Source organism: Euprymna scolopes, chromosome 17, assembly GCF_053919585.1.
Source record: "Euprymna scolopes isolate OS-2025 chromosome 17, ASM5391958v1, whole genome shotgun sequence".
Lineage (NCBI taxonomy): Eukaryota > Metazoa > Mollusca > Cephalopoda > Sepiida > Sepiolidae > Euprymna > Euprymna scolopes.
Window position 1 is genome coordinate 108,361,136 of NC_136498.1, and position 131,787 is coordinate 108,492,922.

Genomic DNA, 131,787 nt, shown 5'->3' on the forward strand with positions numbered 1-131,787 from the left:
GTTGCATCTTTTTTCCTGCTTCGAGTCACAGCATAAGGAAATTCGCCACAAAATAAAGAGTTTTGTTCGAAATTCCATGCAGATTCCAGAGCTCGAAAAAAATACATCTAAAAAAGGTTGGAGGTTATATCGACCAAAATGTTGTGAAAATCACACTCAAGATGAGAATCGTAGTCCGAAGAGTCCAAATAATATGAATAATCAATCCTCATCTCAAAAAATTCAGAAACAAAATAAATCTTGATAAATGAATTAAACGGTTCCGTTCAAAATTCTGCGCAGATTTCTAAGTTCACCAGAAAAGTTCCTGAGTTTGAAGAATGTCGGAAGTTACATCGGCTGAAATGCTGTGAAAATCAGACTCAAGATGAGAACAGTAGTCCAATGAATCTAACTAATACAAATAATCAATCCTCATCTCAAAAATTCAGAAACAGAATAAATCTTGATGGTTCTGCCATCAGGGTTATGTGTCACAAGATGCGGACGCCATCAAAGTTACTGTCGACAGTGAACGTTGTTGTCTCCCACTGTAGTCCATTGCCAGACGGCTTGTGACGTGATGGCAGCAGAATATGCCGCCAAAATGTCCGTCCTTCTGTGAGACCCAAAAACAACTGCCAGTTCCTCTTAAAGCCATAATCATATGGATTAACAAATTTCTGTCCGAGTTTTGCCAGTCGCTTCCTCTCGTTTTTGTTGATGTGAACTTCGATGCTAGTCTCGGCATGGCTGATCAATCGTGCGTGCCATAGTGACAAGAGTCCAAGTGCAAGGACGCAACCCGAGCCAAGAAAAAATACAAATATGACAGAATGGTGATATAGGTGATCCGTCCAGGTAAGATTAAGAGTGGGCGGAGGTGGAGGTGTCAGTTTGATGGACGTGCCGTTGGAGACAGCTATGAGCGTGTAACTTTTCTTTTTTGATACCCAATAATTGTAGGCCATGTTCAGTGGATAGAGGGCCCCGTGAAAGACAACCTCCTTGCCGACGTAAAAGTTTTCGTAGAATAACGGATAGAACATAAAGCAGCCGTAGAGACAACCACACATCATGTACACCATGTAGAGAAAAAAATACCTGTGGTTATAGAAGCCGACACAGTTGTTCAGCCATGGACAGTGGTGGTCCATTCGAAGCACGCACCGTTTACAAACGCTGCAATGGTGAGCGCGGGGTGGTTTCGGAGCGATGCACCGCTTACAGATTGAAACAACTTCCGGAACGATCTGCGGTGGGTGTCCTGGGTCTGTAAGATACCCCATGGTATAATTGAAGATGACATTGATAAGAAGCAGGTTGCCAAATATGAAATGTGGAAGGAACCAGTGCCAGCCATAGACTAGATATCGAGGTATCATTATGAGATAAAATATGATGACCCCTGCCGATGAGAATGTAAGGACAAGACCCATAAGGATGGGGCCCATGTACCGGGCAAAGTGGTCAACGATCCAGAACACGGGTTCCATGGCGGTCTCCAGAATAATATTTGGGGACATGAAAGCATTGTAGCATAAGGATAACATTGTCAGTTTGAACATCTGGCAGTTGAGGTTCAAGTACTGCCCTAACCTGGTCGTCCAATGACAAACATTCACACGCCATTTTAAAATTCGCATTTTGATGGTATCGTCTCCGCGGTTTACGTATGAAAAGTGTTGATATATTGTTTATTAAGAGTCGATAATACATGCATAAAAAGGAATCACTCCAACGATATAATACGTTCGTACATCAATATTATCACTCATGTTTTTTTTTCTTTCTTTTCTTGCTTGGTTAGTTGGTAATAATCCTAGCTGTAATTCTACTCATTAAGAAAAAGAAAAAAGAAAAAAACTTATTTAAGCCATTCGCGATTTTTCTATCAAATGACCGTGATTTATAAACCGAGAAGACAATCCGACTCTAAAGCTGATTTTTTTTTTTTTTTTTTTTTTTTTTTTTTTTTTTTTTTTAAATAAACCCCATTTTAAAAATATCTCTGTGGGGGCGTCGTCCATAGACTGAGAGCGCATCGTTTAGAAAAGGCCATGCGGACATTCTAAAGGATAATAATCCACTTTTTTTTTTTTTTTCTTTTTTTTTTTTTTTTTTTCAGAAAAAAAAAAAGTGGGGTGGGGGAAGATCCAGATTTAAAAGTCAGATTTCATGCGGAAGAGGAAACGGGGATTAGTCGCACACAAAAAAAAATGTAAACTAAAAAAAACACATGCAAAAGAAAATCTTAAGACTGGTCAAGTATTGAAAGACAGATAAATCAAACGAGATGAAATACAGGGCATTATCCACGGATTGTCTTCTTTCCGAAAAAAAAAAAATCCTATACGGTGAATTTGACAAGAAAGAATTATCTCTCACTAATTTTTTTGTAACAATCTGTCATACATCTCCCCGGGTGGAACTGATAACCGGTGTCGAAATCTGATTAACAACACTAAAGGGAAATAACTCTGATTTGACCGGTGAATAAACGGTGTTCATTCTTACAATTCCTACACCAATAAAATTATGTGACCACTTCTCATGTGTCTGAGTGTTGGTTTCTCGCCTCGACGTATACATTGTTATTGATTTTTTTTTTAATTTGTTTTATACTTAATATCAGTCAATTATCTCTTAGTTCTCATAGACCCTTTGTCTCCCTGCTTCTAGTCCCGTTTTTTTTTCCTCGCTCACATGTCTCTAGGTACCTCCAATGCGCGCCACAGTTTTAACCCCCCCCCCCGCCCACTATATGTAACACGATGGAATTGTAATTTAATTTGATATTATCATCCTAACTTTTTTACCATTTAAAAAAAAAAAGCTTCAAATAAACCGCTAATGTTTTTTACTTTTTTTACAGCATACAAAAATAATGAAAATCCGAGACAAAAATTGTGTTTACATTATCGGCGCTTTAAAACAACGTTCCTATGTAGTGACGTTTTTGAAGCCGTAGACATACCCATGTTTTAAAAATCTAGCAAAAATCAAATATTTGTCATATCTTTCTGAAATTTTCGATATTTATTCATTATTAAATAAACTCACACAATAAAAGTAGGTTTCGTTAAATATATTAGAGGAAAGAGTTTTTTTTTTTTTTTTTAGGTGTTATGCCTCCTACTATATTTCATGTTACGAAAACTAAACAAAATAAATGTAGGTCGATAAACATTTCACCATTTTTTAAAGCTGAAAATATCAAATAATTAAAAAAAAGTCATTTTTATATATTTATAAAATTCTGTTATTTATTTCACTTACATTTGTAAATAAAATTGGATATAGAATCGATATTATGTTGAAAAAAAAACAACAACAAAAACAACTTTTTTTGATAATTTTTTTTTGTAAATATAATTATTTGAATTACAAAAAAAAAATTTAAAAAAACAATTCTAAAAAGTAATTATTTTTAAAAAGCTTTAAATGATATTAAATTCAAATATTACGCAATATGAAGTTTAAACAGATTTTTTTTTATAGCAGGTTTCCAATAATAAAAAAATATATTCATATAAGAGTATATAAGACTATTGAGATAATAAAAATTGTAAATCCAAAATGAGCCTAAAAAAAATTGTTTTGATTTTATTATTTCAATTGATAGAGGGTGACCTTGTTTTTTTTGCACCTTTTTTCAAAAAAGTATGGAAGCATGTAAGCAACATTATCTTTAGATACTTAAGTGTCAACACAAGATGTTAAAATTAATTTCATTTTATTAACTCTCGTCTGTGTAGTTCGTTAACAAATATCTATTTGTTTTAAAAAGGTAAGTTTTATGTTTTTTTTTATTCATAGCAAAAAAAAAACCCCAAAAAACGCCTTATTACCATTAACAATTATAATGCGATTGCCCATCCATAGAAATTGACACAAACACACGAAATAATGACGTTGCTATTTATGTGTAAAATGCTGATGTTTTACACACCACCGTGTAGATACCTACATGCCTCTATTCTGAATTCGTAGCTGTAGGCTGGTATCAGTGAACTTATTTTTTGTTGTTTTCTGACCAAAATGATCATAAACGTTTTTTTTTTTAGTTTAACCTAGTTAATACTGAGGTTCAAGTGTACGAGTGATACACTCCCCTATACTTTTTTATTTTCGTCTTTTTTTTTCAATTATTTTCAGTGGGCACTTTTTTTTTTTTTTTAATTACATTTTCACCCCAAACAAGGCATATTGCCACTTTGTTGTAGGGGGCTACTATCAGGGACATGGGCATCAAGGGTACTGTGTAGAGAGTTGGGCAGCAAGATGTCGGTTCACGTTGCACTTGAACTTCTGCATGTCAGTACAGTTGGGGAAGCAGGGATCCGGCAGGAAATTCCAAAGTCTAACTGTCCTGGGGAAGAAACTACTGGAGTAGAAGGCTCTCTTACATCTAGGGATCTCTACTGTGAAGGGGTGGGATTTAGCTGCTTGTCGGGTTTGTTTACGTCGAGGGGGCACAAGTGCTTGCAGTTCGTCAGAGCATTCACCATTAAAGTACTTGTAGAAAAGGCAGAGGGATGCAACATTTCGTCGATGGGATAGGGGCTGAAGTTTAGATGACAGTTCAGGATCTATCAGATTGGCGACTCTCTTTTGAACCTTGTCTAGGAGCGAAAGACTAGTAGCAGATGCACCAGCCCAAATATGACAATACTCCATACATGGGCGAATGGTGGCCTTATAGAGGTACAGGATACTTATCTAGCAAAGCATCAAAATAAATGTAAAAAAAAGTCAATATTTAAATATTTGTTTTATAAGTATATGCAACTAATTTTATTTTATCAGAGCCATTTTCTTAATTTCAGGGAGATCAATTGTGGTTGTACATGTTTAGGAGAGGGTTTGTTCAAAATATGCATTAAAACATATTTTTTAAAAATTACTCTTCCGAGGCGCAATTGAGTTTTAATGATCTTGTAATTATAAATTGACATTTTGTGTAGTTGATTTTTTTTTATATACAGATTTTTCATATTGCCAATCGGACTTAGACTCAATGGTAATATTGAGAAACAGCAAATGTTTTTAAGATGCAAGTTTAAAGTTTATTCTTGTTCAATTAGATTTCAAAATGAGACGTTACTCGTTTTAGCCTGCAAATAACAAATAGTGCTGAACAGATGTACGACCTCCATTCCAATCAGCATCAATTAATTTTTTGCATCCGATGAAGTCAAGCTTTTTTAACAAAACTTTGCATCACATACATGAAATCTGTTGCCAAGTTTGCTGGAAAAATGGTTGGATCATCCTGCCGCTCAAGCAGATATCTCACTGCTGATGCAATCCTCTACCTGTATAAGAACCAAGTACATCCTAGGATGGAGTGCTGTTGCCACATCTGTGTAGGAACTTCTCAGAGCACCCTATCCTGCCTTGGTGGAGTTCAAAACCAACTTTGTAATCTAGTAGGTGATGCCCTTTTCTCGTCTCTGCAACCCATTTCCCACAGGAGAGATATAGCTAGCCTGTCTCTGCTCTATCATTATTTTCATGGCAAGTACCCGTTTGAGCTCCAATCTATGGTTCTCCCCGACTACCAAACTTTCACAAAAAAACACTCATCTAACTAAACCCACTATCAACAATCTCCCCCACTCTATCTGTGCCTGGATTCCATGAACAAAGCTTCTTTCCTAGAACTGTTCGTCAGTGGAACTCTGTTTCACTGGCCTGCTTTCCAGCTGACAACAATATGGTCATCTTCAAGCTTAATATAAACAAGTTCTTGTTGAACCATCCCCTTAAATAATCAAATTATATAAAATTTCCACTAGCGATTACAACGCTATTGTCCCAATGACTACCATTCACTCATGAACCCTTATCCTCGAGTGGCATACGGAACTTAATAAGTGGTGACACCTTTGTAAAAAACAAAAATTCCACCCTTTGTGATCAGGGCTGCTTACCTCCTAAAATTTCGTCTATGATTGTAAACACTTTGAAGAGCATTCCTTTTATTTGGGATGTTGCCAAATTATCAAGAACCTCGATATCAGAAAGGTAACTGGCCTTGACAATATTTCAATCCTAATGCTGAAGATGTTGTAATCAGAACTAGCTTCTTGTAGTGTCATCTATATATATATAAAAGGCAAAATGTGTGTGACCATTTCGTGTATGTCTCACAAAGGCTTCTTTCGCACACGCTCCCGGGGGGAAGGGGGGGAGGGGTTACAATCACTTACAACTGTTTATATACCCCCTATATAATAATATCTACGATTTGGAAAAGCGCGTAGCGTCTAGATTTACTTACAGCAACTTTTACAAAATTATTGCTATTTTGGCTTCTCACGTGTTGATTGGGCTTTTTCGTATAAAAAGCGAAACTAATTCAAAGCTAACATGGTGTTCTTGCCACCGCGCCGGGAACATCCACAAGCAATCAGCTTTGATCTTCTGGACAATCCCCTTTAAATGGGGAGCCGGTTTCCCCCCACCATCATCTTGGGGAAGCGAAAACTGCCCTGCATTGAAACAAAGTAAACAAACCCCAAAAAGCTTTCCAGCATTAAATAAAATACTGCTACGTCATCTCGTAACGCTCCCGCGATGACCTCATTTAGTGGCTATCTGTCAATCAAACCTCTTTCACTCGCTTTATAAGCCTTATTTTAACATTCTAATCAATTCCTCTTACTCCTGGCCTAGACAGTTAAGTGGTTTGCATTTGTTTCACCTCCGCGTCAAGGCTTCCGAGTTCAATCCCGTCTCCCGACCAATCTATTTTTTTTTCTTTTACATCTTTAAACACCCGGGTAACGTTTTTTTTTTTTTTTACTTCACTTATTCTTTAGTTTACCACCCCTATACATACAGCATTTTTTTCTTTTTTGCTGTTTATTTTTTTTTTGCTTTTGGTTTTTTCGATTTTTTTAACATCGTTTCAGGGTTATTACCCACCCACCCCATACACACACCTACAAACACCTGGGCAACGCCAGGTACCCCCGCTAGTATAATAATAAATTCGAAATCTGCATTAATCAAAACATCATATTTAAGCATATTTAACCACTGGGCAATGCCAGGCGGCCTGCTAGTATATATATATACATATATATATGTATATATATATATATATTATAATATAAAGCTGAATGTGTCTGGTCACAAATAGGCTCCTATATGGTTGACTATTTTAAAAAACTGATTACATATAATGATAGAAGATGTATCGAGACATGGGAATGGGTATGTTTGATCTGGTAGAACGGTGGTTCATTAAAATTGTGGGGTTTGCGTTTGTGCCTGGTCCACAAAGTATGGAAATAAAAAATTTAAAAAATTAAAAAAAACGTTTACAAGGGTTTTTGATATAGATGTATATAAGAATACTTTGATAAGTATGTTTTAACTTAAATAGGGATGGTATAATAAAATTGTGGGGTCTGCGTTCGCGCCTGGCCTCCATAGAATGGAAATAAGCACAAACTTTAATAAAGACATTTCATATCTATCTGCGTAAGTATACTTTTATAATTATATTTCAGTTTGAAGAAATATGGTATAATAAAATTATGGGGTGCTTGTTTGCACCTGACCTCCATAGAATGGAAATATGTCACAAAGTTTAACAAGGTTTTTCAATATAGATCCACAGAATATTGTGATGAGTGTTTCAGTGTGAACAGGTATGGTATAATAAATTATGAGGTTTATCTATTTTATTTTTACTTTCATCATATTTTGCTTTGGTTTTGATACTCCCAAATTCGAATCTATCTCATTACAACCCTTCCTTTTCATAACCTATCATACTTTCATAAATCAGAGTTCATTTTCTGTAGGTTGTTTTTGAACCCAGCCAACGACGGGTACTTTTGCTAGTTTATAATATAAATCTCACCTGTCTGTTTAAATGTATGTATGTATGCCTAAAACTTTCGACATGGGCAACAGATTTTCATGAGGTTAGTATCATTTTAAAGCTCGGTCCTTCGGACGACAAATATCAAAAAATTGGCTGAAAACATTAATTCCTTTACCCTCAACTGGGCGCCTATTTTTTTTTTTTTTTGTTGATATTTTCAAAAGTCATCTCCTCTTTTCAATTGACTAGCCTTAATTTAAACATTTGTCACTTCCGGTTTGGTGATGGCCGCAACAGCAAATACGTCACTTTTTTTTTTTTTCCACACTCCTTTCCTCCTTCGCGGTACTTTTTTTTTTGCTCAACACACACCTCCAAACACCCGGGCAACGCCGGGCACCCAGGCTAGTTAAAACAAAAAGAAGATAGACCTTATCAAAGCTTTACTCAACTGAATCGTACATAATTTAACTGAAGCAGGGGGCCAAAAAAATATACAAGAATAAAAATATATATTATTTTAATTGGAATTCATTATTGAGATGAGTGTTATTTATATTAATTTATTTATTGCGGACTATTATTCTCATCTTTATTGGTTGTTGTTTTTCATGACGTTTCGGCCAACTATTCCTCTGGCCTTCGTCAGGTGGTAACCGTGACGGATAGGAACTTTGAATCTCCTAACTGCATTCTCAGCCATCACTGCCATCTATAGTTGTTGTCGTCTCACCACATTTTAGCCAAGTAAGCCTCTGGCCGGCTTTGGGTAGGATTGAAACCACTATCTTCAGACAATGCTCATCTGGAACCGCAGAGATTTAACATCTCTATCAACTGTGCCACGGGCCCGGAAGGGCGATCAACGTTGGATTTTTTTTATCTTATAAATCCACATTTATTTATTATCTGATCTTCCATAAATTAATATAAATAATACTCGTCTCAATAATGAATTCCAATTAAAATATATATATACCATTCATTACGGACCTGACCATGGAAGATCAGATAATAAATAAACATAGATTTATAAGATCAAAAAATCCAACCTTGATCTCCCTTCGGGACCCGTGGCGCAGTTGATAGAGGCGTTGAATCTCTATGGATCCAGATGAACATTGTCTGAAGATAGCGGTTTCAATCCTACTCCAAGCCGGCCAGAGACTTACTTGGCCAAAACATGGTGAGACGACAACAACTACGAATGGCAGTGATTGCTGAGAATACAGTTAGGAGATTCAAAGTTTCTATCCGTCGCGGTTACCACCTGACGAAGGCCAGAGGAATAGTTGGCCAAAACGTCGTGAAACAACAACTAATAAAGATGAGAATAATAGTCCGCAATAAATAAATTAATAAGAATAAAAAGGTTGTATCTAAATAAAGAAGATCATATAAGCACATGAGTAAGAATTATAACAGTTTTTTATTTGTTGTTTCTTTTTTTTAATGAAACTATAACACGCCTATTCTTACAAATCTGTTCCTAAACTGTTGAATCACTGCTTGATGGAGAAATGATGCTCATCACACTGGAAGGCTTCATCAGTTTGTCCAATATTCAAAATTATTGGAGATTGGTCTTCTGCATCACAATACAGACCACTCAGCCTCCTATGTGTCAGAGTAAGTTAAACTACTCAGTGATAAGCAATATGGATTTTATCCTACAAGATCAACTGCTAACGTGCTGACTGTAATATCACACAAGATCAGTAAATCTTTTCAAGGGCAAGAGACTCTTTTCCTGATCTACATTAATGATCTTCCAAATCACATCCTTACATCAGTCGTAGACATTTTTGCTGACGACACTACCATCTATGGTAGCACATCTAAGGCAGTAAACGACCAAATTCTCTCCGATTCTCTCTTCTCTGGTCTTGATCATGTTGTACAATGGGGAAAGGAGTGGCTGGTTACTTTTAATGCATCTAAAACCAAGCTTCTATCTTTACATCATCAACGTTCTGATCCCCATCTGGCATCAATTAAAATGAATGGCTCTCGTCTTGGGGAGGCCTCAAGTTTTGACAGGCTTCTGGGCTTGACCTTTACTCCTGATCTTAAATGGAATACGTACATCAAATCTGTTGCCAAGGCCACTGGAAAAATGGTCGGATCCTTCTATCGATCCAGTAGATATCTCACTGCTTATGCAATTCTCTATCTATATAAGAGCCAGATACGTCCAAGGATGGAATACTTTTGCCACATATGGGCAGGAGCTGCTAGAAAAGACTTGTTCTGCCTTGATAGGGTTCAAAATAGACTTTGTGGCCTGGTGGGAGATGTCCTTTTCTCTTTGCTGCAACCTCTATCTCACAGAAGAGATGTTGCGAGTTTGTCTCTGCTTTATCGTTATTTTCATGGAAAGTGTTCGACTGAGCTTCAATCTATGGTCCCCCCTCGCCAAACTTTCACAAGAAACACTAGACTAGCTGAAAACATTATCAATAATTTTCCCCACTCTTTATCTGTACCTAAACCTAAACAGATTCCATGATCAAAGCTTCTTTCTTAGAACTGCACGCCTGTGGAATTGTCTTCCGTTTTCCTGCTTTCCAGCTGTCTATAATATGGTTGTCTTCAAGTCCAACGTGAACAAGTTTCTGATGAGCCGTTCCACTTAAGTTAACAAATTTACCGAACTTCCATTACTATCGATTACTATATTGTCCTTTTGAGTACTCTACACTCTTTAACCCTTATCCTTGAGTGGCCTATCGGCCTTGATAAGTGGTGACGCCTACGTAAAAAAAAAAAAAAAAAAAAAAAAAGAAAGAGACAATAATGACATAAAAAATAAATAAGTACTTTGGATTTTATCTTTTTTGTATTTTTTTAAGACTAGCAGAAACTGTTTCCCAGCATTGCCCGGGATGAATATAAAATAATAATTTAATTTTTTAAAAATAAATATTAGAGTATCTATTTGAAAGAACATCACGACAGTTAGACAATACAGAACTCCGAAAATGCTACAGTGATACATGTTCATTCACACAGTTCTGAGGCAGCATGTTCAAGACTGTAGAACACAATGCGAAAGGAGATTGCCGGTACATCTCTGACAAACAGCAGTGTGATTATGAAGAGGATCTAATGTGAATGCATATTGTCACAGGTTTGGTCTGTTTAATCGCAGCACAGGACGATATTTAAGCAATGCAGTGGGGCACGAACCACAAAATAATCTGTATACAACAGATACAACTGTCACATACCGTCAAGTAGACAGCAGATCTAATCCAAGCAGATTATATACTCCAGAAGGAACAGGGTCACGTCAAGGAATATGTAGTATATATCTGATGGCATGACACTGTAGACGCTCAAGAGAATCAGAGAACACTAGGAACCCGAATGGTATATATATATATATATAAAATATATTTTAGTCATCGACATACAGACCTGTTTCGTTGTTTCACAACTCATCAGTGCCGCTAGACTAACACCTCTCCCAAGCCGAGGATCGAACCTAGGACCGTCGTGATGACAGTCGGCAGAATTCCAATTAAAATAATATATATATATATATATATATATATATATATTATTTTAATTGGAATTCATTATTGAGATGAGTATTATTTATATTAATTTATTTATTGCGGACTATTATTCTCATCTTTATTAGTTGTTGTTTCACAACGTTTTGGCCAACTATTCCTCTGGCCTTCGTCAGGTGGTAACCGCGACGGATAGAAACTTCAAATCTCCTGACTTCGGGGCCCGTGGCGCAGTTGATAGAGACGTTGAATCTCTACGGTTCCAGATGAGCATTGTCTGAAGATAGCGGTTTCAATCCTACCCAAAGCCGGCCAGAGGCTTACTTGGCCAAAAAACGTGGTGAGACGACAACAACTATGTATGGCAGTGATTGCTGAGAATGCAGTTAGGAGATTCAAAGTTTCTATCCATCGCGGTTACCACTTGACGGAGACCAGAGGAATAGTTCGCCAAAACATCGTGAAACAACAACTAATAAAGATGAGAATAATAGTCCGCAATAAATAAATTAATACTAGGAACCTGTATTGCAAGTAGAGACAAATCATTGCCTTGTAGAGCCTAGTCAGCAAATTCCATTCATGAAGAATTTGGTAGTTCAGGATGCGCAACATGTAAAGCTCCTTATTAACCCTATTGGATATTTAAGACAAGTGGTCTTCTAATCTGAGATTGCAAGATAGTATTACTCCCAGATAGTTATGACATTTCACTTAGTAATAAAATTTGAATTTACTTGAATAATAAAAACAAACCTAATTGATAAAAACTAATTGATCAAATTATGTTATTATTATTTAAAATATTTAATCTCCATTCTGTGACTGGTACATACACCATACAGACTTTTCTCTATCTCTTTACTTTTAATTGCTGATATAAGTGCCAATCCGAATAAGCACCTGTTATTTATTAATTTTTATTTATTGCAGACTATTATTCTCATCTTTTCTTAGTTGTTTCACGACGTTTCGACCAACCATTCCTCTGGCCTTTGTCAGGTGATAACCGCGACGGATAGGAACTCTGAATTTCCTGACTGCATTCTCAGCAGTTACTGTCTTCAGAAGTTGTTGTCGTCTCACCACGTTTTTGGCCAAGTAAGCCTCCGGCTGGCTTTGGGTAGGATTGAAACCGCGATCTTCAAACAATTCAATCCTACCCAAAGCTGGCCAGAGGCTTACTTGGCCAAAAACGGGGTGAGATGACAACAACTACGGATGGCAGTGATTGCAGTGAATTCACTCAGGAAATTCAGAGTTCCTATCCGTCGCGGTTATCACCTGACGAAGGCCAGAGGAATAGTTGGTCGAAACGTCATGAAACAACAAAGATGAGAATAATAGTCTGCAATCAATAAAAATCAATAAATAATGAATTCCAATTAATATACACCTGTTATTTATTAAAAAGATAGAAACTGCCAAAGACGATAACTTGACTAAAACATTTGACACAAAATTATTAAAACTTAAAAAGCGCACACAATATTTACAGTTTTAAAAATGATCATTACAAATTTTGGTCGAATTACAATTATCATTATTTTTTTTTTAATTATTTGGTCGAATTACAATTATTTTTTTTGGTCGAATTACAATTATCATTATTTATTTTTTTTTTTGGTCGAATTACAATTATTTATTTTTTTTTTTTTGGTCGAATTACAATTATCATTTTTTTTTATTTTTTGGTCGAATTACAGTTTTTATTTTTTGGTCGAATTACGATTATATTTTTTTAATTTTTTTGGCTGAATTACAATTATCATTATTTTTTTTTATTTTTTGGTCGTATTACAATTTTTTTAAAAAATTTTTGGTCGAATTACAATTATCATTATTTTTTTTATTTTTTGGTCATATTACATTTTTTTTAAAATTTTTTGGTCGAATTACAATTATTATTGTTTTTTTGGTCGAATTACAATTATCATTATTTTTTTTATTTTTTGGTCGAATTACAATTATCATTATTATGTTTTTTTTGTCAAATTACAATTATCATTATTTTTTTATTTTTTTGTAAAATTACAATTATCATTATTTTTTTATTTTTTGGTCGAATTACAATTAGCCTTTCTTTTTTTTTAAATTTTTTGGTCGAATTACAGTTATCATTATTTTTTTTAATTTTTGGTCGAATTACAATTATCAGTATTTTTTTATTTTTTGGTCGAATTACAATTATTTTTTTTAATTTTTTGGTCGAATTACAATTATCATTATTTTTTTTTATTTTTTGGTCGAATTACAATTATCATTATTTTTTTAAAAAATTTTGTCGAATTACAATTATCATTATTATTTTTTTTGGTCGAATTACAATTATCATTATTATTATTTTTTTTTTTTGGTTGAATTACAATTATCATTATCTTTTATTTTTTGGTCGAATTACAATTATTTTTTAAATTTTTTGGTCGAATTACAATTATCATATTTTTTTTTTTTTTGTTCAGTCTTGCTGCTTGTAATTAAAATTGGCATTGCGGAAGTGCCTTAAAATTTATTTGCACAAATTAATTCGAAACATTCATTGTATAAAAAATGTATCAAAATATAATTTTAATGTATTAATATCATTTCGGCACTTCTGTATGAGAGGGCAAATGTGTGTATCTTAGTTTCGAGAATGGCCAATAGACGTTGTTGTCAACCAAAGAACGGGATCAATAACTCATATTTTTCTTGTAACTGTAATAAACACTATATTTCAAAAAGGTTTCAATAAAAATCATTCGTTGAAAAAAAAAGATTAAAAAATTTAAAGTAAATGTCAATACATTTTTATAGTTTAAAATTATATTTTGCTACATTGTCAAATTAAAATTTCTGATATATTTTTATACAATCCTACTGTGAAAAAAATAAATAATTTTTAAAAAATTACAAAAGTTTCATGTTTTTTAAATTATATTTTGCTACATTGACAAACTAAAATTATATTCTGATATATTTTTATACAATCCTGTGAAAAAAAAATACAAATAATTTTTTTTTTTAATCTATAAATGTTTCATGGTTTGGACATATTTATCATTTTACTAGCAGTTCAGCCCGGCTTTGCCCGGGCTCTATGTTCTGTTCATAACTTGCCCTACGTGTGAATACACTTTATGTAAGATTTCAAATGTTTACACCAAAATTTGTCTGAGTAATTTCATAGAGACTGCAGAGGTCAATTTTTTTTAACTTTGACCCCAATTTTGACCCCTTAACATTTATTATTTTGGTCTCAAATCAAAATACAAAGTTTTACCCATGTCCAACTTTCCTACATCTAAAATTTCAAGTGTTTAAACTCGAAATTGACAGAGGAGTTTGGTAGAATCTGCAAAGGTCAACTCTTTCAACTTTCACCTTTTGACAGCCAAATTTTCGCCCAAAAACTGATTAAAATGCTTGCCGCATGTCTGAATACCCGTTATGTATAAATTTAAAATGTTTAGACCTAAAATTGGGTAAGTAGTTTGCTAGAGACCGCAAAGATCAAATCTTTTGAACTTTGACCCCTTGGTAGCTCAAATTTTCGACCCAAACTGATTAAAAAGCTTGCCCTGTCTCTGAATACCCTTTATGTAAAATTTCAAATGTTCAGACCAGAAATTGGCTGAGTAATTTGGTAGAGACCGCAGAGGTCAATTTTTTTTTTTACTTTGACCCCCTGAACATTTATTTTTGGGGCTCAAATCATTAAAAAGTTTGATCCATGTCCAAGTAACCTACATCTAAAATTTCAAGTGTTTAGACCCAAAATTGGCAGAGGAGTTTGGTAAAGTTTTCAAACGTCAAATCGTTGAACTTTGACCCCTTGACAGCCAAATTTTTGGCCGAAAACCAATTAAAAACATTTTCCCAAATCTTAATACTTCTTATGTCAAAACTCGAGTCTTTAGACCGAAAATCAACAGAGTTATTTGGTAGGTAAATGTACACAGACACACACACACACACACACACACATAGACTTTCAATTATAAATCACTTATTGAAAAGAAATAATATTATAACATTAAAATTATATTGTGATATATTTTTTGGCTAATGTATACAAGTGAGGCCCCTATAGCAAAATATGCATTGGCTCCGAGGTTGCACGCAGCATGTTCGAGGAAGCTATTATTATCTCAGATTAATAATCTGAAAAGAAAGGAAAGAATATTGGCGTGTTTTTTTTTTTGTTTGTTTTTTTTTTTTAATTTGAACTTTGCACTTTTCGGATTATTTTTTTATATGTTTTTTTTGTTTTTTTAACGATATCTTTTTTGACCGGAAATTATAATTATAGGCAATTATTAACTGTGAGAAATTCCATCTTTTTTGTTTAGGCTGCCCACGCAGTTTGGTGGTCGGCCATGATTGGTTAATTTTGAATGAGTCAAGTGAATTACTTGGCGCCCTTTTTTGTATCATGCTTTTATTTTTCAGTCCAAGCAGGAACTCGGCAAGGGATGGACTCCTTTTCAGCAGCTCCCACGCAAGAAGAGACCTACATCAATTTCTTCATGTTATATCACCAAACTCTGTTAGTGAACAAAGGCTCACATCTCTACAAGCAGAGATATTTTTATATTGCCGAAAGTATCCTAATTACAGAATGACATTCATGTTTTATTTACCAAATATTAGATCTTATCTTAATTCAACTAGAGTCCGAAGTGACTCGCATTATGCCTAATTATAGGCGCCAACATTCCTGCCGAGTCTACCATGAATATACATGAATCCTTTCGAGGAACAAAGAACTTACACTCTGACAATAGGAGTTCATACTACCGGCTCCATGCTGATGGAGGCAAAATGGGCCATACCAGAACCAATAAGCTTTCATTGCTGTTACTTTTTAATAAATTTGGAGTTTGAAAGGTATGGCTTTTGTATTTGTGGATTCTTTTGCCTCTGCAGAGAGTAAATCGGGATGTGAGAATTAAATTTCTTACCTAACAGAAAAAAAATAAAGAAAAACCTGTCACGGAATGTCGTCAGTGTTTTTTTTGCTTTTTTATCTCATATCGAAAAACAGTGAAATTTTATTTCGTGCTAGTGCACTTACTGAGCTGCGCTATTTTTTTTTAAATAGTATTTTCATGTTTAATTAAAGTTTTACGGTATCTGTTTTTATTAAATTGGTAGGTGAAAATGCAGAATAGGTACACAACATCCTTCCGTTCTCATGTTAAGAATGGCTTTCTAAATAACGTTTTTATTTCAACACGGATCAATAAGTGCATGAGTACCTTTTATTTTCTTAAATAAAAAAAAACTACTCAACGAGAACTGTTTTTGTTTTAATGATTGGGTTTGTATTACTATACACAGATTCGAAAAAGTTGTCAAAAAACAAATATATAACAAATAAATGTTATCAAAAGGAAGATAAGTTACTTTTCTACCTAACTAGATATTTTTTTAGTATTTTTATTTAATGTAACATGTTTATTCGGCTCGAAAAACATACAATGTTTACCGATGTATTGGAAAGTTAAAAATGGTGCCCGACTCTCTCTTTCTCTCTCTTTGACACGGTAAGTTTGGGAAAAGGAGTTAAAAATAAAAAAAAAAAACCTAGGCAAAACACTGTTAAAAACCTACCGAACATGTCATCTTATGTCACGATAACATATATTGAGCGAGTTTCTAACAGTATTTTGTCTAGTTTTTTTGTTTTTTGGGGGGGGGGAGTTAACTCCTTTTCCCAAACTTACCGTATCAAAGAGGGAGTCAGGCGCCATTTTTAATTTACAATACATCGGTAAACATTGTATGTTTTTCGAGCTTAATAAACATGTTACATTAAATTAAAAAAAAAACTAAAAACATATCCAGTTAGGTAGAAAAGTAACTTATCTTGCCTTTGATAACATTTATTTGTTATAAATTTGTTTTTTGACAACTTTTTCGAATCTGTACAGTAATACAAACCCGCCATATTTTTTTTTTTTTTTTACAACCTGCCCTAGCGTAGTATAAACATCATCAACCACCCCTTATTAAGAACGGCTTTCGAGGTTGAGGGTTTTTTTATTCCGAAAGCCGTTCTTAACATGGGGAGGTTGGAATGTTTATAATACGTTGGGGCACGTCGTAAAAGTTACCATAACTTTCTACTCAATGAATTTTCGTAGTTTTTTTAATATATTATTTTCGACATGACAAGTAATGTTTTTGCTTAAAACAACGTTTTAAAAAAAAAAAAACACCTGTCGACTCTATCTTAACAAGCACCTCTTTTTTTTTTTAAATTTAATTATTAGGCGAAAGTACAGAATTACGGCGCTTATGGTAACAAAAACTCTGGTCTAAGGGAGATAAGCGCATAAACTGTGGGAAAAACAACTATTTAGAGGGTAAAGTAGATTACCCGGTGATATCGTAAGCTCCGAGGGGTTGCAAAGGATGCCCTATGCGACCCCCCCTACTGGGTCGAGTAACAAGTATTGTAGTACGGCGAGCAGCGAGTAACTAAGTTGTGCCAACCGTTCACCAGTAAGTCATTAACAGAACTGGTACTAGTCAGAGACACAATTCTTTTATAACAGAAGAATTGTGCCTCCCCCTACTCCTCCAAGTCTATAAAAGACTCGTCCTCTCAACCACTCAGATTAGAATTCCGCCCTCGAGGCCGGCGCCACCAAGTAAGCAATCTTCTTTTTTTATTTTTATTTTCTCACACACTCTCGACAAAAACGAGAAAAAAAACAAAAGGTAGAAGAGAGAAAAGAAAAAGAAAAAAGTTACATCAAAATGACAGACCACCAAAATACTTAATCAAAAAACAACTGTTAGTACAATATAGCAATAGTCGATCAGTCCAGATATCAATCAAGCAGGCAGCAGGCTAGGTCTACCCCGTCGTTTTTTCAGGGGCGCGCATTCTGGGCAATACCACTTTTGCCTGTTGAGAGGTTCTGAGTCGATACCGACACATCGGAAATGGTACCAATCGTCGCACGAGTCACACCCGATCATATTCTGATTCTGCTGCGGAGAGCTGCACAGGGGACACAACCAGACCTGCTCCTCAACACTAGGGGGTGAACCCAACGTCTCCCCTCCCTCCGCAACAGGAGGTCCTTCAGGAGTCCTAGAAAGCTCTAAGGGGTACAGATGTTTCAGGGAATGTACTTCCTCCAAGCCCTCCCCTTTTTGAACACGTGCTGCTCTAACGACACCATCATGGCCTGGAATCAGTTCAGTAATAGTTCCTAAGACCCAAAACGGTCTGGGTTTCAAAGGACTCTTAATCAGCACAACATCATCCTTCTGGAGGCGGGTTCTTGTACTGAGTCGGGATCGACCAGGAATCTTCCTTCCCAGCTCTAGCAGGTACTCCTCATACCATAGTTTGTGGAAATCTGTCAGACATTGGTCCCTAAGTTCCAAGGTTTGAATTAGCCTCTCCCTGCTGGGAGGCAACAAGGTTGTTCTATCCTCTCTATCCAGTCGTATCAATAGCCCGGGGCTCTGATTGGGCTTAAGGAACATATTAGGGGTAATTGGAGTAGCATTTCTGTCGGCTGACACCTGGTAAGTAAGAGGCCGGTTATTAACAGACCTCTTAATATCCGATAACACTGTCAGAAGGGTAAAGTAATCCAATCTACCCCTGCCAAGAATCTTAAATAGGCAGTTCTTCATGGTCTTGATACATCGCTCCCATGTTCCTCCATACCAAGGAGAGAACAAGGGAATGGTTTTAAGTTTTAACTTACAAGGACCGTATTTTCTTTGATAGTCCGTAAAAAGAGAGAGACGGTCGAAAATCTTTCCACTTCCGATAAACGTTTTCGCGTTGTCACTATACAGGGTTTCGGGAACGCCATATCGGTTAGTAAATCAAACCAGTGCCTGGAAGAAAGAGGGTACGCTCATGTCGGGAACTACTTCAATGTGTATTGCTCTGATATTCAAGCAAGTGAACAGGAGCAAGTACATTTTCGTATCTCGTTTCCCGTCACTCACCCAAAGATGGCCAGTAAAATCAATCCCAGTGTGTTGATAGAGGACTCTGAAATCGGTACAGTGCGACGGCAGGGCAGCAGCAGCATTCGGCATCACTGGCGTTGAATTATAACGTTTACATCTGGCACAAACAGCCAGTACCTTATTCACAGCTTGTCAACCCTGCGGGACCCAATAACCGCTTCGCCTCAACTCCGCTAGAGTTGACCCAGTTCCAAGGTGGCAACACCTTTCGTTACAATCTAAAATGATGAGTCTGGTAACAGGATGATGTTTCCCTATCAGAATGGGGTTTTTAACTTCATAACCAAAGTGGGAAGATTGGTTGATTCTTCCCCCGAGATCGAATCAAACCGTCAGGGTCCAGAAAAAGATCCAGAGCATGAACCCTAACTGGCATGGGTTTACCACTCGGCTCCTTTAGGTACTCCACTTCCATGGGAAATTCTTGCCGTTGCACTGTCTTCATAAGGTAGATCGCTGCCTTAGAGTTGTAGTCCCATTGTCGATTAAATCGGATGGCTAGGAACTTAAACACCAAGGCAGTAACAGTCAGTAAACGAGAGAATGAGGAAAACCTCTGAAAAGGTATGGCGGAAGTGTACTCTTGATCATGGATCAAAGAACAATTCGCTGAACTGCGGGTCATTCGCTGGCATATCTCACTCAAACAGGGTCAAATCGGAAATCACTCAACCCTGAAAGGTCCCTGGCTAGTTCTCTCCAATCGCTCAAGATTGCTGGCTGGAGTGGATCATCCCAACCTGCACCATTCTTCCACATGGACCTGATTAGCACTCTACTGCGGATAGTAACCGGGAGACATAGGGACAACGGATCGAAGACCTTAGCTGACTCTGAAAGAACACCTCTCTTAATTGTCACGTCAGGATTGCACTTTACCGGAGCGACATACAACTCCTCCGAATGTGGGGAGTATCGGTAGCCCAGTACTCTCTCCCACTCCTCTTCATGGATACTTAGAGTACCATCCTCCTTCATCCTAATGCGGAGCGCCTGACTATTTGAGTTGCATGACTAGATAATAAAGCCCCCTTCCAGCAAACGCTCTCTAGCAAGGGAATACAATGTAGTAAGCTCACTCGCGTCTGCCACGGATGCCACAAGGTTATCCACATAAAACCGGTCCTCCATCATTCTGCGGCAAGCATCCTGAGGGTATTTTGCCGCATGCAATTTTAAGATGCACCCCAACACAAATGGGCTTGAGGTAAATCCGAATATCAAGGTGGTATAGCGGAAGCAGCGCAAACAATCTCCTTGTTTAAGAAAAAAGCAAAACCGGTTCCTATCCGCCTCCAGCTTAAGCCTAATCATTAGGAAGGCTCGGCGAATGTCTGCTAGTAGCACATAATTGTTGGCTCTAAAGGCCAGCAACAACTTTAAGATGTCCCCTGTTAAGTTAATGCCAGAATATGCTGCTTCGTTCAGTGATAATCCATCTCCTGTCTTCAAACTACAGTTGAACACTGGTCTGATCCTGGTAGTTGCCGTAGGGTCCGACTTGAAAACTGGTCTATGTGGTATCCACACATATTTGTCGAACTCCTGAGGGGAGACAAAAATCTCTTCAATTATACCGTCCTCCTGTTGCTGACGAAACACCTCCAAATATTCATCATATATTTTTCTTTTAGTCAAGTTTGCTGCCACCCGGTCTAAAACATGCAAGGAAGTTGCATGATTAGAGGGGACTCTGGCTAATCTATCGTGATGCCAGGAGAGCTCCACATAATAGCTTCCATCCCGAAGCTCTACCGTTTCCTCAAATCGCTTTATCTGCACTTTATCGTAATCAGAAAAGTCCTCCTGACTGGGATTCCAACGTAAACATTTGTTCTAGTCCTCTTTGTACCATACTGTCAGGAAAGCACTCCGCCATGGGATCCAGGTATGTTGATTGTGTTTCAAGGACAAAACATAAATGTGATGCATCGACCTGGGGGGTATGTTCCATCACCGAATTAAACGAGAGGTGAGTAACCTCGGAGAGGAGCTTATCTTCCACGAAAAAAGAGTCCACTGCTCCGAACGGGACCAATCCAGGCGGGGTTGCAAAGGCCCATCCACTCAAACACGGGATCAGCTTCAATGAGTCCAGGTGTTCAATCAGGTCTAACCCAATTATTCCCTTGATCGGTATTAAATCCCTTCCGATCTCAAACTGGCCGGCCAAAGCATATTTCGCATCCTGAAAGACACGCAATAGAGATTCCAGGTTGGCCACTCAAACCGACAAGCCCATACCATCGGCTACCAAGACAGGAGATGTTACAGTCCTTCCAGAACCCAAGTCAACTCCCAGGACTACCTCTGTGAACCCACGCTGACACTCACTTAGAAAGGTAGACAATCTTAGCTGACAATTGACACCAAGGGTTTTGATTGGGCACAAAGTTCTCAGTACATCTGCCGCCACATATGTCCGCCCGCTACCTGTGTCCAGTAGGCAATTCACTGACACTGTCTTTGGTCCACAAGAGAATGTAACTGAGAGAATGGGTGGCAACGTGCGGGAATACCCGGTTGAAGTTGCATTGTTCACATCCACATGAAAAGAAGGAGTAATAGTGTTCCCCCTACCAAACTTTTGAGACGTATTCTGTCTTACTGTTGATGTAACTGCAGTGGAGACACCGCCCTTAATCTGCAATCTCTTTATTGCTTCTCCAGTTAGTCTCAATATGGAGGACAAAGGCGGCACCCGTCTATTTGTTAGCGCTATTATCTCCCCTTTCAGTTCGAGAGGAAATTTCCTAAATAGAATCTTAGCCATCAGTCTGGCTCCGCCAGAATCGTCCACAGAAAAGTCACACGAAAAGGAATTCCCCAGCTCTTCCAACAGCGATGCCGTCCTGGAAACGAAGTCCCCCAACTCAAAAAGGGCTCCACCTTTCTTTGGTACATAGTCCAGAATATCCTGGAATATTTGGTCAATGATTTCATCCAGGTCCAGATACTCCCTCTTCAGTATAGCCATGGCTTACTGGTAATTGGTGTCAGTGCAACTCAGGTGATTTACCAGCCTCAAGGCTCTGTCTGAGAGTGAACATTTCAAGAAGTTCAACCTCTCGGCATCATTGGCCATGCCGATCACGCAGTTCTCAAACCTAGTCAAGAAGTTTCTGAAACTCATGCGGTCGGACTCCATTTCCTGTCCGCTAAATGTAGGCCCTGTGATCTGTATACGTGGGGGTTTAACAATGAAGGAAGAACCTCTCCCGGTAGTTGCAGAAGCCCTTGAGAACTCAAAGGCAGATTCCGAGTAAGGGCTGGGCTCTGGCTGTCGGTATTCTTGATCCAAATCGCCCAAGTCTTTATAATAATCCTTCAGTTGAGGCAGCCAAGCACCCTCAATCTCGGCAGGTGTACTCTCATCAAAGGAGGCTAACTCCAGCTGTGTGATACAAGTCTAACTCGACAATGAATTGTCGAATCTCCGTCCTTAAGAATGAGTACGCCGATGGCCTAACTCCATCACGACACATCTTCAGTCATCCCTGAATCTTCAATGACTCCCTTCTGCGTAGGAGCTGCTCTTTCGTGACGTTCATGACAGTAGTTAACCGACGAAAGAGTAAGCAGCAAATCCTTTGCAAGATGTGGATAAAAAACTATTTAGAGGGTAAAGTAGATTACCCGGTGATAGCGTAAGCTCCGAGGGGTTGCAAAGGATGCCCTATGCGACCCCCCCCCTACTGGGTCGAGTAACAAGTATTGTAGTACGGCGAGCAGCGAGTAACTAAGTTGTGCCAACCGTTCACCAGTAAGTCATTAACAGAACTTTTACTAGTCAGAGACACAATTCTTTTATACAGAAGAATTGTGCCTCCCCCTACTCCTCCAAGTTTATAAAAGACTCGTCCTCTCAACCACTCAGATTAGAATTCCGCCCTCGAGGCCGGCGCCACCAAGTAAGCAATCTTCTTTTTTTATTTTTATTTTTATTTTTATTTTCTCACAAAACATAGCAAAAATAAGCACATTTCGCAAGGTATAATTTGAGACGCTAAATAATCAGTAGAACAATGATTACTGAAGAAAATGATTGCACAAATACTTTAGCAGAGTCCCGGAAATTACTGAAGCAGTTTACGAAAAGAATACTATCCTTATTTAAGAGAGAGAAAAAAAAAGAACACTTTATCTTGTGCAGAATCTTTCAACGTTGTTTTTTTTTTTATATATATTTGTATACTTTAAGATTTATGTATAATTTTATAGTTTAGTCAAGACATTAAAAAAATGAAAATATCAAAAAAAGGTTATATTGCACGTATCCTTTACGGAACGAAGTTCTATGAAAAAAAATTTCACTTGATTTCATCAAGTAGTTTATTTTGTTTTGTTTTTTTACAACGAAAAAACAATTTATGATACCAAACAAAAGGTTCGATTTTTAGGAAGAAAAGCTAGAATTAAAGATGGGGAGGGAATATCGGCGCTTTACATGAAGTTATCTCCCCGTTGTGTTTATAAAAGTCAAACAAAATTTAAAAAAAAAAAACAAAAAAAACAAGATGGCTGACTTCAACACGCTCTCATAAAAACGTGCTTTTCTGCTGTGAAATAAAAACTACTCGACCAAATTAAATGACTTTTTTTTCGGAGATCTTCAGTCCAAAACAGATACGTACAATATAACCTTTTTTTTCGATATTGTCATTTTTTAATGTCTTGATTAAACTGCACAAGTACTGTATACTCCCCAAAGAAAAAAAAAAAAAACTCTATCAAATTAAATGAAATTTTTTTTCCGAGATCTTCAGTCCAAAACAGATACGTACAATATAACCTTTTTTTTTTTTCGATATTGTCATTTTTTTAATGTCTTAATTAAACTGTATAAGTGCTTTTTTATTATTTATTCATTTTTGGATAAGAGTTTTAACTACAAAACTCCCTGCCCCTGTTAAGAATGGCTTTCTAAATAATAACGTTATTAATTTAGCATGGTGATATAAGAGCATAAGTACCAAAATATTCTCAAATAAACGGAGAATAATTACTGGAATTTAATCTTTAAAACAAAAATGATTGTAAAATTAAGGTCATCGTTAGTACCGTAATAATTTTGTTTACTACTTGTAAACTTAAAAAACAAATTTTTGGTATTTTTTTACCTCCACAATTTTCTTTTAAATGACGACTTTTAAAAGTTTTCGGCCATGCTGAATACGGAAATCGCATTGAAATTTTGCAGAAATAAGTAGTTATCGAGATATAAAAAGTTGTATTATGTATTGTAATCTTTGCTGGCCATCGTGATTTCAAATGAAAGCAACATTTTTGCACCAATTAAATAATTATAACGAAGTTCTATGATAATAATACGAATAATGTTTATTTTCTAAAAAGATGCATCAGCCAGAATTTTGTACGTAAATAAAATTCCTACCTTTTTGTTTATTAATTGTTGATTTTTTTTTAAAGATCCGAAGTAAAGACCATGCTGCAAGCGGTGTCAGGTGAGGAATGTCCCTTCTCAAACAATGGAAGCAGTTATCCCGTTTTTTTTGTTTGTTTGTTTTTTTTTTAGGTTTGCTTTTCTGTGTTTATTTTATTTTTATTTCTGTTTTTATTTGAATTTTGGCGCTAGTGCAGAGAGTGATCCGCGCTATTTTTTAAATCGTATCTCCAAGTTTAATTAAAGTTTTATGATATGTTTTTTTTTATTCAATTGTAAGGTTGAAGTACAGAATAGATACAAAACACCCTCCCCTCTCTTCCCCATGTTAAGAACGGCTTTTTAAAAAGTGACGTTATTACTTACGTCTGGATCACTCTCTGCACTAGTACCTTTATATATACACCTCCCGTGGAAAAATAGCAAAAGAAATATCCACGGATGACAATTACGATTATCAAATAATATGAATTTATACGCTTGTTAGGATAGAGTCGACAGATTAACTTAAAAAAAGAAATATGTGGCTTTAAGCAAGAACAAGTCATTACATAATTGTGATATCGAAAATATTAATATATCTAAAAATAAAAAATAAAATTCATCGAGTAGAAAATACTTTATAGTTAAAAGTAATTTTTAGAGAAAATTGGGGGGAAATTGCATTTTCTCCAGATGTGAACACCTTGAAGATTGCGAATACAGGGAACATACTTATCTCCCTTTTCGTCACTTTAGCGGCTTATGACATTTGTAGCCCATCGCGATAGACTTTTTTCTTTTTACTGTGATGTTAGGCTCTATGTAAGGTGTTAACTTTGGTCAAAATCGCCTGTTCTTTTTTTCATTGGATTTTTTTCAATTATCGATTATCGATACTTATGAAAGACATTTTGATATTTCATTTATTTCTATTTTATTATACATGCACATTTGTTTATATATTCCTTTATTTTCTACCTTCGTTGTAATCTCTGTACACAATTCATATTATATATTGATGTGACTATCCCCAAACACACTATCGTCATCACATCACGTGGTCTTTACTTCGGATCTTTTTAAAAAAATCAACAATTAATAAACAAAAAGGTAGGAATTTTATTTACGTACAAAATTCTGGCTGATGCATCTTTTTAGAAAATAAATATCCTTCTCCTTATTATTATTATAGACTAAGGCCAGAGACACAACGCCAGTCTAGTAAACCAGAGGTTGAGAGTTTTAATCTCTCTAAGGCCTTTATTAATTTATTTTTATTTCGGACTACTAGTCTCATCTTTATTAGTTGTTGTTTTTCATCTTTTATTGGATTGTTTATTCACAACGTTTCGGCCAACTAATTCCTCTGGCCTTCGTCAGGTGGTAACCGCGACGAATAGGAACTTCGAATCTCCTAACTGCATTCTCAGCCATCACTGCCATCCGTAGTTGTTGTCGTCTCACCACATTTTTGGCCAATTACCCTCTGGCACGCTTTGGGTGGGATTGAAACCGCTATCTTCAGAAAAACAACTAATAAAGATGAGACTAGTAGTCCGAAATAAAAATAAATTAATATATATAATGCTCATCTCAAAAATGAATTCCAATTAAGGAATAATATATATATATATATATATATCTAAGGCCTTTCTACTATAATTTTTGCGCCTTAATGGTAGAATATGTAGTGTCGGAAATGTATCCTCTTTCAAATAAATTTGATGCGAAACTACTAGTCTGCAGAAAAAATAAAAGGATGAAATAAAAAAGGGGGGGTAAAGAATAAAATAGAAAGGTCTTGTTTTAAAAACGAAGAAGAGATTTTATTTACAAAAAGTTGCAAATTTTTCCCTCTGCAGGCATTAAAATTCAGAAACAAAAAACGCCAGGTAACAAGATATTGGGTTATAATCAGGATTCGGTTCTGGGGTTCGGGAAGGAGTGAGTCACTCTCTCGACAACAGCACATTTCTGCCCTCTTCTTTTCCAATCGACCACACCTGGCCTCTTGCCACCAATGTCACACCGCACAATCCGAACGTCAGCAATACAAAATTCTTTTCAAGAGAAGATGTTCACGACTCTTTTCTCTCTCCTGCCCCAGGGAATTTTTCCCTGCTTTTATATCCTCCTATCTAGAAAAAAAAGGAAGAGACAGGAAAAAAAATAGCTTCTTCCATCATGCTCTGCCTTCCCAAGATGCCCTTCGCATATACAAATGCGCTGGCGACCCTTTCCTTCTTTTTTCCCAAAGAGCGATGGAGATACGCCCGGTACGTTTCTTTTTTTTTTTTTTTTTTTCTTTTCTAGCCATATACTCCACAGTACCGTGGGAAATTACTGAAAGAGACTTGCCTGCAGTCCTTGAGAGAGAAGAGAAGTAATTTATTTTTGAAATTTTACAACAGTAGAAAATAGAAAAATTATGCACGAGGCCGAACATGGGGGGGAGGAGAAAGGACAATCTTTGCTGTCTAATGCTAATTAATCTAACCTAACTAGTTCCTACTTTCACTCTACTTCCACCACAATACCACATTCATACTATACATCCATCAGCGTATAAATCCTTCGTCATTCACCATAAGAACATCATACCATGATAAATTAATTAAAACCCATAAGAAAAGGGGGGGGGGGGATTTGGGAAAGTAAAAATTTTATGTACAAAATAAAGATGAAATATTTACAATGTTAGTGACAAAAGAGCCACCCGTTGCTAAACTGTGGCAGATGCGCCAGTCGAAAGGGTGATGCGGGTCCGAACACTTTATTTTAAACACCTCTTACGAAAACTTCAAAAAGGAACCCACATATCTGGCGAATCAAGCGATGTGTCACCTAATTAGGGAGGGGAATGGGGCTTAAAAAAGAACAAAAAAAAAAAAAACGAGGACAAACTTAAAACGAGGCCTAATGATCTCTATCACACACTAGCTAGGTTATGAACATAGAAGCCAGGTTTGTATTACTGTACACATAGATACAAAAAAGTTGTCAAAAAACAAATATATTACAAATAAATGTTATCAAAGGCAAGATAAGTTACTTTTCTACCAAACTGGATATATTTTTTGTGTTTTTATTCAATGTAACATGTTTATTCAGCTCGAAAAACATGCAGTGTTTACCGATGTATTGGAAAATTCAAAATGGCGCCCGACTCTCTCTTTAACAGGTTAAGTTTGGGAAAAGGTGTTATAAATAATAAATTAGACAAAATACTATTAAAAAACCACCGAATATATGTCAACTTATGTCATGGTAACATATATTGAGCGAATTTCTAACAGTATTTTGTTTAGTTTATTATTTATAACACCTTTTCTCAAACTTACCGTGTTCGGGCGCCATTTTGAATTTTCCTATACATTGGTAAACACTGTATGCTTTTCGAGCTGAATAAACATATTACATTGAATAAAGATACGAAAAATATATCCAGTTTGGTAGAAAAGTAACTTATCTTGCCTTTGATAACATTTATTTGTTATATATTTGTTTTTTGACAATTTTTTTAATCTATGTGTACAGTAAAACAAACCCTAGAAGCCTAAACAATGGTCCTACTCTTGCCTAAATCATGACCTACTCTGGACTAAAAACAAGTCAGAGCTGACGTTCGTTTCTGAGGGAAGAGAAGTCTACCCAATGATTGCCTTACTGTAGAAAATTGTTGTTATAGAGCTAACATTCTCGTTGGTCGGATGAGTGTACTTAAGGTGTCACCTGAGTAACAACAAGTGTTTTTTTGGCGCCAATTTTTGCTGTTGTTGTTGTTGTTTTTGATTGTTTGCGTCTGAAGATCTTACCTAGTGAAACGGATCACCTTTCTTTAAGTAATAAGAAACCTTGAAGGTTATCAATTTCCTTCAGCAAAGGGTCGCAACATAACCATTGTTGTAACACCATATTTCGGATTGCACCTAAAGGAACTTTAGTTTGAGTCGGAAACTTTTCCACAGTACAAAAACACGCGCTGGTTCTCATATTGAAAAAGCCATATCAATAAACGAATAGTGATTCAAGAATTGAAATAAGAGTACTTCCTAATCACGCTCTCAATAGATTCAATAAATTTTAAGGAACGTACTCACAAAGTTCATGATAGACAGCACATGCGCCTTTTTGGTCAATTTAAAGACTTTGAAATTATTCCAAAATTACTTTCCTTCAATATACACGCATACGGTGGCCATGTATACAAAGTTCAAAGAAGTTCACCTCATCACAACCGGATATTCTTTTTGCCGGGTTGTACTTCTTAGAAAGAAAGGCTCGGGGAATTCCTCATTCACAACAAACATTGAATCAGCTTCCGTACATTCATATCTGATTTACCTCTGCACTCCATATTTAAAAAGGAAGTGTCCTCTATAGTATCAGATCTGACCGAATGGTTAATTGTAGGTATAGACCGTTTCATACCATCTATAAAATTCCAACAAAAACCTAACAGCCAGCCATGGTTCTCCCCAGAATGTCCTGCTGCTATCGCGCACAGAAATCACTTTTTCCATAGCTACCAACGTAATAGATGCACTGAGACTAAAGCTGCTTTCAGGACTGCCAGCAACCACTGTAAAAGAGTAATAAAAAATGCAAGAGAGCTATATGCCCAGTCTGTTAAATCCAAGGTAGCTGATCAGCGGCTTGGTTCCCACCAGTTTTGGCAAATAACAAATAGGATCCCGAACAGAAGTGTGCGTTCTATCCCAACCATTATCAATGGACCAGAGATCATCTCGTCAGCGTCAGACAAGGCCAAACTATTTGCAAAGAACTTTGCAGCTAATTCTACCCTATGTGACGAAGGCCATCAACTCCCCATATTTCCTCCTATAACACAGAACAAGCTAGGTAACATACAAATATCCATGCATGAGGTCGCCAAGCTAATTAAGAACCTAGATTCTAGTAAAGCAACTGGCCCTGATGGCATCCCAATTATAGTGTTAAAAAAGCTCCAACCAGAACTTGCTCCCATACTTACGAAACCATTTAAGCGCTGCCTTAAGGAGAAGTGCTTTCCAACTCCCTGGAAGACCTCATCAGTTTGCCCTGTATTTAAGAATTCAGGTGATAAGTCATCTCCCTCTCAGTACAGACCAATAAGTCTCCTGTGTGTTATGAGTAAGTTGCTGGAATCCATATTAAATAGAGAAATAGTCAACCACCTCAGCAGAAATAACCTTCTTAGTGACACACAATATGGTTTCCGCTCTGCAAGATCTACCGCAGATGTGCTGACGGTTATATCCCACAGGATTAGTGAATCTCTTGACAAAGGCTTCCTTTCTAGGGCAATTGCTCTTGACATATCAAAGGCCTTCGACAAGGTATGGCATAAGTGTCTACTTCACAAGATTTCCAGCTACGGTATAACTGGAAATGTTTTCTCAATCATTAAATCATTTCTCTCTAATAGGCTCATAAGAGTAGTGGTAGATGGACAAAAATCGGAGGCCTGCGATATAAATGCTGGAGTCCCTCAGGGGTCAATCCTGGGCCCAACTCTCTTCCTGATCTACATCAATGACCTCCCTAAACACATACTTAAATCATTCGTTGACATCTATGCTGATGACACGACCATCTACGGCAACACATCAAAGGCTGTAAATGACAAAATTCTCTCTGATTCTCTCTCCTCTGATCTCGAGCGCGTGGTTCAGTGGGGGAAGACATGGCTGGTTACCTTTAATGCATCCAAAACCAAACTCCTATCCTTACATCATCAACGCTCTGATCCCCATCTGGCATCAATTGCGATGGATGGCTCTCGTCTGGGTGAGGCCCCGTGTTTTGACAAGCTTCTGGGTTTGTCCTTTACTCCTGATCTGAAATAGAACACGTACATCAAGTCTGTTGCCAAGGTTGCTGGAAAGATAGTGGGATCCTTCTACCGCTCCAGAAGATATCTCACTACTGATGCAATTCTCTATCTATATAAAAGCCAAGTACGTCCAGGGATGGAATACTGCTGCCATATCTGAGCAGGAGCTGCTAAAAACAGCCTATCCTGCCTTGACAGTACAAAATAGACTTTGTGGCGTAGTGGGGAATGTCCTTTTCTCTACCCTGCAACCTCTCTCCCACAGAAGAGACGTTGCGAGCCTATCCTTGTTTTATCGTTATTTCCATGGCAGATGCTCGTCTGAACGCCAATCTTTGGTCCCTCCTCGCCAATCTTTCACGAAAAACACCCGTCTAGCCAAATCCATTGTGAAAAATTTCCCCCACTCTTTATCTGTGCCTAAATCAAAACGTGGATTCCATGAACAAAGCTTTTTTTCTTAGAACTGCACGCCTGTGGAACTCTGTTCCGTCTGCCTGCTTCCCACCTGACTACAACTTGGATGTGTTCAAGTCCAACATAAACAAATTCCTTACAAACCGCCCCCTTAAGTAAGACACTCTATCAAATCTCCACACTAACGTAATGTACTTGCAATAACCTTTATCCCTGAGTGGCTTCCAGGCCTTGATAAGTGGTGATCACTGTGTAAAAAAAAAAAAAAAAAAATCAACATCCAATCTCCTTGCCGCAGGAGGCCGATTTTCGCGCTGGAACCAGTGACATCATTTTCAGAGAGCTAGCATTGCCCTTTTATTCAAAGTAAAGGGTATTTCGTATAAATCCAAAATATACAAAACTAAGTTCAATAAAGGGCACAAAATACAGAAAATCAAATCTAAGAACCAGAATAAAAATATAATAAATGTATACAAGAGGGATGCACAATCGTTCGTACAAAAGAATTCAAACAGTATTACTTAATGGGACTCCTTAGCATTGCATGAAAATGAGTGAAATCCATTTTTGACCCCTTCTTTTTTGTCTGCCTGTTTATTGTAAAACAAATTCAAGAAGAACCCGAGAACATCTACTCAGTACCTCTCTTCCCTGCTTTCAAACCGGTCACCACTTGCACAACATTCATTCAGTGTGTTTCTACCAGTATTTTGTTTTGCTTTTATTTTTAAGCCATTATCGAGACTTCAGAGATGCAAGAATCACATTCCAACCATTTTTTTCCTTGTTCTCATGTAACACTCGACACTGTTTATTTTTCGAACTGAATACATGTTAAAGAAAGTAAAAACACTAAAAACTTATTCAGCTAGGTAGAAGAGTAACGTATCTTACCTTTAATGACATGTATTTATTTTTGGACCACTTTTTCTTACATCTGTCTCTTGTAAAACAAACCCTGGAAGAACAAAAGAACATCTACTCAATACTCCTCTCCCTGCCGTGCCTCTGGCCAGGGAAGGCGAAAGGAACTCAAATACCCATGTATCAGTTTTTCTTAATCTCGTGCACACATTCCTATATGCTAGCAGCAGTCAGGCAAACAGAGACGAATTACTACACACTGTTATACATCTTACCATACATTACGACCATGTAATCCCTTCAGTTACCTACCTTGAAAATGCTGCTGTCAAACCTGACATTGTTATATGGAATAAGTCAGAAAGAGTGGCCTCGGTTGAAGTGAGTGTTCCTAATGATGGAGGTCTGAACAGAGCTGAAAGAGAGAAACAGACCAAGTATCAAGGTCTCGTGTATGATATGAAAAGAAACTGGAATCTTAGGGAGATATCAATCATAGCAGTTATTATAGGTGCTCAAGGACTTTTGAAGAAGAACCTGAAGTCCTACCTAACTAATATTCCTGGTGAACCAAGTGCAAAAGAGATCCAGACAATTGCACTTAAGGGAACAACGAGGATACTAAAAAGAGCTCTCGGTTGGTTTCAATAAAAAGCAGGGCAATGTTGGCAGCTGGTTTGGCTGCCCCCTATCCAGCATTATAATCTTCAAAGAAAGAAAATGAAAAAAAAAAACAAAAAAAAAGCAAGACAAACCAATACTCACATAGATACAAATATTGACTTATACATTTCTAAGCTTTGTGACTACTATCTCAACTTTTTTCACCAAACATGAATTTTCATAAACGAACACTTACTAATTGAAAATAATTTTTATCGTCTTATAAAATTTTAGATATAGATAAAATTTATATATAGATATGCCAAATACTTACATACACATTATATTCACACTATGAACATAATGACCTATACATTTCTAAGCCTTGTGAATACTATCTCAAATTTCTTCACAAAACACAAATTTTGTCACTTGTGCACTACTGTGAAGGTACCACTTTTTTGGTTTTCATTTGGAGAGTGCACAGCAGGGGTAGACAACTTTCATTCATTCATTACATTTATTGCTATCCTTTTACCACCTCTGGTAATGGGTATATTTCTATGCGTGGTGTAGTAATCGGTCTCCAAAGATTAACAGGGGCACCACGTGAAGGTTTGCTACTTGCAGATTTTAAACCTGACCCAATTCATTGAGGATGGATTTGAGACCAAAGAAAAAAAAAGGCACTGTGTTTGTAGACCTTACGGCAGTCTATGACACTGTCAACCATAGGGAACTCATACTAAAAGTAGCCCAAATGATACAAAACTCAGCATTGGTGAGCATAATTGAATGTCTACTTAGTAATCGGCGTTTCCATGTTGAGATGGATGGAAAAAAGAGTACATGGTTTATCCAAAACAATGGCCTCCCACAAGGTTCAGTTTTGGCTCCAACCCTATTCAATATCTACACTAACGACCAACCACAATACCCAAATATACAAAGATATATATATATACCGATGACCTATGCATCATCACCCAGACAAATAGTTTTGACATCATAGAAGAAAGACTCTCTGATGCCCTAGCCACTCTCTCTAGGTACTACAAAAAGTGGTACTTAAATGTAAACCCAAACAAGACCCAGGTTTGCGCCTTTCATCTTAATAATCACCAAGCAAATCGGAGACTAAGAGTCATGTGGAATGACAACATGCTTACACATGAACCTTTCCCAGTCTACTTGGGATTAACTCTGGACAGAACACTCTCTTTTAGAAAACACATTACCAAATTGAAAGGCAAGCTGTCATCACGAAATCTTCTCAGTAAGCTTGCCACCAGCAATTGGGGTGCCAACCTCAAAACACTGAGGCAAACAGCTCTCGCACTGTGCCATTTCACTGCGGAGTATTGTGCCCCAGTATGGGCAAGATCATGCCATGCCCATAAAATTGATGTAGAGCTGAACAAGGCATACCGGGCCATAACTGGTGCCCTAAGAACAACTCCCTTGCCAGCTCTATACTGCCTAACTGGTATTCCACCACCACATATCAGGCGAGAAGTCATCACCAGAATAGAACGGTACAAACAGCTTAACGAACACAGGCACTCTCTGTTTGGCCACCAATCAGTGAGACAAAGACTAAAATCTCGCAGTAGCTTCATCAATATAGAGGAAATTGATCCCAGGCAAGCTGCCTCCTATAGGATGGAACGATGGTGAGACTATAACAGCAGGAATAAAAATGAAGCCCTACCAGACCCAAAAGAAACACTCCCCCAGGGTTCAAACCTTGATAGAAAAAACTGGGTGACTCTAAATTGAGCCAGAGCCAAAGTAGGCAAAACAAAAGACAATCTCCACAAGTGGGGCCTAGGCACCTCACCTTTATGTCCATGTGGAGAGGTACAAACGATGCACCACCTTAGAGAAAACTGCCAATTGGGTCCTCATTGCTCAAACCAAGACCTTAAGGAGGCAAACAGCACCACCATGTGATGGGTTAATTTCTATTGCGATAAGATATGATGATGATGATTTATTGTTATAGAGTTTTGCCTTTGTTCCTATTTACAATGCCTCCCCACAGGACAGAGTTAGACACCAGGGTCGTTTTTTAACGTGGAGAAAAGGAACAAAAATAAAAATTGTCTCAGTCGTGAAGGATTTCTCCTCCACTGACAGAGAACAAGAAATTGAATTGTTACAAAAATTTTAAATTTTGAAAAAAAAACAGTTTTTTCAAAGCAAGATAAACCAATACTCACATACACATGCATATTATTCAAACTATTAACATATTAACCTACACTTTTCTAAGCTTTGTGACTACTATCTCAGCTTTCTTCACCAAACACAAACACTTACTAATTGAAAATAACTTTTATAGTCTTATCAAATTTTAGATATAAAGATGTTTTGCGATAAAATTATGTTTTTCTTAACTTTTACATTTACAAAATTGTTCATATTTTAAGCAAGCATTACTAATTGGTGACCCTTTTATTCTTTCAATGTTACATTTATTTCTGTTTTATTGTGCATGCACGTTTGTATATATATATATATATATATATATATATATATATATATATATATATATATATATATATATATTGCTATAGCCTAATTTTTATACACAATTCATGTTAAATATTAGTGTGGATCGTGGCAATAAGCTTAGAGGATATCATGCCAAAAATGGTCTTACCAAGGTTAAGGACCATGCCACAGAATTACTCCATCAATTGATTTTGGTTTTACTAAACACAACAGCAAGAATTTCTCAGCTTTCTTCCATTGATTGTACACATACACATATTATTCAAAATATGAATATATTGACCTAAACATTTCTAAGCATTGTGACTATTCACTGAACTTTCTTTTTTAATTCAAATTTCACCCCAAACAAGGCACAATGCCACTTTGAAGTAGGAGGCTACTATCGGGGACATAAGTTGCAGGAGTATTATGAAGTGTAAGCCGTGTTTAGTTTCAGAACAGATTCCGATGGTTCGTTGTTCCACACAAGTCCTGGGAGGTGACTGGTTTGCAGTAGACAGTTATCAAGTTGGAATCCACAGAGCAAAAGATTCTTCCCGTGTTGACACGAAGAAGAAAACATATGCGAAATTGCTACAGAAAGGTTTAATATTTATGGAGCAATTCTGGTTTCTGATTGGTTGGTAGCAGAACATGAATTAATTCGATTCGTCATTTCCTAGCAGCATCGTTTATAAATAGAATCGCCTGACTGTACGTGATCATATCCATTATCCTCCGGTATGATGGGATGTGTCTCCTAGTGGCTTCGGCTGCAGGGAGACAGGGTAGAAGTACTCGTCAAGGATCTATTCTTGGCACTCAGTCCTACAGGTGAGGGACCGGGAACCGGCCCAGCGTCTGTCAGACTGAGGTACGCTGCTTGGGTACTACCTAGGAGGTCCACCCTCCCAGGCCTTGCCACCAGGCTTTCTGGTGGGGCAAGTTAATTGCTTGTCGCCTGAGGCGCCCCTACCAGGGAATGCCGACGGGGGGGGCGCAGGCAATTTTTGTTGAGGCGAAAGTGCCCCTTCTTTAGGGGAGCTCACCTGTTCTCCACCTTCCGGCCTTGTGCCACATTTTGCTGTGGTGGGCAGCAAATAAATATCTACCACATTATAATCAAAAATATTGTAACAGGAGACGAGCTACAAGATTTCTGTTAACATAACACTTGAACTTCTGCATGTCAGTACAGTTGGGAAAGCAGAATCCCAGAAGGGAGTTCCAAAGTTTAGCAGTTCTGGGGAAGAAACTATTGGAGTGGAAGGCTTTCTTACACCTGGGGATCTCTATTGTATTGACCTACACACTTCTAAGCCTTGTGACTACTATCTGAACTTTCTCCACCAAATACGAATTCTGTCCCTATATCTGATATAGATAAAATTTATATGTAGATATGCCAAATACTTACATACACATTATATTCACACTATGAACATAATGACCTATACATTTCTAAGCCTTATGAATACTATCTCAAATTTCTTCACCAAACACAAATTTTGTCACTTGTGCACTACTGTGAGAGAACCACTTTTTTGGTTTTCATTTAGAGAGTGCACAGCAGGGGTAGACAACTTTCATTCATGCCACTCTATAAATTGATTTTGGTTTTACTAATCACAATTTACTAAACACAATGGCGAGAATCAGCTTCCTTCCATTGATTGTACATGACGAAGACAAGTATTTTTTTTTTTTTACTTGGGAGTCATCACTTATCAAGGCCCGAAGGCCACTCGAGGATAAGGGTCAATGAATGTAAGTTGGTAGTGTAGTAATTGTTAATGGTATAAATTGGGTAGAATTTGATTATTTATGTGGACGGCTCAACAAAAATTTGTTTACATTGGATTTGAAAGCTACCATGTTGTATTCAACTGGGAAGCAAGCCAGCGGAACAGTGTTCCACAGGCAAGCAGTTTTGAAAGAGGAGCTTTGTTCATGGAATCTGCATTTAGATTTAGGCACAGATGGAGAGTGGAGGAAATCATATATAGTGGGTGTAACTAATCGAGTAGTTTTTTTTTAAAGTTTGGCAAGGGGGGACCATAGATTGGAGTTCAGTTGAACACTTGCCATGAAAATAATGATAGAGCAGAGACAGTCTTGCAACGTCTCTTCTATGAGAAAGAGGTTACAGAAAGAAGAAAAGGGCATCACCTACTAGGTTTTGAAGCCGGTTTTAAACTTTATCAAAGCTGAATAGGGCGCACCTAGCAGCTCCTGCCCAGATGTGGAAACAGTACTCCATTTTAGGGTGTATTTGATTCTTATACGGATAGAGGAATGCATCAGCAGTGAGATACTGGAACGGTAGAATGATCCAACCATTTTTCCAGCAATGTTGGCAACAGATTTGATGTATGTATTCCATTTCAGATCAGGAGTGAAGGTCAGTCCCAGAAGTTTGTTAAGACATGGTGCTTCCCCAAGACGAGAACGATTCATTTCAATTGCATGAAAAATATTTCTCTCTGCACACATTACATGCATTTAATTTGCATTGATATTCTCTTGCAAGATTTATGGCATTCAAACAAGTAGATGTAGTATAGTTGAATTAGCAAGGTCAGCCCACACAGGGAATGTTATGTTGTATAGGGGTTATATTAGAAGGGATGATGTATATTATATATTTGTTGTTGCATGTTCATCTTAGACTGTTCATATTAGTGAGATAGAAACAGGGTACATTGTAAAGGAGAGACGGGAACATGTAGTACACAGTGAGAGGAGGATAGATATATAGATAGAAGAGAGATTGGCATTTATACAGTTCTGATAGTGTTTCTATAAACATTATCTTTCTTTAACACATATATTTTTGAGATGGTGATTCTCAGTTCTTTTATCATAAAGAAAGAAAACAGTCATTACTTATAATAGCTGAGGGGAAAACATTCTTAAGATGATAGACACATTACTTATATGAATTTTATACACAAAGTTCTTTTAATACAACTTCACAATACCTATGTTTTGTCGAATGACATAACACAAGACAGTTGCTACAAAATAATGATGACGCCCTTTTATTTCTTGACTGGTCAATGGTTTCGCATCAAGGAATTCAAAGTCTTACATTATTTTAAGTTGCGACCTTTCGCCTCCAAAGGTGGGTTCCTTCTGACTCATGTCAGCTCTGTCCGACCCTCTTTCGACCTTGCCTCGGCACTGACTGCCACTCTGACTCTCTGACTGACTGACTGACTGTTTGTCTCCTAAAGTTCTAACTATATTGACAATTCATCTCTTCCATGACGTCATTGCATGACCAAACAACATGCATATCGGTCCCGTGGCCTGACATGCCTCACTTGTCTAAACATGCACTGTTCCTCACATGTTTACAACGAGTTCTCTAACCTATTTTTCAACTAACCTACTTTACAAAAATGTTTAACATTTTCTATTGTTCGGATCTAGATAACCTCAATTTAATTCCTTTTTCACATAAACAGAATTGAATCATCAAATTCCTCTTTGAGCCACATATCTAAACTATTTTATGTGAAACTAAACAATGGGTAATTCTACATCCCATTTTCAATAACATATCTGTATTATTTATTTTAAACTCTCCTGAATCTTAATTCCAAACCTAGCTTCCCAGGTTCGAATTCTCGGACTATCCTATCTCATTTTTACTTACTTACAAGAACAGGCGATTGTTCTCGTACCAAACTTTTATCTTTTCACCATAAACACTCTGATCCACACTTGGCCCCAATTGATATGAATAGCTCTCGTCTAAAAGAGGCTCCCTGTTTTGACAAACTTCTGGGTCTGATCTTTACTCCTGACTTGAAATGGAAGACTTACATCAAATCTGTTGCCAATGTTGCTGGGAAAATGGTTGCATCATTTTACCGCTCTAGAAGGTATCTAAGTCCCGACGCATTCCTCTACCTGTAAAAGAGCCAGATAAATCCTAAAATGGAGTACTGTTGCCATATCTGGGCGGGAGCTGTTCAGAGCATCTTATCCTACCTTGACAAAGTTCAAAACCAACTTCGAAACCTAGTAGGTGATGCCCTTTTTTCTTCCTTACCATCTCTTTCCCGCAGAAGAGATGTTGCGAGCCTGTCTCTGCTTTATCGTTATTTTCATGGCAAGTGTTCATCAAATTCCATGAACAAAGGTTCCTTCCTAGAACTGCCTGGCTGTGGAACTCTGTTCTGCTAGCCTGCTTTCCAGTTAACTACAATATGGTCGTCTTCAAGTCCAATGTAAACAAGTTCTTGTTGAGCCGCCTCCCTAAATAATCTATTTCCACCCCATTTCCACCAATAACTATAAACACGCTTTTTTCCTGGTGACCACTGTACACGAGTGGTATCCAGGCCTTGATAAAGGGTTACTCCCATGTAAAATAAATAAATATATAAAAAACCTGGTCAGAGATAGGTTCGTTTGGAAGTCAATTTCTGAAAGCTGTCCAGCATATGCCAGCATGTAAAAGGATCTTAAACTGCTGCTGCTGCTGCTGATGATGATGATTAAAATAAAGAGTTAGTAGTGAATTAGAGTTGAGTGTATTTTAGAATGTTCCAAATGAGAAGCGAATTATTATTGTACAGACATGTTTGTTCTTCTGCCGTTGTTGTGTGAATATATATCGGGAAGTTTGTGATATGGTTTCTTGTTGCATGTGATGCATGTCTTCAGACAATGGGTGAAGTTAGTTTAAGCAATGGGCTCTTGTGTGTCGGGTCTGAAAGAAACTAGAACAATAAGAGAGAGAAAGCTAATGTATTTGGGTTTTATCTTAAACATTAAATATTAAATATTCTGTTTGACTGAAAGAAGATGTTGATCAAAATCTTATTCAATCGAGAGTCGATATTTTTAAAACAACATTCATTGGCTGCTGCTGCTGCTTCTATACATTCCTGACAATAAATTAAATTCAAGGAGAAGTGATTTCTTAAGACTACTAAAGAATCTTCTTAAATTCGATTTTTGGTCCCCGAACAAAAGGAGAGTGGACCTGTAAATTCACCCTTGCCCATTCGTCCATTCATCCATTTGTCTATCTGCACTTTTCTCAATAATTACGCCTTGGAACCTTTTGAAATTTTACACAAACATTAAACATGATATGAGTAAAAATGTAACAGAACGGATTTTCCGAGAAAACTCCGGTTGCTCCTTTAGAGTGTCTTTCAGGCAGGTTAAAATGGTTTCCCCCACTCTTTATCTGTGCCTAAATCAAAACGCGGATTCCATGAACAAAGCTTGTTTCTTAGAACTGCACGCCTGTGGAACTCTGTTCCGTCTGCCTGCTTCCCACCGGACTACAACCTGGATGTCTTCAAGTCCAATGTTAACAAATTCCTAATGAACCGCCCCCTTAAGTAAACTTTTGGGGCTAAATGGGGGGGGGGGGCAAATGTTGATGTTAAGAATTTTTTATGCCTCGCTCACTGTGCACTCACGGGGACCATGCATGCTTCACTTGTTTTCTTTTTTTTACTAGGGTGTTGCAACTTATCAAGGCTCATAGGTTACTCGAGGATAAGGGTTAAAAATAAAAAATGCCACAAAGCCAAAAACCATCCAACAGCAAGCGAGACAGACGGATTCCATTCTCAAAAAGAGCAACTTTTCCTCCTTTTTTAGAAATGTCGCTCGTGAAATGTGAGGACTAAAAGACAAAATAAGGGAAGTGAGAGGCATGAGGCTGCTCTATAGTCAATCATATAAAGTGCAGTCGTCTGTGTGTTTGTATGCCCAGCTAAAAGTCCAAAACTATAAACCAAAGACCAACAAAGCTTATATTTTCTTGATCGACATTGCCCCAGATATATTATATCAAAAAATAAAACAAAATTATTCATTTTTTGAGTGTCAATTGGATTAGCTTTCTTCAGAGAGGTGGATCAGTTTTTAAACCATTTCCAAACGGACAGGATTAGTGGAAGAATCAAGAGAGGTGATGGGGAGGAAGTACCACCCAGACATAGAGTTGGTAGTAGGATTATGGGAAGATATCTTTTTTTTCTTTTTTAGAGGAGAGCTGTTTCTATACAGATTTGAAATTAATGATAGGGTTGTTACTTTTTTTGTCCTTCCCTCTCAAAGCACACACAATTTATCTCCCTTAACAGCAACAGAAAATAATTGTGGTTACATGGCTTAAAACGCTGTTTAGTTTTACACTGGTCCAGAAATAAGTGATCAGTTTGTCTTAAATGTATATGGCAAACTATAGTCTAAAGTAATTTTTCTCCAAAGTTTTCAAAATGTTCATGCGTACTCATCTAAAAAACGTAGAATCTCAAATTTGAGAAACTTCTTAATGTTTTTCCTTTGTATATTGTATCCAAGATATTTATAAACTCATTGTAAGATTTGTAGCAGACGAAATTGCAACAAGCACAGTAGCAGGAGTTAATTCTCACGACTCGAGATTTGAAATCCATTTTCTTCCTGGCTTATCCAATCACAAGCCAGTTCTCAATCATGTGACCGAGTATATAAAAGGCAAAATCGGCAACTCTTTCTTCTCTTGCTTCCAGACTTTCGCTGGCAGCAGACATTCGCCTGGGACTTTGGCTCAGGCTAACATGAGCACTGCCAGCCAACATGGCTATCGTCAAAACTTGCTTCCACGTGTGCTTAACACATATACTCTTACCTACCACGAAACATTAACCCTATTCCATCCCATAAAGACCACATGCGCCATTGTCTAGAGTGTTTTAAGTCTTACGATGGAAAGTCGTAAACACTTCTCCAAAATTAAAACTCTTTAGGCAGTTTGTCGCTGAATCAACAGGTCTATTAAAAATGAAGAAGGTAAAAACTGAAAACAGAAAGAAAGAATAAAACAGAATTAGTGTGAAGTTTGGTGTGGAAGGGGAAAGCAGTAAATGCTTAAAAATACGCCGAAATTGAATAAGTCCAAAATACTAACGAAATAGAAAGTAAGAAATTAATGAAAGTCCCAATGTGGAAACGAAATAAAAGGAAAAGAAAACTTACAGCAAAGGTCTGATGTTGAGGAGAGAAAGGTGGAGGGGGTAGCAGTTAAACCCTCGTGGCCGTCAACCCATGGAAAGGGAAAAAGGTAAACCTCGGTGTTAGTGGTGAAGGGTCACAAGTTGTCCCCTCCAAAGAAAGGTAAAGATGAGGGGCAATAAAACAAAGACTGAGTCACGACAAACCCTTTGCCCCCTTTCTACTATTGGACACACACTTCTACAACACGTAAACACATTAAACACTTTTCTCTCTCTTTCAACAATTCTACCTGGTATACACTACTAACAAAGATGACAAATAAAGCTGTTTTTTACATGTTAAAATGAGACGTCCTTTCGTTGTCTTCATTATTAAGTAAAGATTTATACTTATATTTTTTTAATGTATACTATATTTTCCTCGTTATATACTTGCACCATTTTTACCTGTTCCATTTTTTCCTGATGTAATTTTTCATTCTTCTCCAGAATTTAACCTGATTAAAAAAAAAAAAAAAATATAGGAAAATCTTTATGGTGCTAGTGCACTTATTAACCCACGCTTTTTTAAAAAATAGTATTTTCAAGTTTAATTAAAGTTTTATGATATATGTTTTTATTAAATTGTAAGGTTAAAGTACAGAATAGGTACAAAACACCTTCCCCTCCCCATGTTAGGAATGGCTTTCTAAACACTTATTATTTTAGCACAGATCAATGAGAGCACTAGTGCGTGAGCCTTTTCTAGTCTCACACAAAAACGCGTTCACATCTCAAGCTATATTACTTGTCATATACATACGCACACACAAACATACGCGCGCACGTCCACACACGTATATATATTCACTTCGTGTATGTACACTCACATTCACGTGTATACACACATACGCTAATGTACACACATGTACTCACATACACGCACACATGGACATCGTCACTTCCTCTTTCAAAGGAAATCCACACATCCGTAAAAGACCACCGGAAATACCTATAAAAGAAAGAGCAATAAGCGGCTTCCCCCTTTTCGGACCAGCTCTCGAGCTGAGAGGTTTGACGAACCAGCCGCCTCCCTTTTGGGAGGCGCGCACCTGTGCACGTCACGCCACTTGCTACTATATGTGGGACAAAAAGCTAACAGACCGTATGTACACTTTATACGCTTTCTCTCTCCATGAACTGGATTGACATTCTCACTCTTTCTCTCTCTATATATACAACTTGTCCCTGAGAATACCTCCGCGTAGCTGACTGCTAACTGATGTCAACCCTTTATCCTTTGTCTACACGCTGGAATATCATTCTCATTTCCACTACATTACTCACTTCTCTTCCCACACGCGAACAAACGGTAGTGACCCGAACGTGAGATGAACACACATTTCCTTTTTCCTTCTACACTCCCAGTGCCGCAACAAACGATGGTTACACCCGCGCGGACATGAACACGTGTTATATCTAAAACATTCATTCTTTCAACAGTAAATAAATGACATGTTTATCTTATCCAGCAATTGAGTCTTTGTTTCCTTCATTCCATTCGTTTCATTATTTTTCTTTTGTAACGGGATTAGGATTTATATATCCTAGTCCTCCACACTAGTACCATCTTTATGATGCCTGCCATGGAACGAAAATTTCCAATCATGTATATTGATCAAGTTTATATATATATATATATATATATATATATATATATATAATGAGCAAACAGCTCATATTATAAGCTCTATTTCCTTTTTGGTATTATCGATCTTTTATATCTGGCTGAGATAATTTTATAAATATTAATTCTTTAATATTTATAATTTACTTTAATTTTACCATCTTGGATCATTTTGGTAAATTCAATTGTAATTTTCATTTTATATATATATATATATATATATATATATATATATATATGGAAAATAATTTTTTAAATGATTTCTTATGATTAATAGTGTATCATAGTCATTATAAGGCGGATTTTAAAATTTCAGTAGTTCGAATTAAATTGTATCCCTTTATTAAATATGGCGGATCAAAACACACTGTTCTCGTTTCACCATAAAATTTCATTTGGTATTTTTTTTTTTTACATTAGGTCCACCTCCATAATTTTCTTTAAAACTTTTTATAAGATTTTGACTAAGCAATATAAAAAATCTCATTTAAATTTTACAGAGACAAGGAGTTATTGCGATAAATAGACCTGTATTATGCACTGTAATTCTCTGGCGGCCATGTGCAGGCACGTAAAAATATGGCCGCCAGAGAATTACAGTGCATAATACAGGTCTTTTTATCGCGATTACTCCTTGTCTCTGCAAAATTTAAATGAGATTTTCGTATTCAACATAGTCGAAACTTATTAAAAAAAGTCATCATTTTAAAGAAAATTGTGGAGGTGGATCTAATGTAAAAATTTACCTTTAATTTTCGCAGTTAAAAAAAAAAAAAAATCCACTTGATCAATTTAAGTGAATTTTGGAATATGCTATTTTTGTTTCGTGACGAGTACATCCATCATAAAGATTTTTCTGCATTTTTGTTTTTTGAGATGATTAGTTTGAATTCTGAACTTGTGTCCCATTTTTACCTAAAGTCCTATGTTGTCAGTTGACGTCGTCAGCTACATCACTATCCCCCACGTTACACCACGGTGTATGGATATGGTACCTATTTACTATGCCTCCCCACGGGACAGAGTTAGACACCAGGGTCGTTTTTTAACGTGGAGAAAAGGTACAAAAATAAAAATTGTCTCAGTCGTGAAGGATTTCTCCTCCACCGAAAGAGAACAAGAAATAGTGTAGAATCTGAAGAACAGATACTACACTTTGATCTTGTCCCGAAGGCCAAGGTATGGATATGGTAGCCACTAGCTAATGTTTGCCAATATTTTAGGCAGGTCATTTTTTAAGAGATTACTAAGGACCGCAGACACCGTTTGGTTCAGTCAACACAACAGCGGTGAATCCGTGTTTTTCCCCCAATTTAATACTTTCCAAAATGTTGAGTAAAGGTGGACACATAAAGGCGAAGTCAGCCTGGAAACCAGTGGAGATAGATCCAAATTTTTATGCTGATGCCAAATTTCAGGGACTTGTATGTGTCGAGGAATTGCAGGATTATGAGATTGTCGGAGGAAAACTTACAATCGGTTCGGTATGTTGATTTCAGGGTTTTTTTTTTTCTTTCAAAATGGACACGTGGTTTTCGACAAAACAGCGAAAAATCGCGATAGATTGTTTGATAATATCACGATTAACTTAAATAAAATTTGGGATTTATGGTAAATGTTGACTATTATAGTTTCTGAGAATTAATATGTATTCTTCAATAATCTTGAAAATTTATAAATGTAATTTCTCATCAGGGCGAGGGATATTCTTCGGTACTTATGCAAAATACATATCGTACTGAAATAATAATGTTAGGGTTTGTATTACTGTACACATAGATTCGAAAAAGTTGTCAAAAAACAAATATATAACAAATAAATATTATCAAAGGCAAGATAAGTTACTTTTCTACCAAACTGGATACATTTTTTTTTTTTTTTTCAATGTAACATGTTTATTCAGCTCGAAAAACATGCAGTGTTTACCGATGTATTGGAAAATTCAAAATGGCGCCCGACACTCTCTTTAACATGGTAAGTTTGGGAAAAGGTGTTATAAATAAAAAACTATACAAAATACTATTTAAAAAACACCGAATATATGTCAACTTATGTCACGGTAACATATAATGAGCGAATTTCTAACAGTATTTTGTCTAGTTTATTATTTATAACACCTTTTCCTGAACTTACCCTGTTAAAGAGAGTGTCGGGCGCCATTTTGAATTTTCCAATACATCGGTAAACACTGTATGCTTTTCGAGCTGAATAAACATGTTACATTGAATAAAAACACGAAAAATATATCCAGTTAGGTAGAAAAGTAATTTATCTTGCCGTTGATAACATTTATTTGTTATATATTTGTTTTTTGACAACTTTTTCGAATCTGTGTACAGTAATACAAACCATAATGTTATTATATTGAAACTCATTCTTAATATAGGAAGGGGAGGGCACTTTGTAACTATTCTGTACTTTCACGCAACAATTTATTGAAGAAACGAAACATGAATTTTAAAAATGGCACGGTCCGTATTCTACACAAGTACTTATTTTTTCGTAGCCTCATTCCTTTAGTTGTTTTTGTAGGCGAAATCGATGATACTTGTTTAATGTTTGCATTGATGATCTTTTAAACCAACGCATTTCAGGTGAAAACATCATAACGTACTTACATGTCATGGCGAAATTCCGAAAACTACGAAAAATGATCCATATTCTAGATATATTTTAAATAAAGATTTGCCACAATTACGTTCCCCAGACAACATGTTTGAAAATGACAGACAGGCACCTAATTTAAGTCGAGGGTTATCTCCCTTTGTCATACCGAATTGGTCGCACAACTCTTCCACATTAAAACATGCTATAAAACTCGATGAATTCTATTTTTACTTGTGATTATTTTTCTACTGGAATCATTTTTTCGTAATTTATACTAATTTCATCATCACGCGTAAGTATGTGATGTTTTCACCCGAAATGCGTTGGTTTATAAAAATCACGGCATTTTTTTACGACCTGCCCTAACGTGCACTCAACCACCCCATGTTAAGAACAGCTTTCAAGGTTGAGGGATGTTTATTCCGAAAGCCGTTCTTAACATGGGGAGGTTGGGGTGTTTACAATACGCTGTGGCACGTCGTAAAAATTTACCAAAATCACTTATTTAAACAAGCACCAAATTGATTTTAACACATCTGAGGAAATTGGTCATAGTTGTTTACCTCGGTATTTCTCAACTTTTGATGACTCGTGGCCCCCTTACCGAGTATCTCTGCACTCGTACCCGCCCCCCCCCCACTGCACTTCAACAAAAACTTTTTAAAAATGCAGATTTTCTTTTACGTTGTTTATTTAATTACTCTAAAATTATAAATTAAAATGAACATTTTGCTGAAAATGACACATTTGCTGTTGAGATCGTCTGACGAGGCTTCTTATGTCCGACTCTGTCTTGGACACAGCAAGGCGAATATAGTACTGTTGCAGCGTGTCGGGAGGCAGTATGGAAGTGCGCCAACTGTACAACTATAAGATTTGCGCAGCGGCCAAAAAGATAACGGCAATAGCAGAAGAAGAATGTCAAAAGCTGAAATTCGTTTAAAGACGACTGATCGTCTTTTATTTATCAAAAAGAAATAAATGAAAATGGTAAATTCGAAAGGCTTGGAGATTGTGTGGTTAGTCCGAGTAAAACAGGATCAACCTCTGGAATGGGGCAACTTGACATCAGTGGGCACTGGATGAGGTAACCAGACAACTGGAGACTGGAACATGGCTACTGGACGTCAGTAGGCACTGGTCTGGGTAGCCTGACGTTGACAGGCTCTGGAGTGAGTAGCCTGATGTCGATCGGCATTGAAAAGGGTAGCTTGATGGCTACAGACACTGGAACGAAGAGCCTGATGTTGAGAGGCACTGGAACAGAGAGCCTAAAGGGTGCTGGCATTGGAACGGGTAGCCTGAAATTCACAGGGGCTGGAACAGGCACTGGAACACTGCAGGCTGCAAGAGACACTGTAGAGGGTAGTGTAATGATTCGGAACACTGAAGACAAATGATAACCAGTTAATGAGGCTTCATTCATCTAAAATCACAGGTATGCATGTTGAAATAGAAGAATGAAAAATTGCTAAGATTTTACAGAAAGTAACAATGTCAATATGACATTCACCCCGAGTGGAAAGAGTTCAGGGAGGGGGTTATGAAATGATAGACAAAGGTTCAAGCATCTCTGTTTCTTAGATGATAGGGATGGACATGTTGTTGTTGTTGTCTAAGGATGAGTTTTGATAGGTTTTTATTGAGCGTTGTATCAACCTGTGGTAAGTGTCTTCTAGATTTTGTAGCAACAGGCTTGCAACCAGGTGATGAATGTTCAAATAGTTATAGAGAAACAAGACGAGATGCCATTACGGTGCATACAGAGAAGTGATCTTTGTGACCCCCCAAAGTTTATTTCTACCTTTGAGTGTAGTTTGAGAAAGTCATGGCCAAGTAAGACATCTGAGCAAAGAGAAGAAAGAACTGAAAGTTTGAAACATGTGTAAGTAAACCGTTTATATGCTAATGTCGCATAGCAGTGACCTAGTGTACTGCTTGACAAGTCTGTGGACGCCACTGATATCTTCCTGCGAGAAGTTTGTGTTGGCCAGTTGTATTTATGGATGAGGTTTGATGATATATAGCTTTCTGAGCTACATGTTGTTGTCTAAGGATGAGTTTTGATAGGTTTTTATTGAGCGTTGTATCAACCTGTGAGGCTTCACAAAGTTCTTGGGATACACCCAATTCAAATGAGGCATCTAGTTGTAGAGATGGAGTCCCCAGTGAGATAACAGTCATTAGTATTAGGTGCTACCTTTTGTGGTTTGGGAGAAACTTGACGCAGCGATACTGTTTCCTTCTTTCCAGTTAGAAGTCTAGCATGGACATTTTGAGGGTTGCATTCTAGCAGTTCAATTTTGTTGACAAAGGGTTCATACTTAGATGGCCGTACGTTACGTTTCGTCAGGACCGGACCTGGATTCAAAAGCCAACTGGGAAGAGAGGTACCAGATGTTGATTTTTGCTTATACTGGAATATTCGGTTGTGAGGTGTAGTGTTAGTGGCAGTACATAATAACGAACAAATAGAATGCAAGGTATCACGCAAAACTGATCCCCAGTTTTTATGAGTTCAATGCCAGAGATATCATTTTCCATAACAGGGCATTCAGTTATTCTACCTGGCCATTTCCTTGTGGGTTATAGGCAGTTGTGTGGCTCATTGCTATTTCCTTTCTATGCTAAAAATCTGTTAGTTCTGTTGAAAGGAATGATGGACCTCTGTCAGAGCGAATAAAGGAAGGCATGCCAAACCAAAAAGCAAAAATAGTTGACAGAAACAATTTATGACTGTTTGTGAGGACATATCTTGACAAGGAAAGGCAAGCATGAATATTCATCGATAATTGTTAATAGATATTTGTTTCAACTATTAGATGGAAGGGGACTTTTAAAGTCAACACTTAAGCGTTCAAATGATTGTATTGCTTTGACAAGTTTAAAATTAGTCATGAAAAAATCGCAGTTTTAATTCTGCACAGACGGAACAGTTGCCAATAGTTTGTTGAACGTCCTCAATGGAGTAAGGGAAGTTATGCAAATGTACAAAATGAGACATTCGTGTGATGCCTGGATGACACAATAAAACAAATTAGTTGAATTAGTCAAAGAGCAAACCGCTTGAGAAAGTATGTCTGCGGCTGCATTATCTTTCCCTGGATGGTATATTACATCGAATACAAGGGCTGATTATTTGATTCTCTAGCATTTTCCTCCTCATTCTTTATTTTGCTCGAGTGTTTCAGGTCATACATGAAAGCTATGGAGTGTTGGTCTGTAATGAGCTTAAAAGCGGAACCGATAAGGTAGTGACGCCATTTATGCACTGCTCCGATGATGGCGTGTGCTTCTTTCTCAAATGTTGCTTGCTGACTGAAAGAGATCGGGAAAAGAAAGCAACTGGATGGCCGTTTTCATTAAGAGTGGCAGCCAAGGCAATGTCCGAAGTATATTGGAATCAATTGTCGTAAGCGAAGCATGTTCAAGTTTCTCTTTAAAGTTGGTGAAATCCGCTAAACAAGATTCAGGTAGAGGGAAGACTTGGTTCTGTGCTAGCCATCAAATTTTATCCGAGAAACGAGGAATCCATTGAGCATAAGATGAAAACATAACAACCCGCTGTTGTGATTTAGCATCTTGTGGTGGAGGTAGATATCTCGAAGCACGAAGGCGGTCAGGATCTGGTTCTACAACTCTAAATGACACTTCATGCTTTAAGAGGATGACTCTCTCAGTTCACATGATGATCTTTTCAGTGAAATTTATGCCGTACTTCCTGGCAACATCCAAAAAATGATTAAGGTTTCCATCATGTTATGGCTGCATATAGGGATGTTATCAAGATTTGTTGGCAACTTTCTCGCATTTTATTAGATTGTCTATCGATCATTAGAAACCTGATACACCATTTGTTACACCAAATGGAATATGGCAGAATTGATATAGATTTCCACAGCATTCAAAAGCTGTGAATTTCTTTTCTTCTTGTATTGGTATTTGATGATACACATTCTGCAAGTCCAGGATAGTAAAAATGGAATAGCAAACAATTTTTTGGACTGGTTTATCAATTCTTGGTAAAGGATTAGCGTCAATGTACGTGAATTCGTTGATGGTCTGACTGTAATCGATAACAAAACGCTTCTCGTGTCGATCATTAGTGATTACTAGGGCTATGACAACAGCATATTCTTTTCATTGTTTTGACTCTCGAGTGTGTATCCGTTAATATCTTATATCCTTTTATATAGAGTGATGTTGATTAGCTGTGTCTGTGTCGGGTATATGCTCGAGAGTCAAAACAATGAAAAGAATATTCTGTTGTCATTACTAGAACGTGCTTTCCGGGGAGTGCAAGAGGGTTCGATAACACCGTCTTTTAGAAGGTTGTGAATTTCAGATTGTATAAACTGCTGATGGATCGTTAAGTGTCTTCTAGATTTTGTAGCAATAGGCTTGCAACCAGGTGACAAATGTTCAAATAGTTGTAGAGAAACAAGACGAGATGCCATTACGGTGCATACACCATTTTAATTTATCAAATTTCACGTGTTTTATTAGTACTAAATAAAGTAAATCACAATCTTTTCCCCAGGAAAATCAGATCATATAGTATCACTGGAAGAATACATAGCGTAATTAAATCCTTAAATAAGAGAAGAATCCAGGTTTTCCTCAACGAAATTCCTATCAGCAAGGCAGTAGTTACTACAATGAAGGTACATCGCTTTTTTCGGCGATTTGATGAGAGAACAACAGTCAACAATACAAGCTTTCCAAAAATGCATCACATAAGGGTGTATTAAGCATGCTTGTGTTATGGAGTCCATGACGTGAATAAAGAGATTACTGCGGGATGACGTTGAATGTGATAGGGTTCAAATGATCAAGACTCCTTGAACTTAGCGACACCGCTCTGACATGTTGAGTGACCCCCAAAGTTTATTTCTACCTTTGAGTGTAGTTTGAGAAAGTCATGGCCAAGTAAGACATCTGAGCAAAGAGAAGAAAGAATTGAAAGTTTGAATGCCGGTGTCCCTCAGGGATCCATCCTGGGCCCAACTCTTTTCCTGATCTACATTAATGATCTTCCAAATCATATCCTTACATCATTTGTAGACATTTATGCTGACGACACTACCATTTATGGTAGCACAGCTAAGACAGTAAACGATCAAGTTCTCTCCAATTCTCTCTCCTCTGATCTTGAGCACGTTGTACAATGGGGAAAGGAGTGGCTGGTTACTTTTAATGCATCTAAAACCAAGCTTCTCTCTTTACATCATCAACATTCTAATCCACATTTGTCATCAATTGAAATGAATGGCTCTCGTCTTCAGGAGGTCTCAAGTTTTGACAAGCTTCTGGGCTTGACCATTACTCCTGATCTTAAATGGAACACGTATATCAAATCTGTTGCCAAGGCCGCTGGAAAAATGGTGGGATCTTTCTATCGATCCGGTAGATATCTCACTGCTGATGCTATTCTCTATCTATATAAGAGCCAGGTACGTCCAAGGATGGATACTGTTGCCACATCTGGGCAGGAGCTGCTAGAAAGGACTTGTCCTGCCTTGATAGAGTTCAAAATAGACTTCGTAGCCTCGTAGATGTCCTTTTCTCCTCCCTGCAACCTCTATCTCACAGAAGAGATGTTGCGAGTTTGTCTCTGATGTATCGTTATTTTCATGGAAAGTGTTCAACTGAGCTTCAATCTATGGTCCCCCCTCGCCAAACTTTCACAAGAAACACTCGTCTAGCTGTAAACACTATCAATAATTTCCCCCACTCTTTATCTGTGCCTAAACCTAAACGTAGATTCCATGAACAAAGCTTCTTTCTTAGAACTGCATGCCTGTGGAATTGTCTTCTGTTTTCCTGCTTTCCGGCTGACTACAATATGGTCGTGTTCAAGTCTAACGTAAATAAGTTCTTGATGAGCCGTTCTATATAAGTTATCAAATTTACCAAATTTTCATTACTAATGATTACTATATTGACCAATTTCTACTGTACACTCTTTAACCCTTATCCTTGAGTGGCCTCTGGGCCTTGATAATGTGGTGATGCCTATTTAAAAAAAAAACATGTGTAAGTAAACCTTTTATATGCTAATGTCGCATAGCAGTGACCTAGTATACTGCTTGACAAGTCTGTGGACGCTACTGATATCTTCCTGCGAGAAGTTTGTGTTGGCCAGTTGTATTTATGGATGAAGTTTGATGATATATAGCTTTCTGAGCTACCAGTATCCATCAGAGCCTCCAGGATTATTCCATTCACTGAAAGTTTAATTATGGCTTTCGACAGACAGTCAGGTGATGCAGCGGTTACAATGGATGCGATTGATTAACACAAGCAGAAGTCACCTTCTTAGGGGAGCGATTTGATCGGCAGACTAGTTAAAAATGTCCCCTCTTGCTGCAGCTTCTACGGACCACATCACGGGTGGGGCATTTAATTCATGGATGTCACCGATTACTGCAGAAAAAACATTTTTCCACTGCTGTAGCCGAAACATTTTTGGAAGTACAAGTAAACTCACAAGTCACTGATAGTTCGGCGGTGGTGCCGCATAGTGTGAGGTTAATGTAAGATTTGGCTTGTTTTCTTGGCTGTTTCTAAAGAACGAGCTAAGTTGGAAGCGTCTTTCAAATTGAGTGTTCTTTCTAAGAGTCGTTGTTGAAGTGCATGAGATCAAATGCCTGCCATGAGGACATCACAAAATTCATTGGTCACAATGTTTTTTGGTCGTTACTGCCTCAAAGCAATAATCTTTAGTAAACAAACCCGACGCTTCTGCAAAAAAATCGTTTCAGCAGGCTCCTTCCTAGAAGTTGCCAAAAGATGTCTCGAATGAACACTGTTAGAGGGCTTTACGAAAAGAGACTGGATTTTAGCAATGGCTGATTCTTTTTTTTTTTTTTTTTTTTTACATAGGCATAACCACATTATCAAGGCCAAGAAGCCACTCAAGGATAAGGGTTAAAGAGTGTACAGTAGAAATTGGACAATATAGTAATCATTAGTAATGAAAATTTGGTAAATTTGATAACTTATATGGATCGGCTCATCAAGAACTTATTTACATTAGACTTGAACACAACCATATTGTAGTCAGCCGGAAAGCAGGAAAACGGAAGACAATTCCACAGGCGTGCAGTTCTAAGAAAGAAGCTTTGTTCATGGAATCTTTAGGTTTAGGCACAGATAAAGAGTGGGGGAAATTATTAATAGTGTTTACAGCTAGACGAGTGTTTCTTGTGAAAGTTAGGCGAGGGGGGGGGGACCATAGACTTAAGCTAAGTTCATATGAGTTCTAATTTGCTATTAATTTGTGCACTGGATAGAAGATGTAATTGGTAAGAAAGTCTAGTTGGTGAACAGTATATTGACCTCAGGAAGTTGTTGAATGTATACAATGTGTTCAATGATCTGCAGAATCAGGCGCTGAAGGTTTACCATCGAAATGCTGTGGCTTCAGAAATTGGTCCATTTTCGATTAGGTTCTAAATGAATAACTTGTAATGATTCGGAACCCGGCAGACAAATGAAAACCTGTCAATAAGGCTTTGTTTATTTAGAATCACGGGTATGCATGTTGAAATAGAAGAATGAAAAATTGCTAAGATTTTATAGAAAGTAACAATGCTAATATGGCATTCACCCCGAGTGGAAAGAGTTCAGGGAGGGGGTTATGAAATGATATAGAAAGGTTCAAGCATCTCTGTTTCTTAGATGATAGGGATGTTGTCTAAGGATGAGTTTCGATAGGTTTTTATTGAGCGTTGTATCAACCTGTGAGGCTTCACAAGGTTCTTTGGATCTAATTCAAATGAAAAATTGCTAAGGTAGTCTCAGCATGTAGGTAGTAGTAGTGGTTTGTTGATCGCATAAAAGTTGTGTGGAAAAGGTAGCCCTAAAAAGAGCTGTCTGAACTTCTGTTACTGCTGCTGAGACTTTTTGGCGGTTGCTGGGCTAAAATGACTTTACTAGCCGCGTCAACAGTCATGATTCTGGAGTCTTCCTGCTCCCTAGCCACATTAAGAGTTTTCGGCTGCAGACGCGCTGTATTCATGAAAAAACGTTGTTACAGCAGGCGTCGTCCTTAATAAAAAAAAACAAGTGAATAGAATTAATTCCTTGTCAAGCCTGGCACAGTCAAAATAGTTTCAAGTACTTTAATGGTGAATGCTCTGATGAACTACAAGCACTTGTACCCCCCTCCCCCCAACGTGACTACCCCCGGCGAACCCAACAAACAGCTAAGTCCCATCCCTTCACAGTAGAGATCCCTAGATGTAAGAAAGCATTCTACTACAATAGTATCTTCCCCAGAACTGCTAGACTTTGGAACTTGCTTCCCGGATTCTGCTTTCCCAGCTGTACTGACATGTAGAAGTTCAAGTGTAATGTGAACAGATATCTTACTGCTCATCTCCCTTCATAATGTCCCTGCAACTTATGTCCCCGATAGTAGCTCCCAATATTAAAAGTGGCACTGTGCCTTGTTTGGGGTGAAAATTTTTTAAAATAAGATGTCAAAAATATTCTTTAATTTCAATTTTTATTTATTCTCTCATTTTTCTCAAACTTATCTGCACCTCCCTCCATTTTTAGTAGGTGGTAGATCATTTTGACTTGGTCATGTTGCAAGTAGCTCGCATGCTGGAAAACTGTGTGGGCAGGTTAGGGTTAAGGGCTCCAATGTGGGTTGATGCAGTAATGCAAGGTCTACCTACATATAATGTACATATCTATAAAAGTTAGAATGTGTGTGAGGATACTTCTCAACCTATATACTCAATGAATTTTTGATCTACAGTCTTGAAATTTGGTATATAGGGTATTCAGACATGTGGAAAACTTTTTAATCAGTTTTCATCCCCCAAAAAAGGGGGCTGTTAAAGTCAAAATTGAAAAATTGGTATGTGGGGATCATCAGATTTTTATCAGTTTGTCAACTGTTCCACGAATGTGCATGCATTGAATCGATCGCATGACAGATTACTTTTGCTAAGAATAAGTAGGTTTGAAAACACTTTTTAGGGATTGTGTCAAGCCTGCCTAATGGTTATCGTACTTATGGCTGTCTTTATATTTTGGTTTTGATCTCAGCTTAAGTATTTTTTTTTTTTTACTTATAAAAAGTGAACTGTTTAGAAAAAAGCATAATACTCGCATGCACATGTCTCAGTTTCTGTATTAATTAAAATATAATATTTATGCGTATTTTACGACCAGGCAACGCCGGGCAGCCTGCTAGTATTATATATATATATATGAAACTAATTCTCGATGTATTCAAAAATGTGTTTTTGCATTTTTAGTAGGTGGTAGATCATTTTGAATTGGTCATGTCATAAGTTGCTCTCCTGCTGAAGAAGTGTGCTCATGCTTCTTTTAAAGTAATTTTCAAATTATTTCAGTCATCAAAACGAACATCCAAAAATGATGCTGAAGATTCGCTGCTTGAAATCCTACCGAAAAAAAAGAAGAAGAAAAAAACAAAACGGAAATCGCGTAAGTATTTTCTTTGTAATACTAATGTGACTCAACCATTGTGTTACCGGGGTGGGGGGGGGATTTCCCCACCCCCACCCCCCCGGGCACAGAGTCTAAGCCATTTATGGAATAGCTGTTTCCCTGTTGATTGCGGTATGTTGCTGGTTCGGGTTAGGATTACATTCTCTTTTTGTTTTATTGCTAATCGCATGAAGCACCACTACCGAGGTATGCCGACGGGGCTACCCAGGTATTTTTGCAGAGTGTTCCTCTTCTGAGGTGATGGCTCCTCAATAATGTCACATCTTTTCCGATGTAGAGAAAGAGATAAATACTCAACGATTGTATTGCCCCCAACACCACCACCTGTGATGGTGGAGTCAGAGTTTAAACAAATTCAGAAGACAGCCAAGCAATTGCTCTTTTTTTTTTTTTCATAGTTCAAATTGAATTCGTTTGATTTCAATTATTAAACACAAACAAAAATTGGAATACACAAAGCCTTTAAAACAACATTTGTCTGTTAAAATGAAAATGCGGCACTTCTGCACGTCCGTGACATATTAGCACCAGAGACAAGTTATCGACCCCTGTTCTTCGAAATAGAACTGACGTCTAGCAGCCATTATGTGAATCTCAAATATAAACGTGTTTACAATAACGCAAGAATATATAATAACAAAATAAATAACACAAAAATATGTAAATCGAAATATTTATTGTATAAAAAATGTATAAAAATATAATTTTAATGTATTAATATAATATCTTTTCAATGAGTGTTTCAGAACTGAAAATCAAATAATAAATATGAAAAAAAACACGGAACATTTGTAGATTGTTTTTAAATTTGTTTTTTTTTTATGGTAAGGTCGTAGAAAAATGTAGCAAAATATAATTTTAAAATCATGAAACATAGAGGTTTAGGAATAATTATTTTTTTTTGTAGAAAGATTATATAAAAATGTAGCAAAATATTATTTTAAAATCATGAAACATAGAGGTTTAGGAATAATTTTTTTTTTTTTTTGTAGAGAAAGATTATATAAAAATGTAGCAAAATATAATTTTAAAATCATGAAACAGGTTTAGGAATAATTTTTTTTTTTGTAGAGAAAGATTATATAAAAATGTTGCAAAATATAATTTTAAAATCATGAAACATAGAGGTTTAGGAATAATTATTTTTTTTTGTAGAAAGATTATATAAAAATGTAGCAAAATATTATTTTAAAATCATGAAACATAGAGGTTTAGGAATAATTTTTTTTTTTGTAGAAAGATTATATAAAAATGTAGCAAAATATTATTTTAAAATCATGAAACATAGAGGTTTAGGAATAATTTTTTTTTTTTTTTGTAGAGAAAGATTATATAAAAATGTAGCAAAATATAATTTTAAAATCATGAAACAGGTTTAGGAATAATTTTTTTTTTTGTAGAGAAAGATTATATAAAAATGTTGCAAAATATAATTTTAAAATCATGAAACATAGAGGTTTAGGAATAATTTTTTTTTTTTTTGTAGAGAAAGATTATATAAAAATGTAGCAAAATATTATTTTAAAATCATGAAACATAGAGGTTTAGGAATAATTATTTTTTTTTTGTAGAGAAAGATTATATAAAAATGTAGCAAAATATTATTTTAAAATCATGAAACATAGAGGTTTAGGAATAATTATTTTTTTTTTGTAGAAAGATTATATAAAAATGTAGCAAAATATAATTTTAAAATCATGAAACATAGAGGTTTAGGAATAATTTTTTTTGTTTTTGTAGAGAAAAATTATATAAAAATGTAGCAAAATATAATTTTAGTTTGCACACACTTTTTAGAAAAGGAGGAGTTATCGACCCCTGTTCTTTGGTTGACAAGTGACATCTGTCGGCGGTTCTTGAAACTAAAATACACCCATTTGCCTCATGTTACTGACATGTAGAAGTGCCGAAAATGCAATATCCAAAGGAATGCAAAAGTATGTATCTAACATAATTATTGGTTTCATCATGTAATGACCAAGCCAGGACATATATGCATATTGACGACACACGTGCTGATTTAATGTTTCGTCAACATTAAAGTATGAGCTTGACATCACAGAAATGTATATATACGTATTAAGATCGAAAGAAAGGGAAGAAAAAGGGAGAAAAAAATGAGTGCTGATTTGGAAGGTACACTTGACAAGCACGTAAGTTTCCTCCTTCTACTCCTTCGAAAGCAAGTCGGTAAACCTGTAGGTCCTAGAAAGAATTATTGCAACCCAACAGCTGATTGTACCTATTTACAATGCCTCCCCACGGGACAGAGTTAGACACCAGGGTCGTTTTTTAACATGGAGAAAAGGTACAAAAATAAAAAAATTGTCTCAGTCGTGAAGGATTGTTTCTTCACTGAAAGAGAACAGGAAATGGAAGTGCAGCATCTGGAGAACAGATACTATACTTTGATCTTGGACAAAAGGCCAATTGTAGCTAGAAACAAACGATTCCTATCTGACAGGAAAGAGAAGATTAAGAGAGAACATATTGTGTCGTGCGGTTAATATGATTTGCGTGTGAAAACAAAATAAATTTTTCTTTCACCTAAAAAAATGTTTGTGCCAACAACATGACTATGACCTTAATGGAGCTGAATGGGAATAGATAACAAAATATCAAGACCTAAAGAATGATTTAAAAACATGGTCCCTTAAAGAAATCAACGGGTTTGTATTACTGTACACATAGATTCCAAAAAGTTATCAAAAAATAAATATATAACAAATAAATGTTATCAAAGGCAAGATAAGTTACTTTTCTACCAAACTGGATATATTTTTTGTGTTTTTATTCAAGGTAACATGTTTATTCAGCTTGAAAAACGTACATTGTTTACCGATGTATTGGAAAATTCAAAATGGCGCCTGACTCTCTCTTTAACACGGTAAGTTTGGGAAAAGTATTATGAATAATAAACTAGAAGTATTATGAATAATAAACTAGACAAAATACTATTAAAAAACTAACGAATATATGTCAAGTTATGTCACGGTAACATATAATGAGCGAATTTCTAACAGTATTTTGTCTAGTTTATTGTTTATAACACCTTTTTCCCGAACTTACCGTGTTAAAGAGAGAGTCGGGCGCCATTTTGAATTTTCCAATACACTGTATGCTTTTCGAGATGAATAAACATGTTACATTGAATAAAAACACGAAAATTATATCCAGTTTGGTAGAAAAGTAACTTATCTTGCCTTTGATAACATTTATTTGTTATATATTCGTTTTTTTGACAACTTTTTCGAATCTATGTGTACAGTAATACAAACCCAAATCAACATTATACCAATTGTGATAGGAGCAACTGTGCCCCCCCCCCCAAAAAAAAATTATAAAGAAATACTTGGAAACAATCCCTGGAAGACCAAACTGGCACGAAATAGAGATAACAGCCATAAAGGGGACAATGTTTATTCTTGAAAAAGCCTGTGGATATAAATTCAAATCATTATGAAATTAAATGTTAGCTCCAGGAGGAGTTAGCTCCCTTGATCTCTTAAACCTAACCAAAGTAAAAATAATAGTACCTATTTACTGTGCCTCCCCACAGGACAGAGTTAGACACCAGGGTCGTTTTTTAATGTGGAGAAAAGGTACAAAAATAAAATAATTGTCTCGGTCGTGAAGGACTGATCCTCCACCGAAAGAAAACAAGAAATGGAAGTGCAGCATCTGAAGAACAGATACTACACTTTGATATTTATTTGCTTCCCCACTGAGCAAATTAGGCACAAGGCCGTTTTTTAATGTGGAGATGGAGGGAGGGGGGAGGGAAAGGGGGATCCAGCTCCCGAGTGGTGGGAAATGGGAGCTGGATTAGAAACTGTTGGTATGAAGGGTTGCCCCTTCAGTGACCAAGGTCAGATATGTGGGGGTAACCCCACATATGGTCTTTGCTAGTCATAGCTGGTCTTTGCTAGTCATAGCTTGCAATATCTGTCGGAACAGATACTACACTTTGATCTTGACCAAAAGGCCAAATTCTATGAACAATATCAAGACAACCACTTCTAATTTCCGCAAAATGAGGTCCCACAACATTTTGCTCTCGTTATGGACGTACTACTTTATAGTAGTACAACATAATCAGATTGATACACCGGTTCGTATTAGAAGTTAAGCCGTGTTGAGCCTGGTTCGTATGAAAATGGGAGATCATTTGGAAATATTGAGTGCTATTTGTGCTCTCTGGCTATCTTGGCATTGTTTCTAGTCACTCTGGAATTCTCTTTGCTGTTGGAATCAAGTGATGTTGACTCAGGAGAGGAGTGGGTAGGGATTGCGCAATCTTTGCTTCACAATTCAGTGCATCTCTCCATGATCAGATGGTTCTTGCCGTTCCGACGGATAAGCATCCAAACATCCATTACTTCACAGTGGCTGAAACGAGGAGCCGTTGATTGGCCGCCATTTGATCTAACCCAAACGATCTTCTATTTGGGATGCTTTGTAAGTGATACAGATTTTTAATACACTGTTATGATATTTGGTTTATTGACGCTTTTTTTTTAACTACCTTCGTATTTTATTCCCAGGATCAAAGTGTAATATCTGTTCTTCAGATGCTACACATCATGACTGAGTAAATTTTTATTTTTGTTCCTTTTTTTTTTTCTCCACATAAAAAACGACTCTGATCTCTAACTCTGTCCCATGGGGAGGCATTGTAAATAGGTACTCTCGTATTTTATCCAAATAATATCAGCTTGACAAGAAAGTTCTTGTGGTTTTTAACTTTTAAATTCAGATGAACATATCTCGGCTCGGACAAAAATTTATTGATTGGAACAACACAAAACAAGTGGATTTATGTCGATGTGCTGTGCGTTCAGTAATGGTTCCTGGGCCAAACGCTTTGTTGATATTGTGAGCAGTTTCACCAGCTTTTTGGCCTAGCTTGAACTTAAGTAAGAAAATTGTGCAAATTTTATTTTTTTCTATCTTGTATTCAACGTTCTTAAAAGAAGACATAATTTGTTTAAAATGATTGGAATCAAGAAGGGCTGACTCAGGAGAGGAGTGGTTAGAGATTGTGCAACCTTTGCTTCACAATTCAGTGCATCTCTTCATGATCAGATGGTCCTTGACGTTCCGATAAATGAACATCCACTGCTTAACAGTAGCTGAAGCGAGGAGCCATTGATTGGTCGCCACACTCATTTGATCTAACCCAAACGATCTGTTTGGGATGCTTTGTAAACGATATAGATTTTTAACACACTGTTCATGATATTTGGTTTATCAGCAGTTTTTTTTTTTTTTAAACTACCCTCATATTTTATCCCCAAGATCAAAGTGTAGTATCTGTTCTTCAGATGCTACACCTCAATTTCTTGTTCTCTCTCAGTGGAGGAAAAACCCTTCACGACTGAGACAACTTTTATTTTTGTTCCTTTTTTTTTCTCCACGTTAAAAAACGACTCTGATCTCTAACTCTGTCCCATGGGGAGGCATTGTAAATAGGTATCCTCGTATTTTATCCAAATACTATCAGGTTGACAAGAAAGTTCTTGTGGTTTTTAACTTTTTAATTCAGATGAACATATCTCGGCTCAGAAACAAATTTATTGATCAAAATAAGCACCATCAAAATCAACACACTTTTGCCAACGCAAAACAAGTGTATTTATGCCAGTAACATAAAAATTTTGTTCTATGCATTCAGTATTGGTTCCTGGACCAAACGCTTCATTGATATTGTGAACTGTTTTAGCAGCTTTTCGGCCTAGCTTGAACTTAAATAAAAAAAAATGTGCAAATTTTCTTTTTTTTCTATCTTATATTCAATGTTCTTAAAAGAAGACATATTTTTTTTTTTTAAACGATTCTAATTTAATCGATTAGATAGAACAAAAAACGCTCTTTAAAATGAGATATAAAGTAAAGGTATTATAATGAAAACTTATTTAAAAATACATCGTTTGAAATCAAAATTTAAAATTCCACAAGAACTTTCTAATCAACCTAATACAAATTATCTATTTTCATCTATAAAAAATTTTAGAAATTTAATTCTTACCGTTCTTTTTTTCTTCTTTCAGCACAAACTCCAAAGGTAGCTGAACCTGAAAAGGTCGAAGGAGTAAAGGTCAAACCGAGTGAAGAGAAAAAAACTTTACCTGGTAAATTTTTGTATACTGAGACAATCTCATTTGTGCGTGACTTACACAATGTATGATTGATAACCACGCATTGAATTATTTTTTGTTTACTCTTACTGAAATATTAGGTTGTCACAAAAGTTCATAAACATTTGTAAAAAATTGAAATTTTACTTGCCAAGTAATAACAAAAAAAATTTAATTATCAAATAAAGACCATTATTTTCAAAGACTTTCTGCCATCAATCTGCAAGCTTTCAGATCTGGTAAAAGTACCATTCGGCCGGTTTCAAATCAAAGAATTCTTGACACGTTTCCTTGACTTTATCAAGCAAGTCGAATCGGCAACCCTTGAGAAAGTGTTGCATTGAGTGGAAAAGGCCGTAATCTGATAGAACAGATGTGGCAGTACCTTAATGCTGTCTAGTTCTTCAACTTGCTTCGTATTTATAGATAAGAAACTTGTCTTTGGTCTTCTCTGGACGTGTGCACTTATGCCTGCTGCATATATATGCAACTGGTTCTTTAACAAAAGACTATTTAAAACCTCATATTAAGCTTTCTGCGGTAGAAAACCAAATTCAAGCAGAATGTATGTATTTGGTTCAACTTGCTTCGTATTTATAGATAAGAAACTTGTCTTTGGTCTTCCTGGCAGTGTGTGGCTTGCGATCATCTTGCTGCATCAAAGCGCATTTTCGGTTGATCAGAGCTGGGTATTTTTGCTTTAACTTTTCGTAGGTTTTCTTAATTGAAAGACTTTGCTTCCAGCAGTAACGAATCCAAACCCTCAGCTCAATTTTATCAACTGCCATCTGGAATAGAAAGATGAAGATCACCATTACAATATAAACGCAATAAAACAATTAACAATTGCATAAAAGTTTAATTTTTCACAAGTGTTCATGAACTTTTGGGGCAGCCTAATAGAAACAATAGAAAAAAGATCTTATTTAAAAAAAGAAAAAAATTTAATCACAAAATGAGGTACTAGTGCAGCTATCGAATCAGACGTAACTCAGCGTCCACTTATAATTCCCTGAAACATGATGTCAACAGCTCAGGTTTAGCAGCTGTCTGACATAACATGGTGATCACCTAATCATAACGCTACATGCTTAGTTTCAACTCTATGCGCGTACATGCAAGTGCTACTCCCGAGCAGCAGACAATAAATTGGATAAATATTGGAAAAGGGAAAAAGTCAACAAAAAAAACCCCCACCATTATTTACATGCAAGTCAGTCAGGAAGAGAATAGCAAAACATGAATTTGATTGTGTTGGGCCAACAACAACCACAGACACTGGACGCCATAATTGACTTTTGCCAACAGTGGAAACTATTGGCAAAAATAATACAATGTGCAACATGCAATCACAAGTGCAGCCTAGCAAAAAAAAGGTGGCATTACTGACGGCTATTGCTGAAGATGTGTGAATGTGAAGTGTTGACGAAAAACCCATTTTTATATATTTTTTAAATTGGAAATCTTTACCACCTGATGAAGGCCAGAGGAATAGTTGGCCGAAACGTTGTGAAACAAAAACTAAGAAAGATGAGGATAATAGTCCGCAACAAATAAATTAATTAATAATACTCATTTTTGTTTTAACTTTTTTACCAAAAAATACTTGAAAAAAATGCATGATGAAAAATAACTTTAGCCATAACCCGAATAAAATGCACGTGGGACTTAAAAAAAAAAAATAGTTTGTTCCAATTTTCCTTCATAAAAAAAGACAATAAATTCTTGGAAACAAAAGAAAGTTCTTTTCCAATTTTCCTTCTTAAAAACAATTAAACTGTCACATTTTTAAACAAACATGTTAAAAAAAAAAAATAAATAAAAATAGTTCCAATTTTCCTTCATAAACAAAAGACAAATTCTTGGAAACAAAAGAAAGTTCTTTTCTAATTTTCCTTCTTAAAAACAATTAAACTGTCACATTTTTAAACAAACATGTTTAAAAAAAAAAAACAGAACAAAAAAATTGTTCCTTTGAACCTTTTTTTTGTAAACATTTGCTTAAAATTATTTATTTAAAAAAAAAATAGTACTTTATAACCTTTTCTTCACACAGTTAATAAAAATAAAAATTACGCTAGGTTTTTCTTTCTTTTTAAGTTTCTATATTTAACATTTTCTTGTTATGATTTCGTCGGCGACACGCAGCATAATCTGCCTGTTGACATCATGCTCCAGGGAAAGCCGAACGAACGTTGAGTTATGTTTGGTTCAAAGGATGAACTAATACCCAAAATAATTCACCATAATAGTTGAAAAGAATGCATGCTCAAGTTTGTCTACATTTGTATATTATAGTGTCCTGGTAAACCAGCTTCAGTTTTGCTGCTTTGGGATGAATGTTACTTAGGGTTTTTTTTTTTGTTTTTTTTGCTTGGTTGTCTCCCCTGTAACATTACTAGGCCACTAATACACACACACACACACACACACACACACACACACACACACACACACACTAGTAGGGCACCCAGCATTGCTTGTAAGATACACTTAAATATGATATTTTAATTACGCAAATTTCATATTTATTATTATATTTCATATTATTATACAGCCAATTCTCTATTATGATTTAAAAAAAAAAAAAAATGACTTGGGTGGAATGAGCTAGAATCAAAACGAAAACATTTAGCGCTCCAACTTCAATCGTTACTGTTTGAGCTATCGTCAGATGGATAAGAAATAGTTAAAAATTAACCAACTTTAATGTATAAATGTAAAAATCGCAAGGGCACTTTAAGTCAATTTAGGCCTGTCAAGTTCCAATTTTTTTTTTTTTTTTTTTTTTCAGTTTTGACGGCTTAACAGTTATTTTTACCGACTTATGTACATATAACACTAGTTCACGTAAAATGCTATCATTTGACCCGCGTCGCACTGCTCTGTGACCTTGCCTGACTGTACTGACATGCAGAAATTCAAATGTAAACAATGTTTCTGTTCAAAAGCACAATTGCACCGTAATACCTGACTTTCATTTAAAACTTCAAGTCAAGCTATTATATATAAAAAATAATTTTATAAAATCAACAATAGGTTCTCTACAGTGCAATTTGGACTACAATGTATTGTGGTGTAAGTCACTGCAAGAAGGCATGTGAAGTTTCCTCCCAGTGCACCGCAATGAGTCCCTAACTAGAGAAGGCAATCAATCGATTTGATTGAAAAATAGGTGATTTCACTGATTTTGATGACAATAAATATATGAGGATGTGAAATATTTGTTGAACATCATTCAATCTCGGGCAACAGCAGGTATCCCTGCTAGTTAAAAATAAAACAAATTATTTTATACAAAAAATTAGTCAAAAATGAATATTTGAAACCCATCGATTACTTTGATATCCTGTTTACAACATAATGCCAGATTTATATGTAAACATATATTTTAACTAATATTTTTACATATATTTTAACTAATATTTTTACTTGTATTTTAACTAATATTTTTACCTATATTTTAACTAATATTTTTACATATATTTTAACTAATATTTTTACCTATATTTTAACTAATATTTTTACTTGTATTTTAACTAATATTTTTACTTGTATTTTAACTAATATTTTTACTTGTATTTTAACTAATATTTTTACCTATATTTTAACTAATATTTTTACATATATTTTAACTAATATTTTTACATATATTTTAACTAATATTTTTACATATATTAACTAATATTTTTACATGTATTTTAACTAATATTTTTACATATATTTTAACTAATATTTTTACATGTATTTTGACTAATATTTTTACATATATTTTAACTAATATTTTTACATGTATTTTAAATAATATTTTTACATATATTAACTAATATTTTTACATGTATTTTAACTAATATTTTTACATGTATTTTAACTAATATTTTTACATATATTTTAACTAATATTTTTACATATATTTTAACTAATATTTTTACATATATTTTAACTAATATTTTTACATATATTTTAACTAATATTTTTACTTGTATTTTAACTAATATTTTACCTATATTTTAACTAATATTTTTACCTATATTTTAACTAATATTTTTACCTATATTTTAACTAATATTTTTACCTATATTTTAACTAATATTTTTACCTATATTTTAACTAATATTTTTACCTATATTTTAACTAATATTTTTACCTATATTTTAACTAATATTTTTACATATATTTTAACTAATATTTTTACTTGTATTTTAACTAATATTTTTACTTGTATTTTAACTAATATTTTTACATATATTTTAACTAATATTTTTACTTGTATTTTAACTAATATTTTTACTTGTATTTTAACTAATATTTTTACATATATTTTAACTAATATTTTTACTTGTATTTTTACTTGTATTTTAACTAATATTTTTACATGTATTTTAACTAATATTTTTACTTGTATTTTAACTAATATTTTTACTAGTGCTTTAACTAATACAATTTTGAATTTTATCTCCTTATTGAAATCTCTCTCCCAGTTCCCTGGTTAAAAAGTCTATTTCGAAGACTTGCATGTTTTTATCAGAAGTTAAATGTCTTACACCTTTGAACACCACTGTTCTAACATGTCCCTTCTCTTTCAGATCTAGTTGACTGGAATGATCTCTCCGTTCCTGAGCCCGTATTACGTGCCCTCGCAGAACAAGGCTTCGTCTCGCCAACTCCCGTCCAAAAACTGTGCCTACCTCCTGCTATTTTGTACAGGCAAGATATCATTGGAGCTGCTGCAACGGTAAGTCACCCACACAGCTATTCTGTTAAAAACAAATATTCATATTGGTTACATGAACAAAATTTTATATTATAGAACCTATGTAGACCTGACAGTGATGCATAGGAATAGGTGACCTGAAGTTGGCAGCAAATAAAAATTCGCATTATACTTGATTATTTTGCATAAAATCTGTCTATATTCCTTTTTTTTTTTTTTTTTTTTTTTTTGCGTATTGATATTCATATTAAAAACCCTTTTTTCTATTTATTTAAAAAGAAAATACAACTTTGTTATATATGGGTCGTGGAATTGCATTCATCTGCCAAAAATCTTGCTAATATTCTTTTAAACATGTATTTTAATCAATTCTCTATTAGATTTTTTTCGGCTTTCTTATGGGATAATCATCTTTGGTTAACTATTACGCGTAATTATATTCATGCAGATATTCTACATGATTTATACTTGCGTAATATTTGTGTAAAAATGTTATAGTAAACACAAACCTCTTTCTAAATGTATTTATGTATGCGTATATATATTTGTTTAAAAAATTTTGCCTACCAAACTCCTGTCCGTTTTGGGTCTACGAACAAGAAACTTAATATGTAGGGTATTCAAACCCATGCAAAACTTGATATTTGGGCTTTAGCAAAAGTGTGAAAATTAAAAAAAGAAAATGGAATTTGCCAGGTGATGTAACATCAAAGGAAAAAGTAAATCGTAAGCTAAACGTTTTGGTTTCAATTCTTGGTGATGCCGCACGAGTCATTTTTTTTTTTTTTTAACTTTTTAAATCATTACTATATGTTGAGTTTATTTAGGAGTATAGATTTGCATTTTTAATAACAAAATTAAAAAAAAAAAATTTTTATTTTATTCGAAATTTTATAAGAAATATGTTTGTGAAATTATAAAATTAAAAGTAAACTTTTAAAAATAAAAGTTTTTTATCTGAATTTATGTAATAAACATATGTTTATGAAAGTATAAAAATAAAATTATTGGAATCAAAATAACAAATAATTTACACGGTGTAACGATAAAGTTTTCGCCCTAAAGAAAACAATACTACAGTTTTGTTTTAATACTTTTATTGATAAAATCAATTCAGGTAACTTGATTATGTAGTAGAGCTGACATCTATTCAATGTAACCACTTTCAGCCTCAATCACCGCCTCGATACTAATCGCAAACTAGGAGCATGCCTTTTCTACAAGCGCCGGTGGAAGCTTGGTGGATATTCGGCGGTGATCAGGCTGGCTTTGGTGTTGCGGAAGGTCATATTTGTAATGTTCTCAACGTAGGACCAAACGAAGTAGCTCAGCGGGTTCAAGTCGGGGAATGAGGGGGCCAGTGAGAGAAGGGTACAACGTCGTAGCACTCTTTCTGAAGTCAAGCTTGGGTATCTTTGGACTTGTCGATGGCGTTGAATCCTGTTGCCACACCTAGAGTCTGTCAGCGAGAGAAAAAAATGAAGGAACTGTTATGCCTTGTCACAGCACTACTCTAGAAATTAGGAATTATGTCAGCTGACTACAACCAGACTTTCTTTTATTATTGAAAATCTTACAAAATATAATTTTATTATTATTTATTCTTCTCCAGGGCAGTGGGAAAACTCTAGCCTTTGGCATACCAATCATACACCATATTCTACAAGGAAAAGAGGCCGAGAAATTAGCTGAACAAAATGGTATCACTAAAGATAATGCTGAAGAAGACCCTGATAATCTGGCATTTGACGATGCTGTTGAAGGCAGAGAAGATGTGGTCGAAAAGGAGGTTTTAGAGGATGAAATCAGCGACGGAGAGATGGAATCTATAATGCCTAAACAAGAGAAGACAAGCCCAAAGGATGGTTTAAAAGCTTTGATTCTGACCCCAACTCGAGAGTTAGCTATTCAAGTCAAGGACCATCTTTTAAAAGCTGCTCAGTTTACTGATATAAAGGTAAGGGCTACTAAATTTTATTAAAGACTAGCTAACCTAGGATTCAATGAAATCATTTTAGTTTATAATTTTTATTTAGTTGCACTTTTTCCTTTTAATTTATACAGAAAAAGAAATAAAATTCTAGTTGTAAGGGAGATAATTCTCTTCATATTATTCAAATGTAAATGAGTTATTACCCTTGCTGTTTTTAAATTTATTTTTTTGTCATAATTAAAAAGAAATGTTTTCATAATGCCAGTAAATTTTATTAAAGACTAGCCATACTTGACCGGTGTTGCCCAGGGTGCAATAAAATCATGTTAACTTATAATTTTTATTTGGGTGCACATTGTTTTAGTTTATACAGAAAAATAAATAAAATTCTAGTTGTAAGGGAGATCATTCTTTTCATTTTACTCAAATAAAATTAGTTATTACCTTTGCTGTTTTTATTTATTTTTGTCATGGTAGTTGTTGTAGAGGATGGACCATGTTAGCCATCTTCGTAGTGGGCAACAGGTGCCTGTTGTTGTAAAGTGGGGGAATAAAGAAAGATCACGTGTCCCCTGTGCCGTGAAACGAAGACACAAAATATACCGGTATTATAAACAGCACCAAATAAATTCATTTACAGCAGATACAAAAAAAATTAAAGTAACAGTTCAATGAGAGATTATAAGTAATGTTACTTGCATGTATAGTCTATGGTGAGAGGTTGACGGCGAGATCAGAGGCAGACTGGCGTTCACCAGACCGGAGAGCGTTTATCATCACATCTGCACTCTTAGATGTCCAGTGAAGAAAGAGAATGAATGATACAAACCGGAAGTGAAGGTGGCTGTATCGCCCCCTGGTGGCACAGCACAATGTTACTAGAGTTGAAGGGCTATGATTGTGTTTACTTTAAGGTCATCCGTTTATGTATGCGAGTTTGCTTGTGTGGAGAACTCGATTATAGGCATGTACAATAATAACAAATAAAATAGTCGAAGTTTGATTTGTCAACTTAAATGATATTTTAAAATCTAACAAGATAACTTTATATGTTAGGTATCTTTAGTTTCAAATTTATTAGCTAGAAGAAACCCCAGTGTTGGCTGCGATTAAGCAAAGACTCCTATGTACTTCTACTCCTAGCCCTGAACCCTATATTACCTTTTTTGTTTATGTATATAATTTTGAATTAAAAAAAATACTGTAAAACATCTTTGCTATTTATTGATGTCCATTACAAATACAGATTCCACAATATTATTGTACCTATTTACAATGCCTCCCCACGGGACAGAGTTAGACACCAGGGTTGTTTTGAATACTTCATAACAAAGAATGTTTGATCTTTGCATAGGGCTTTGCCATCACATTTATGTTTAAACTAGATATCCTTCTTGGCAGTGTCGAGGATTATTTTTACTGTACAAAGCACCGTTTATATAATTATTGTGGAACAGTGGGTGCATATAACAGACGATGACGATAATTCTTTGAGATTTCATATTCTTAGGAGACATGAATGTGGAGAGATGTGAAATAGATAATTCTTTTAAAGGGAATTCATTATTGATGATGGAGACAGACAGTTACACTTGTAGAGGTTGTTTCATATAAGTTGATTTACAAAGACAATAGAATTAATCACATTACCTTTTCGGTGGATGACAAACAAAGACAAAATTCTTATAAATTACATGATGTTATTTATTATTCCAGCTGGTTATGATGATGATCAGGGATTAGATTGCCTTGCAAAATTACATTGTCTTCACTCCCTTCCTGGTTCGCTTCCAAAAGGGGTTCGGCTAATTCACTCTTCTGATTCAAGCAACTCAACTTCTCTTGGACTTCTCTCTTGCTTAACTCTGACTGCTAACTTCTGAATATATTGCGATCTATCTTTCTTTGTGACATCAGAAACGTTCTCAACCACGGAATGTTTTTTCAACACGTTTGGCAACACAAAGACATTCCTTAACTTGATTTCCATTGTCCTAACTCTGACCTTTAGTTGTATCGTTATTTCTAACATATTGGACATCCACGTTCTTATCATCGTATCTAAATTGCAATATATATTCTTTCCAACTCTTTAATACTGGGTTCAATCCTAGCCTTTTCCTTTAATAAATATTATTTTCAAACTTATATGTTGTTTCTCTTTAATAACTGTGCTTAAATCCAAACATAGATTCCATGAGAAAAGCTTCTTTCTTAGAACTACACGCCAGTGGAACTCTCTGCCGCATGTCTGTTTCCTACCTGACTACAACTTGGACGTCTTCAAGTCCAACATAAACAAACTCCTGACAAACCGCCCCCTTAAGTAAGACACTCTATCAAAACCCCCAATACTAATGATTACTACAATACTATCTCATTGATTACTGTACACGCAATAACCCTTATCCCTGAGTGGCCTTCGGGCCTTGATAAGTGGTGACCCCCATGTAAAAAAAAAAATAAAAATAAATAAATAAAAAATAACTGAGATCTGTCTCCTTCCATACACAACATTATGTCCTAACTCTGTTTTTAACCACAATTGAAAAAGGTTTAGTTGTCTCCCATGGTCATCACTTTTCAAACTACTTGTGCTTGTAAACAAACAGGACGGCATTTGACTCTATCCTTCATGACCATATTTTACCTTGTTTAATAGAAAAGGTTGCTCCAGTCCAATCCTGTTTGATAGATCTGCAATCAAGGAATTTAAAGTGAGTAGCGGGAACAACACTCTTGTTAATGTTCACATAATTCATTGAAATAAAAGAAAAAAAAATGACATGGTTCAGAGATTTTGAAAATAAGGATTTAGAAGTTGGATTGACTATAGCACAAGTGCATTTTAACTAACCGTAAGTATTTATTTATTTTTTTTTTTCGGAAATGGAAAAAGGGGAGACAATCCAAAATTTAATGTTTTTTTTTTGTTTTTTTTTTCCCAAACCAAAATTTTATCGTAATTAAAAACATACTGAAACATAGAATTTAATTAATTTAATTTTTTTTTTTTTAAATTTAAGTTTAGAATATTATAAAATGGAAGGAATGTATTTTTTATATAACTTTAAGAAAATATAATTTAGATGTAAAATACAAATTTTTTCAATGTCTGCAGTTTTTTTTTTTTTTTTTTTTTTTAAGTGAAATTATGAATTTATTTTTTTTTGGGGGGGGGGTAGAAGAGTAGCTGTTGATGGGCAGAAATCAGAAACTCATAGTATTAACCCTGACGTCCATCAAGGTTACATCCTAGGCCTAACTCTCTTCCTGATCTTCATCAATGATTTCCCAAATCACATTCTTAGATCATTCGTAAATATTTATGCAGACAACACCACAATCTATGGCAACACTTTAAAGGACCAAGATATTTGATTCCCTCTCTTCTGATCTTGAGAATGTGATGCAATGTGGAAAAAGGTGGCTTGATACGAGGTGACTCCTTCATAAAAAAAAAAGTCACAAGTGGAGGACTAAAGTTCAATCCTTGGTCGAATTATACCAAAGATTTAAAAAATGGTAATTGATGCCTCCTTCCTAAATAGTCAACAATAGTCAGCAATATAACATGAGGAAAGGAATGGCATCTTCCTCCACATCTTGGTGTAGTATCTTCTGACGTCAAACCGGAAGACTAGTCAATCGAAAAGAGGGAATGACTTTGGAAAATATCATCGAAAAAAACGACAACTCCCTGTAGAAAAGTGCCCAGTTGTGAGTGAATGAATTAATGTTTTTAGCCAATTTTTCAATATTTGTCATACGAAGGGTCGAGCTTCAAAACGATATCACCTTGTGAAAATCTGTCACCTCTGTCGAAAGATTTTGCAAGACATACAAACATACATACATACATTTAAACAGACAGGTGAGATTTATATATTAGATTACACCTTGTTAAAAAACAAAAATACAAAAACTCTATATGATGAACATATTCGTCATGCAATGAAGATGTCATATTCCTAAAATTATGTAAATTAATCAATTATTTTTTCTATTTAAAATCAAATTTTATGAGGATACCTTTTGCCAAAATTCAAGGTCAATAATTCAATTCAACTGCAGATATTTTGTTTGTATTCTAAATAATTAAAACGTTTTACTTGCTAAAAGTCATAAAATTTAATTTTCTTAAAGACTTTTTTGTTTTTTTAAGTCTAATTCTAAATAAGCACATTTATTTTTATTTATTTATTTATTTACATATCCATAAAATAAGTTTTAATAATTTATTTAATTTTTTCTATTTTATCAGGTTGTTGCAATCGTTGGCGGAATGTCCGAGCAGAAACAAGAAAGAATCTTAAAAAGAAAACCAGAAATAATTGTGGCAACTCCAGGACGATTCTGGGAACTTTTTGAAAAGGTAAATCTTGTCTTTTGAAATTCTTAAAAAAAAAAAGATGACAGTTTTCTGAACCTTGCTACTTCTTTGTTGGCTTGTAACAAATTAGAAGCAGATGTTTTATTTCTGACACTATTGTCACGGTCCGAAGGCCGTGGGAAGAAAACGGAGACCCTAAAGGGACGCAAGTTATAGTGGACATAAGTCTATGGCGAGAGGCAGGAGAGAGAGAAAAAAAAAGACAGAGAGGGAATCAGTCAGGATTTGCATTGAGAGGCGGGAGAAAGAGGGGAAAAAAAGAAAGAAAGAAAAAAAAAGAAAGAAAAAAAAATCAGTCGGGGTTAGCATGTTTTCAGCGAGGAAAGGCAATGTTTTCGTTTTGCTTGGTTTGTGGAATGAGTGGCGGAAAACCAAAAAAAAAAAAAAAAAAAAAAAAGAATGATACTTTAAAAAGAAAAAATAAATGTTATACGGTTGACTATGAGTTAGCCATGAAGGTTTATGAATTTCCCTCCTTTTTTTCCTCCTCAAAAAGACTGTTGTGTTATTGCAATCCTGGATTACATGTTTTTGTTTGTTTGTTTTTCTTTTTTGTATAAAACAAATAAAGGACCAATAAAGCCCATATAAAAGGAAAAAAATATATATATATATGTATATATCTATAAAAGTGAAAGTGTCTGTGTTTGTGTGTGTGCGTACATTTCCCTATGCAATAACTCTCTCAATTTTAAGTCTACAGACTCGAAATTTGATATACAGGGTACTGAGATTTGGGAAAATCTGTGGTCGGTTTTCAGCCAGAAATTTGGCTGTTAAGGGGTCAAAGTTCAATGATTTGACCTTTTTAGAACTCTACATAACTCCTTTGACAATTTTGGGTCTAAACACTTGAAATTTTAGATATAGGTTCCTTGGACATGGATCTAACTTAATAACTTGATTTGAACCCTAAACAATAAATGTTAAGGGGTCATAATAGGGGTCAAATTTAAAAAAAAAAATTTTTTTTTTTTTTTTTTTTGCTCAGCATACACCTCCAAACACCCGGGCAACGCCGGGCACCCATGCTAGTATATATATAAACTATATTTCTCCTCATTATTTCATGTTGAAATTTTCTTTTCTTTTTTTTTTTTTTTTGCCGCCTTTTTTGCATGCTTGCTTTTCACTGTTTTGGTTAGACTCGGGGAGGGGGGGTTCGATAGGGGCAGTTACGTGTGTAATTGTGAGGCAAGGGTCGCGCAATGCCTAACCACATCTCTCTTGAATCGACGCTGTTTGGGTCCAGTGGAAAGGAGAAGACCATAACGACTGGGACAATGCCGAGATAAGCAGAGAGCACATACAGCACCTGGAAGTCCCAAATGGTCACCCATTTAGTACTGGCCAGGCTCAACGTTGCTTAACCGGTGATCCAACGGGAACCGGTGTGTCAATGTGATTATGCCCCAGGATATGGTGGCCTTAGGATATTTTTTTTTTTTCAGTTTATGATGTGAAATACAATGTTTTTCCAGCCCCTTTTGACCCACCTTATGGTGTTATTTATAATGTTCTTTGATTATATACTGTACTGTATTTTGTTACTAATTTTTGATGCCATATCCTGGGGTTCTACTCTCTCTCTCTCTCTCTCTCTATATTATATATATATATATATATATATATATATATATACACACATTTTATTTTCAGAAAGTTTGGATGAAATAAATCATCGGTACTATTGGTTTCATATATGATATGGGACCTAAAACGGTCCCCTATTATCAGGTTTGAAACTAACGGTACAGATAACTTATCTCATCCAAACTTTCTGAAAATAAAATGTGTATAAAAATCCAAATATTTGTCTGTTATAAAAATTAGTTCCCAATGTCTTGGGTAGCAGTATCAGAACTTCTGACTGTGAGAGTGAAAGCTCCCCTTTCTTCGATTTATAAAGGGTTAAAATTTTGTTTACTTTATGTATAAAATTATATATGTTTATCTATGTCTGCTCTTGTTCTTCAGTCAAACCCACACATTTCTACAGTCAGTCATATTAAATACCTTGTGATAGACGAAGCCGACCGCATGGTTGAAAAGGGACATTTTGAAGAACTTCACAAACTTCTTGAATATCTGGATGGGTAAGTTTTTCTTTGATTCATTATTTAATTGGATTTCTGAACATGTGCCAGTAGTCATGTCTGGCATTACTCAGGAGAATTATAACTTTAAATATAACATTTTATATATAAAGCTTATATAAGTCTGTAATATTATCTTTATAGTTTTGTTTCTTTTTTACATTAGGTCCTGTGTCTCTGATTTTTAGTGCATTTGATGCTGAGGCCCTAATTGGGGAGTGTGACGTTAGCATTCAATTACCATTACTACCAGGTCCATAATAATAGTAAACATCTCCGAGTGGTAGTACGTGTAAGGGTTTCTTCTACGGGTTAAATAAAATTACGGACACCCTTGGGCAAGGTGTTTATCTCTACCTAACCTCACCATCACAAAAGTCCATCTTTCTTGGCCCTTTCTACCATTTTTATTTTACTATCTTATTTCTGGATCACTATAAACTATAATGTACATCACTATAAGTCCCCCCCCCTCCAACTAAACTGGGGATGACATAAAACTGGGTTCTAGTCCAGAATTCACCCTATATTAAAACACAAAAATAAGGAAAATCTGTATGATGTACATACCTGTGACAAAACGAAAATATCATATTCCAAAAATCACGTAGATTGATCAAGTAGTTTTATTTTAATAAAGAAAATCATTTTTAAGCGATTAATGGGAATTTGCAGGCATTACAACATAAATTTAGTAAGTATGAATTATTGTTATTTCCCTTTGTTACTTAACATTTTTTTTTCGCAATAGCAGATGAGACAGTCACTGTTTGGATACTCATGAAATATAAAATTTGATTTTCTTATATAAAAATAAAACTTCTTGATTAATTTACACAATTTGGAATTTTGTTTCATCATCAGTACATACATCATAAAAACTTCTTTTTTGTTTGTTTTTTTAATTTTGGACAAGAATCCAAAACTGCATTTAGTCAGTGGTGAGGGTTCCATTTGGGAACTTTGGGAAGTATGAGATCACTCTTTTAACATTACTTCCAGGTCCATTCTTGGACTGGTTGCATCTTTTGAGTTCCCACTTATTAATTCATCAAAATTTGCCCTAGGCAAAAACCCAAAACTGCCTTGGACAACCAAGGTGTTTGCCTCTGTACCTTATCACGAAATTCTGTACCCTATCACGAAATTCTGTACCCTATCACGAAATTCTGTACCCTATCACGAAATTCTGTACCCTATCACGAAATTCTGTACCCAATCACGAAATTCTGTACCCTATCACGAAATTCTGTACCCAATCACGAAATTCTGTACCCTATCACGAAATTCTGTACCCTATCACGAAATTCTGTACCCAATCACGAAATTCTGTACCCTATCACGAAATTCTGTACCCTATCACGAAATTCTGTACCCTATCACGAAATTCTGTACCCTATCACGAAATTCTGTACCCTATCACGAAATTCTGTACCCTATCACGAAATTCTGTACCCTATCACGAAATTCTGTACCCAATCACGAAATTCTGTACCCAATCACGAAATTCTGTACCCTATCACGAAATTCTGTACCCAATCACGAAATTCTGTACCCTATCACGAAATTCTGTACCCTATCACGAAATTCTGTACCCTATCACGAAATTCTGTACCCAATCACGAAATTCACTTTTCCCAGCTGCTTCTCTTTTTTTGGTACTTGTACAGTTTAATCAAGATGAAAATATCGAAAAAAAAAAAGGTTATATTGTTCATATCCGTTTTGGACTGAAGATCTCTGAAAAAAAAATTTCATTTGATTGAGTAGTTTTTTTTGTTTTTTGTTTTTTTTTTACAGCAAAAAACACATTTTTATAACAACGCATTGAAGGTAGCCATCTTTTAATTTTTTGAACACTCCATGGTGAGATAACTCCATGTAAAGCGCCGACACTCCCTCCCCATCTTTAATACTAGCTTTTCTTCCTAAAAATCAAACCTTTTGCTCGGTATCATAACAAATTGTTTTTTGTTGTAAAAAAAACAAACTACTTGATGAAATTAAGTGAAATATTTTTCCGGGAAACTTCATTCCATAACAGATGCATACAATATAACCTTTTTTTGATATTTTCATTTTTTAATGTCTTGACTAAACTGTACAAGTACCCTTTTCTTTTTTATTTGATCCATAACCTATTTCCCAACCTCTCTCCCACAGAAGAGACGTTGCAAGCCTGTCTTTGTTTTATCGCTATTTCTATGGCAGGTGCTCGTCTGAGCTCCAATCCCTCGTCCCCTCTCGCCAATCTTTCATAAGAAACACCCATCTGGCTGAAACTACTATCAACAATTTTCCCCACTCTTTATCTGTGCCTAAATCCAAACATAGATTCCATGAGCAAAGCTTCTTTCTTAGAACTACACGCCAGTGGAACTCTCTGCCGCTTGTCTGTTTCCTACCTGACTACAACTTGGACGTCTTCAAGTCCAACATAAACAAACTCCTTACAAACCGCCCCCTTAAGTAAGACACTCTATCAAAACCCCCAATACTAATGATTACTACAATACTATCTCATTGATTACTGTACACGCAATAACCCTTATCCCTGAGTGGCCTTCGGGCCTTGATAAGTGGTGACTCCCATGTAAAAAAAAAATCAAAAAAATCCTAGATATGACACGAAACCGAATTGATCTACAAATCGATATTAAACTGTAACGTTCAGGCATGACATAACCCAACAATAGTTGATATGCTGTAAAAGAAGTTAATTTTTAACCTGAGTATTACAGGAGATCAGAACAACATCGGTACCGTCTGTTTCAAATCCTAACAAACAGAACCTATAATACACATGTTTTACTTTCTTGAAGAGAGTTCAGTAAAGAAGGCATAATTATAGGTTCCATTTGTTAGGATTTTAAACCGAGGGTACCGATGTTGTTCTGATCTTCTGTAATACATATTTAAATAAATATTATTTTTTAATTTTCTTAATAATTGAGTACTCTGCTTGGGTTCTTCCCCCTAATTTTATATATATATCTTCTATCTATATATATAAACTAGCGGGGGTACCTGGCGTTGCCCAGGTGTTTGTAGGTGTGTGTGGTGTTAAATAAAAAAGAAACCGGGGGGGGGGGGTAAAGTTGGTATGATCGAACCCGAAGCCCTGAGGCGAAGTTTGAAAATAAAATCGGCCAGCCAGAATGAGTTACTGAAAGATGTTTGAATTTAAGTAAGAACCAAATTGACAGGTGCGTGCACAGAATTCATTCAATGTAACATGTTTATTCAGCTCGAAAACCATACAGTGTTTACCGATGTATTGGAACATTCAAGATGGCGTCTGATTCTCTCTTTAACACGGTAAGTGTGGGAAAAGATGTTATAAATAAAAAAACGGATAAAATACTGTTAAAAACTCGCTCAATATATGTTACCGTGACATAGGTTGACATATATTCGGCGGGTTTTTAATAGTATTTTGTATAGTTTTTTTTATTTATAACACCTTTTTCCAAACTTGCGGTGTTAAAGAGAGTGTGAGACGCCATCTTGAATTTACGAATACATCGGCAAACACTGTATGTTTTTCGAGCTGAATAAACATGTTACATTGAATAAAAACACAAAAAATATATCCAGTTTGGCAGAAAAGTAACTTATCTTGCCTTTGATAACATTTATTTGTTATATATTTGTTTTTTGACAACTTTTTCGAATCTATGTGTACAGTAATACAAACCCTAATAATAGAAGTACATTGTTTTGTTTTTTTTGTTTTTAGTCAAAGTCCAGTTGTTAAAAAGAAAAGACAGACGTTTATATTTTCTGCTACGCTGACATTAACACATTCTGGCCCTCAAAGAAAAACAAAGCGCAAATTTGACAAGAGCAACTTAACAGTTGAAGGAAAATTGAGTAAGTAAATGTATATATTTTTGCTGTTTATGCTAATACAGGGTCTCGATGGTATTTATTTGCAAGACTAGCAGAGTGCCTGGTGTTGTCCAATTGTAAAATATGCTTCAATATTATGTTTCTAAAACCCTTAATTATAAATACAATAATAATCTAATACATAAATGGCTATATCTGTCTGTCTGTATCTCTCTCTGTCTCCATATTTTCAAACTCTCTCTCCTCCGAAACTAAAAGTTGCAAAGCTGCACTAGGCGCCACAAATGATTGGGTTTTTTTACAGGCCGTTCTTCTATTGGTCTTTAGCTGGTTAAAATAGTTTTTAAGGCGTCAAAAATGGGTCAAAATTGGAAAAAAAATTGTTAAACATTTTGTACATTTATCTTAGTTTATTTTTAATTTTTATATAAACTTCATATAATAGTGCTCAATAACAAATAGGGCTATATATTAAGTATGAATTTTATTCATACAAAAATTTAGGCTACACTTATGGACACATGTTTCAGCTATTGCGTTATTTTGAATTAGATTGTCATGCCATATTATTAGCATGAAAACAAAATGACTTGTTTTTACATTAACAATGTGGTCTGAAAAAGCTGAGCTAAAATAAAACTATAGCTGAAACAGATTTGCACATATTTAGCCTAAATTTTTTATAAATAAAAATTTATAATAGAGAGAGGAGATATTATTGTAAATTTTTTAAGTAGTTTTTTTTAATGAAAACCGATTTTCTAATTCCATTCGGACTTTTCTGTTTTCAATAGACGCATTGGTAGAGAAGATGGGAATCAAGAAAAATGCAAAGAAAATTGACCTCACGGTGAAGTCACGGACGGCAGAAAATTTATCCGAAGCGAAAATCTACTGTGAACATGATGAAAAGGTAAGTAAAGAATGTTTGTTCATTGATAGCATTTATTTTAATTCCAATTGCAAGAAGATGTGACACAAGGACAGGACGATGGGTGTAGGGAAACGTGCGACTTACCTAATTAGCACATGTGCATAATTCAACGGGTCGGTCGTGGAATGAAATGAATGAAGAAGAAAGAAACAAAAATGGCTGCCTTATCTCTTTATATGCCTGCAATGTGACCGCCTGATATGCAAATGAGATGCTCCTGGTTGGAGATAAAAGAGGGTTGATTTTTTAGAGGGACGTTCATTTTGAAGTTGGATTTCGAAGAAATAAGTTGAATTAGCAGAAGTACGTTGGGAGTTGAGAGAAGGTGCGTTACATGTACAGAAGTTTGGACAAAAGTGTTAACCTTACCCAGGAAATTATTGGTGTGACGGGCGGAAAAATAACACTCAAGTTATTGAATTAAAAATAAGTATAGAAAAAGCCAGCATGTCAGATGGGTGGTACTTTTATTTTATTTTACCCTGCAAAAAAGTCTGTGTAGACCTGTTATGTGTTCAGTGATAAAAAAAAATGGTAGCTAGTCATAAGCTTTTGGAGGTTTTATTTTAGGATGTTTCATAATTGTAAACGTTCAGTAGAACTGGATATTGTATCCTTCTGGCTTGTTGTGAGCTCAGTACAAAATACAAACTGCTGACGGGTAGTTATAGAAATCAAGGGAAGTTGCTCTAGGTTCTTCCTGTCCAGGGGAGATCACTCTGGTTGCCTTCTATTATCAGGAACAGATAACTCTTATACCTATACAATAAAGAGATGTATTTTGTGGATGAGCTGGATTCAGAAAAATATTTTCAGTGAAAAAGGTTTTTTAGGTTTATCATTAAATGTGGGAAATGAGACATTGTTATACGATAAACAAAACAAAATGAGTTCAGAAGGCATTTATTCATAAAGAGATATTTTATATATGTTAAAATGGAAGTTTACAGCAATAGGAAAACAGAATGGTTGTGAACATTTTTAGAGTTCTTGTAAAAACAAGGGGGTTCATTGGCTGAGACATTAGAAAAACTTAGGATCGACTAATTGAGAGCCGTGAGTTTCATGGGCCAGGGAAATTGTATTCAAAACCTTTTTGCTAAATTAAATAAATTATAATTCATTGAAAGTTGTTTTTTAAGAGTCAATGTTCTTTTTGTTTTTATCTTAGTAAGATATTTTAGTGATAAGATTTGGGAATATTTCAACGAATAAAGTTTTACAGATTGACAGACAATGATGTCGATGAGTTGTGTGTCTGTTGGTTAATGTTTTGTGTGTGTGAATCGAGGGAGATGTTGCAGAGATGGGCACCCACAGTGAGGTGCTAGCAGTATCAGAATTTTTGTAGGAATTTTTGACACCCCTAACATGAAACTGCGAATACAATATAAAAATCTCATAATTTCTCTGTTAAAAGTGGGTTATTTATTTTCTTTATGGATTATACTTCCAAAATAAACTATTACAGTTGTTTTAAAAGTAATAGAAATATTTTTTTTTTTTTTAAAAACAGTAATGAATTTTCCGAACTCAATATTTTTCAATTTTTAAACTTTAAAAATCTATCAAAATTTTTCTATTGATTCTATTTTTACGATATTTTCAGGGTCAATGTGAAATTTTATGTTCTTTCCAATAAACCGAATATAATATTTTTTTTTAAATTCACCCCCCCCCCCCCCCCCAAGTGTCACCCATTTTGAAATGTCTATTAAAAAGTAAATAATTTATGTCGGGGAGTTTTATATATCACAAATTGAAGAGAAAAGGTCAATAAATAATATATTCAAATTTAAAACAAAAAAAAAATCGCTTTTTTAGAAATTTACCTGTAAAGTCCGAAGTTTAAAACCTTATTTTATAAGAACACATTGTTTTTTTTTTGTCTTTTTTTTGCCTTTTTTTTTTTTTTAATGAAACCTTGGTCCTTGCTCCTTTAATTGAAAAAATAATTAGGGCTTGAATTACATTTTTCGAGGAGTTATAAGTTTGGAAAGACAGGGGGTCGCATAATTCACGCCTCTCATTTTGAAATGTCTATTAAAAAGTAAATAATTAATTATGTTGGGGAGTTTTATATATCACAAATTGAAGAGAAAAGGTCAATAAATAATATATTCACATTTAAAACAAAAAAAAAATCGCTTTTTTAGAAATTTACCTGTAAAGTCCGAAGTTTTAAAACCTTTTTTTTTTAAAAAAAACACATTGTTTTTTTTTTTTTTTTTTTTTTTTTTTTTTAATAAAACCTTGGTCCTTGCTCCTTTAATTGAAAAAAAAAATTAGGGCTTGAATTACATTTTTTGAGGAGTTATAAGCTTGGAAAGATGGGGTGGAATTATTCACTATTTTCACGAAATTTCTGACACTGCTAGTGAGGTGCCCCTCGACACCAATCCACAGATTCGGGTCAACTGAGTTACACTGGTTTATTGAAGAAAAATCTGGGTTTTAAAGGGGGAGCTCCCAGAAAAACCATTTTAAGTAAATTCAGAAAGTTTTCTGATTGGTCCAAAATATAATTATTTGTTTTTAGTGTATGTACAGACGATATGCGTACAAACGTGATTATGCATTTGGATTTTGTATGTTAATGAGTAAACATAGAATGCAAAGGTATGGTTTGGGTGAAGAAATTAACTGAAGTTATCTCACATGACCATTACGATTTGTCATTCTAATGCTACGGAATGGGAGGAATGAAGCTGACTTAGCTGGTGTGAAACATAATAAAATGGATTAAAACAGCAGATTCTGTATTTTACGTCATTCATTGAAATTCGTAGTCCTTACCTCTTCTCAAAAAGCAATGGTTGGAGGTGCTTGTTTACATTGGTGATCCTTTAAACCAATGCATTTCACTGAACATTATTTCATACTTATATGTCATAGCGAAATAAATATAAATTCCAAAAATTACGATAAATGAGCCATTAGAAAAAAATAATTACAAGTAGAAATAGAATTTGTCCAAGTTATCTTTCCTGACCTTCCAGATAAACTTCTAAAATTAAAATTTCACAACCTGAATTTGTATTATTTGTATTCTTCAAACTACTGTTCTCATCTTTCGTGTTAATTGCACAATGTTTTGATTGATGTTACCTCTGAACTTCTTCAAGTTTGTCTTGTTGAATTCTGGATTTTCAATGTAACTTTATTTAATCCATGGGGGTAGCATACTCTCGTTCCGTTAGCCATGACTGGGTAAAAGTCCTAAGTAATTTGCGCTTGTATTTTTGAGTGCTGCCTACGCTGAGGATTGAACCTTCAACCTCCAGAAGAGTGTAACTTACAACTGAATTTTAACAAGTATATTATCCACCACACCACAGTAATTACAATAACTTTCAAGCTGAGAATAGTAGTCCTAGTAATACAAGTTATCAGTCCTCATCTCAAAAATGCAGATTCACAGTTCAGCAAGTCTTTCTAATGAAATGAATCTTCATGACTTGAAATTTAACATCAAAATTGAAATCTGTTATGTGTTTTAAATTTAGCAGGAACACTTGATATTGCCACAACATTTAATTTTTGGAGTGGGGCCCACAAGTATATTAAACATTGATTGCATGTGAGGGGAGTGACTGCAATTGAAATAATACATTTCAGTAAATTTATAGTCTTTAACCCCTTTGAGGCACACCTGGCATTTTCCAAAAATTAATGAGAACTGTATGCATTCTTGCTCCAAACCTTGTACCACCTAACATTTTGATTTTTTTAATTTTTTTTATCTATAATTTTTAAGTTTCCATATAAGTGAGAATGTATGTGTGTGAGTACACTTCTCAACCTATATACTCAACGAATTTTTTTATCTACAGACTTGAAATTTGGTATGTAGCATATTCAAACGTAGAAAATTTTGATCGGTTTTTATCCAGAAAAAAAGGGCTGCTAAGGGGTGAAAGTTGAAAAATTGAAATTGGGTGATTTTTATCTCTTTGTTAACTGTTTCATGAATTGTGAAAACACTTTTTAAAGATCATGTCAAGCTGGCCTAATGGTTATTATACTTGACTTACTGTCTTTAGGATTTGGTTTCGATCTCCGTTCAAGTATTTTTTTTTTAACTTACAAGAAGTGAACCGTTTAAAAAAAATTACTCACATACACATCTCAGTTTCTGCGTGAATTACTTATGCATATTTTATGACCAGGCAACACCAGGCAGCCTGCTAGTATATATATATATATATATAATATATATATATATATATATATATATATATATACATACAACCTATTTTTTTGTTTAAATATTTTGTTTCTTTTTAATAATTTCTGTGTCACTAATTGCTGCCGCAAATTCTTTGTTTTAGGATTTGTACTTATACTATTTCCTCAGCCGTTACCCTGGAAGGACATTAGTGTTTTGTAACAGTAAAGACAGTGTCCGTCGATTGGTTTCCATTTTCACTTTGTTGAAATGTCAACCACTGCCACTTCACGCTGACATGCACCAGAAGCAACGGCTTAAAAATCTGGAACGATTCTCAGGTAAATTCTGTCTTTTTCTTTTTATCTATTTATTTCTTTGTGTCTGTTTATTTTTTGGCATTGCAAATACATTATTGTAATGATACTATCGAACGTCTTTTCTTTAGTTGCTGTGCCAACTACGTTGATCATTGTTAAGATTAGATAGTAGAGTCCAACAGCCCATACCCAGCAAAATCAGGTATGAGACCAACGGACGTTCTTAGTAACACATCCAGGTCTTCAATGGCAGATCATTTGCTTAAAAACCCGTCTTGTGCTACGAACTTCAGCATTGACTCATGTACCGTTTTGAGTCTTGCTCATTCGGGAGATTGAAGGTTCAGTCCTCAGCGTGGGCGACACTCAAAAATACAAGTGTGAATTACTTAGGACTTTTAATCTGAAGATCATGGAAACCATTTGCATTCATTTGAAGAACTTCTTTTTGTAAATAGAGGGAATGTCTCTTAGGTTTGAATGTGATTAGCCTCTATCATTGCTCATAAATTATACGTAGCTTTATTTTAGATATATAGTGTCTCCCCAATATTTTTTTTTCTCTCCGTTAGTACACTTTATTTTAAACATTTTTAATGTATATTTTCCATCTTGGGATCATCTAGCTTTTATAAAAAAAAAAAAAAAAAAAATCCCTCTAGTTCTAGAAGAGTGAGGACAAAACCAGTCAGCTGTTTCCCATTTTTTTTTATCATGGCTTTTCTTCATGATTGCAATATATAAATTTTGTACCCCACAAAAAATTGATATATATAGTCATTCGCATACAGTACTGTGCAGCTAGACTAGCAACTGCCTCAAGCCAGGATTGAAACTTGACCACCGGGGCACTTCTCACTGTTACGCTATTTGCCTGCTGCTGAGATGGGGTAAGCGAAATTAGGGTTTGTATTACTGTACACATAGATTCGAAAAAGTTGTCAAAAAACAAATATATAACAAATAAATGTTATCAAAGGCAAGATAAGTTACTTTTCTACCAAACTGGATATATTTTTCGTGTTTTTATTTAATGTAACATGTTTATTCAGATCGAAAAGCATACAGTGTTTACCGATATATTGGAAAATTCAAAATAGCACTCGACTCTTTCTTTAACACGGGAAGTTTGGGAAAAGGTATTATAAATAATAAACTAGAAAAAATACTGTTAGAAATTCGCTCAATATTTTTTTTTTTTTTTTTTTTTTTTTTTTTTATTACATATTCACCCCAAACAAGGCACATTGCCACTTTAATGTAGGGGGCTACTATCAAGGGAAACATCTACTGGGGTACTATGTAGGGATTAGGGCAGCGAGATGTTGGTTCACGTTGCACTTGAACTTATGCATGTCAGTACAGTTGGGGAAGCAGTGACCTGGAATGGAATTCCAAAGTCTAGCAGTTCTGGGGAAGAAACTACTGGAGTAGAAGGATCTTTTACATCTAGGGATCTCTACAGTGTGGGGGTGGGATTGTGTAGCTTGTCGGGTCTGTCGAGGGTGTTCACGTCGTGGGGGCACAAGTGCTTGCAGTTCTTCAGAGCATTCACCATTATAATACTTGTAGAACAGGCAGAGGGATGCAACGTTTCGACGATGGGACAGAGGCTGAAGTTTTGATGCCAGTTTAGGGCCTATCAGATTTGCGACTCTCTTTTGAACCCTGTCAAGGAGCGAGAGACTAGTAGCCGATGCACCGGCCCAAATGTGACAGCAATACTCCATACATGGGCGAATAGTGGCCTTATAGAGGTACATGATACTTTCGGGTGTTAGAAGTTTTCTAGCACGGTAGAGAGAGCCCACCTTCCTCGCAGCGGCCCTGGCAATGCCCTCGATGTAATTGTTCCAGCTCATGTTTCCTGTGAACGTTAGGCCAAGGAGCTTGAAAGACGTACTCTCAGCTAAAGAGTTGTTGGCCATTGCTATAGGTGGTAGAGAAGGTTTCTTGTAATTATTGAATGAAACCAGTTTTGTCTTGGTGGCATTGAACGTTACCATCCATTTTTGTCCCCATTCCACTACTGATTTGAGGTCATCCTCTAGTGTTTCTGCCATTACTTTAGATATATGTTCATTTGTTTTCCTGTCGTGCCTGCTATAGAGTGTGGTGTCATCAGCATATATACCCATCTCAGAGGCAGTTTTGTCGGGGAGGTCATTTATGAATATCAGGAACAGCAGAGGACCAAGGATAGATCCCTGGGGCACTCCCGCATTTATATTATATTGTTTAGACGTACGACCGTCGAGGACAACCTGGATTTTTCTCTTATCTAAGAAGGATTTAATTATGTTAAGTATTCTACCAGTGATACCGTAAGATCTAATCTTCCTGAGGAGACCCTCATGCCATACCCTGTCAAAAGCCTTAGATATATCTAGAGCTACCGCTCTGCCCTCTCCCGCTTTGTCCAGTGAATGGTATATGCGTTCAGAGATTACAGTGAGGATGTCTGCCGTGGAACGGGCTTGTCTAAATCCATATTGATGGTCGGTCAGAAGTTTAGCATCTGTAAGGTGCTGGACTAGAGCATGGTTAATTAAGGTCTCAAATATTTTGGCAAAAAGTGGGAGGAGGCTAATAGGGCGATAATTTAATGGGTCAGTTCTTTCGCCAGAATTCTTGAATACTGGTACAACAGAAGCAGTTTTCCAACAGCTCGGAAAGCAAGATTCATTGAGGCATTTGTTGTAGAGTTTGGAGAGAACTGGAGCTACTTCGGCTGAGCACTTTTTTAATAGCACAGCTGGGATGAGGTCGGGTCCACATGCTTTGGAAGTGTCAATATATGTTACCGTGACATAGGTTGACATATATTCAGTGGGTTTTTAATAGTATTTTGTATAGTTTATTATTTATAATACCTTTTCCCAAACTTCCCGTGTTAAAGAGAGAGTCGGCCACCATTTTGAATTTTCCAATACATCGGTAAACACAGTATGTTTTTCGAGCTGAATAAACATGTTACATTAAATAAAAACACAAAAAATATATCCAGTTTGGTAGAAAAGTAACTTATCTTGCCTTTGATAACATTTATTGGTTATATATTTGTTTTTTGACAACTTTTTCGAATCTATGTGTACAGTAATACAAACCTCAAAATTACAATGTTTAAACATTGTCCAAACGCCTAAGCTCTATTTGTTTACACAAAGAGTAGCAATTGGTTATTTCGCTTATCAATATGCTCAACTCAAGATAGAGAGCATTCATAGTCATACACATACTGTACTGTTTTGCCGTATCACAGTTCATCAGTGCGGCTAGACTAGCAACTACCTCAAGCCAGGATTGCAACTTGACTGTCGAAGCAACAGTCATTAATTCTCACACACGCACATTTTTTTTGCATTTTTTTCGTGATGTATTATTTTTGTCTGACTTGGGGGTGGGTGGGTATTATTATTATTTTTTTTATTTTATTTTTTTTTTTTTTTGTAGATGTTAGAAGATTGCGCTAGAGTTGACATTATGAATACTTAAGCAACGGGATAGGGTTGAGGTTGTATAATCAACATAACTATTGGTTTCTGGATTGTTGTAGGAGTTGCACTCTCCCATAGGGTATCTAAACCTATAGATGTTGATGATGTTGTTTTTCTTTTTTTTCTAATGTACACACACACACACACACACACACACACACACACATATATATGTACAAGGCGTCCAAAAAGTCACTGAAGGGTTTTGAACTTAAATAGATTCATTATTTTTAATGATATCTTTCTGTAATTTTAACACGATCTGACTAAGACATTGGGGAATTTTGAAAAAAAAAAAAATGCAAAATTCAAACAATTTTTATTTATGAAAAATAATGTCTTTTAAATATTGACCATTTTCAGCTTTGCATATTTGTGCTCTTTCTAAAACATTATTCATGACAGATTGCAAAATCTCTGGATTGGAATTTAACTCCGTTATTTCATTCATAATGTTTTCCTTCAATTCTTGCAGGGTTTGGGATTTGTTTCAAATTGTGTTGTGATTTTTGTTATTTCTTACATGAAAATGCTGTCGATAAGCTCTTTGAGCCAAAACAATTTACCCCTGATTTTGGTAAAACAATTTTACAACTTACGTACGTTGTACAATGCTATCCATAATTAATTCCAAAATATTATCTGTAAAATATCTGAAATAGAGAAAATAATAATCATTAATGGTAAAATTAAAAAGATTTTTAATCCTTCAGTAACTTCTTGTACACCCTGTATATATATAATTTTATGCACGTAAAAAATATTTAAATATGAAAATAATAAATTAATTACAAATAATACGTCCCAAAAATTTGGGCCGACTAGAATATAAACAAAGGGCAGATAACCTCTCCCTTGAAAGTACTCAGAGAGTGAAAAAATACCACAGTATCGCTTATAAAAAATAAATAAATCAATAATCCTATATATATATATATATATATATATATATATATATATATATATATATGATGAGAAATATGGAAATAGTATTCCGACAAAATAGAGAAATAAAGAGGAAGAAACCGTATTATGTGTTCATCAACGTTTCGTCTTTATTTCGAGACTTCCTCTGAAGTCTCGAAATAAAGACGAAACGTTGATGAACACATAATACGGTTTCTTCCTTTTTATATATATATATATATATATATATAAACCATTAGCCTACAGGCTTCTTGATACAATATAACATATGCATTTTTTTTTTTTTTTTTTACTTTCAGCAAATCCTAAAGGTTTGCTTTTAGCGACTGATGTAGCTGCTCGAGGATTGGATATTCCCTGTGTAGAACATGTCATCCATTTCCAAGTGCCTCGAACGATGGAGGTGAGTCATGAGAATATATCCTCTTTTTAAAATCAAGACAACTGATAACTAAAATCTGTTCTTTTCTTACTTTTATGGTTAATAGGTTTTTTTTTTGGGGTTTTTTTTTACTCTAAACTATATTAGAAAAATCTGTTTCATCAGTCGTGTAAAGCAAATATTGGTCTGTGTTGTTAAAAATAAAAAATTTCAATTGATTGCAATATATATATATATATATATTTTAAATTTGTCGTTACATAAGCAGTAGTTTGTTGTTACACAGTCATGAGCATGTTTCGGTCTACTAGTATTTATTAACTAGAGACTGCTTCAGGCAGTAACCCTTATTTTCGAAAGCGGAATTCTAAACCTTTAGAATTCCGCTTTCGAAAATAAGGGTCAGCATAAGAAAAGTAATACTTTGGTAAAAAAAAATAAAGTCAATTACTTCCATAAAATGCCCCCCCCCCACTGCTGATGAAATTTACGCCAGCTTAGAGTCTAAGAACGTGTAATATTTTTCTAAATATTAGTCATTATTCATCCAGGGCAATGCTGATCAAGAACAAACCAACTTTGTTACTGTTTGTTTTGTAGTTTTCTTTTTTAAATCTTTATCTGAACATAAACATGCACACAGACAACAGCTTTTTATATAATCTATATAATTATATACGACACAATCACGTTGACACACCGGTTCTTGCTAGATGGCCAAAGTTAAGCAGCAATTAGCCTGGCCTATACCGGATGGGTGACCATTTGGGAAGGCTTGGTGCTGTATGTACTGCGCCGAGTCGTAGAAATTTCCAGGTTGGTATCTGGGGGCACGTTTAACTCACTGCAGGGAGATCACGCCCGAATCAAGACAGAAAGCAACCGTCTTTACTTGTCTTCCCAAGATTACCATGGCTTTACAATTTGGAAAGCCGTAGTCACCGACACTGTTAAAACATTAGAACTGCTGTATGCATGCATATAATTATAAAACTCTGTGGACAGTCCGTCCAGGCATCCTTGCTTGCTTGAATCTTGAATTATTATAAAGTTGTATTCCTGTCTGTCTGTTTGTTTGTTTGTTCAAAATTTAATTAATCTGTACAAAAAGTACAGTTTCTCAAATTAATTTCCATACTGAAAACGGACTTGCAAATATTTTTATTCCAGTATGATTCCTATGCATACTATTTATTCAAAAGAAATCTCATAATCAAAAAAATCCGATTAAAGAAAGAACAGCTTCATTTTGACCAAAGTTAACACCCTTATACAACCTAACATCATAAATGCATTTGAGAAGTTTTAGCATCGCACAAGCAGAAGGGCGTATAAAATAAACAGTAGGTATTTTGACAGAACATGGACGTGTTCCAAATGGATGTTTCTGTTCAGAGTACAAGTGAACAATGATACTTGACCTTTGCATTTCAAACTTTAATACAAGGCATTATATGAAAATAATTTTATAAAATAAACAGTAAATTCTTTACAGTGCAATGTAAACTACAATGTATTGTGGACTAAGTCACTGCGGGAGGATGTGTGAAGCTTCCTCCTGGCCCACTGCGGTGGATCCCCGACTTACATTCAATGCGTAATCTCATTTGCATATTGCATTAAAGAAAATCTATTTTAACAATTAGCTTGATTTTATTACATGTTTATTGTAATCGAATCGTTTTAATTGTTCTATTTACAAATATTATTTAAAGTTAATTCATTTAATTTATTTTTAATTTAATTTATATTTACTTTCAATTATAAATAGCTGAGAGTAGTTGCTTTTAAAACTGGAAGTAAGCTTATTTATTTAAGCTATGAGAGTTATTTCCCCCCGTAAGCTACTTAGTGTTTGATTTTCATAGACCAAGATTGATGTGTTCTATGTTTCTCTAAATCTAACGTGGTCACTTTTCGTAACGAGTTTGGATATTTGTGGATATTAATCACTATGTGATTAAACCCTCTGCTTTGCAATACATTTTGACCGGGCAACACTGGGTATATACGGTTAGTAGATATTTAATTCTGATGCATGTTTTTTTTTACAAATTTATAAAAAATAAAAAAATTAAGATAAAGAAATTCTTGGCCTTAGTCAGGAGTCCTATCACTGGGTAATAATTTAATTTAATAATTGACTAGCGGGACCTGCGGAAATTCCACAGGAGACTCATTCATATGTAATATATTGATGTTGGCATTCTGTAGATATTCAGCATAAATGGAGACACCCTGATATTATTGTAGCTCTTTTGTTAAAACTGCAAAAATATTTATCTAAGCTAATAGGGGCATCAAACATAGCCTGGCACTTAAATATGATATTTTAATTTTTGCAGATTTTGTATATATTATTATAGAGTTAATGATCTATTGACTCTTATATATTATAAAGTTGCGATTTCAAAAATAAAAAAAATATATCCATTGGGTGCATCAGCTTAAAGCAAAACTTATGAAAAAAAGAATATATATATATATATATATATATATAACTTGAGTTCATTCAGCCATAATCAAAACCGAGACCAAAACATATGAAGAATTCTTGATAAAATTATTTATAAAAAAGAAATAGGTACTGGAGTGCCATCGGCTATGATCAAAACCGAAACCAAAACTCATTAAGAGATCTTGGTAAAATTATTTATTTAAAAAAAAGAAATGGAATGTCATAATAATTAAATGGCAGTCACTCGGATGTAAGCGTGGCACACAAAATAAACAGCACACATGCTATCGTATTAATATATAAATTGATTGTTTTATCAATGTTGGTCCTGGATATGACCTTAAGCTATATCCAGCGGTGAGGCCCCAGCTTGCGGCTTTGGGGAGTGTGGAGCCACCCTTTAATTGCCATTGCTCCCAGGTCCACTCTGACCCGAAGTGGTAGTACCTGTTAGGGTCCCAACTATGGGTTAAATAGAAACCGATTTGAAAACAACCAATATATTCTAATTAAAAGTTTTCTTCAAAATCTTTGGATTCGGCATTAAATAACCTGAAAAGGGTTGATATGCCGTAAAACAAAAACAACCAACCATTTTATCAATGTCAGGATGACGCTATCCAAAAAGTTTTCGGAGTACATAAAACTCTTCAGATCTACATGGTTGGTCTAGTATATATATAAATATATATATATATATATATATGTATGTGTGTGTGTGTAGGTAAAGAGGCCATGGGTCATGAAAGGTTGAAAAACACTGATACAATCACTGATTCGTAACACAAGTAGTCTATCTTAATGGATGACATTGTTTTGTTACTTCAGCATTTATGATGTCTTAAAGAAGCTCTAGCTGATGCTTTCAACCTGTTAAAGTGGATGACATCATCCATTGTGCACAGAGACAAACAAGATCCAAAAAAATTAGTTTTAGCAGTAAATATGAATAATTACCTAAACCCAAACAAAAATATCTTTAACAAACACCAACGTCAAATATTGATTTGTCAGATTTACTACATATCAAGGCCCGGAGACTTAATGTGTATATGGTAATTATTGGGACAATAGCGTAGTAATCGTTTGTGGTGGAAATATGGTATAATTAGAATATTTATGAGGAGGGTTCAATAAAAACTTGTTTACATTGGATTTGAAGACAACCATATAGTAGTCAGCTAGAAATGAAACCAACGGAACAGAATTTCAAAACGGGCAGTTCTAGGAAAGAAGCTTTGTTCATGAAATCCACATTTAGGTTTAGGCACATATAGAGAGTGGAAGAATTTATGCATGGTGATTTTGGCTAGATGAGTGGCCACTTCTGTAGGATACATGGGGAGACGAGTTATTGATCCCTGTTCTTCGAAATAGAAAGGCTGTCTAGCGGCCATTATGTGAACCTCAAATATAAACAAGTGTTTACGATAACGCAAAAATATATAATAAAAAAATAAGTAGCACAAAAATATGAAAATCGAAATATTTATTGTATAAAAAATGTATGAAAATATAATTTTAATATATTAATATAATTTCTTTTCAATGAGTGATTTATAACTGAAAATAAAATAATAAATATGAAACAAAAACACGGAACACTTGTTTGTTTTTTTATAGTAAGGTTGTATAAAATTGTAGCAAAATAGAATTTTAAAAACCTGAAATATTTATAGAGGTTTAAGAATATTTTTTTTATTTTATTTATTTATTTTTTTTCAACCTGTTAAATATTTTTTTTATTTTATTTATTGTTTTTTTTTCAACCTGTTAAAGTGGATGACATCATCCATTGTGCACAGAGACAAACAAGATCCAAAAAAATTAGTTTTAGCAGTAAATATGAATAATTACCTAAACTCAAACAAAAATAGCTTTAACAAACACCAACATCAAATATTGATTTGTCAGATTTTTTACGAAGGGGTTACTACATATCAAGGCCCGAAGACTTAATGTGTATATGGTAATGTTCATGAAATCCACATTTAGGTTTAGGCACAGATAGAGAGTGGAAGAATTTATTCATGGTGATTTTGGCTAGATGAGTGGGCACTTCTATAGGATACATAGGGAGACGAGTTATTGATCCCTGTTCTTCGAAATAGAAAGGCTGTCCAGCGGCCATTATGTGAACCTCAAATATAAACAAGTGTTTACGATAACGCAAAAATATATAATAAAAAAAATAAATAGCACAAAAATATGAAAATCGAAATATTTATTGTATAAAAAATGTATGAAAATATAATTTTAATATATTAATATAATTTCTTTTCAATGAGTGATTTATAACTGAAAATAAAATAATAAATATGAAAAAAACACGGAACATTTGTTTGTTTTTTTATAGTAAGGTTGTATAAAATTGTAGCAAAATAGAATTTTAAAAACCTGAAATATTTATAGAGGTTTAAGAATATTTTTTTTATTTTATTTATTTTTTTTTTTTTTACAGAAAGATTGTATAAAAAAGTAGCAACATATAATTTTAGCTTGCATGCACTTTTAGAAAAGGAAGAATTATCGACCCCTGTTCTTTGACTGACAAGCGACATCTGTCGGCGGTTCTTGAAACTAAAATACACACATTTGCCTCCTATCACTAACATGCAGAAGTGCCGACGAGTGTTTTTTGCAAAAGATTGGCAAGTGGGTGAGGGACTATCGATTAGAGCTCAGTTGAACCCTCGCCATGAAAATAACGATAGAGCAGAAACAGAGTCTCAATGTATCTTCTGTGAGAAAGAGGTTGCAAAGAAGAGAAAAGGGCAAATGTAATGTTTATAGTAATTTCAGTTCAAGTCTGGTACTATCATTTCCCGGGGAGAGTTACTTAGTTGAAGAACGTCCTGGGAACACAACCAGCTCCCTGGGGGAATAAACGATATCCAACGACCTGAAAACATCAACGCAATGGGTTGATACGCCATCGGCTATAACCAGCTGGCATGGGTCGCTTCTTGTGTCTTCAGTGCGTCATTACAGGCAGCTTTCTATCGTTGGATTAATGGGAGGAACTGCAGGGTGAAATCAAACGCTTATACAAAAATAGCGAACAAAGGCATTTTTATAAAAATTTATATAAAATTTATCAATGAGGAGCATATTTTTATAAACACCAGTTGAAATCAGACGCATGCTCTGTCGCATCCACCGACCCCAAAATCTAAGCTTCAACTGTTAAAAAAAAACAATAGAATTATATTTAATTCTCTCTTTCTTCATTAAAGGAGAGAAAAAAAGGAGTGAAAGAGAGAAATATAGAAATGGAAAGAGGGAGAGAGATTCATGCATAACGCGTGACCATTGTTTTGACGAGTTCTTTTGGTTTGACCTTTTGAATTCAGATCATTTTGACTTGGTTGAATATTAATAAACGACTGTCATTCAAACCCAGCCGGCATGCTCTACACTTCCCAAACTCATAAGCACCTGCTCAACACCTCTGCACCTCACAAGTACAGACAAGTTAGGCACAAGGTTCATTAATGTAGAAGCCCCCAACTCCCCCGAAAGGGGTGCTCTCCATTGTGCCACACAAGAATGTGATTGACATTTCTTTAATAGATATGCATGGTAACTAGAGTTGTATTCAATTTAGTGGCATTAAGACGTTGCTAAATGAAACTTGAACATAACCTATCTATATAAAAGCCAAGTACGTCCAAGGATGGAATACTGTTGCCATATCTGGGCAGGAGCTGCAAAAAACAGCCTATCCTGCCTTGACAGAGTACAAAATAGACTTTGTGGCTTAGTGGGGGATGCTCTTTTCTCTACCCTGCAACCTCTCTCCCACAGAAGAGACGTTGCGAGCATATCCTTGTTTTATCGTTATTTCCATGGCAGGTGCTCGTCTGAACTCCAATCTCTGGTCCCCCCTCGCCAATCTTTCACGAAAAACACCCGTCTAGCCGAATCCACTGTGAAAAATTTCCCCCACTCTATATCTGTGCCTAAATCAAAACGCGGATTCCATGAACAAAGCTTCTTTCTTAGAACTGCACGCCTGTGGAACTCTATTCCGTCTGCCTGCTTCCCACCAGACTACAACTTGGATGTCTTCAAGTCCAATGTTAACAAATTCCTAATGAACTGCCCCCTTAAGTAAACACTTCATCAAATCTCCACACTAACGTAATGTACTTGCAATAACCCTTATCCCTGAGTGGCTTCCGGGCCTTGATAAGTGGTGATCACTGTGTAAAAAAAAAAAAAAAAAAAAAAAATTCTTTCTTTCTTTATTTGTTGCATTACATCTAACATTTTTATCAGATTTTTAAAGTCAGGCCCAAATAGTATTTAAGCTAAAAAATATTTTTTTTTTTTCTGATTATCCAATTTTCATTTGTTATTGTTATCTCATGTTATTGGCAATATATTTCATAATGATTTATTTAAAAAATTTCGTAATGATTTATTTTTAAAAAAAATTACTTAATCTGGCCCAGATGGATGCCAAAACATTTTTATTTAATCACCTAAAAATAAAAATAAGTAAAGTTAACGTTATTTTGAATTGAAGAATATACTAGCAGTTCAAACAATTAACAACTAAAAATGACTTGATTGATTTCCCTGGGCGACGCCGGTTAGGTACAGCTAGTACGTTATATGAATGTGGGATTTTGTTTTATTTTACTTGTTTTCTTTTCTGATTTTTGATTTCAATGTTTTTCATGGTTGCATTTCTCCAATTTTTCGTTTATTTTTACTGCCTTTATCTCACAGAACTATATCCACAGAAGTGGTCGTACAGCCCGAGCATCTCAGTCGGGTCTCACCGTGTTGCTGGTGTCAGCTGAAGAACAGAAAGACTACAGAAAGATTCTATATAGTTTAGAAAGAAGTAAGTTGATTGTATTTTTCCTATTACGCTAATCTATATATTAATAGGATAGCCTGTGTGTTATTTATTTTGTGTCGTGCTTACATCTTTTTTTCTTCAGAGTGAATGTCGTTCATTATGACCTTCCATTTCTTGTAATGAATAATTTTACCAAGAATTCTTCATAAGTTTTGGTCTAGTATACATAAAATGAAAATATTGGAAAGAAGTTTATATTGTACGTATCTGTTATGGAATGAAGTTCTCCAGAAAAAAAAAATTTCACTTAATTTCATCAAGTAGTTTGTTTTTTTTTTACAGTGAAAAAACAATTTGTTATGATACCGAGCAAAAGGTTTGATTTTTAGGAAGAAAAGCTAGTATTAAAGATGGGGAGGGAGTGTCGGCGCTTTAAACAGAATTATCTCCCCGTGGCATGTTCAAAAAATTCAAAGATGTCTACCTTCAATGTGCTGTCAGAAAAACATGTTTTTTCCGCTGTAAAAAAAAAACTACTCGATCAAATTAAGTAAAAAAAATTTTTCGGAGATCTTCAGTCCAAAACGGATACGTACAATATAACCTTTTTTCGATATTTTCATTTTTTAATGTCTTGATTAAACTGTACAAGTACTCAGGTATACTTTGCCAACAGGGTATCAGAGTTGATTTACCAGGTCTTTTTTTTTAGTTTGTTCAAATTATGGATGGGACATCAAATTGCCAGACATTCACCCGCTATCTCATATATTTCAACCAAGAGATCTTTTTAAGATTCTAACCATCTCTTTAAATGCAATCGTTTGAATCTCGCTTGCACTTGGTTCACTGAGTATATTTGTCTGGTAGATTTAAAAAAAAATTTTTCTGGAGTCTGGTTGCTCCTATAATTACTGTAATGATGGAGATCTTAAGATTACAGTTACTTTTCATGTTGTACATAAGACCTTGGTATTTTGTTATCTTTTCCCTCTAGGTTTTGTTTAAGCCAACATCATTTGGGACACTAACTTCTGCTAGGGTTGCTTCTTTCTCCTTGTCCCATATCGCTATTTCAAGTTTTATGGCTCCGTTTTGTTTCTGTGTTTATATGTCTCTGCATGCATAACAACATGTAACAAAAGAAAGTTCCTTTTTTTTTTTTTTTTTTAAGACTCAGTAAATATGTCCCGTCTATATGAAAGCACTTCAAGAGAGGACTTTATCCCACCAAATTTAAGTGCCTTATGATTGGTCAAAGAAAATTGTCGTGCCCAATCAGATGGAACTATTTTCACAGACTGGAACTAATGTAGTTACAGAATTAACAAGGGGAGATAATCATTTGGAAAATAAGGGAGGTAACTTTAAAATCCCCCCCCTTTTTTTTTTTTTTTTTTTTTTTGAAAGTTGAAATGAAGGATGTTTTTATTCCCTCTTTCGTATGAATGAATTAACAAGGGGAGATAATCATTTGGAAAATAAGGGAGGTAACTTTACCTCTTTTTTTTTTTTTTTTTTTGAAAGTTGAAATGGAGGTTGTTTTTATTCACTCTTTCGTATGAATGAATGTGTTTTATTTCTCTCCTCAGCTGAAGATATGGTCTCGTTTCCAATTGATTTGAATTATTTGCCAGGTTTTAAACAACGTGTCCAGTTAGCCAAACAACTGGACACAGAAAACCACAGGTGAGTTCTTTTACTAAATTTCACTCCTTTTCTATAACATGTCTTTTAGACATCGCAGGTCGCTAGCGAGGATAGACTCGGGGAGGGAGCTCTTATCCATTTATCAGAGGTTTTCTTCATTGAAAAAAAAAAAAAAAATGTTTTGAAAATTTCAAACAATTTTTTCTAATTACTTTATTATTTTTTTAACATATTTTTTTTTTATGTTTTATTGTTTTATCTGGCTCTTCTCTCTTTTATCCCCATCATAATATCCCCCCCCCCACCTAATTTTTTTTTTCACCCCAAACTGGAAGAGTTTTTAATTTTTAATCTGAATGTTTTCAGAGTTGGTGTTGCCATTTTACCATTACTTTTGTATAATGCTGGCTTTTTCTCCTCTTCTGACGAGAAGCATTTAGCTTTGAAATGCCATGGCTTAAAAGGTTCATCCATTATTCCCCTTTCTGTAACCCTTATTGACTTGATAATGTAATAAAGTTACTATGTAACTTTACTCTTTGTTTTCTTATTCTATTGGTTGCTCCTCTTTACCAGGTAGAGCTTTTTTATATTCAGATAGGTTTGCCTTATCATTGAAAATTTATTTTTCAGTTTATTACTATGAATATATATATATATATATATATATATATATATATATATATAAATATATATATTAGCGTTGGGATATCGGAAGATTTGGGGGTATCGAAATCGAAAAAATTTATGCCTATTTTTCGATGCCAAAACGATTCTTTTAATTGTCTTTTGTTACTAATCAGGGCATTTTCAAGTCATTTTTTTTATTTTTTTATTTTATTCTTGGTGATGTGTAAGAATCTCTCTCTGGATAATAAGTTCGCTGGGATATGAAATGAACAGTCTTTAAATCTTTTCAAGTGCAACACGTGGCTCACATGACAATGTTATAAGAAATAGGGTGTAAAGATATTAGTCCTGTCAAAACCTAAAGACAGCGAGTCAAGTACGTTAACCACCAGGGCAGTTTGCCATGATCTTTAAAAAGTGTTTTCAAACTTACTTATTCTAACATAAGACAGCTGTCATGTGAATGATTCGCACATGCACAGTTGTGAAACAGTTGAAAAACAGATAAAAGCCGATGCCCCCCCCCCCCCGCCAAATACCAATTTTTCAAATTTGACTCCTTTGCAGCCCTTTTTTTTTTCTTTTTTTTTTTTTTCAGGATGAAAACTGATTAAAATGCTTTCCACATGTCTTAATACTCTGTATATCAAATATCAAGTCTGTTGATCAAAAATTCATGGAGTATATAGGTTGAGAGTTGTGATTACACACACACACACACACACACACACGCACATTCTCACATTTATATATAGACTAGCAAGGGGTACCCGGCGTTGCCCGGGTGTTTGGAGGTGTGGGGGGGGGCTGAAAAAAAAAAAAGTAAGTATGAGGATCGAACCCGAACCGTTGAGGCAAAGTTGTAAATTAAAGTGTGAAAAAAAAAAAAACGTGCGACGTTAACCTTTGCCCCACCGCGAGATGCTAATGGAAACACGTTTGAATTTATTTAATTACTTGGATTTAGCAGGTGCCCGTTTTAATGAGTTATTGAGGTCAAGTTTGACTGCGGGATAGTACCTTCATTTACTGCTGAAAGCTTTTCCCCCCCCCCCCAAGATGTTATAGGAAAAAGACTAACCCACATGCGGCGAGCAACAAATATTGAATATTTATCTTCCCGAAATCGAGCAAATTAAATAGACAGGCGAGCTTCGTTGTTAACTGTGAGATATTACGATTTATATGTGAATATAAAAAGTGAGATATTACGATTTGTATGTGAATATAAAAAGTTTTTAAAAGTTGTGAAGCGAGCGACCGCTTCTCTGAAAAAAGTCTTTTGTTGACATACAGAAAAAGCGAACACACATACATACATTTTCGCTTTTATATATATAGATTAATAAAGCAAAAAGTTTTTCTCTAGCCTAATAATAATAATGGAAATTTTGTTTTGAATTCATTCCATTTCCTTTTTATTTATAGTGTTATCCCCACTCTTTAGTGAACCCATTGAAGCCGTTTTTTTTTTTTAAATATGCTTTCTTCAGCAGTCATTTTCCTTTGCTCGGACCCTATGTACTGTTCATAACTTTATGCGCATATGTATATATTAAAAAGTGTGCATATATACGGTAATGCCTTTTTATATAATAGGCTTCCTTAACTACCATAAAGAAAAGTTGGTAGAAACACCAGGGGTAAAATTTTTTTTAAATTTTGATCCAAATTTTGGCCCCTTAACATTTATTGTTTTGGGCTCAAATCAAATTAAAATGTTTGACCGATGTCCAAGTAATCTATATCTAAAATTTCAAGTGTTTAGACCCAAAATTGGCGGAGGAGTTTGGTAGAGTTTTCAAAGGTCAAATCATTGAACTTTGACCCCTTAACAGCCAAATTTCTGTCCGAAACCCGATTAAAAAGATTTTCCCAAATCTCAATGCCCCGTATGTCAAATTTTGAGTCTGTTGACCGAAAATTGACAGTTATTTGGTAGAGAAATGTACACACACAGACAGACAGACAGACATTTTCACTTTTATAGATATATATAGACAGATATCTGCCCTTATCTTCTATGCCTCAATGTAATCAAATAAAGGAAAGGATTTTTAAATATTTCTCCGCACTTATGTAAAATAATTATCCATGAAAATAATTTAGACACTGGTTATTTAATTTTTACTAAAAAAAAAAAAAATAGCACATATGGCATATACACATGTAAATATGTATAATACTTTGTCCCCCCCCCCTGCCTCCCTCTCTATATATGCTTTTAATTAATCTTCTTGTCAGTGAGTATTTTACATTTTTACTCTTGAAAAAAAAAACCTGCACTAAACTGACGAAACGTCCTTGAGTTTTTAGTTTTTTTCCACCACAGTTTTTATTATATATATATATATATATGTATGTATAAAGCACGTAGAGGCACACATATACGTGATTACGTTTGTATGTCTGTGCGCATGCACACGTATGTTGGTGTATGCCTATGTACGCATGTGTTTATTTCCATGTGTATGCGGGGTGGAGGGGGCTCCCGTAAGCCGTGGTGAAGGCAACCCCTCTAGGAGAAGCAAATCTCTGAATTAAAAAACAAAGCGGGAGACCAGTACCCGCATTAAGCTGGTCTGCAGTTTGACTTGTTGCTAGCTATCTTGCTCTTGCTTGTTGCTGGATGTCAACATTTTGAACCGAGAGAGAGATTTAGCTGTCGTACAAAGCTAAAACTCTGTAACACCATCAGGTACAGATACTCCCTCAGGCTATAAGAAGAAAAAAAAAACAAAAAACGGTCCTATTGCGACGGAAAAGTTGTGACGCGTGTAGGTCTGAAATGCTGGAAGCATGTAGTAATTGATCTGCCATTATTATATGTACCTATGTATATATATATATATATATATATATATATATATATATATATATAGGTGTATGTATGTTTATGTGTATGTGTGTATATCTATGTTTATATGTATGTATATGTGTGTTTGTGTGCCTGTATGTATATGGGTGTGTGTATGTGTATTTATGCATTTGTGTATGTATGCATATATATGTGTGTATGTGTGGGCATATATGTATGTGTGTATGAGTGCATATTTACGTACATGTATGTATATGTAGGTAAGTGTGTGTGTATATATGTATGTGCGTATGTGTACGTATGGATGTATGTATGTGTATGTATTTATATCTGTATGTATGCATGTGTGTCTGTATACGTATGTATGTGTATTCATGGTGAATGTTTACAGATATGTGTGTATCTGTATATATGCATATTTGCATTTAAATATATATATATATATGTGTGTATGCCAATGACCGTCTTGTGTATGTCTATGTATGCATATGTATGTATGCATATATGTGGGTTATTTGTATGTGTTTATGTGCATATGTGTATGCATGTATATATATGTATATATACCAGTGACCGTCTTCAGTGTCATGTCTGCTTGTGCGTGTGTATTTTTTTTTTTTTTTTTTCCGCAGGACTAAAGTTAAGGTTATCTTCGGGCTCATGGACTTTTAGTACCTGAGGGAGTGGCACTCGTCTGACAAGACGTTGCAATCATCATATCATGTATAATGCAAAAACGAAAGAGTTGTTATAGCATGAACAGCAGAAGTGTGAAATAACTTTCAGATTTTGATATAAGAAAAATACTTCCATGTCTTTTGAGTGAGATGAGGTGGTGTCCACATTTTGATATGAAATTTTTGTTGAAACCAGTTTTTTTCTCTTTTAGTACTCCCCCCCCCCAACACATATATATGTGTGTGTGTGTGAGAGAGAAAGATTAGCAAGCCAAAAGAGGTTGAACATGTCAGTTTAAGAAAGATGTGTTTTGAAATTCATTCAACCAAAAATCCTATGCCTACGAAAATCCAAAATAATAAATGAAACTTATTCAACAAAGATTGATGATGATAGACCTTTTGATATGCAAGCTGATGTATCTCTCTCTCTCTCTCCCTCTCCATATATATCTATAATATAAAGCTGAATGTTTGTGTGTGTGTCTGGTCACGAATAGGCTCCTATATGGTTGACTATTTTAAAAAACTGATTACATATAATGATAGAATATGCATCGAGACACAGGAATGGGTATGTTTGATCTGGCAGAACAGTGGTTCATTAAAATTGTGAGGTCTGCGTTCACATCTGGTCCACAAAGTATGGAAATAAAAAATTTAAAAATTAAAAAAAAACGTTTACAAGTGTTTTTGATATGGATGTACATAAGAATACTTTGATAAGTATGTTTTAACTTAAATAGGGATGGTATAATAAAATTGTGGGGTCTGCATTCGCGCACGGCCTCCATGGAATGGAAATAGGCACAAACTTTAATAAAGACTTTTGATATCTATCTGCGTAAGTATACTTTGATAATTATGTTTCAGCTTGAAGAAATATAGTATAATAAAATTATGGGCTGTTTGTTTGCGCATGACCTCCATAGAATGGAAATATGTCACAAAGTTTAACAAGGTTTTTTAATATAGATCCACAGAATATTGTGATAAGTGTTTCAGTGTGAACAGGTATGATATAATAAATTATGGGGTTTATCTATTTTATTTTTACTTTCATCATATTTTGCTTTGGTTTTGATACTCCCAAATTCGAAGCTATCTCTTTACAACCATTCCTTTTCATAACCTATCATACTTTCAATAAATCAGAGTCCATTTTCTGTAGGCTGTTTTTGAACCCAGTCATCGACGGTACTTTTGCTAGTATATATATATAACTACTTCATTTACTCACATAAAATTAATGTACAAAATATACTAGCACATCACCTGGCATTGCCCGGTCAAAAAATATGCTTAAAATATATTTGGTATTTATTTATCTGATCTTCCATTGTCGGTTTCTTATATAATTAAGTGGAATTCATTATTGAGGTGAGTATTTTTTTTATTCGTTATATGAATATATTAATGTATTCTTATCTTTTAGTTGTTGTTTCATGACATTTCGGCCAACTATTCCTCTGGTCTTCATCAGGTGATAACTACGATGAGATAGGAACTCCGAATCTCCTAACTGCATCCTCCATAGTTGTTGTCGTCTCACCACGTTTTGGCCAACTAAGGTAGGATTGAAATCGCTATCTTCAGACAATTCTCACCTGGAACCATAGAGATTTAACGTCTCTATCCACTGCGCCACGGGCAGAGGAATAGTTGGCTGAAATGTTTTGAAACAGCAACTAAGAAAGATGAGGATAATAGTCTGCAATAAATAAAGTAATAAAAAGTTAAAATGTTAAACAAAGCTGTCTTGATAAGAAATAAATTCCTGTTATCACGTCTAAAACCTGATTAAAATAAATTTAAAAAAAGGAAAAGTTTACAGAATATGTTGAGGGTTGAATGTGTGGAAAGAGAATGTTAAGTTTAATACTAAGATTTTAAAATGAATTATTAGATCATCAACTTAACATATAGAAACTAAAATAATTATAACTTAAATAGGAGAAATAGAAGTGATTTTGGTTTTAATAAAATTACACCCAAATACTTTCTAATAAATTAGCAGATTCAGCAGCAAAAAACGCCTTAAATCTCCCAATCGATGCAAATTTTAAAACTCCATACATAGATCTAAAAAGACGTATCAACGCATATACAACAGAGAAATGGCAAACCTACTGGAATGAACACCTTAACAACAAACTTCACAAAATCATGCTAAAAATCAAAAAACAAGAACAAAATACGTAATTAAACAGAAAAGAAGTCAAACTAACAAGAATAAAAATAGGCCATACTCACTTAACCCACTCATATCTCCTAAAAAAAGAAAACCAACCCATCTGTATACCTTGTCAAACACCACTCACAGTCAAACACATTAATTGAATGTACTGATTTTGTAACAGTAAGAAATCGATTCTACAAAGAAAACAATATTAAAGAGTTATTTGATAAAAACAATCCCCACACCATACTCTCATATCTTAAAAAAATTGGCCTTTATAGAAAAATTTAAAAAGAACCCTTTATACAACGGTCCTGGATATGACTTAAAACTATATCCGATAGTGAGACCTCAGCTTGTGGGCCTTGGGGAGTGTGGAGCCACCCTTTAATTGTTATTGCTCCCAGGTCCACTCTGACCTGGAGTGGTAGTACCTGTTAGGGTCCCAACTATGGGTTAAATAGAATCCGACTTAAAAAAAAATATACTCCATTAAAAAACCGTTCCTCAAAATCACTAGATTCGGCATTAAATAACCTGAAAAAGATTAATATGCCGTAAAACAAAAACAACCAAATACTTTCAATAACACAGGAATGGAAAAAAAAAAATCTAACATTAAGTAACTGGAGACAAACAGATTTGGTTGAATTAAAATAAACTTAATCTATAAATATAAAAGCGAAAATGTACGTATGTGTGTTCGCTTTTTTCTGTATGTCTACAAAAGGCTTCTTTCAGAGAAGCGGTCGCTCGCTTCACAACTTTTTAAAACTTTTTATATCACATATAAATCGTAATATCTCACAATTAACAACGAAGCTCGCCTCGATTTCGGGAAGATAAATATTCAATATTTGTCGCTCGCCGTATGTGGGTTAGTCTTTTTCCTATAACATCTTGGGGAAAAAAAAATAAGCGTTCAGCAGTAAATGAATACTGAAATGAAAATAAGCGTTAAGCAGTAAATGAATACTATCCCGCAGTCAAACTTGACCTCATTAACTCATTAAAACGAGCACCTGCTAAATCCAACTAATTAAATAAATTCAAATGTGTTTCCATAAGCATCTCGCGGTGGGGCAATGGTTAACGTCGCACATTTTTTTTTTCATAACTTTGCCTCAACGGTTCGGGTTCGATCCTCATACTTACTTTTTTTTATTGAGGAAGCCAGTTCAACCCATGAGGATGAGTGCTAATTCTTCTAAATTATAAATTTAAAAAATAAACAAGAAACATTATAAGCCATGAGTAATATACAAATATTTTATTATTAAAATTTAAAAAAAACAATTGTTTTTTATACTTTATCTGTTTTAAACATAATCGCAATGCGAAATTAAGATATATTTTAGTATATATAAGATTCACACAGGCGTCAAAAGGCTTTGGATTTTTATCTTTGTCTTGAAACAGCCCTATTTTTATTATTACCTTGAAAAGGGAACTATATTGAAATGGGCTTGAAAACTGTATTCTTTATATTCATTAATAATTTTTATTAGAATATCTATATATATATATTTATATATATAAGCGAAAATGTGTGTATGTATGTTCGCTTTTTGTGTATGTCCAAGAAAGGCTTTTTTTAGAGAAGCGGTTGGTTGCCTAACAACTTCTTAAAACTTTTTATATCACATGTAAATCGTAATATCTCCGAGTTAACAACGGAGCTCGCCTGTCTATTTAATTTGCTCAACTTTGGGAAGATAAATATTCAACAGTTTTCGCTCGCCGCATGTGGGTTAGGCTTTTTCCTATAATGAAAGTGACACTAATTCTGGTGGTATTTTTCCGGTCTCGATCGCCGGAAATGTCCGAAAGCAATCAGCTTTGATCATTGTGGAAATATTATTTCCTTATATCAGAAGACAATTGCTATTCAATTTGGACAAGGGGAGCTGTTTCCCCCTACCCCCAACGTCTTGGGAAAAAAAAAAAAAAAAAAGGGTTCCCGCAGTAAATGAAATATTACCCCGCAGTCAAAAGTTGACCTTAAGTCATTAAAACGTGCACCTGCCAATTTAAGTAATTAAATAAATTCAAACGTGTTTCCGTTAGTATGTCGCGGTGGCCCAATGGTTAACGTCGCACTTTTTTTTACACTTTAATTTCCAACTTTGCCTCAAGGGTTCGGGTTCGATCTTTATACTTACCTACCAAAACATTTTTTTTAACCCCCCCCCCCCCGAGTTTTGATTTACCCAAAACCACACACACCTTCAAGCACCCGGGCAACGCCGGGTACCCCTGGCTAGTTAATAATAAAGTTGAAATAAATACATTCTTCTAGAAATTGCATCATATTATTTCCGGTATTGTTGATGCAAGAGTTACGCCCCTTTATCAAGAAACTACCGAATGTTACCTATATGCTTTACGGATTTAGCCGAAGCGGAAATCGAAATAAATACTATTAAAATATTTATTAAATGTTAATTAAAATATTATTAGCTTTTTGGTTTCTTATCTCATTCTTTATATATCAAACTTTGTTTTTAAACCTTGATTTTGTCTGAATTAGCCGCAGTAGGTAGGCTCGAACCTGTAACGCAAAAGAGAAAAATGAGGTGGGAAAAGCTAACGCGCTAGCCGTCACGGCCACAACGATTTACGACATCGTGAGCCTTCGAAATGACGTTTTATAAAATGTACATTCTATTCTTAGGCGTATGATTGGCAAAAATCTCGACACAAAAAGTGACCCCTCTTTGCAAGAAATGGCCCAATTCACCCAGACAGAATAAATCTTTCTGAACAACCTTTACATATTACGAGAGATTGTTCTTTCTAACGATACCGATTTTGTCACGGTCTGATGCATCTGTCAAGTTTTTCGCGGACATAGAAAAACACGCAGAAATGCACATACAAACACACATTTTTCCTTTTATATAAGAAAAATACATAGGTTAACTCTATAAATATTTGATAGTAGTCTTTAATGTAAATAAAGATAGGAAAAATACATACAAAAATAATAAAGTAAAGTAAAACCAATCAATTTATAAAAGTTGTTACTATTAAAAGTTTTGGTACTTGTACAGTTTAATCAAGACATTAAAAAAATGAAAATATTGAAAAACGGTTATATTGTACATATCCGTTTTGAACTGAAGATCTCCGGAAAAAAATTTCACTTAATTTGATCGAGTAGTTTTTTTTTTGTTTTTTTTTTACAGCGGAAAAACACGTTTTTATGAGAGTGTTGAAGTCAGCCATATTGTTTTGTTTTTTGTTTGGAGTTTATAAGCGCCACAGGGAGATAACTCCATGTAAAGCGCCGACACTTCCTCCCCATATTTAACAACTAGCTTTTCTTCCTAAAAATCGAACCGTTTGCTCGGTATCATAAAAAGTTGTTTTTTCGCTGTAAAACAAAAACTACTTGATGAAATTAAGTGAATTTTTTTTTTTTTTTTTTTCGGGAGAACTTCATTCCATAACAGATACGTACAATTTAAACATTTTTTTTTTTTTTGATATTTTCATTTTTTAATGTCTTGATTAAACTATACAAGTACCAAAGTTTTATATAAAGGATAAGACCAGAGGTTTATTGTCACCTTACGGACGTCTTTTAAAACTGAAACAGTAAATTTATTGTGGTGACTCATGGTAATTTTGTTTACCTAAATTGAATAAAATAATATCTTGCTCTTTTCATTAAGCACTATCAACAACCTCGTTGAAATTTAATGGTTTTTACTTTTGGATATTTGTAATTTGGACTAAATAAATAAATGTGTGCATGTGTGTTTTTTATAATTTCAACATATTTGAAATTCTCTTTTATCTTCAGATTCCAGAAAAAGAAACATCACAATGATTGGTACATAAAAGCTGCACAAGACATGGATATTGAACTCGATGAAGATGAACTGTATCCTTTCTGCGATCCAAACCTTTAAAAAAATTTTTATTTTATAATGTTTTGAAGTTGTTCTCTTCACAGTTGATATGCAATCAAACTTCTATATTTGTTCCTGTTTTCTTTCCCTGTCTTCTCCGGCGCTCTACCTGTCTTCTCTTCATCTCTTTTCTAGTTCCTGTCACCTTCTTCATTTTTCTGTCTCTCTGTTTCTTCTACTGTCTCTCTTTCAGCCACTCTTTCTTTCTTTTATCCTGTCTCTCTTTCACACTCTCTCTCTCTTCCATTCACTTCTCGTGTCTTTCTTTCGCTCTCTCTCTCTTCTCGTGTCTCTCTTTCACTCTCTCTCTCTTCTCGTGTCTCTCGTTCACCCTTTCTCTCTTCTCGTGTCTCTCGTTCACCCTTTCTCTCTTCTCGTGTCTCTCGTTCACCCTTTCTCTCTTCTCGTGTCTCTCGTTCACCCTTTCTCTCTTCTCGTGTCTCTCTTTCACTCTCTCTCTCTTCTCGTGTCTCTCTTTCACTCTCTCTCTCTTCTCGTGTCTCTCTTTCACTCTCTCTCTCTTCTCGTGTCTCTCGTTCACCCTTTCTCTCTTCTCGTGTCTCTCTTTCACTCTCTCTCTCTTCTCGTGTCTCTCTTTCACTCTCTCTCTCTTTTCGTGTCACTCTTTCACTCTCTCTCTCTCTTCTCGTGTCTCTCTTTCACTCTCTCTCTCTTCTCGTGTCTCTCTTTCACTCTCTCTCTCTTCTTGTGTCTCTCTTTCACTCTCTCTCTTTTCTCGTGTCTCTCTTTCACTCTCTCTCTCTTCTCGTGTCTCTCTTTCACTCTCTCTCTCTTCTCGTGTCTCTCTTTCACTCTCTCTCTCTTCTCGTGTCTCTCTTTCACTCTCTCTCTCTTCTTGTGTCTCTCTTTCACTCTCCCTCTCTTCTCGTGTCTCTCTTTCACTCTCTCTCTCTTCTCGTGTCTCTCTTTCACTCTCTCTCTCTTCTCGTGTCTCTCTTTCACTCTCTCTCTCTCTTCTCGTGTCTCTCTTTCACTCTCTTCTCGTGTCTCTCTTTCACTCTCTTCTCGTGTCTCTCTTTCACTCTCTCTCTCTCTTCTCGTGTCTCTCTTTCACTCTCTCTCTCTCTTCTCGTGTCTCTCTTTCACTCTCTCTCTCTCTCTTCTCGTGTCTCTCTTTCACTCTCTCTCTCTCTTCTCGTGTCTCTCTTTCACTCTCTCTCTCTCTTCTCGTGTCTCTCTTTCACTCTCTCTCTCTTCTCGTGTCTCTCTTTCACTCTCTCTCTCTTCTCGTGTCTCTCTTTCACTCTCTCTCTCTTCTCGTGTCTCTCTTTCACTCTCTCTCTCTTCTCGTGTCTCTCTTTCACTCTCTCTCTCTTCTCGTGTCTCTCTTTCACTCTCTCTCTCTTCTCGTGTCTCTCTTTCACTCTCTCTCTCTTCTCGTGTCTCTCTTTCACTCTCTCTCTCTTTCACTCTCTCTCTCTTCTCGTGTCTCTCTTTCACTCTCTCTCTCTTCTCGTGTCTCTCTTTCACTCTCTCTCTCTTCTCGTGTCTCTCTTTCACTCTCTCTCTCTTCTCGTGTCTCTCTTTCACTCTCTCTCTCTCTTCTCGTGTCTCTCTTTCACTCTCTTCTCGTGTCTCTCTTTCACTCTCTTCTCGTGTCTCTCTTTCACTCTCTCTCTCTCTTCTCGTGTCTCTCTTTCACTCTCTCTCTCTCTTCTCGTGTCTCTCTTTCACTCTCTCTCTCTCTTCTCGTGTCTCTCTTTCACTCTCTCTCTCTCTTCTCGTGTCTCTCTTTCACTCTCTCTCTCTCTTCTCGTGTCTCTCTTTCACTCTCTCTCTCTCTTCTCGTGTCTCTCTTTCACTCTCTCTCTCTCTTCTCGTGTCTCTCTTTCACTCTCTCTCTCTCTTCTCGTGTCTCTCTTTCACTCTCTCTCTCTCTTCTCGTGTCTCTCTTTCACTCTCTCTCTCTCTTCTCGTGTCTCTCTTTCACTCTCTCTCTCTTCTCGTGTCTCTCTTTCACTCTCTCTCTCTTCTCGTGTCTCTCTTTCACTCTCTCTCTCTTCTCGTGTCTCTCTTTCACTCTCTCTCTCTTCTCGTGTCTCTCTTTCACTCTCTCTCTCTTCTCGTGTCTCTCTTTCACTCTCTCTCTCTTCTCGTGTCTCTCTTTCACTCTCTCTCTCTTCTCGTGTCTCTCTTTCACTCTCTCTCTCTTCTCGTGTCTCTCTTTCACTCTCTCTCTCTTCTCGTGTCTCTCTTTCACTCTCTCTCTCTTCTCGTGTCTCTCTTTCACTCTCTCTCTCTTCTCGTGCCTCTCGTCCACCCTCTCTCTCTTCTCGTGCCTCTCGTTCACCCTCTCTCTCTTCTCGTGCCTCTCGTTCACCCTCTCTCTCTTCTCGTGCCTCTCGTTCACCCTCTCTCTCTTCTCGTGCCTCTCGTTCACCCTCTCTCTCTTCTCGTGCCTCTCGTTCACCCTCTCTCTCTTCTCGTGCCTCTCGTCCACCCTCTCTCTCTTTTCGTGCCTCTCGTCCACCCTCTCTCTCTTTTCGTGCCTCTCGTCCACCCTCTCTCTCTTTTCGTGCCTCTCGTCCACCCTCTCTCTCTTTTCGTGCCTCTCGTCCACCCTCTCTCTCTTCTCGTGCCTCTCGTCCACCCTCTCTCTCTTCTCGTGCCTCTCGTCCACCCTCTCTCTCTTCTCGTGCCTCTCGTCCACCCTCTCTCTCTTCTCGTGCCTCTCGTCCACCCTCTCTCTCTTCTCGTGCCTCTCGTCCACCCTCTCTCTCTTCTCGTGCCTCTCGTCCACCCTCTCTCTCTTCTTGTGCCTCTCGTCCACCCTCTCTCTCTTCTCGTGCCTCTCGTCCACCCTCTCTCTCTTCTCGTGCCTCTCGTCCACCCTCTCTCTCTTCTCGTGCCTCTCGTCCACCCTCTCTCTCTTCTCGTGCCTCTCGTCCACCCTCTCTCTCTTCTCGTGCCTCTCGTCCACCCTCTCTCTCTTCTCGTGCCTCTCGTCCACCCTCTCTCTCTTCTCGTGCCTCTCGTCCACCCTCTCTCTCTTCTCGTGCCTCTCGTCCACCCTCTCTCCCTTCTCGTTCACCCTCTCTCCCTTCTCGTTCACCCTCTCTCTCTTCTCGTCCACCCTCTCTCTCTTCTCGTCCACCCTCTCTCCCTTCTCGTCCACCCTCTCTCCCTTCTCGTCCACCCTCTCTCCCTTCTCGTCCACCCTCTCTCCCTTCTCGTCCACCCTCTCTCCCTTCTCGTCCACCCTCTCTCCCTTCTCGTCCACCCTCTCTGCCTTCTCGTTCACCCTCTCTCTCTCTTCTCGTGTCTCTCGTTGACTCCCCCTCTCTCTCTTCTCGTGCCTCTCGTGTACTCCCCCTCTCTCTCTTCTCGTGTCTCTTGTTGACTCCCCCTCTCTCTCTTCTCGTGTCTCTTGTTGACTCCCCCTCTCTCTCTTCTCGTGTCTCTTGTTGACTCCCCCTCTCTCTCTTCTCGTGTCTCTCGTTGACTCTCCCTCTCTCTCTTCTCGTGTCTCTCGTTGACTCTCCCTCTCTATCTTCTCGTGTCTCTCGTTGACTCTCCCTCTCTCTCTTCTCGTGTCTCTCGTTGACTCTCCCTCTCTCTCTTCTCGTGTCTCTCGTTGACTCTCCCTCTCTCTCTTCTCGTGTCTCTCTCTCCCTCTCTCTCTTCTCGTGTCTCTCTCTCCCTCTCTCTCTTCTCGTGTCTCTCTCTCCCTCTCTCTCTTCTCGTGTCTCTCTCTCCCTCTCTCTCTTCTCGTGTCTCTCTCTCCCTCTCTCTCTTCTCGTGTCTCTCTCTCCCTCTCTCTCTTCTCGTGTCTCTCTCTCCCTCTCTCTCTTCTCGTGTCTCTCTCTCCCTCTCTCTCTTCTCGTGTCTCTCTCTCCCTCTCTCTCTTCTCGTGTCTCTCTCTCCCTCTCTCTCTTCTCGTGTCTCTCTCTCCCTCTCTCTCTTCTCGTGTCTCTCTCTCTCTTCTCGTGTCTCTCTCTCCCTCTCTCTCTTCTCGTGTCTCTCTCTCCCCCTCTCTCTTCTCGTGTCTCTCTCTCCCCCTCTCTCTTCTCGTGTCTCTCTCTCTCTCTCTCTCTCTCTCCTTTGTCTATCTCTTTTAATCTCAGTCTCCTCTGCCTGTCTCTCCTCTCTCTTTCTCCTCTCGTTTTCTTTCTCACTCCTCTCTCTCTCTCTTCTCTCCTGTCTCCTCTCTCTTTGTTGTGTTTCCCCATCCCTTTTTTGCTGTCTCTTTCCCTCTTTATCTGCTGCTTCTCTCCCTCTCTCTTTTTTGTCTCTCTCTACCTCCCTCTTTGCTGTCTCTCTATCTCTACCTCCCTCTCTGCTGTCTCTCTATCTCTACCTCCCTCTCTGCTGTCTCTCTATCTCTACCTCCCTCTCTGCTGTCTCTCTATCTCTACCTCCCTCTCTGCTGTCTCTCTCTCTCTACCTCCCTCTCTGCTGTCTCTCTCTCTCTCTACCTCCCTCTCTGCTGTCTCTCTCTCTCTCTCTACCTCCCTCTCTGCTGTCTCTCTCTCTCTCTACCTCCCTCTCTGCTGTCTCTCTCTCTCTACCTCCCTCTCTGCTGTCTCTCTCTCTCTCTACCTCCCTCTCTGCTGTCTCTCTCTCTCTACCTCCCTCTCTGCTGTCTCTCTCTCTCTCTACCTCCCTCTCTGCTGTCTCTCTCTCTCTCTACCTCCCTCTCTGCTGTCTCTCTCTCTACCTCCCTCTCTGCTGTCTCTCTCTCTCTACCTCCCTCTTTGCTGTCTCTCTCTCTCTACCTCCCTCTTTGCTGTCTCTCTCTCTCTACCTCTCTCTTTGCTGTCTGTCTCTCTCTCTCTACCTCTCTCTTTGCTGTCTCTCTCTCTCTCTCTCTCTCTCTCTCTCTCTCTACCTCCCTATTTGCTGTCCCTTTCTCTACCTCTCTTTTTGCTTTCTCTACATATAACTTCTCTTTCTACTACCTCCCCATTCATTTATACTTTATATCCGTCCTTTCCTCCAACAACTTATTTTCATTAATTATATTTTTTCATTTCAATATCCTACAACTCTTTTCATTAATTACATTTTTTCCTTTTTACTCTTAATAAATTCTGCATTCTCCACGTTTCAACCAATTTTCAATCTACCAAACGTCCATTCATCTTTGTTGACAAACTCATGAGTAAGCTCGTTTGACAGGAGGGTTGCATCTCATTTCATGAAAACAATCTGCTTAGATTTCTTGCTACTCTGACCCGCACAAATGATAAATGATTTAGTGTCAGTCACTTATGTCGTTCACTGTAATTTTAGCTGGATGAAAACGTTTTCCCTTCATTATTTACAACCTGACGCGGCCATTTTGTTTTTTTTGTTTGTTTTTTTGTTTTTTCGGTCATATGCGAACGACGAACTTTGTATTTTGAGCAATAAATTCTCTTACAATTCTACTGTCGCGTAACTGAAAATAAGATATTTTAATATTTGTTAACCTTTTTTCTTTTTTCTCTCTTTTTTTTTTACGCCTTATTTACGCCTTATAATTCATCACTAAAGCCAGAGGAAGATGTATTTCATGTCTACATTTTTTATTTTTTATAAAAACTGAATTGTCGATTACCAAGTTCCTATCATACGGTAAAAAAAAAATTATTTTCATGAATTGAAGGGGGGGGGGGGTCACACTTTCGTGTTATATTATCATTGGATAATTCTTCAGAATAATAACGAAAATCAAAAAATTGTTTTTTTTTTGTTTTTGTTTTTTTTGTTTTTTTTTTACAAGGGAGTCACCACTTATTAAGGCCCAAAGGCTACTTGAGAATAATGGTTAATGAATGTAAGGATAGTAGTGTAGTAATCGCTAATGGTGTAGATTGGTGAGAATTTGGATTGTTTAAGGTGACGGCTCAACAAGAACTTGTTTACATTGGACTTGAAGGCTACCATATTGTCATTGTCTATGAAGAATTACAGCTAAAAGCAATTTTATCTGCGTAATTGTCATGTAAAGCGGGACCCGTGGAAATTTCACTGGGTGAAAAATATATATTTTATCAACAAATATATTTTGATGAAACTGGTATGTTTCTGGATCACACAAAAAAATGAGTTTTTTGGGCAGAAAAACCAATAAAACTCAGCGTATTTTAACATTTTTGTGTAGTTTAAATAAAGAACTCGCCCAAATGAGATGAATTAATAAATATTCAGAAAGTAATATTGTGCTACATAGTTCAATACAAATAAAAAAAATCACATTGTAAGAGACAATCCTTTTTTTATTAATTTATTTATTGCGGACTATTATCCTCATCTTTGTTAGTTGTTGTTTCACGGCGTTTCAGCCAACTATTCCTTTGGCCTTCTCAGGTGGTAACCGCGACAGGATAGGAATTCCGAATCTCCTAACTGCATTCTCGGCAATCACTGCCATCCATAGTTGTTGTCATCTCACCATGTTTTTGGCCAACTAAGCCTCTGGCCGGCTTTTGGGTAGGATTGAAACCGCTATCTTTAGATAATTCTCACCTGGAACCGTAGAGATTCAATGTCTCTATCAACTATTGTGGTGAGACGACAACAACTATGGATGGCAGTAATTGCTGAGAATGCCGTCAGGAGATTCAGAGTTCTTATTCCGTCACGGTTACCACCTGATGAAGGCCAGAGGAATAGTTGGCCGAAACGTCGTGAAACAACTAATAAAGATGAGGATAATAGTCCGCAATAAATAAATTAATAAATAATACTCATCTCCAAAATGAATTCCAATTAAAAAATATAGATCTTTAATTTACTCCTTCAGTCCAGCACCTCTTTGCAAACAATATTTTTTTTTTTTTTTTTAATGAATGTTACGAGTTTGTCAGAGCATGTCCTTGTATAAAACGGGCATAGGGATGCAACGTTGTGGCGATGAGGCATGGAGCTTGGTTGACAGCACGAGACCTATTAGACTGAAGACTCTTTTCTGGACCCTGTCTAAGAGGGAGAGACTAGAGGTAGATGCACCAGCCCAGATGTGACAACAATACTCCATGCATGGGTGAATCTTGGCTTTATAAAAACTCAGCCAATTTTTATGATTTCAGGTTCAAATGAACAGCCAAAGCAGGAATTGAAATACACCCTACTAAAGACTGATTGTCACAGCTGGTGAATTTCAAAAATGCAATCTGGACGTGAGGACACTTTATTAGAATGATATGCAATAAAATTTTGTTTTTAACTTGGAAAAATGCCATAGGAACATATGGAATGCTTCAGACTGCTTTTGGACCATCTTGCATGAATCAGGCATCAGTTTTTTGAGTGGCATAAGTGATTCAAGGAAGGGAGAGAGTTTGTGAGGGATGATGAGAGATGTGGGAGAAGTAAGGAAGTCAGAACACTAAAGTTGATTGGCCAAATAAAGAATTTAATGGTAAAGACCATCGTGTGTCTACAGAGACAAGTGCACAGTTTGATGTCAGTATGGGAACTGTACACACAATTATTCGTGAGGAACTGAAGATGCGGAAGATTTGAGCAAAATTTGATCACCAGTCCAAAACTCCATCGTTGTTACAAACTATTTCATCCAAATGGGCATCAAGACAGTTCCTCACCCTCCGTATAATCCAGACCTTGCTGCCTGTGACTTTTGACTATTCCCTAATCTCAAGAAAAACTTTAGAGGCTGTCGTTATGAGGCAATTGAGACAAAAGAGGCTGTGATGAGGGTCATTGACGCGCTCACACAAGAGGACTTCCATAGGGCCTTCCAGAAGTTGTTAGAATGGTAAAATAAGTGCATTGCAGCCGGAGGAGATTACTTTGAAGGAGACTAGAGTGTCATGTGTGTACGATCAGTAAAAGTGCTCATACAGAAAAAGTTTGGGAACTTAGGGCACTTTGTAATGTCTATAATTAAATATTGAATTATATTTTTTACAAATATATCAAAAATGCAATGGCAAAATTTCTTGTTTGAAATGACTAAGAGTAAAAAAAAATGTCTTCCTGGTAATGCATTTATACTTTGTTTTATTTCCTCCTTTTTTGGCTGTCAAATGTTTTTTTCTTTTTTTTTTTTTTTACTAGCATTTCAGCCCGGCGTTGTCCGGGTGTTTTGAGGCGTATGCTGAGCAAAACAAAAAAAAAAAAAAAAAACGGTCAATTTTTTTTAACTTTGACCCCTATTATGACCCCTTAAAATTTATTGTTTGGGGCTCAAATAAAGTTATTAAGTTAGATCCCTGTCCAAGGAATCTATATCTAAAATTTCACGTGTTTAGACCCAAAATTGTCGGAGGAGTTTGGTAGAGTTCTCAAAGGTCAAATCGTTGAACTTTGACCCCTTAATCGACAAATTTCTGTCTGAAAACCAATCACATCAATTTTCCCAAATCTCAGTACCCTGTATATCAAATTTCGAATCTGTAGGCTTAAAATTGACAGAGTTATTGCATAGGGAAATGTACACAGACACACACACACTTATATATATATATATATATATATATATATATATATAGATTCCTATCAAAGGAAAGTAACTCTGTATGGTCGAATACAAAGTTACTTTGTATTTTTTAAGATAGTGTTTGTACGAAAATTATTCTGGTCAGGTTAAAGTATTTTTCTAGAAGGAACTAAATCTAATTCAATTTTATTCTTCTAAACAACATGCTATGGAGATTAAAAAAAACTGACAGTTATTGATTTTTGTCTAAAAGCTATTGATAACAAAGAAATGACAAAGAGGCTGACTTTACTTTATATATTAGATGAGGTTGTGTTCCTTAACCAATTGTTAGTTTGGATCTTGGTGATACAAAACAACAGGCTGATCATCACCAGAGAATTGCTGCCATGAAAGAAGAGTTGGATGCAATGTTGGGTTATAAGCTGGCTTTAAAGAAATTTGTGACAAAATATCCGACCAAGATGGGTAAATTGCAAGTGCCCTTCGGAGAAGGTCAGTTATTTTCTTTACATTTTCATATCATTCTAAATTTTGATTGTTGTTTAGTAAAGCAATTCAATGCGGATTTAAAAAAAAACAAAAAAAAAAAGCATTTATTTTTTTATAAATCAAAATAGTTTTCGACGTAATGTCTTTATCAGGATAGACACAGTTGTTTTTTTTTTGTTTTGTTTTCTTTTTTCATCTTTTTTATCCTTTGGAGCATGATGCCACTAAGACAAAAAAAAAAAGACCTTTTCGGTGTTATCAAGTGATTTTTAAATGTCCAGGTTGTTGCTTATCTTAATTATTTATTTTTTTCTATAACATTTAAGCCAAGATCACATTTCTTTTTGTTGTACAATCAACAAAGAGGAGTTATGATTTTCTGCAGATGACACTGATGATTAATTATTAGACCAAAAGTCAAAACAGACTGTTGGCTTTATGTTGGAAGCTGACAATTAAAAAAAAAAATAAATGTCTTCAATAAGTATCGATAATCAAAAAAATCCCATTAAAGAAAGAACAGGCGATTTTGACCAAAGTTAACAAATTATACAGCCTAACATCACAAATACATTTGAGAAGTTTCGTTACCATACAAATGATATGACAGAGGTATGTTCAAAATGTTTCTGTTTAGAGTACAATTGAGCCTTATTTTTGCATTCTAAACTTTAATTCAAGCTGTTATATATAAAAATCATTTTATAAAATGAAAAAGTAGGTTCTCTACAGTGCAATGTAGACTACAATATATTGTGGACTAAGTCATTACAATGGGTATGTGAATCTTCCTCCCGGTGCGGTCCTGGATATGACCTAAAACTATATCCGATGGTGAGGCCCCACCTTGCAGGCCTTAAGGAGTGTGGAGCCACCCTTTAATTGCCATTGCTCCCAGGTCCACTCTGACCCGGAGTGGTAGTACCTGTTAGGGTCCCAACTATGGGTTAAATAGAATCTGACTTTTCACCAATTTTGATGACAATAAAAATATGGGAGTGTAAAACATTCACTGATCATCATTCAATCACAGGCAACGTCAGATCTCCCTGCTAGTATATATATATATATATATATATATATATATATATATATATATAGTCTTTGAAGTTTTTAACCTTTAAAACTATACAAAAAAATATTTTTTATCATTCGTTAGAAAACCAGTAAGTCATTTAACCACCTGCAGTCACTGTATCAACTCGATCTCGATATATATATAACACAATTTAAAACTAAAACTTTTTTTTTTTTTTTTGAGTATCCTGTCGAGCAATAAATTCATGTAAATTATAATTTACAGTCTTAAATTGTGTTCTGATATGGCAAGCTCTATTTCCTATTTTGGTTGTATTGAGTTTTTTTTTTATTTAGTGGGGGGGGGTTACTATATACATATTAATATTTATATTCGCTTTAAGTTTACAAAAGTTTTTGGCTTGTAACTTAATTTTTTACTTGATGTTATATGTATACTAGCAGTTCAGCCCGGCTTTGCTCAGGCCCTATGTACTGTTCATAACTTTATGTGAATATGTATATATTAAAAAAGTGTGAATATGTACGGTAATGCCTTTCTATATAATAGGCTTCCTTAACTACCATAGAGAAAAGTTAGTAGAGACTGCATAGGTCAAATTTTTTTTTTTTTAACTTTGGCCCCAATTTTGACCCCTTAACATTTATTATTTTGGGCTCAAATCAAGTTAAAATGTTTGACCTATGTCCAAGTAACCTACATCTAAAATTTCAAGTGTTTAAACCCAAAATTGGCGGAGCAGTTTGGTAGAATCTGCAATGGTCAACCATTTCAACATTGGCCTCTTGGCAGCAAAATATTCACCCAAAAACTGATTAAAAAGCTTGCTGCATGTCTGAATACCCTTTATGTAAAATTTAAAATGTTTAGACCCAAAAGTGGCTTAATAGTTTGCTAGAGACCGCAAATGTAAAATCTTTTGAACTTTGACCCCTTGGCAGCCAAATTTTTGTCCAAAAAACGATTAAAAGGCTTGCTCTATGTCTGAATACACTTTATGTAAAATTTCAAATATTTAGACCAAGAATTAGCTGAGTAATTTGGTAAAGACCGCAGAGATAAATTTTTTTTTTAACTTTGACCCCAATCTTGACCCCTTAGCAATTATTGTTTAGGGTTCAAATCAAATTATGTTTGATCCATGTCCAAAGAACATATATCTAAAATTTCAAGTGTTTAAATCCAAAATTGGCAGAGGAGTTTGGTAGAGTTCTCAAAGGTCAAATCGTTGAACTTTGACTCCTTAACAGCAAAATTTCTGGCTGAAAACCGATCAAAAAGATTTTCTCAAATCTCAATACCCCTTATGTCAAATTTCGAGTCTGTAAACCGAAAATTGACAGAGTTATTGTGTAGGGAAATGTACACACACACACCCGCACACAGACACACACACATAGACATTTTCACTTTTATAAATATATATAGACTAGCAGGCCGCCCGGCATTGCCTATAAAATATGCTTAAATATGATATTTTGATTAATGCAGATTTCATATTTATTATTATATTGGACCCAATATATAGTAATGATTTAAAAAGTTTAAAAAGACTCATGTGCCACCACCGAGAATTGAAACCAAAATGTCTAGCTTATGATTTAATTTTTCCCTTTGACGTTAATGCCTGATCTATGAAGACATTTTTGCTGCCAAGCTAAAAATTAAAATCTGAACCAATAGCTATTACGTTGCACATGCATATTTGTAATGCCGTCGTTCAGCCTTTACCCGGCAAATTTCATTTTTTTTTTTTTTTTTTTTAAGTTTCAAACTTCTGCACCGATTTTCCCAGGCTAAAACCCAAATATAAAGTTTCACATGGGTTCGAATACTCTATATATGAAGTTTCATGTCTGTAGACTAAAAACTGACAGAGGAGTTTGGTGGGCAAATTTTTTAAACAAATATATATACGCATACAGAAATATATATATATATAGAAAGAGATTTGTGTTCACTATAACCTTTTTACACAAATATTATGCAAGTATAAATCATGTAGAATATCTGCATGAATATAATTACACGTAATAGTTAACTAAAAAATATCAGCCCATGAGAAAACCGAAAAAAAAATGATAGGGAATAAATTAAAATGAATGTTTTAAAGAATATGCAAATTAGCTGAATCTTTTGCAGATGAAACCATATATAACGAAATTGTATATTCTTTTTAAATAAATAGAAAAAGGGCTTTTGATATGAATAGCAGTACACAAAAAAATTTATAGGAGAATATATATATATATATATAAAATTCATTTGAGAAAAACAGCAACGTTCTAAAATGTCTTGCATAATTCGTATTGGACGGACTTTGTTAACGGTGTCCACGAACTTGCTGATTTTAATACTCAAATTTATAATCGACCTATATTTTTAATCGATTTTTATTGACTCTATATATTTTAACTTATCGCCGTTGTCTTTATATTTTAGTTTTTACTTTTAATTCTCATTTTCGCTCCTCCGGACTTTTACTTCAACGCCTGATGATGATTCGTGGACGAATCAAAAGCGCTTGTGACAGCAACAACTATGGAACTTTTATTAATATTTTTGATTTTGATTCGAAAAATTAAAAAAAAAGAATCATAAAGCAAAGTGTCTCTGTTGCATTTAATAATATTTGCTTGAATGAAAAACTGCTGCCTAAATATACCATTTTCAAATAAATATTTTTTTTTTAACTTGATTTTCTTTCTTTACTACAAATTTTTGTCACCTCGTACGCTTCATATATATGAACCAAATATTATAAATGCTTTGATTTTATTTTTGTTGCAGGGGTTTCCCTTGGCGCCCTAATAGATTTGACGGAAGAGAAGCGTGCGTTGAAGAAAAGGAAGAGTCACAAATCAAAAGTGCTCGATCTCGTCAAGATAAAAAAGAAAAAAGTGCTTGAAAAGAAACGCAACAAATTCCAAAAAAGAAAACAGAAAAAGAGAAATGCAGGCGATTCTAATATTTCTGATTGAAAATAAATATTTGTATAATTGTATATATCCATTTGTCATTTTTAAACTTTTTCTAATAGTGATGGGACGATTCCAATACAATTACTGATTCCATACTAAACTCCCGATTCCAAAACAATTGCCAATTCTGATCCAAATTCTTTCTAAATCTCTAAATATTTAACTATGAAGTTGTCATTTTTTTTTTTTCGATTACCATAAAAACGCCTGTTAAATGTGCAGAAACACTTTGATAATATGGATATTTTATGGATAATATACAAATTTTGGTTTTACTGGTAGTTTAAAATCAATAAAAATTTATTTTATTATTACTATAAGCAGTGGAAGATTTTGTTTTTAAACAAAATCAAATTTAAAAAAAATAATAATCATTTTTGGCATTGGAAAATAGGCACCACAAAAAGTTCCGATTTTTTTTTTTTTTTTTTTTTCCAATTTCAATTGATCGTCCCAACACTGATTTTTAATACAAATTTTCTCTGAAGCATCAGGCGTTACAGTGTTGACTGATGGGGATGAGTCTGGGGTTCAATTCACAATTGAATCATACTAAAGCCTCAATAAAATGGCCTCTTTCTTTTTTTTCTCCTTTTCCTTTTCTTTTTTTTTTTTTTTTCTTTTTTCTTTTTTTTTCTTTTTTTTTCTTTTTTTTTCTTTTTTCTTTTTTTTTAACTTGGGGCTGAAGGGGGTGACCACTTATCAAAGCTCAGAGGTTACTCTAGAATAAGGCTTGATAAGTGTTATGTAGATGGTGCAAAAGCATGATAAGTAATGGTGGAACTACAGTAGATTTGGAGAGGACCATGTTATAGTCAGCTGGGAAGCAGCCACATGGTATTGTGTTCCCAGATGGATAGTTCTAGGAAAGAAACTCTGCTCAGAGAATTTTTGTTCAGTCCAGTAAAACAACTGTCCCTGGCGGCATTCTCATTATAGTGCTGAAAAAGCTTCAACCAGAACTAGTTCCCATATTTATAAAGCTGTTTAAGCATTGTCTAAAGAAGAATTGCTTCCCAACATCCTGGAAAACTTCATCAGTATATTCCGTATTTAAAAATTCAGGTGATCAGTCATTTCCCTCTCAGTGCAGACCAATAAGTCTCGTGTACCTATTTACAATGCCTCCCCACGGGACAGAGTTAGACACCAGGGTCGTTTTTTAACGTGGAGAAAAGGTACAAAAATAAAAATTGTCTCAGTCGTGAAGGATTTCTCCTCCACCAAAAGAGAACAAGAAATGGAAGTGCAGCATCTGAAGAACAGATACTACACTTTGATCTTGACCAAAAAAGTCTCCTGTGTGTCATGAGTAGGGATGTGACAACAGCATATTCTTTTCAGTGTTTTAACTCTCGAGTGTGTATCTGTTGGTATCTTATATGCTTTTATATAGAGTGATGTGGTTATCGGTTGATTAACTGTGTCTGACTGTGTTGGATATATACTCAGGAGTCAAAACCGTGAAAAGAATATGCTGTTGTCATAGCCCTAGTCATGAGTAAGTTTGCCTGAATCTGTTAAATCGAGAAGTAGTCAACCACTTTAGCAAAAATAATCTTTTCGATGACATGCAATATGGTTTCCGTTCTGCTAGATCTATAGCAGGTGTGCTAAAAGTTATAGGATTAGCAAATCACGACGGAGGCTTCTTTTCTTGGACAATTGCTCTTGACATATCAAAGGCCTTTGATAGAGTGTGGCATAAATGCTACAAGATCTCCAGCTATGGTATAGCTGGAAATGTCTTCGCAATTATTAAATTATTTCTCTCTGATAGGTTCGGAAGGGTAGTGGTTGATAGGCAGAAATCAGAAGCTCGCAGTATTAATGCTGGAGTCCCTCATTGTCTTTCGGTTTTGGTTTCGATCTCAGCTCGAGTATTTTTTTACTTACAAGAAATGAACTGTTTAGAAAACACATAATACTCACATGCACATATCTCGGTTTCTTTCCGGTTTTTTTTTTTTTACTAAATTTTTTTAAGGAGTTTAATACCGAGCAACGCCGGACACATCTTCTAGTATATCTATAAAAGTGTGTGTGTGTGTGTGTGTGAGGACACTTCTCAGCCTATATACTCAACGAATTTTTGTCTACAGATTTGAAATTTGGTATATAGGGTATTCAGACATTTGGAAAACTTATTAATCGGTTTTCATCTGGAAAAAAAAGGCTGCTAAAGGATCAAAATTGAAAAATTAGTACCTGGGGGGAGGGTCATTGGATTTTTATCTGTTAGTCAACTGTTTCATGACTGTGCATGCGCGAATCGTTCACATTAAAAATAAATAGGTTTTAAAACACATTTCGAAGTAGTAGCTTCCCATCTCGCTGGAAAATTTCATCAGTATGCCCTGTATTTAAGAATTCAGGTGATCGCTCATCCCCCTCTCAGTACAGGCCAATAATTCTCCTGTGTGTCATGAGTAAGTTGCTGGAATCTGTGTTAAATACAGAAGTAATCAACCATCTCAACAAAAATAACCTTCTTAGTGACACTCAATATGGCTTCTGTTCTGCTAGATCTACAGCAGATGTGCTTACAGTTATATCTCATAGAATTAGCAGATCTCTCGACGGAGGCAACCTTTCTAGGGCAATTGCTCTTGACATATCTAAGGCCTTTGATAGGGTATAGTATAAAGGTTTACTTCACAAGATCTCTAGCTATGGTATAGCTGGAAATGTCTTCTCAATTATTAAATCATTTCTTTCTGATAGGTTCATAAGAGTAGTAGTTGAGGGGCAAAAATCAGAAGCTCACAGTATTAATGCTGGAGTTCCTCAGGGGTCTATCCTGGGCCCAACTCTCTTCCTGATCTACATGAATGATCTTTCAAATCACATCCTAAGATCATTTGTAGACATGCTGACAACACTATCATCTATGGCAACACTTCAAAGGTCGTAAATGACCAAATTCTCTCTTGTTCTCTCCCCTCTGATCTTGAGCACATGGTGCAAAAGGAAAACAGGTGGCTGGTTAATTTTTATGCATCCAAAACGAAGCTTCTATCTTTACTTCATCAACGTTCTGATCCACGTCTCGCATCAATTAAAATGAACGGCTCTCGTCTTAGGGAGGCTTCATGTTTTGACAAACTTCTGGGTCTGACCTTTACTCCTGATCTGAAATGGAGCACCTACATCAAATCTGTTGCCAATATCGCTAGAAAATGGTGGGATTATTCCACTGCTCCAGTAGATATCTCATTGCTGATGCAATTCTCTACCTGTATAAGAGCCAAAACATCATAGTATGGAGTACTGTTGCAACATCTGGGCAGGAGCTGCTAGAAGCACCTTATCCTGCCTTGCTAGTGCTAGTGGGGGGATGCCCTTTTTTTCTTCCCTGCAACCTCTTCCCTACAAAAGAGACGTTGTGAGCCTGTCTCTGCATTATCTTATTTTCATGACAAGTGCTCGTCTGAGTTTCACTCAATGGTCCCACCCTGCCAAACTTTCACGAAAAACACTCGTCTAGCTGAAAACACTGTCGATAATTTTCATCACTCTTTATCTGTGCCTAAACCTAAACATAAATTCCATGAACAAAGCCGCTTTCTCAGCACTGCGTTCCTGTGGAACTCTCTTCCGCTTCCCTGCTTTCCAGCTGACTACAATATGGTCATCTCAAAATCCAATGTGAACAAGTTCTTGATGAGCCGTCCACTTAATCCAATTTGCCAAATTTCCACGACTAACGATTACTATGATGTTTTCCCATTCACTACCATACACTCATTAATCCTGATCCTTGAGTGGCCTTTGGGCCTTGATAAGTGGTTACTCCTTTGTTCAAAAAAAAAAAGAAAAGGAGTGTAACTCAGAGAGACTTAGTATTATGCAGATTATTCAAAAAGAATAAACTGATCCCATCATGCAATATTTTAATAAAAAAACTCCAGCCAAATCACACAAGTATACAACTCGCTTTTATTTTCTGTCTTACAAGTGTTCAATGTGACTAAAAGTTCAATTCGATTAAAAGATCCCACCTTGACACATAACAGTATATCATGTTCTGTTTTTTAGAACATTGTTTAAAGAAAATTCCCTTAACGGAAAAGAAGCACGTGAAAAAACATTTACCCTGGAGTTTACAGTGTGAATCGATGCAAGCCAGGGTAAATGTTTTTTCGCATGCTTCTTTTCCATTAAGGGAATTTTCTTTAAACAATGTTCTATTGTCAAGAGTGTTTTTATTCAAGAAGTCTGAAGAAATACTGGTTGTGAAAATTTTCAGACGCTATAATGCTTGAAATTGTCAAACTAATATGGAAACAATTGTAACTTAAAATGAAATACACTTTTTGCTGCTATCAACACCTTTTTTGAAGTCTTGATTTTGTTTATACAATATATTAATGCTCAATTATGAAATATGATAATTTTGTAGCTGACTTTTTAAGTCCTCTCTCTTTGGCTTAAAACTTATTGATATATGAAAATTTACTGAAAATTTTACGAACCCAGTAAAACTCAGTATATTACATACAAGTCTATATATATATATATATATATATATATATATATATATATATAGACTTATATGTAATATACTGACTTTGTGTAAATTTTCATATACCAATAGGTTTTAAGCCAAAAATGGTTGACGTAAGGATTAAGCTACAAAATTATCACATTTTATAATTGAGCATTAATATACTATGTGTGCAAAATCAAGACTTCAAAACAAGGTGTTGATGGCAACGAAAAGTGGATTTCATTTTATGTTACAATTGTTTCAATGTACAGTTCGACAATTTCAAGCATTATATCGTTTGAAAATTTTCAAAAACCAGCATTTCTTCAGACTTTATGAATAAACACACTTTTGCCAATGTAGCATTTTTTTGAATAGAAAGAAAAAAGAGGGGGGGGGTCCCTAACGGAAAAAGCATGCGAGAAACATTTACCTGGTAAATGTTTCTCGCATGTTTTTTATATATATATATATATATATATATATATATGAATATTTCAACAACTGCTAATAAGTAATGCTGTTTATACCTATCTATCTATCTATCTATCTTTGTCTCTCTCCATCAATAAAAGTACACAAAATAATTGGCATGTCTATGTGTTTGTCATATTTTATCATGTAAATACGAACCGAGTCGGGTAGCGTTTCATTATCACTAGATGAATTATATTTATTTATTTGAAAACTGATATGTCACGGTGAAAAACGTAGCTCAGAAAGTTATTAATTTACCTTCAAGATGTTTTCTGATTAAAGAGATTTATATGCTGAAATATTGTTGCAAACAACAAAGATGGCTGCCGGCTTGTTGAACGCTGTGTGGAAAATCCTTAATTTATCGTCGTAACCTTAAAAAAACTGTTTATAATTCTGATGAACCTTGGTTAATTGTTAACTGTAAAATCCGAAATCATATTTAATTGTATTCTAAAAAATGAAACAATTTAAAATTATTTCATTATAAATTAAAACTGCATAGACCAAAATGATTCCATACATGCATATATATACATATATATATATATATATATATATGTATGTATGCTGTTTATTTAAAACTGCATAGATGATTCCATACATGCATATATATATATATATATATATATATATACATACATATATGCTGTTTATTTGCTCGAATTTAGAAATTGTGGAGCCCTTGGACTGTACTGGCGAAACCTTAAGGTTACACGAAACTGTGGTTGAAAAGCATTTTATATATATATATATATATATATATATAGCAGAACTGGTAAATAGTAAAAATTGAAGAAGGTGCTCAATACTATTGCAGAGCAAATATATATTTTTTAATTTATTACCGTTTTATCTGTTTAGTTATACATGTTTCTTAAGTCTGACGAAGTTACTGGATCGTTGATACGATTTGGTTGCGGAAACGTGTAACTAAACAGATAAAACGCTAATAAATTAAATATATAAGTTATGGAAGTAGATGTATAGCAATTAAGCTATACAGATGTGCCCGCGTTTAATCCAGTAGAAAAGCGTGCATGGAATTCTTGTTACCGGGTGTTATGTACACCTGATGTTTAGTTTAGCTAGCTAACCAATCAGATTTGTTGCTATTCATTTCATGGGTTGATGTTTCCATTAGCTAATAGCACAGCTTCTCTAAAATATATCTCATATAACATGAAAATTTATTATTTATATGTATATCTCCTATATGATATTTTGATTGCAGAAATTCCCCTCTGAACCAAAGTACCATATGTTTGCAACAACAGATGCCAAATACAAATTTATTATGCCTAGACTATTATCGACTATTTTATGTAACTTTAGAACAACATTATAAACACATTTATTTCTTATAATAAAATCCTACATTTCATCCTAGGAGCAACACCATCACAATCGCAGCATCTTTAGAGGAAGTAGTTCCGATTTTCCCTCTAAATCTAAAGTCTTCCTACCATCTCCAGACATCATATATTATACATATATTTTCATGGCACCCTTTGTAACTGGATCATAAACTCATAGAATTAACATTATTTTTCCATTCTCAAGTCAAAAATAATAAATTCTCCCTTCTCAAATTCCTATAATTCTCATTGGCTCTGACCAATACATTATTCTGGATTACACATCTTATTTCATAAACAGACACTCAACACCTTTACAAATATGGCGTCTCTCGTTTTATAAATATTAAACCAAATACAAAAATATTAACTGCTCATAATCAGAAATTTAGGTACTGCTACCCTTACAGTTACCTACGCACACATTATCACCATGCAACTATGTCCCTACAAAAAACAAACAATCCCTGAAACAAGAACATAACATTTATAGCTAGCATTTTTTTTTTTTTTTTCGTTTTCGATTCTCCAACAACGATGCTATTCAAAAAAATTTTTTTTTACTTTGTTTTGTAACAGGGCGTTTCCTTTTTTTTTTTTTTTTTTTTTTTAAATTTTTATTCTTTCTTATACCTATACACACCAAAAATAAAAACAAAAAACAAAAAAAAAAAAACAGAAAAAAAACGGGTAGTATTGGTTTTTGTTTTCGGTTGCAATTCTCTTTAACGAACCAACAGCAGTTATTTCTAGTAAATCATCGAAACTGGAAGACGAGGAAAGGAAGATAGAGAGAGAAAGAGAGAGGGGGTCCGTCTTTGCTGGTGGTTGGTTTCTCTCTCTCAAACCCCGATGAGTTCTGTTGAGTCTCAAGAGAGAAGTTGTGAACAGGCTCGTTCCACGCGGACTTGTCAATCCAAAATCTAGGTAGAAAAAGAGAGAGTGTGTTTCCGGTTTAACCTTTTATAAACTCAGTCATGTGACTGAGAGCTGGCTTCTGATTGGACAAGCTAGGAAGTGAGTGTATTCAAAATCTCCAACCGCAAGAATTCGCCTCTCCTTGTGTTCCGCTGTTGTTTGTTTTTTTTTTTTGTTTTTTTTTACTTTTACTTCATAAAAACGAGGCGTATCCTTTTTTGTTTTATTTTATTTTTTCTATATATATCATATATTCTGGTCAATTTTTTAAAAACTTTGACCCCAATTTTAACACCTTAACAATTATTGTTTTGTGCTCAAATCAAATAAAAAAGTTTGATCCATGTCCAAGTAACCTACATCTAAAATTTCAGGTGTTTAGACCCAAAATTGGCGGAGGAGTTTGGTAGAGTTTTCACAGGTCAAATCGTTGAACTTTGACCCATTGACACCAAATTTCTGGCTGGAAACCGATTAAGAAGATTTTCCCAAATCTCAATATCCCTTATGTCAAATTTTGAGTCTGTACACTGAAAATTGACAGTAGTTTGGTAGGAAAATGTACACACACAGACACACAGAGAAAAATGTCCTTTTATAGATACATAGATATATCTATATATACAAGTGACCTTGTCGGTGTGTGTGCTAAAAATTTCTACTAAACTCCTCTCGGAATATTTGGTCTCCAGAGTAGAAATTTGATATATAGGGTGAACATTTTTGAAAACCAAGAAACGTTAAAATAATATTTATTCAATGATAATTTTTTTTTTTTAATATAGAAACATACCTTTATCAAGGGTAGAAACTGTCTGTGTTAAAATGTTGTTTTCCTTTTTCTTTTAATATTCTGGTGGTATTTGACCCCAGGAGGGCCAAAGCCCTCGTAGAGAGTAAAGTAAAGCTGATTTCACTGACGTACATGCTCGGTCAGGCGGGAATTTCAATGGTTTGGGCACAATTTATTGCTATAGTCTTGCCGAACCTGCTTAGTCGAGGTCCTTTCATTCTGACAGAGATTTCTTGAACCATATCGTTATTATACCAGGACTAACTTTCATTCACAGTTTCTTTGTGTCCATATTGTTATAGTCCAGTTCGATCACAAAAAATAAATTTTCTATCTTTAACTCTTAGTAGTATCTTTCACATGTTAGAAAACATTTCGTAATGTTAAAATTAAAAATGTTTTCTAAAATGTGAAACACACCACTGATTTCATATATACAGGGTGAACAGAAAGTCATTTGACCAATTCAAAAGTGGTTTATTAATAGAAAATTACAAAAATATAAATTAAACATGAATGAAAATTATAAGTTAGGAAACCAAGAATAAATTCAAATTATTTATTTTCAATGTGATGTCCCTTCCTTTCGATTAGACGTTCAATTCTCTGTCTGAAGTTACCAACCGAGGCACGCAGCGTTTCCTGAGGTATTTTAGCCCATTCACCCAGAAGAGATGTCTTCAAAGCATCAACACTTGGATGAGCAACAGAACACACCTTTGCCTCCAACAAAGACCACACCGAAAAATCCATGGGATTCAAATCAGGCGATGCAGGAGGCCACATCTCCTTACTCCAGAATCTTGGAAAATGACGTTGGCACCAGTCCTGAGTTTTTCTGGAGGTGTGGGGTGGTGCTCCATCTTGTTGGAAGGTGAAAGGCTGATCTTTGAAGTGTTTCTTCATCTCTTCAAATGCTGGAACCAAAATATCGTTAATGCAGCGATCTGTGTTGATCTTAACCCCCTGCTCCACGAAAATCAGAGGGACTTCCAAGATTTGGAGACTGCAGCCCACGCCATGAGGGAAGAAGACGGCTTTTGTTGGCAGAAAACCATTCTCACGGAGTCATCAATGTCTGCTGAAGATTTTGCGTAAACTCTGTCGTTCTGATTGTTAACAGTCGCTTCAATTATAAAGAGTTTTTCCATCAGAAAAAACGATCTCTTGCTCTGCCGTGCCAGCCTTCAGTTCTCCAAGAAGAAGCTTTGCTCTTTCAAGTCTCTTGTGCTTTTTGGCAGGTGTGAGGTACTGTCTCTTTCTCATCTTGTAGGGGGACAACTGGAGATCGTTTTTTACGGTGGTTCTCATCGAGGTCACGCTCACATTCATGTGTTTAGCCATTTGTCTTGCAGATCTCTTCGGGTTCCTCCTTACCCTCTCTCGGACAGCTTTAATCACCTTCTTTGTTCGAGCAGTGCGAGGTCTTCCACTCCTAGGACGGTCTTCAGATGTACCAAGTTCCTTAAATCTGTTCACAACATGGTACACGGTGGATTTAGCCACTTTCAAGAGCTTAATAATCTCTGAGTTTGTCCTTCCCGCGCAATGAAGCTGAATTATGGCCTCTTGTTTGCTCATTTTTCTGAAAGTTTAAACAGAATTATTTTAATATTTTTGTTGAAAATAATTAGATCAATAGTTAGACTAAATACTTCCTTTATTCCGAAAGAGAAAAAGTGATTTTAACAATATTTAATTTTAAAACTAAAAATGGTCCAAGGACTTTCTGTTCACCCTGTAGAGTGTTTCGACATGTAGCACGCTTTCGATTTGGTATTGAGCCAGTAAAACTTGCTGCAAAGGGATCAAAATTGAAATTGAAAACAAGACAGTTGACCATGGCAGGGTAAGTCGAATAAAGCACTTAATTTTTAGCCTTTTGTGTCCGTCTGTCCGTAGCACAGGCATAACAACGCTGAACAAGTTAAATAATAACCAAGCCTGGAATGCTAAACGTTCTGGCTTTCACTCTAGCGGATGCTACTGAAGACATTTTTTTTTATATAACATTTTAAACTATACATTGGATTATGATCAATAGAGAATTGGCTCTATAATGATATAAATAAGTTATCTGCATTAATTAAAATATAATTGTTGGATATTTGGCAGGTGCTCCAGGTATGACGTCAAAGGAAAGTCGGTCAGATCCTAGCACCAGGTGTCCTGGGAATGACGTCAAAGACGTCAAAATTGGGGGGGGGGGCATAAAATCCCTGGAGATTTGGTCAGCGGGACCGATGAACATTTCAAGATAATGTATGATGGAATGTTTAACGTTATCTATGAAAATAGAGGGCAGGACAAGCAACACATTTTCCTCCACTGCCAAGCACCACACATCCACCACACGCCCCCCCCCCCGATGCCATAACTGTTATTCTGATATCGAAAAGTTTGATTTAAATGCTCAAATATTTCATAACCAGCTGTGTGCATTTTATTTCGCTGCCAAGTGTATATATCGAGACAATGACAAAAGTTGATTTTTAGAAATTATATGGACTGAGAAGCACATTAGACAATCAGCTGCAGCGAATATAAAACATAATATCTATGCATATTTTATGACCGAGTAATGCCGGGCAACCTGCTAGTTGATTTATATAATATATACATGTACACACTATATATATATATATATATATATATATAT

The 131,787-nt window shown here is 35.5% G+C and overlaps 3 protein-coding genes across 3 annotated transcripts in view; 1 reads left to right on the forward strand and 2 right to left on the reverse strand.

The window, feature by feature from the left end:
• LOC145296865 (palmitoyltransferase ZDHHC16-like) overlaps positions 1–2,711 on the reverse strand; it is a 6,836-nt gene extending 4,125 nt beyond the window's left edge. The window contains exon 1 of the mRNA XM_080142999.1: positions 1–2,711. This exon is cut by the window's left edge and continues 4,125 nt beyond it. Coding sequence (XP_079999125.1) covers positions 474–1,625 — 1,152 coding nt within the window. The 5' untranslated portion in view covers positions 1,626–2,711 and the 3' untranslated portion in view covers positions 1–473.
• Positions 1–24,874, reverse strand: part of LOC145296866 (zinc-regulated GTPase metalloprotein activator 1-like) — a 269,322-nt gene extending 244,448 nt beyond the window's left edge. The window contains exon 1 of the mRNA XM_080143000.1: positions 24,725–24,874. The gene's annotated coding sequence lies outside the window, so the exon portion shown is untranslated. The remainder of the gene's footprint in view (positions 1–24,724) is intronic.
• Positions 24,875–44,842: 19,968 nt separating this feature from the next.
• Positions 44,843–121,116, forward strand: LOC145296867 (ATP-dependent RNA helicase DDX24-like). Its single transcript, XM_080143001.1, has 16 exons — positions 44,843–45,064; positions 55,562–55,655; positions 61,730–61,810; positions 66,403–66,551; positions 68,143–68,487; positions 72,728–72,838; positions 74,834–74,952; positions 78,692–78,825; positions 79,599–79,717; positions 84,070–84,247; positions 88,950–89,053; positions 96,228–96,345; positions 97,896–97,992; positions 108,066–108,146; positions 116,916–117,076; positions 120,903–121,116. The coding sequence occupies exons 1-16, from the start codon at positions 44,909–44,911 to the stop codon at positions 121,091–121,093; spliced, it is 2,238 nt and encodes a 745-aa protein (XP_079999127.1). The 5' UTR covers positions 44,843–44,908; the 3' UTR covers positions 121,094–121,116.
• The last annotated feature ends 10,671 nt before the right edge of the window (positions 121,117–131,787 follow it).

Excerpts from the sequence above, each read along its gene's own strand:
- LOC145296867 (XM_080143001.1), top strand. The coding sequence starts at position 44,909 with ATGTTGAGTAAAGGTGGACACATAAAGGCGAAGTCAGCCTGGAAACCA. Across the intron at positions 61,811-66,402 it reads AGAGAAAAAAACTTTACCTG|ATCTAGTTGACTGGAATGAT; the intron begins GTAAATTTTTGT and ends CTTCTCTTTCAG. Across the intron at positions 108,147-116,915 it reads GAACTCGATGAAGATGAACT|TTTGGATCTTGGTGATACAA; the intron begins GTATCCTTTCTG and ends ACCAATTGTTAG.